Below are 144,179 nucleotides of genomic sequence, written 5' to 3' on the forward strand. Positions count from 1 at the left end.
ATGTCTGTTCTTGTGCCAGTACCAGGCAGTTTTTGAGAACAGTGGCTTTGTAGTATAGCTTGATATCTGGTATTGTGATTCCTCCAACATTACTCTTTTTTCTTAAGATTGCTGCAGCTATTTGGGGTCTTTTTTTTTTCCAGATGAATTTTTGGAGAATTTGTTCTAGGTATTTAAAGTATGCCATTGGCATTTTAATGGGGATTGCGTTAAATTTATAGATTGCTTTGGGTAGAATGGACATTTTAATAATGTTGATTCTACCAATCCATGAACATGGTATATTCTTCCATTTTTTTCATGGCTTCCTCTATTTCCTTTTTTTTTTTTAAGCATCCTGAAGTTTTCTAAGTCAGGTCCTTTGTCTCCTTGGTTAAGTTTATTCATAGGTATCTTAATTTTATTGTTGCAATGGTAAATGGGATTGCTTTTTAAATTTCTCTTTCTGTGAGTTCATTATTGGTGTATAAAAAAGCCATAGACTTCTGGGTGTTAATTTTATATCCTTCTACATTGCTGAATTCATTTATTAAGTCTAGTAGTTTTTTGATGGAGTCTTTGGTGTTTTCTATGTACAATATCATGTCATCTGTGAATAAGGACAGTTTTACTTCTTCTTTTCCAATTTGGATGCCTTTTATGTCTTCTTCTTGTCTGATAGCAATGGCTAGTACTTCCAGTACTATGTTGAACAGGAGTGGTGAGAGTGGGCATCCCTGTCTTGTTCCTGTTCTTAGGGAAAATGGTTTTAGTTTTTTCCCATTGAGTATGATGTTGGCTGTGGGTTTGTCATATATGGCTTTTATTATGTTGAGGTATGAGCCTTCTATTCCCACCTTGCTGAGAGTTTTTTTTTTTTTTATCAAGAAAGGGTGTTGGATTTTGTCAAATGCTTTTTCTGCATCAATGGATATGATTATATGGTTTTTATCTCTAAGTTTGTTTATGTGGTGTATCACATTTATTGATTTGTGGATATTGTACCATCCTTGCATCCCCGGAATAAATTCCACTTGGTCATGGTGTATGATCTTTCTAATGTAATGCTGAATTCGATTTGCTAGAATTTTGTTGAGGATTTTGGCATCTATGTTCATGAGGGATATTGGCCTGTAATTCTCTTTTTTTGTATTATCTTTATCTGGTTTTGGGATTAGGGTAATGCTGGCTTCGTAGAAAGAGCTTGGAAGTGCTCCTTCCTCTTGAATTTTTTGGAATAGTCTGAGGAAGATAGGTTTTATTTCTTCTTTGAATGCTTGATAAAACTCCCCTGTGAAGCTGTCTGGTCCAGGGCTTTTGTTTGTTGGAAGTTTTTTGATGACTGGTTCAATTTCCTCCATAGTTATTGGCCTATTCAGATTTTTTGATTCCTCCTGGTTGAGTTTTGGAAGGTCGTATTTTTCTAGGAATATGTCCATTTCTTCCAGGTTGACCAGTTTGTTGAAATAGAGTTGCTCATAGTATTTTTTTTTTTAAATGATTCTTTGTATTTCTGTGGGGTCTGTTGTTATTTCACCTCTTTGGTTTCTGATTTTGTTTATTTGGGTCCTCTCTCTTTGCTTCTTGGTGAGCCTGGCTAGAGGTTCATCAATCTTGTTTATCCTTTCAAAGAACAAGCTCTTGGTTTCATTGATCTTTGTATTGTTTTTTTGGTCTCTATGTCATTTATTTCCACTCTGATCTTTATTATTTCCTTCCTTCTGCTCACACTGGGCTTTTCTTGTTGCTCTCTTTCTAATTTTTCAAGTTTCAGAGTTAGATGGTTTATTGTAAGTTTTTCTTGTTTTATTTATTTTTTAAATAAATCTTTATTGTTCAGATTATTACAGTTGTTCCTCCTTCCCCCCCCCCCATAGCTCCCCTCCACCCGGTTTCCACCCCACCCTCTTCCCTTACCGCCCCCCCCCCACTGTCCTCATCCATAGGTGTACGATTTTTGTCCAGTCTCTTCCCGCACCCCCGCACCCCCTTAACCCTGAGAAATGTCAGTCCACTCCCTTTCTATGCCCCTGATTCTATTATTATTATTTAAAAAAATATATTTTATTGATTTTTTTACAGAGAGGAAGGGAGAGGGATAGAGAGTCAGAAACATCGATGGGAAAGAAACATCGATCAGCTTCCTCCTGCACACCTCCTACTGGGGATGTGCCCGCCAACCAAGGTACATGCCCTTGACTGGAATCAAACCTGGGACCTTTCAGTCCGCAGGCCGACACTCTATCCACTGAGCCAAACCAGTTAGGGCAACCCCTGATTCTATTATATTCACCAGTTTATTCTGTTCATCAGATTTTTTTATTCAATTGATTTTTAGATTCACTTGTTGATAGATATGTATTTGTTGTTCATAATTTTTATCTTTATCTTTTTCTTCTTCTTCCTCTTCTTAAAGAATACCTTTCAGCATTTCATATAATACTGGTTTGGCGGTGATGAATTCCTTTAGCTTTTTCTTATCTGTGAAGTTCTTTATCTGACCTTCAATTCTGAATGATAGCTTTGCTGGGTAGAGTAATCTTGGTTGTAGGTTCTTGCTATTCATCACTTTGAATATTTCTTGCCACTCACATCTGGCCTGCATAGTTTCTGTTGAGAAATCAGCTGACAGTCATATGGGTGCTCCCTTGTAGGTAACTAACTGTTTTTCTCTTGCTGCTTTTAATATTCTCTCTTTGTCTTTTGCCCTTGGCATTTTAATTATGATGTGTTTTGGTGTGGTCCTCTTTGGATTCCTTTTGTTTGGGGTTCTGTGCGCTTCCTGGACTTGTAAGTCTATTTCTTTCACCAGGTGGGGGAAGTTTTCAGTCATTATTTCTTCAAATAGGTTTTCAGTATCTTGCTCTCTCTCTTCTTCTGGCACCCCCATAATTCTGATGTTGGCACACTTGAAGTTGTCCCAGATGCTCCTTACACATTCTTCATATTTTTGGATTCTTTTTTCTGTTTTCTTTTCCAGTTGGGTGTTTTTTGCTTCTTTGTATTTCAAATCTTTGGCTTGATTCTTGCGATCCTCTAGTCTGCTATTGGATCTCTGTATAATATTTTTTATTTCAGTCAGTGTATGCTTAATTTCTAGTTGGTCCTTTTTCATATCCTTGAGGATCTCACTAAATTTATTGGCCTTTTCTAGAAAATTCTTGAAAAACCTTATAACTGTGGTTTTGAACTCTATATCCAGTCGTTTGCTTTCCTCCATTTCTTTCATTTGTGACCTGTTTCTTTGTCTCCACATTTTGGCTGCTTCCCTGAGTTGCTAGAGTGGCTCTGTGTGCTAGTTGTCCTATAGGGCCCAGTGGCTCAGCCTCCCCAGTTACCTGAGGTGGACACTCTTGGTGCACCCCTTTGTGGGCTGTGTGCACAGTCTTGTTGTAGTTAAGCCTTGATTGTTGTTGGCATCACTGGGAGGAATTGATCTCCAGGCCAGTTGGCTGTGAGGATCAGCTGTGTCTACAATGGGAGAACTTCTGTGCTGGATATACCCTTATGAGGCAAGACTTGCTTCAGTGGGGCTTTGGTGCTTACTGAGTCTGCCCCTTGAGTGTGTCCCTTATGGATCTGAGGAGTTGTAATCTGGATGGTCCTATTCTGACCCCTGGGTACACTGGCTCTTGGATCTTCAAGGAGGTGCTAATTTAGCCTCTGCCTGAGGTCACCCAGCAGGAGCTACGGGGAGATCTGCAGAGTCCTCTTCTTTGTTTGGCTTTTGGAGGTGCCCAGATGAGGCCCAGCTGTGAAGCAATGCAAGCTTTGGGCCTTTTTTTGGATGTTCTGGGTCTCACTGACTCAGCTGCAATTTGTTAGGTAAGTTTAGAATTCAAGGGACCAGGTCATTCATATGCAAAAGCCTCTGCGCACAGCTTGGATGGGGCGGAGTCTCAGGGTGGAGGAAACAGCAATGGCTTCCCATCAGCCCTGACCTAAGAGGCCTGGGGTCTCAGTGTCCCATGGTAATCACTGCAAGCACCTCTGAGAGAAAGCCGCCCTTGAGTTCCGTCTGCTGCCAGACAGTCCAGTTTCTCCCCGTATGAATCTGGGTCCCCAGAGTCTCGGCCAGAACTGGAGTTCAGAGCAGTCGGGAGCTTTTGTCTCCCTCCCACTTGAAAAAGACAGTTGCCAGCCCTCTCCATGTGCGCGCCTCCATACCTCTGCCTTCCGTAGCTCCTCTGAGTCTCAGTGTGCTTTTCTCTTTTCTTCTAGTTGTAGAATTTCCTCTTAGCCAGCCTCCTGTGGGTCTGGATGATGTCCGTTTTGTCTTTTAGTTGTAGTTTTGAAATTGTTGTGCAAGGCAGCAATTTCAGGTGTTTACCTATGCCGCCATCTTGGTTTCTCCTTTTCTTCTTTTTTTGAGGTAGGCTTGTAATGCTATGAGCTTCCCTCTCAGGATTGCTTTCACTGTGTCCCAAAGATTTTGGATTGTTGTGTTTTTATTGTCATTTGTTTCCAGGATGTTTTTTATTTCTTCTTTGATCTCTTTGGTAACCCACTCATTGTTTAATAGTATGCTATTTAGCCTCCAAGTGTTTGAATTTTGTGATTGTTTTTACTGTAGTTGATTTCTAATTTTATGCCATTGTGATCCGAGAAGATGCTTGATATGATTTCAATCCTTTTGAATTTGGAGAGACTTTGCCTGTGTTCCAATATGTGGTCCATCTTTGAAAATGTCCCATGTGTGCTTGAGAAGAATGTATATTCTGTAGTTTTGGGGTGGAATGTTCTAAAGATGTTGATTAAGTCCATCTGATCTAGTGAGTCATTTAGGATTGATGTTTCTATGCTAATTTTTTTCTAGAGGATTTATCCAGTGATATTAATGGGTTATTAAAGTCTCCCACTATGATTGTGTTGCTGTCAATCTCTCCCCTGATATCTTTCAGAAGTTTTTTTTATGTGTTTGGGTGCTCCTGCATTGGGTGCATATATGTTTACCAGAGTTATATCCTCTTGTTGTATCAATCCCTTTAGAATTATCAAGTGGCCTTTCTTGTCTCTTGTTATGGTCTTCACTTTGAGGTCTATTTTGTCAGATATAAGTATTGCTACCCCAACTTTTTTTTCATTTCCATTTGCCTGATAGATATTTTTCCATCCCTTCACTTTCAGTCTGTGTGAGTCCCTTGTTCTAAGGTGGGTCTCCTGTAGATAGCATATATATGGGTCATGTTTTCTTATCCATTCATTCACTCGATTTCTTTTGATTGGAGCATTTAATCCATTTATGTTTAATGTTATTATTGGTAGGTACTTGTTTGTAGCCATTTCTGTGCTTTAAGCCTGTGTTCCTTCCTCCCCATCTGTTTCTTCTTTTTACAGCATTTCCTGCATTGCTGGCTTGGTAGTGATAAATCCCCTGAGCCTTGTTTTTTGTCTGCAAAGCTCCTGATTTCCCCTACAATTTTGATTGATAGTCTTGCTGGATAGAGTATTCTTGGATTCAGTCCTTTGCTTTGCATCACTTTGTATACTTCCTTCCATTCCCTTCTAGCTTGATGTGTTTCTGTTGAGAAATTATTTGATAATCTGATGGGGGATCCTTTGTAGGTAACTCTGTCTCTCTCTTGCAGCCTTTAAGATTCTCTCTTTGTCGTTAACATTTGCCATTGTAATTATGACGTGTCTTGGTGTGGGTCTTTTGGGATTCATCTTGGTTGGGACTCTGTACTTGTATAACTTTTTTCTTTCCCATGTCAGGGAAGTTTTCTGTCATTATTTCTTCAAATAGATATTCTAATCCTTGCTGCTCTTATTGTCCTTCTGGCAGCCCTATTATACATATGTTACTTCATTTTGTGTTGTCCCAAAGCTCCCTTAAGCTCTCCTCCTGCTTTTTAATTTTTTTCTCTAGTTGCTGTTCAGATTGGGCTTCTTCACTACCTTATCTTCTAACTCATTAATTCAGTCCTCTGCTTCTTCTAATCTACTGTTGAAACCTTCCATGGTGTTTTTGATAGTAGCTATATCACTTTTGATTTCTTCCTGATTTTTGCATAGGTTTTTGATTTTCTCATTCATCTGGTGTATGAATTGTACCATCATTACTCTGAATTCTTTTTCTGTCATGTTGCATGCCTCGGTTTCACTTATTTCCTTTCTTGGCAATTCCTCCTTTTCTTTCCTCTGGGGATTGTTTTGTTGTCTCCCCATTCTTACTATCACCAGAAGGTTCAAACGCTGAATAGCTGGGGCCTGGGCCATGTGCAGTGGGAGCTTCGCACCACCCGGGTGTCACTGAAGAGCTCCAACACCAAGACATGTGGCTGTCGTGGGTTGGTGGGAGCCAAGCTCGCCCAGGATCAGAGTCACTGGTGCTCAGTGTGGCCTCGTGCACACACCTAGAATCAGGGATCCCACCTGCACTGTGCTGAAAAAGAGACCCCGCTGGCGTGTGATGAAAATCAGGGTCCCCTAGCGCCGTGGTCGGCAAACTGCGGCTCGCGAGCCACATGCGGCTCTTTGGCCCCTTGAGTGTGGCTCTTCCACAAAATACCACGGCCTGGGCGAGTCTATTTTGAAGAAGTGGCGTTAGAAGTTTAAGTTTAGCTCTGGCTGGTTTGGCTCGGTGGATAGAGCGTCAGCCTTTGGACTGAGGGGTCCCGGTTTCAGTTCCAGTCAAGGGCACATGCCCAGGTTGTGGGCCCGATCCCCGGTGGGGGGGGGGGGGGCGTGCAGGAGGCAGCCAATTGGTGATGTTTCTGTCTCTCTTTCTCCCTCTCCTTCCTCTCTGAAATCAATAAAAAAATATAAAAAAACAACAACCTAGATTTTTTTTTTAAAAAAAGAAGTTTAAAAAATTTGGCTCTCAAAAGAAATTTCAATTGTACTGTTGATATTTGGCTATGTTGACTAATGAGTTTGCCGACCACTGCCCTAGTGCATGCCAGGAGTCAGAGTCCCCCTGTGTCTGCATTGAGAATTGAGTATCAGAGTCTCTGTTGCTTGGTGTGGCCTCGCGCCGAGAATCAGGGTCCCTGTGTGCGTATGCGCCAAGAATTGGAGTCACTGGCTCTTAGTGTGAATGCACTGGGAATCCGGGATCCCAGGTGCAGCGATGAGAAAGAGTCAAGTCCCTGGTGCTCAGTGCTGCCTCTTGGGCGGAGAATCAGGGTCCCAGGTCTGCTTGGGGGACTGGGTTGCACAGCCACCCTGTGTTGGCAGGGGTCCACTCCTGCACTGTGTAGAACTCCCCTGTGCGCTCTGCTGCCCTGTGTGGGCATGTGGCCTGGTTGCGTGATTGCACACTGCGGGGAACAGATCCCTAGTGCTTGTGCATGCCCAGGCTGACATGCCGGCAGTGGAGCTGCCCTCTGTGGGTGTGGGGGCTTGTCGCGCAATTGCGCACTGCGGGGAACAGATTCCCAGTCCCCACGCGCGTGCCCAGGCTCAAATTCTGGTAGTGAAGCTGCAGCCCCCTGTGTGAGGAGCGGAGCAGGTCTAGCAGTTCCTATGGCGCTGCAGCAAGCCTGTGGGGACGGGGATGGGCTCTGTGACTCACAGAAATCTGCTGCCGGGATGTCTGGATTCTTGGTGTCTGAGTCTGCAGCTGTGGTCACAGGTCTTTGTCCCTAGTGGCTGTAGGGTCCTGGTTTGCGTTTCAGTCATTGTTTTAATCAATGTTGTTTTTATATCATGTTTTTATTATTTTATATCATGTCTTTGTTGTTATATCATGTTGTTATTGTTTAATAATCAATTTATATATTATTCTCATATATATTTTACTAATTTTCTTTCATCTGACACTTCTATTATAGAGAAAGGGTGAATAGCGATATTAAAATATTTCTTCTAATTAATTTCCTTTCAATGTGCATGAATCTGTGCACCGGGCCACTAGTATAGTCAATAATATTGTGGTGACTATGTATGGTGCCAGGTGGGTAATGGAAATGTCAGGGGGAACACTTTGTAAAGTGTATGATTGTCTAACCACTATGCTGTGCATCTAAAATTAATACAAAATAATATTGAATATCAACTGTAATTGAAAAAAACACCCCACTATGAGGCAGATATTATTGTTCGTATCTTACAGACATAAAAACTATCCTTAGAGTGTACAACGTGGACATGTGATATTTGGACATCTGTGGACATAGCAAGTGGTGATGGGGACAATTCCAAAGGAAGTTCCATAGAAATGGCATTTGAGAAAGTGGCATTCCTGAGTTTAGGCTGCCTCATGCTTCTCTGGCAGAGTTAATCTCCTCAACTAAGCTGGGATGTTTGCCACCCTGCAGTGGTGACTTGTGTGTGTCTTTGCATGCTACTGGGCTGAGGAGACTGACAGGGAGCTGTGCTCAGGTGGGATGGAGAGCTCAGGCTTGCAGGCTCTGAGGTAGTAGGCGGTGTATTGAGCACAGTGTTAAAATCCCCGAAAGCTGGAGGGAGGGCAGCAATTAGGTTTCGAATGCTCCCTTTGTAATTTGCTCAGGTAGTCTTTAGAATGTCAACACAAACACAGGTAAATTGTTAATAGTTTGAGTGAATCCATAGAAATCCCCAAATACAGTCTGTTAGGATCTTTAGGTAAGATTTTTACAGTTTGTTAATTTTCTTAGATTTTTTTTCTTTTTGTGTAAAAACGTTTATTAGAATAAATGGAAAGATGTTTCTATGCACAAAAATTCTAATGGAAACCCCCCCCCCCAAACTGTAAAGTAAGAAAATACAGGAAATGAAAAAGTGGACATTGAGAAATGACAAATTATGCTGAATACCTCACATTGCTTGTATCACAACACACTGGATGCAGATAACAACAAACCTTATTTTGAGTTCAGAAATATTTCATTTTTGGGGGTACTTTCTTGTGTGGAGACTATTTCCCAGATTCCTGCTTGGTTTCAATGGACTGATGAGTAACAACCGACTTAATGACACTTTATCCTTTGGAATATTGTATGGATTTGAGTAATTCTAACCTCTGCTAACTTCTTATTTGGCCCAGTTGTCTGATGTTCAATTGCTTTTAAAATGCCATCTCTATTTCTCAGATTCCACCACTAGTTAGCTCTACAGCAATTACATCTTCTTGGCCTTTATTAACATCAGAAACAGCGACTTGACCTCTAGGTACCTGTTCTACTGGTTGGAAACTGTTACAACCTGCTCCAACATGAGAAAATCCGATGATCTCGGCTTCTTCTCACCTTTGCATTTACTGCACAGGGGAGGTGATAGTCACCTATTAGATTCTTTTCTTCCAAACACGTGCCATAAATGGCAGGAATGTGAGATATGCAGTTCTGAAACCAAAGACCTCCATTGCTTACCCTTAAGTAAATATCATCCTGAATTCCATTGAATGTTCTATAGTGTTCTTCATATTTCACCAAGGGGAAAGTAGGGGGGCAAGGAAAGATTTGTATGTAAATATTATAATAATCTTTAATGAATTTATCTCTATCTCCAAATCCTTCCTATAAAATTCTTTTCAAGGATTGATAACACTGTATTCTTTTATTAAATGATTTTTTACTTTTCAACTACAGTTAACATACTAATTATATTAGTTTCAGGTGTAGAATGTAGTGATTAGACATTTATATAATGAAGTGATCAATCTAGTACCCATCTGACACAATACATAGTTATTACAACATTACTGACTATATTCCCTATACTGTCTTACATCCCTGTGACTGTTTTTATAACTGACTATTTGTACAACTTAATCCTTCCACTTTCTCACCACCCCCACTCCCATCTGGAAACCATCAATTTCTTCTTTGTATCTATGAGTTTATCTTTTGTTTGTTCACTTATTTTATATTTTAGAATCCACATATAAGTGAAATCATATAGTATTTGTCTTTCTCTGTCTCACTTATTTCACTTAGCATAATGCCCTCTGGGTTCATCCACTTACTGTTGTAAGTGGCAAGATTTCATTACTTTTTTATGGCCGAGCAATATTCCATTGTACATATGTACCACCTCTTCTTTATTCATTTATCTATCAATGAACACTAAGGTTACTTCCATATCTTGGCTATTGTAAATAATGCTGCAGTGAACATAGGTGTGCATATCTTTTTTCAAATTAATGTTTTTGTTTTCTTCAGATATATACCCAGAAGTGGAATTGCTGGGTCATACTGTAGTTACATTTTTAATTTTTTGAAGAACCTCCATACTATTTTCCATGGTGATTGCACCAATTTACAATCCCACCAACAATGTACGAGGGTTCCCTTTTCTCCACACCCTCACCAACACTTGTTCTTTGTTGATTTATTGATGATAGCCATTCTGATAGGGGTAAGGTGATATATCATTGGGCTTTTAATTTGCATTTCCCTGGTGATTAGTGATGTTGAGTATCTTTTCATATGTCTATTGGCCACCTGTATGTCCTCTTTGGAGAAATGTCTGTTCGGGTCCTTTGCCCATTTTTTAATCAGATTGATTGGTATTTTTTTTAATTGTATGAATTCTTTGTATATTAAATCCTCATCGGATGTATCATTAACAAATATGTTTTCCCATTGAGTGGGTTTGTCTTTTCATTTTTTTTTTGATGGTTTCCTTTGCTGTGCAAAAACTCATTAGTTTGATATAGACCCATTTGTTAATTTTCTTTTGTCTCCCTTGCTTGAGGAGACATAAAAAAATATTACTAAGAGTAATATCAAAGAGTTTGTTACTTATCTTTTATTCTAGGGAGTTTTATGGTTTCGGGTCTTACATTTAAGTTTTTAATCCATTTTGAGTTTATTCTTATAAATGGTTTAAGAAAGTGACCCACATATTTTTTGCATGTATCTGTCCAGTTTTCCCAACACCACTATGGAAGAGACTGTCTTTACTCCATTGTATACGCTTGCCTCCTTTGTCAAATTAAACAACCATACAGGCCTGGGTTTATTTCTGAGTTCTCTATTCTGTTCCATTGAAATATATGTCTGTTCTTATGCCAGTACCATGTTGTTTTGATTAGTATAGCTTTGTAGTATAGTTTGATATCAGGTAGCGTGCTACCTCTCACTTTGTTCTTTCTCAATACCACTTTGACTATTTGAGGTCTTTTGTGGTTCCATAAAAAGTTTAGGATTATTTGTTCTAGTTCTGTAAAAAATGCCATTGGTATTTTGATAGGGATTGCATTAAGTCTCAGATCACTTTGGGTAGTGTGGAGATTTTAATGATGTTAATTCTTCAACGATGAGCATGGTATATCCTTTCATTTATTTTTATCTTTTTCAATTTCTTTCTACAGTGTCTTGTAGTTTTTCCAGTACAGGTCTTTTACCCCCATGTTTAAGTTTATCCTTAGGTATTTTGTTCTTTTTGATGCAATTGTAAATGGGGTTATTTTTTAAATTTCTCTTTTTGATAGTTTGTTGGTATATAAAAATGCAACTAATTTCTGAATGTTAATATTGTATCCTGCTACTTTACTGAATTCATGTGTTAGTTGTATTGGCTTTTTTGGTGGATTTGTTAGGGATACACACACACACACACACACACACACACACACACTATCAAGTCCTCTGCAAATAATGACAGTTTTACTTCTTCCTTTCCAATTTGGATGTGCGTTTACTTCTTTTCCTTGTCTGATTGCTGTGGCTAGGACTTCCAATACTATGTTGAATAAAAGTGGTGAAAGTGTACATCCTTGTCTTGTTCCTGATCTTAAAAGATTTTTGCTTTTCACCGTTGAGTATAATGTTAGTTTTGGATTTGTCATATATGGCCTTTATTATGTGGAGATATGTTCCCTCTATCTCCATTTTGCTGAGAGTTTTTAATCATAAGTGGATGCTGTATTTTTGTCAAACGGGTTTTCTGCATCTATTAATATGGTCATATGATTTTTGTCCTTCATTTTGTTTATGTGGTGTATCAAGTTAATTGATTTTCAGATATTGAACCAACCTTGCATCTTGGGAATAAATCCCCTTGATCATGGTGTATAATCTTTTTAATGTATTGTTGGATCTGGTTTGCTAATATTTTGTTGAGGATTTTTGCATCTATATTTACCAGGGATATTGGCCTATAATTTTCTTTCATTTCTTTGTCTGGTTTTGGTATCATAGTAATGCTGGCCTTGTAAAATGAGTTTAGGTCCCTCCCCTACTCTACAATTTTCTGTAACAATTTGAGAAGGATAAGTATTAATTCTTTGAATGTTTGGTAAAAAATTCACGTGTGAAGTCATCTGGTCCAGGGCTTTTGTTTGTTGGGAAGTTTTTGATTACTGACTAAATTTCATGAGCAGTTATTGATCTTTTCAGATTTTTTGTTTCTTCCTGAATGAGCCTTGGAAAATTGTATATTTCTAGGAATTTATCTTTTTCTTACAGATTGTCCAGTTTGTTGGCATATATTGTTTGTAGTATTTCTTTATAATCCTTTGTATTTCTGTCAATGTCAGTTGTCCTCTTTCATTTTTTATTTTATTTATTTGGGCCATATCTATTTTTTTCTTGATGAGTCTAGCTAAGGATTTATCAATTTTATTTTTCAAAAAACCAGTTCTTTGTTTCATTGATCTTTCCTATTTTTTTTAAAATATATTTTATTGATTTTTTACAGAGAGGAAGAGAGAGGGATAGTTAGGAACATCGATGAGAGAGAAACATCAATCAGCTGCCTCCTGCACACCCCCCACTGGGGATGTGCCCGCAACCAAGGCACATGCCCCTGACCGGAATCGAACCCAGGACCCTTGAGTCCGCAGGCCGACGCTCTATCCACTGAGCCAAACCGGTTTCGGCACTTTCCTATTTTTTTTAAAGACTTTTATTTATTTCCACTTTGATCTTTATTTTTCTTCCCTTCTATTCACTTGGGCTTTGTTCTTTTTCTAGGTCCTAGTGTAAGGTTAGATTGTTTATTCTCAAATCCCCCACTATTACTGTATTACTGTTGATCTTTCTCTTTATGTCCATAAATATTTGCTTGTTTCTTGAGGTAGGCCTGTATTGCTATAAATTTCCCTATTAGAACTTCCTTGGCTGTGTCCCATAGATTTTGAGTCAATTGTGTTTTCATTTTCATTTGTCTCAAGATATCTTTTGACTTGTTCTTTGATCTGGTTGTTAACCCATTCATTGTTCAGTAGCATGTTATTTAGCCTCCATGAGTTTGTGTGTTTTTTAGTTTTCTTCTTATAATTGACTAGAGGCCCAGTGCATGAAATTCGTGCAGGGGGGTGGGGGCGGTCCCCTCAGCTCAGCCTGCACCCTCTCCAATCTGGGACCCCTTGGGGGATGTCTGACTGCCAGTTTAGGCCCAATCTCGGGGATCGGGCCTAAACTGGCAGTCGGACATCCCTCTCACAATCCTGGACCGGGGGCTCCTAATCGCTCACTTGCCTGCCTGCCTGGTTGCCCCTCACTGCCATCCTGCTGGCCTGGTTGCCCCCAACTGCCCTCCCCCACACTGGCCTAGTCACCCCTCACTGCCCCCCCCCCCCGCCAGCCTAATCACCCTTAACTGCCCCCACTGCTGGCCTGTTCCCCTCCAACTGCACCCCACCCCGCCGGCCTGGTTGCCCCTAACTGCCCCCCCCCACCAGCCTGGTCGCCTCTTACTGCCCCCTCTGCTGGCCTGGTCACCCCCAACTGTCCCCCCTGCTGGCCTGTCATCCCTCACGGCCCCCCCACTGGCCTGGTCACCCCATGTAGCCTGCTTGTTCAGTCGTTTGGTCGTCTCTCACCCCCCTGCTGGCCTGGTTGCCCCACACAGCCTGCTGTTCAGTTGTTTGGTCACCCCTCACTAATCCCCCAGCCGGCCTGGTGGGAGGCAGCCATCTTGTGAGGGCATGAGGGTTAATTTGCATATTATATCTTTATTATAAAGGATTTTTAGTTTCATACCATTGTGATCAGAGAAGATACTTAATATGATTAAAATCTTCTTAAATTAATTAAAACTTGTTTTGTGGCCTATCCTTGGTCTATCCTGGAAAATGTTCCATGTGCACTTGAGAAAAATGTATATTCTGCTGCTTTGGTGTGAAATGCCCTAAAAATATCAACTAAATCCATCTGATCTAACGTGTCATTTAAGGCCACTGTTTCCTTGTTGATTTTCCATCTGGCTGGCTGATCTATCCATTGATGTCAATGGAGTATTAAAATCCCCCACTATTGCTGCTATTACTGTATTACAGTTGATCTCTCCCTTTATGTCCATAAATATTTGTTTTATATACAGGGTATCCCTCCCAAAAAAATGAATACCCACTTTAACAGCTGATTCAATTACATTTTCAAAATGAAATGTATTTTAATAATCACTGCCTTTATAATTATTCAAAGTGTGATCAAGGTATCTCCCCTGCCAGGTAAGTATTATTCAAAGTGTGTATACATTTTTGGGGACACCCTGTTTTTAGGTGCTCCTACATTGGGTGTGTAAATGCTTATAAGACTTATATCTTCTTGTTGGATTGACTCCTTTATCATTATGAAATGCCCTTCTTTGCTTCTTGTTACATTCTTTGTTTTAAAGTCTATTTTTTTCTGATATAATACTGCTACCCCTGTGTGAGGTGAGGAAGGCCACTTGTGTGGAAAAGCATCTAGAATAGGTTCCAAACAGGCATTTGAGTTACGTGGGGTGGGGTCTCAGGGAATCACCACAGCAGGGCCAATGATGTTAGCCAAGTTAATGGAGAGCTCAGATTTGGCATCCATCTGCCACTACAGGCTGGGGATGGGGTGGTGGGATGATGGTGGTAACTCAGCGAAGGAACACTGGCATCTGTCGGCACTTCTGTCCTGGAGAGTTGCCCTGATCCCTACCCTCCAGCCCTCACCCTGAAGCCAGTAAACTCAGTTCCTTCTCATATGACCCTGGTGCTTTTGCAGCTGCTGCCCCAGCACTGGAGCCCAGAGTGAGTGAGGGTGTGAGCGAGTGAGTCTGTGCTCAGGTTTTAAGACCTGAGGTGTCTAGATCTGCAGCAACCTCAGTCTCAGCCACAATCTCCTGTGGTTTTCACAACCAGGTATTATGGAGGATCCTCCTCCTGGCACTGGAGCCCCGGGCAGAGTAGCCCAGTCTGGGGCTGAGACACCTCACTCCACAGGGGGTACCTCTGCAGCAACATTTTCAGTACTTTTGGAGTAAGAATGAAATGTGGGACCTCGTTCACAAGCCTCGGATAAGCAAACACAGGTGCGTGAACTGTTCCCCGGGAGGGGCAGACTCCATATGGAGTTGGGAAGTCGAGGCTACACAACTTCCCAGAGTATGAGAGAAGGGCGGCAGGTCCCACAGTGTGAGCCTGGGAGCCTACTCACCATGACTCTTAAAACAGTGATTGCAGTAATTGGGCGTGCAGAATATTTTTTCCAGATTCTTCCCAGCCACACAGTCTTCTCCTGAGCTTGGGCTTTAACCATCATGACGTGTGGTTTGGACATGAATCTGGAATCAATAATGTTTCTAAGCACCCTGTGCTTTTCCCGCTTGCTCCAGAACAGTCTGTCCTGTGTTGCGTTCCTTTAGGATTTGCTAGGAGATTCATCGTTTAAGTCGATAAATCGGTTAGTAGCCAGAGGTGATCACTTTGTGCATAATTTATATGGAGGGCTCAATAGACTAGCCCTCGGCAGGAGTGACAAACCTGGGAACTTAAAAGCACCCTGGCAGCTCCTGGGCAGCTGTTCTGGAGGTCCTTGAATTATACCTCCGAGGCAGCCTGCCTAGCCCAGCTCGGAGGATGGCTTCAAAGGGCGCCCAGGGGCTGGGAGGTCTAACAACAGCAGGTTCACTGAACTGCTCATTGGCCTAAGCTTCCAGAAGTGTGTTCAAGCAGTAGGGGCCATAGCAACGTATTAATTTATTTGGGCCACAATGGTCCAAAATACTTGAATTAATTGAAAAGTACCCATGCAGGAGGGAATTGACTCCAACTTTGAGTCTTCCTTAAAAACTTGAAACTCTTGCCCAGCTGGTGTGGCTCAGGGGTTGAGCAGCGGCCTATGAACCAGGAGGTCATGGTTTGATTCCCAGTCAGGACACATGTTCGGTCCCCAGTAGGAGGCATGCAGGAGGCATCCGATTGATGATTCTCTCTCATCGTTGATGTTTTTATCTATCTCCTTCTCCCTTCCTTTCTGACATCAATAAAAATATAATAAAAAACCAAAAGTAAAAAACTCGAAACCCTGGGTAGGGCACTAATCCAGTTAATGAAGGCAAGAACCAGAGCAGTGAATCTTATTTTGCAAAATTACATGGAAGGCCCACGATGAAAGAAATGTAGAAAGAAATAACCGTATAGTACAGCTACCTTCTGCGACGTGGCTTCTCTGAGCCCCAGTCCCCTCCCCGCATCATTTCTATTAATTTCTCAGCAGCTCTTTCTTTCAACACCACCACCAAAATTCCACATAACTCCAGACAGTAATTTATGCACAAAGGAGACACACCTACAACTTTTTAAATAACCAACTTTTTTTTTTATTAGAGCAAATACAGTTGTGAAAACTGTACGTTATACATTTTGGTTTCAAGGATTATAAATAAAGGAACTCACAGGTAGGGAGTTCTTTTTTCACAGCAAGAAACTTTAAATAAACAAAGTCATGTTTTATTAAGTACACTGGCAGACTTCATGTGCTGTCCAAAATGTAGAGTACAGTATAACAACCCATTAGAAAGAGCCTTTCATGTAAAATACAGCTGTGCACATTTTAGAAAAATACCGACAATTTGGGCTTTGTTTTAAAAAAGCTTATAAATCATACATATATTTATAAATGGAACCAACATGCTTACTGTATAAACATATCCTTTCGTTATCTTGTTAACCCATTGTTTCAAAGCATTACACATTTTAAATAAACACTTAATAAGATTAAATATTTTATCTTTTTTAAAAAAATCAGCTTTCCCAGCGTAAAGAGCTATGGGGTTAGGAAGGAGAAGTGAGAGTATTGAGAATGACACAGGAACTTAAACGTTTCTTGGGTAAAAACGTACTTCCTAGATTTCAAAGTCAAAGCAAAATGTAAAAAATAATTCAATATACAAGTTGTAATTTTCATTTGCTCTCTTTCCGCTTCCTGCTCTCTTCCATGTTGCTCACACCCAGGATTCTCAACATATTGCACTTCTGCAAGAAACGCCACTGGGTTACTGCCCTGCAGGTGACCAAGCACCCAGTTTACCCCCCTGTGCTAACACGTGAATGGTCTCTTCCGCATTGAAAGGGTAGCAAATAAGGCCAAGAGAATCGGATTAAACCATGCAGATGGTGAAAATATTCAGGAATAGCTCCCTCTCCACAATGTCATGTTTCATAGAGATCTAACAGAAACCTTTCCTCCCCTGATTTCTTTTTAAATAATTGCTTTGAGAAAGACCCTGTAGTTTCTCGTAGGCATGCTTCTGAGTAATAAAGGATACATTATAAAACAGCAAAAAAAAAAAATCAGATTATGTCAGAATAACAAAGGACGGCGAAAGACAACTATTGAAACAAAAACGTCTAAGCCTTTAAGATGTGAAATAAAATTAAAAAAGGACTTGGAAAAAAACACGAAAGGCATCAAATTGAGAAGCAGTGATTTTACAAAGCTTTATGCTCTACCTGAATGTCTTCAACAAAAAATTTTCAGTTGGGGAAAAAGAAAAATAAAGGGAAAGAGAAGAGCAGTTATTAATAGCATCTTGCTTAACTTTCATGGGAATTAACATAGCCACTGACAAGATTCTATTTGGTTGTAAAGTACGTCAGCAATGAAACTGAATCCTTTAAACACCGATTAATGCAACCCATGCAACATTCTGACTTCTTAGAATTCTGTTGTCTTTCAGTTTTTAGAATTTAGCACCTCCCGAGTGCATAAATAACTCATCGCAGTAACGTTAAAAATGTTTAAAATTAAGTTATTTCTTAGGAAGGTAGGATGCTTTCAAATTGCTAACTTTTAAAGATACACAGCCTTTCACCAAAGGTTTAGGAAGACTAAGTGGCATTACAAAAATGCTGTCTTGTTGTCAAAATCAACACATTTCCTCTAGACTTTTCGTTGCTTCTTTTCCTTTGAGATGCAACGTGTGTGTTCATCCAGCCAGGACTGCACGTGGTCGGTGACCGTACATCATATTGAAATAAACAGCAAAAAGAGGCGTGCACAAGCAAACGCAACGTTCTCTCCCAGAACGTGTGGGGGCGTGAAAGCAGCAGGTCATGGCATAAGACTGCTGAGTGAGGCTGCCGCCCCGTTCTCGGACCCAGGCCGGAGCGAGCGCTGGGAAGGCGGCGGCAGCAACACAATCCTCCGGCCGCATTCCTCGGGTCGGGCCGCTTGTTTCCCCAGCTCCCTACTGCAAACGTCAGATGGTAAAATAGTAAGGCAGCTGTTGACTTCCATCAACAACCAAACACGCAGCTCCATACGTTTCCAGTTTAGTCACACTCTGCTAGGACAGATGGAGCAGCCAGGGCCAGGAACTCCGCCGGATGGGGCTGCTTCAGCAGGTTTTAAAAAAGAAGGATTGTTAAGTTTGGCGCTCCAACCCGCTGCCTGCTTCAGCTCCCAGAGGACCCCAAAGCCACACAGCACTCCCCCCGGGAACCGGACAGGGCCTCTGGCCGCAGTTTCCAAGGTTCCCGTCTCTCGAGAGCCCATCCTAATTCCAAGCCTCCTTCCCTGGGTCTGAGTCTGACCGGGGTGTGCCATTTAAAGGGCTGATGACACCACTGGGCACAACTGTGGGCGAAGGCTACTAGTTGTCATGACTCCACCGAAGGGTCAAAACAGTTATATCACCGAGGAGCTATGTGGAATCACATTCAGGCACAGCCGAAGTTAAAGCGAAGGACAATAGGTCGTTGTTAAAAAGAATGTGAATCTGAACATGGGACAAGAATGCTATGTTTTGTCGGTTTGTAATAGAAATCAAGGCTAGTCTTACCTTTCCTAACTCCAATCAAGTCAGAAAGTGAACAAAAAGAATGGCCAACCCGATATTCAACAGCATGACAAGGACAATCATGACTGAATTAGGGCCCTGGAAATAAAACAGAACAAAACAAGCATAACTTTTCCATTTTAATATCAGTACATAAATCAGCTCACAAAAGCAATTACTAAAAATATAAAAATACCCAACACAGTTGTGGTAAAGGAGGCATGAATAATGACAGCATTTACAAAAGGTGTAAACTAAAAATAGCAATGCCGTATTTAGATGGAGCCATCTCTGAACTTTCACTTAAAAATGAATCCTGCCTTGATTGAATCTAAACTAGGACTTAAAAAAACAACCTGCTACATTCACCCGGAACCACTGGGCAGCAGTCTGGGTGAGACACGGGTCCCTAACAAGGTCAGGGACTGCTGTGGGTTGGACAGGCACTTGTGAAGGTGCGATCCGGACGAGGAAGAGTGATTTCCTCAGAAAGGCAGTTGGAATGCGGGAGGGAAACCTGTAGGACAGCGAGGCCTCCCGGGAAAAACGTTGGGAAAACTCAAAATAAGGTTCTCCCTTGCCTTCTCTGGGCGTCTTTTTTGGACACCACCCCTTCCTTAAAATTAAAAACTACACGTGGGAAGCTGAACACTCTCAGAAATTATTTTACAGGTCTAATTTTGTTGTTTCTCTGCTCATAACCCTAACCTTTCAGAGGTCAAGTTATCCTGAAGAAATTGCAGAATCCTAGTTTGATAAATACTGCTGTAATAAATACCTCACAGCCCAAGGAACCCAAATTGGGTTGGCTTGTTTAAAAACAAACCAGTTCTGGCTGGTGTGGCTCAGTTGGTTGGGTGTCATCCTGTGCACTGAATGGCTGCTGGTTCAATTCCTGGTCAGGGCACATACCCGGGTTGCAGGCTCGATCCCCGGTAGGGGGCATAGAGGAGGGAGCCAATCTCGACGTTATTTATGCCCTCACATCGATGTTTCTCTCTCTCTCTCTCTAAAAATCAATAAGAAAACCAAAAACCCCAAAACAAAAACAAGCCAGCCTTATATGACCCCCCTTTTCAGATCTGCCCAAGCTTGGCCTTGTTGATTACAAAGACATGATCTTGGTATTTACTATTAAAATAGTGTCTTATTCTCTTTTACATATATTTTTTATTGATTTCAGAGAGAAAAGGAGAGGGAGAGACAGAAACATCAATGATGAGAATCATTGATCGGCTGCCTCCTGCATGCCCCCGCTGGGGACGGAGCCCGAAACACGGGCATGTGCCCTGCCTGGGAATTGAACCGTGACCTCCTGGTTCATAGGTCAATGCTCAACCACTGAGCCACACCAGCCAGGCTCGTATCATATTCTGAAATAGCATTAGGAGTGTTCTAAAACTGGTCTCAGGACTTAGGTGGGGAGGCAGTTTTGTTCTTAAAGATGAGAAAACAGTTGTCCTATGTTTGACTACCCAGCGAGACCACAATGAAACTGTTAGTCTTCAAATGTCTTGTCGTAATTTTGAGGGGCATGGGGTGAGTAAGTTTGCAACTGTCATTGGTCCAGTGCTTGTTTCGCAGAGTCTAGGGCTCAGGTCACATATCCTTCAAGGAGGTCTCCTTCCTGGAGGAGGTCAGGGTGATGCGCCATTTTTCTCTAATACCTCACGCTTTATTGTCATCTTTGTTAATTGCTGTTGTCCCTCCCAGATTGAGCTCCACAGCAGCAGGGCCCTGCCTTGTTCACCGCCGTGCACCCACACAGGTTGCCCGATTCATTCAGGCAACCAGTGTTTAATGAAAGCCTCCCATCTTCTGGCACTTTGCCAGGTGACATGGATGTGGTGAGCAGACTAACTCATGGCATTAAAAGAACAGGATGCCCTAACCTGTTTGGCTCAGTGGATAGAGCGTCAGCCTTCGGACTCAAGGGTCCCAGGTTCGATTCTGGTCAAGGGCATGTACCTCGGTTGTGGGCACATCCCCAGTAGAGGGTGTGCAAGAGGCAGCTGATAGATGTTTCTCTCTCATTGATATTTCTAATTCTCTATCCCTCACCCTTCCTCTATGTAAAAAATCAATAAAATATATTAAAAAAAAACACACAGGGTGACTAGTAAAATCAGGGTGGTGGAAAGGAGGAAGTAAAAATGGGTGCCTTGCCATAGGTAGTGTTAGTTCCTAAACCCCAAGGAAACGACAGAAAAAAGAAAACACCGACTGCAGGTCTTCCTAGGCCAGGACTGGGCCACGACGCCTGTGTCGATTATTTTTAAAAATTCTTCACAAGGGATTATTAGTTCCATTTCACGGAGCTGAGAGAGTGTGTTTCCCAAGGTGAACTCAGCCTGTTTGGACAAGTTAGAACTAGAATTAAACTTTGGTCTGCTTACGCCAGTGCTCATGTCCTTTTCTCTGCATCCCTATGAAAGCCACAGGCCTCCGGTTAAAAAGAGTGACTTCCCATCAACTTCTTTAAAATGGCATTTTCATCTATACCCTATGCTTCTAATATCAGAAGGACATCAGACTTTGGGAAGGACTCGTGTTTCTGTTGGAATACTTGTGTTGTAATTTATTAAGAGAGGACTAACCCAGGCAACTTCTCAATCAGGTGGGAAACTCTTATGACCCAGGAGATAATTTTGATGATGTTTTAACATCACAACAGCATGGAGATTAAGGAAATGCTGTGAATACCACGAACTTTGATTAGATTTTGCTCACGAATGTGCTACCAATTTTGGAATCGTTTCCACTCTCTGGGGTCAGCGGATTTCATTCCCAACCCCAAAGATAGGGATATGAAAGAAGACGAGGACATTTCTCTATCGAACATATATTCATCCTGTAATATGTTCTAATACACACCCCCACTTATCCTACCATTTAGAGTGCCCTCTTTAAAGATGATTCAGTAAAACCAGCAACAAAAGGTTCAACCTGCAACCAGGTGAAAAGTGAGTTCTGGGTCGCTGTGTCTGAGGGGCAGACGTCGGGACTCAAGCTCTGTGTTCATCAGGGTGCAAAGCTTTAAGGCGAAGTCCCATAAATATGACTGGTGGCCAGTTGTAGCTTAAAATAGCAAAATGGAAGAAAAAAAATCAGTCTTGCTTTCCAAGACTGACTGGGACAGGTGTCTTGAAGGAAGCTGTTTCAGGGCCAAGTGCAAGTCTTGATTGGAAGAAAACCGGGCAGTTACAAAGTAAAGTGCGGGGAGTCAGAATGTGGGGAGGCCAGCTAATGCAAGAAATCAATCCCCCGCCCTTTTCTTTCTTTAAGAGACTATCAGTTCATTTAAAATGGTGAGGAATTTCCTGCTAGAGAGTACAGTTTATTAACGTTAAATGGAGAACTTCTCCAAAAACAGAAAGACCAAAGCTTAGTTTAGTGTTAACAGCAAATTTTAATGATATGGATTGTCTTCTTTATGTGTGTGTATGTGTGTGGTTCAAACATGGCCTGGCAAGTTTTTCAAAACACGTTTTTCAATAGTTCAAAAGAAATAACGGGTAAATCTCAGAATGAACTTGGAAGCCGATCAGAGGAACGGCCGGGAAAAGGGCAGGCAGTTGCCAGAAGGGGTCGAGATTCTTAATTAGAAGACCCCTCACCATTCTAGCTGACAAGGCTCTACAGATGCTTCTACTGACCCCCACCCAAGTTGCCAGGTTGCAAAATCCTCAAAATATTGTGGTATCACGTGAGTCTACATGCAACCCCTGCCCACAGGGGCCACAAACTTCGTCAGGGGGTTACAGAGCAATCCCTGCCATGGCTCCCCCTCTCAGATTCAAGTAATTCGTTTGCTCTCAGTGATTAGCCTGTGTCCCAGAAGATTTTATAGATTTCTAGGGGTTCAATCACCAGGGTGATCCTGAGGGTGATCAGAGAATACTGGAGGACAGCAGGTTCTCAAATGGGTCGTTTTGCTCAACATGGTTTCATTATAAGATGGAGGAGAAAAAAACACACGCAATAAACAAAAAAACAATTCCCGGCCAGAGCCACTGTCTGCGTGGGTTTTCTCCTACAGCCCGATGGTGTGCTCGTGAATGCATTGTTGTGTCTCCATTGTCCCTGTGACGGAAGGTCATCCTGTCCAGGGTGGGTCCCGCCTTGTGCCCTGAGCTGCTGGGACAGGCTCCCGCCACCCACAACCCTGAACTGGAATGAGTAGGTTGGAAAAGAATGATAGTACTTGTTTTTATTTATCTTTCTTACATATGTATGTAGCTCACATTTATCTCAGTGTTGAATATTAGAAGTGTTTTGGGTCTTTATTTAGAAGTTTGGTGATGGTTTTGTGACCAGAAATATGCTGGAACTTAGCTCTTGCTTTTCTCAATTAGCCTGTGGCGAATTGGTTTCATTACCTGTCATTTCACTTAAAGTGGCCATTTCCAAGAACCTATCTGGGTACTGATGACATTAAGTGGGGACTTACTATATTTATCAACTATTCATGCTTCAGCTAGTTCCGTGTTGGAGCAAATTTAATAATAGTTTTTGAGCACTCACAATGTGTCAGGTACCAGGCTAAGAACTTTATAAGTATTAGCTCATTTAATCTTCACAACAACTCTATGATAGAGGATGAAGAAACCAAGTCACCGAACAGTTAGGAAACTTGCCTCAGGTCACACAGCAGGGACTTGAACCTAGGGCGTTTGGTAGCACAGTTCACACCCTCAGCCACTAGCCTATCCTGTCTCCATAAGCTGGTTGGAATTCTAGATCTGGTTTGGTGAGCCACCCTACACGGGGCGATTCTGACTCACACCAGATCTGCCAGCTGCCCACAGAGAGCACTGGCTGATTCCGTGTTGTTTTCCCTCAAATGTCTGCTTCAGTGTGAATGTTCCTTTAGTGTGAATGTTCCTATGAATTTCCAAGTTGTTATTTTATCAATCTCTTACTTACACAGTGTCTTCTAATCTCAAAATTGTATTAAATTGTAGTGCTCCCCAGTTTTATTACTTATTTATTAATACTCACCTGAGGATATTTTTCTACTGATCTTTTAGAGAGAGTGGGAGAGACAGAGAGAAACATCAATATGAGAGAAACACCATTGATTGGTTGCCTCTTGCACATGGCCCGGGCTGGGGAGGAGCCCGCAACTGAGGTATGTGCCCTTGACCGGAATCGAACCCGGGACCCTTTGGTCTGCAGGCCGACACTCTATCCACTGAGCAAAACTGGCTAGGGCCTCCCTGGTTTTAAAAGTTGTTTATTGACTAACTTGAGGGTAATTCTGTCACTTCCTACATCTCTGTGAAGAAAACAGTGATCAGGGTGTGAAAGGCAGCTTTTCATTATTATTGGAAAGAGAAGGTTAATTGTTAAAATCTTCCCACGAAGGTGCCACGTAAATCCTGACTTCTGGTGCCCATGGCAGACAGAGGTGAGAGCTGCTCTGCCTCCTTGGGGTGTGGAAGGGAACCTGGGAGACCAACCTACTGAGCTGGGAGATGCTTGGCTAACTCCAAGAATCACACAATTCTGCACAGAAGTCAAACATGCTTTTTCTAAACAAGGAGACTATGAAGTTTATAGAGGAACTATTACAGATAGGAGCTAGGCCACTCACCCAATTGTAAGACACCAGGGCATATGCTTCCCCTGGGGCAGTTCTGGAAGTCAACTGAACCCCACTACTGGGAACCCAAAGCTACAGATTACAGGGCTTGGCAGTGTTTGAATTTCCCTCTTCTAAATCAGGCAAACTAATATTAATGTAAATGTGAGGCTTTATTAATCTGTGGATAAAAATTCTGAAAGCCAAATGAGAAGTGAATTATTACATTTAACAACTTCAGTAGTGATATCATGTATATTATAGATATAATATCAGGATACTGATATATCAATGTTAAAAACTAAAAAAAGAATGCTTATTGAATAGTCAGAGTCTCAAAGTTATTCTGTTTTGAAACCATCTATCCTCATGGGGACTGACTCTCAGAAAGATAATTCAGTTAATCTGATTAATATATATACTTAGATAATTAAAAAGATGAGAATTTGAAAAAAAAGGTGGGAACCAGTGTTTACAGATATTAGCAAAGTCAACAAACCTAAGAAGTTTCAAACATAAGTTAATTAAAAAAATGAATTTCAATTGTTTAAACCTGTGAATACATTAAACAGACAAAAGAAACTGGTGATTGTATTATATTCTTGTTTGCTAAAATATTAACCCACACCTTTATGCAATTATGTCTCTGAAATTTCTAGTAAACATTGGGTTGGCTGTGGCTTCTACCATAAGCTAAACATGCAACACCTCTGTTCCAAAGGCATATGAATAGGTTGATCAACTGTCTATCAGAAAATACTTGCTTCAGATTTTATAAATTCTATAGAATTTGATAAAATCCAAATTCCATTTATCATTAACAAATCAAACTCATTTGATTGAGGATATATTTATCAATAACTGAAAGCTAACTGGTTGAATAACAAAAACCTTAGCTTCTCAAGGCTGATGATAAAACCAGCATCTACCAGAAATATGAAATTTCAGGAGCACTAACACTCTGAGGGGTTAGAACAGTGGTCGGCAAACTCATTAGTCAACAGAGCCAAATATCAACAGTACAACGACTGAAATTTCTTTTGAGAGTCAAATTTTTTAAACTTTAACTTCTTCTAATGCCACTTCTTCAAAATAGACTCGCCCAGGCCATGGTATTTTGTGGAAGAGCCACACTCAAGGGGCCAAAGAGCCGCATGTGGCTCTCGAGCTGCAGTTTGCTGACCACGGGGTTAGAAGACCAAGGTCGTCATCTTAAACAGTTGAAACCTGGCTTTAATTAAGTAAAATCCTAACGAAATATTTATGAGAATAATTCACAATTGCTAGAAAAGATGTTCTTTTGTCTAAAGGTACTGACTGTTTTGGGGAGTCAAACGGTGGGCTAAGAACTTAGCAAATGGTGGTGGATCACTCTTCTTAGCTAGAGCTCTGAGCTTTGTAGCCATCGGGGAGTCAGCTTTTGTTCCGGACTGCATGCTTGTGTCCCTCCAGAATTCAGATGTTGAAACCCTAACCACCGATGTAATGTGACGGTATTTGGAGATGGGGGTCTTTGGGAGGTAGTTAGGTTATGAGGGCAGAGCCCTCCTGATGGGTTAGTGCCCTTATAAAAACGAGGCAGAGAGAGCTTGCTTTCTCTCTCTCCCTCAGCTGGGTGAGGACACAGTGAGAAGATGGCCTATGAACCAGGATGTGGGTTCTCACCAGACACCAAATCTCCGGGGACTTGACCTTGGAACTCCCTACCCAATCTACGGTATTTCTGGGAGAGCAGTCCCAACTAAGACACCTACCAGGAGTGATGCGGTCCCAGCCAGTCGTGTTTTAACCTACCTGAAGGATGTTTAAGGTGGGTGGGTGGCTGGCTGAACATGGAGGAATTTCTGTCCAGAAAGCTTTTTCCTGTCTCCAGCTACACACGGGCTCAGCTCTACTCTAAACAGCCCTGTGTGTGTTAGGACTTTTGCGAGCCTAGCTGCCATCAAGGTGCAAGTCACCCCATGCTGCTCCCCGAAAGAACCAGAGTGAGGAAAGGAGGGGAAAACACAGCTCAGACAACTTACTGAATTGGCTTCTTTTTCCGAAGTAGGGCACGAATCGTTGCTTGCTGGATTCTTTGGTATAGCAAGTTCAGACTTCTTAGCTTTTGGCTCAGCTTTGCTTTCTTTGGCAACTGGTTTTGTCACAGACTTAGGGGGACTCCACTTGTTGGGTGTCGGCTTGTGCACCAGCGCCGAGGAAGAGTGGCCGGATCCTTCATCTTCCCGCACGTCTTCCGAGGGGTGCTTGGGGGCGTTCAGTTTCACGTAGTAGCCGTGGTACTGAGAATGCAGCTCCCCGTTACTGGGGTTGGGGACATGGTGGCGGCCAGAGTACTTGGACTGGGGCACGGCGGCTCCCAGCTCCTTGGAGGGAGCCTTTGACATCAGGGGCTTGTTGACGATGGCCGTCACCTGCTCATCAGCCACACTCCGTTTGTCACGGTTGAGTCTGGCCCCTGAGCTGGGGTTCTGCTTCCTCATGGGCTGGGGGGAAGGCTGGGGAGAGTGGCTTTGTCTGGGATGTGTCTCAGGAGTGCTCGGGGGTGTAGTGCCTTTGCGATAAAAATGAGGAGATTCCTTTGGTGAAGGTGGCTTTTCCGGTACCTTTTCTTCTGGATTTTCTTTAGCATCAACATTTTCCTGAAATCTCTGTTTGATATAATCTGGGCCTGGCAGGGGAAAAGTGACAATAGAAAGGAAGGTGATAAAAATAAGGCATAAAGGTTTCATCCTCATAGTATGCATCTACAGCAGGTCCCCAAATAACGTGGTTTCATTCAATGCCGATGAGATGCCCTAGGAACTTATATCGATTAGCCAGTGGGAAAACTGGTTTCATTATAAGTCATTTCACTTAAAGTAATAGAACCTATGGATGAAGTTAAGTGAGGACTCAGCAAACATGCAGTAAGTCAGCTTAACCTTTCTTCTTTTTCTCTTAAATATACTTTTGAGGCTTTGACTAAGCACAAGCACATTTCATTCCCCAAAAGGTTACTTACTGCTGAAAATGTGTTTTTTACATTAACATATGTGGTATTTATACTATTCTGATAGCCATAAAGGTGAAACCATTGTGACTTCCCTAATAATTGCACTGGCTGTGCCTACTCGCAGAACACGGAGGCAGAATCACGGTGATGGAGCCCTGCTGACCACACCGTGGGGATCTGCACATTCAAATTAGGTGGCATAACTAAAACACAGATCCTCCTCTCATAACAGTGACATGGACTCGTGTGCTCAATATTTAATAAATTACACTGTATGAGGCGAACCTACAGGCTATATATCTATTGTGTTAATCCTCACTTGATATTTTTTCCATTGATTTTTTTAGAGAGTGGGAGGGAAGGGGGGAGAGAGAAGCATCAATGTGAGAGACACATGGATTGGTTGCCTCCTGGACCGGGGCCAGGGAACGAACCCGAGATCCTTTGGTGCGCAGGCCAACGCTCTACCACTGGCCACACGGACCAGGGCAACCTATTTTTAAGGATCCTCCTTCAAAGGGTCATTCCAAGTTCCCTGCTCGGAGCCATGTCTGTGGTTTAGGTTGCACTCCACAAAAGAACTCACACATAGTCCTTCCCAGCATGGGCTTGCACTGCAGGCATCAAAGTCAAGACAGGACAGTCGTCTTTGGCCCTCAGGTCTCAGGATGGTTTATAACAATCCCATGTTATTTTTATCAATGGGAATCCTTTCATTCAAAAAAGGGACTCTGGTGCATTGTTATTTTCTATGGGAGATCTGGGGAGGGAGGGGGAGGGAGTGAGGAGTAGAGACACAGAAAGTGCAGCACAAGATGGTACCAGTCACGAGCGTTTAAGGATGCCAGTGGTCCAGGCAGGGACACTGCTGGGGCTCTCAGGGACAGCGCTCCCAGGAAGTTTCCTCCTGCTAGGGACTTCGCCTCTCAGCCCCTCTCCTAGAACCAGGCCATGCACATCCTCTGGCCACCACTCCACCATCAGCCACTTTGCACGTCACAAGGTGAAGCCAAGGTCACCCAGTGCAGTTGGTCCTCTGCTCTGCACGTGGGCAGGAGCGGACAATGTCATCTCTCCCGTGTACGAGGGAGAAACCACCCCACCAATTGCCGACAGGACTTGACCACCTCTTGCCAACTGCACAGCATCCTCATGTTCATTTTCCTTTTGCCCCCCACAACCCTGAGGGGCCGAAAACCAATTATCCTCATTGTTAAAAAGACATGCTGCCTATTTACACTTTCAATTGCTCTGCCCTTGGTGGTCTGAGAAATAATTTGTTAGGAGACTGCTATTTATTATACGAGGTATTTTCCCAAATTCCAAGCCTCACCAGACTCTTAGGAAGCAGGCATTATCTCGACTTTACTGATGTGGAAACAGCTGTAGCAGCGGAAAAACCAAATGTCACAGAGCCTGTGTATCCTTAAGATGAGGTAGAATACACTGCATAAGGTAATGTTTTAAGCCCATAAATGAGAATTCCTAGGGACCCACAATTATAATTGTATTCAGGGCAAAAACATAATAGCATTATCCCACCTTCCATCCTCCAAAGACAAATCCACCCCGGAGGGTTCGAATTTCCTGGTCCGTGTGGCCCAGTCAGTGGTAGAGCGTTGGCCTACGCACCAAAGGGCCTCGGGTTCGTTCCAGTCCAGGAGGCAACCAATCCATGTGTCTCTCACATCGATGTCTCTCTCTCCCCCCTTCCCTCCTTTCATGATCACATGCCAACAGTGGTGGTGTCTTTTCTAAATCCAGTATAAGCACCCTCTTTTTTAAAAGTTGGCAGTTTTCTTTTAAAAATAAATTGTCGACACAGAGAAAGGCCTCTCAGGTGAGTTAAGAAAAAGGAGAAACTGCAGTTTCTTTTCCGAATTTGTTCTTGGTGCTGTGACAGGGACATAGCACCCTGAGGGCTGGGCTTCACCCGCAGGCTGGCCGCGGGGTTTAGAACCCATTCGGGTCACTTCCACTGGCCGTCCACGGAGGGGCCCCTCCTCCTCCGATTGTGGAATTGTTTTTACAGAGCCTCTCCCCGGTCAAAGCAGCTGCCACCAAGTGAGAGCTGACAGCAAGGAGGAGACAGAGGAAACACTAACAGTGACAAGAGACCGATTTTTTTTTTTTGGGGGGGGTTCCTCAAAATAATTCAGTCATCGTGGGTCCAAGGAAAATGTAACTTTTTTAAAGTCAGCACTCAGGGAATATGCTTTAGTTATCTGGAAAAAGAGCATGAAGCTATCTTAAATACAAAGCACATTTTCAAATGCTTTTTGTAAATACGACTCTGTACTTTTTTTAAAATAAATTTTTATTGATTTCAGAGAGGAAGGGAGAGGGGGAGAGATAGAAACCTCAATTATGAGAATCATTAATCAGCTGCCTCCTGGACACCCCACACAGGGGAATCGAGCTCGCAACCTGAGCATATGCCCTGACTGGGAATCGAACCATGACCTCCCGGTTCACAGATCGATGTTCAACCACTGAGCCACACTGGCTGGGCTCTCCCTACTTCTTCACTTATGCTCCCATTAATAGGCCAAGTTGGCAATACTCTGGCCACTGGAGGAATATGTGTTAATGGATTTATGAAGCTATCGTTTGGACTCCATTGCACATACTCATTATGTTTGTTAACCAGACTACTCCCTTAGATCTGTAGAAATCTGATGTGTTGCTTCTTTCGACACGCTTTTTCTGTTCTAAATGTGTTAGGAAAGGCATTTCTTTCGCAATTGCTTGTGACACTCTCCTAAGACGCAGTTTTCAGGCATATTCATGTGGATTTCTCTATAGGGCTTCCAGTGAAATTCAAAATCTGTTGCGTTCCAAGAATTTACTAGAAGGATGGAAGTACACTCTAGCACAGACTGTCCGATTTGAAAGGGTCCTAGCATTACTATGCATTGAATTTAGCTGGGTCAGGGACTCCATGTCCTCCACAGCTGTGGCTCCAGAGCTGCCGCCTCAGAGACACCTGGGGTACGACTCCCGGAGACTTAGATTTCATGAGGATGAAGAGAAGCCTAGAAATCTTGAGGTTTAACAAGTATTTCAGGAGGTTCTAACGGATCCAGCACAGGCGCTTGAAAGCAGCAAGAAAACATGCTGACCAGTGGTGGTCCTCGCTCCAGCCCTGCCGGCAATGATCCCAGTGATGCCGTCATATGGGGCCTGGGCTCTGATCGAGGATATACAGTTAACATTTCCAGAATAAGATCAAATGCATTTGAAACAAGACATTTAATATAAGGCAGAGGACAGATGTTGTTCCTGGACTACCTTCTTGGAAGGCACACGTTGTGTCTGCTACTCGTCTGCTGTAGGAATGCATGTCAGCCTCGCCAGGCCAGCGTGAAGCTGATGAGATACAGCAGTTCATGAGAAAGACTTGTCAGAACAGTGCCAGGGAGGAAAAGGATGGCGAGTGCGAGTGCACAAGGCCTTTTCATCTGTTTTCACTGACAGGATCTATGAGTCTTAAGGGGTTTATCCCTGGAGGATTCCTGTTGGGAATCAGGTAACATGCTCACGGACATACCACACAATGTGAACCAAGATCATTCAGAACATACCATTCAGCACCACGGAAAGGTTCCTGGCTGCAGTGGGCAGGAAGGCACTGAACAGCTAGGGCAGATGGTAACAGCAGGGTACCCAGCTGGTTCTCACAGGTGAGCTTTGGGGGGCTGGCCATGGGCAGACGCAGCTCCATGAAGACTCCCCCAAAACAAATGTCTGCAAGGGCAGTGCTTGGGAGCAGAGGCTCTGTAGCGTCAGCAGAAGTCATGACATGGACATGAGGTCTCTTCTATGGAGACCACCTTTCAGCAAAGCAGAGCCATGTGGAACAATTCTAAAAAGATGACAGGGCTGGCGGGAGAACCACTTTTACCTGCAATCTGGGGAGAAAACCACTTTCCTATAGGACTTCAACCCCGTCTCTGACAAGACAGCCGTGTCTGAACACAGCCACAGCAGTCTTGTCTGCGGGACGTCCATTTCTGTCCCTTGCACATGGCTGGCACTCAATACACAGCTGTGAAACTGAATGAATAAGCGGTAAGAACAACCACAAAAACCATGAATTATTCATTACATATCAACTAGTAGATTATTCCATTCCCCATTTTCTATGAAACAGTTGGTTCAGATTTTGGCAAGTGAGTTGGGAGAAGTCGTCTATTCCAGAATGCTTCTCTTGTCTTAACCATAAAATTTACATATTAATGACAGGCATAGGAAATTACATAATGAATATGTGCTTTATCTCTAAAGATTTCTTTTAAATTTTTATTGAACTTATTGGGGTGCCATTGGTTAATAAAATTATATAGGTTTCAGGTGTGCAGTTCTAGAATGCAGCATTTGTATACTGTATTGTGCGTTCACCAAGTCAGGTCTCCATCCATCACTATTTATCCCCCCTTAACTCTCTTCTAATATCCCCCATCCCCTTTCCCTCTAGTAATCACCATACTATTGTCTGAGTTGTTTTCCCCCCCTTAATCTCTTCACCCTTTTCACCCAGTCCCTTCTTATCATTATGTCCTATCTATTTCATTGCTAATTTATTTTGTTCATTAGATTTCACATATAAGTGAAATCCTATGGTGCTTGTCTTTCTCTGACTGGCTTATTTCTCTTAGCATAATACTCTCCAGGTCCATCTATGCTGTTGAGACCCCACGCTTCTCCGAGGGAATCCCTTCCGAATCTCAGGGGCAGCCTGTGGGAGTGGGGTCAGCCCTTTTTGTGCCTCCATCCTTTTTACCAGTCTGTGTGGTTTCTTCTGTAAATCTTTGGTTGTAAGAATTCTCTTCAGCAAAAGGTAAGATTTCCTTCTTTTTTATGGCCAAGTAATATTCCATTGTGTAAATAAATGTACCACAGCTTTATTAATCCACTCATCTAAGGATGTTACTTGGGCTGCTTCCAAATCTTGGCTATTGTAAATAATGCTGTAATGAATACAGAAGTGCATATACTAGTGTTCTTTTGAATTAGTGTTTCGGGTTTCTGCGGATATATTTACAGAAGTGGAGTCACTGGGTCATAAGGCAGTTCTGTTTTGAATTTTTCGAGTTAGCTCCATACTGCTTTACACAATGGCTACATTCATTTCCTTTCCCACCAACAATGCATAAGGGTTCCCTTTTTTCCACATCCTCACCAATACTTGTTTTTTGTTGTTTTATTGATGATATAGCCATTCTGACAGGTGTGAGGTGATATCTCATTGTGGTTTTAACTGGTGATTAGTGATGTTAAATATCTTTTCATGTCTATTGGCCATTTGTATGTCCTTTTTGGAGGCTGGCTGGACTCTGGCAGTATTCAAATTGCATGAGGTAGGTTCTCAGTGAGTCGCCAGGTAGAGGTGAGTGGTGTTCACTAGGTTGATACAGTTTCAAACTCTGTGTCCTTGCTGGGTCTGAGGCCACTCAGCAAAGTCCCAGGGTATACCAAGTCTAGCTCCATCTGCCGGGTGCCTGCAGGCCTTTGTGGTGAGATGGGGGTCTTGGAGCCATCAGGGTGAGGCAACAGAGTTTATTACTCCAAAAGGGATCAAGACTTGGCCTTGTAAATGGAGGGCTCTGCACCAGTCGCGAGTGTGAGAGAAAAATGTCCCTAGTCCTATACCACACAACTCAGTCTGTCTCAGATTCTGCCAGGAGCCCGATCTCAGCAGGGCAAGGCTGCCAGGAGGATGGGGCTAGTGGATCTCCCCTGAGGAGGAGGTGCTGATCAAGCTTAGGGGAGCTGGGGGGAGTGGCCCTTGCCCCAGAGTCATGCAACTCAGTCTGTCCCTCATTCTGCCTGTACCTCAGTAGGGTGGAGCCCAGAGACTAGGGCCAGTAGATCTCCAGTTAGGAGGATGGCGCCAGTCAGGTTCATGGGAGAAATGGCCTCCACCGCAAAGTCACACCTCAGTTACTGACAGCACGTGAGTCTTCCTGGACTTCTATATCCTGGTGCAGGCAGCTGATGCTGTATGGAGGGGAGTGCTCCACCCAAGAAAGATGGCTTCTGCTGTGTGGGAGGGTGACTCAGCACAGGGATCCTGGAGGCTGTCCCTTCAGCTCTCTCCCCAGAGCCACACACCCCAGACTCTCCTCATTTGACTCTAGTCTGCTCTACCTTCCCTTTGCCAGAGCCCAGAGGGAGTGGCTGCAAATGAGATTTCGTGCATTGGCACTGTAGGAGGGCACCTGTGTCTCTAGCACATTCCCTGGTAGACAGACTCCCTGCTGATTTTCTCAGCCGGATGTTATGAGGGCGCCTCTTCCTCCTAACAGTTTGGGTTTGAGACCCCACGCTTCTCAGAGGGAATCCCTTCCAAATCTCAGGGGCTGCCTGTGGGAGTGGGGTCAGCCCTTTTCGTGCCTCCACCCTTTTTACCAGTCTCAGTGTGGCTTCTTCTGTAAATCTTTGGTTGTAAGACTTCTCTTCAGCCAGTCTTCAGATGGTTATTTAGGTTGCTTGCTCTATATTTTGGTTGTAACTACAGTTTGGTCCAGCGAGGAGGTGAGTGTAACATTCACCTCCTCTGCTGCCATCTCAGATCCCTCCTCTCTAAAGAGTTCTAATTCGTAACAGAAATGTGAACTTCAGCCCACAATAACCTATGCCAAAAACCTCAGTTTTTACTTAAAATGATAAATTTACTGGTGTGTGCAAATATATGCTACTATGCATGGTATGTGTGCTCCCCAAATCCATAGTTTGGAGGTGTAGTCACAGGGAGGTAAGTAGGATTAGATTATATCATGTGTGTGAAAACCTTATGATGGAATCAGTGAACTTGCAAAAAGAGGAAGACACAGCAGAGTTTTGTCACTCCCCTTGCATGCGCCCAGGAGAGGTGACCTCACGTTCTGGGAACAGCCCTCTTCTCTCAGACAACGCAGGGAGAAGGTAGGAGAAGGCTCCTCTGCACCTACCTCCCTTTCCTTTCCCCATCTCCACTGTCCTTGGGAAGAAATGGGGAGAATTCTCCCATCATCCCACTGCCTCCCATTCCTTTCTCTACCTGCCTCTTGTCCTTGAGAAGAATTCTCCCCAGCACCCACCTTTCTTTTCCTACCAAGCTCTCATCCTAGGGAAGAAGTGTCCCCCTCACTACCTACTTATCTTTCCCCACTTCTCGTCCTTGGGAAGAAGTGGGGAGGAGGCCACCTCCTTCCTCTCCCTACTACCTGCACTGGGCTTCCTCCTTCCTCTCCCTACTACCTGCACTGGGCTTGCTATCTCCAAAGAAGGGCTCCTTGTAAGACATCTGCCACATTCCAGGGCCGTGTTTCTTGGACTTTTTAAATTCATGCCCTGTCACTTTGATAAACATAAAAATTGTACACTCTACTTAGTATCACATAATATTATAAATGAAGTATTTTGACTAAAAGGAAATTGTAACAGCGGGACAAACAACCATATGTATATAGTTCCTTGATCTCACCATGTCCCACTCCCCCTTCGAGTGACCACCTGAGGCCTCTCATCTTACCTTTCCTGGCTTAGCTACCTGATTTCACTTGAAGCAGAGCGGCTCCTTGGGGCAGACTCACATTGCCACCAAAGCTCACAGACTGATGCAGGACAGCAGAAGTCCAGCTCATTATTTTAGAACCACCAATGCCAATGTCACATAGGCCAGGGGACTTGCCCTGATACCACCGGTGCATGCTCTCCTTGTGGTCGACCTCCACCAGAAGCTCAATCAACATGAGAAGGTTGCTAGTGAACACGAATCGGGACACGGAGCATGAGATGAGTCAAATTTCTGAAGGCCTGAGGCAGCCAATTCCTCAGTGGGGTCATCTTGCCAATAAAGCCACTCAGTGTTGGTGACAGCTCCTGCATCCTTCCCCATTATAGCAATGTCCTTCCAATGCAACCGCTAGACTCGAGCTTACGTTTTGGCCAAGGCTCCGCTCTCCTTTGGACAGTATTTACGTGGGTGCTGCCAACATTTCTCTCTGTGACTCTTTTTTCCCTGGACTCTTTGGGTGACCAATTCTGTCTTTAGATATTTTAATACACTCAATCAGGTGACAAGGACATCTCGCAACTCTGAAACCCAGGTGACCACTTCTGAGCCCTTTATATATATCTCTGTGTAGTATCCTGGGCTCATTTTATAATTCAATGCTCAGAAGGCAACCTTTTTCTAAATTCTTGGGGGATGATTCACTCTACCGTGCATGTATGCGGTCACCTACAAACATTCACAGCCGTTTGTATGCTTTATTTACTAGAATTTAACCCTTTACTCAAAGCCATCCCACAGGGCTTTTTTCCCCCCCTTAGTTTTAACTGAACTGCAGAATCATCCAGTTTTGAAGTAAAAGCATAAGGTTTAACAAAGAGGGTAAATACGGGAAAATATCGCCAGGTCCTGAGGTAGGCAACTTATTACGAAAGTGATCAGAACATCAGCCCTGACGGACATCCTTCCCCAGGGTTAACAACTTCTCCGCAGGACACATGTACTTCCAACAACGGAAACATTTATAGGTGAGATACCTAAATTGAACGAGGAGCCTGACTTAGAAAAAATACAGCCCGCGGGCCACATGCGGGTGTTCTTGCCGTTTTGTTTTTTTTTACTTCAAAATAAGATATGCGCAGTATGCATAGGAATTTGTTCATAGGTTTTTTTTAAAACTATAGTCTGGCCCTCCAACGGTCTGAGGGACAGTGAACTGGCCCCCTGTCTAAAAAGTTTGAGGACCCCTGCTTTAAGAGGTGCCTGACTTGCTCACCCTGTAACGCGGCGGGGGAAAGCATGAGTTACTGAGTTCAGCTCCCTGCAGAAGCTCCATCACACTCAGTACAGAAAAGACTTTCTAGACAGTTGCCGAAGGAAGTGCTGGCTGTGGGTAAAGGGGACGCAGCCTCCCCCACCCCTGGGCCTTGTCTCACACAGAGCTCTTGTTGTCATCCCCTGCTATGGGGATATATTCATTACTGACCAACAACTAGCTTCCCTGAAGCCGGTTTCACTCAGAAAGGGTGCAATTACATTTTCCCACAATATTCCCTGCCCCCTCCCCACCCCCAATGCTTTTACAACCATAAAAGGCTTTTAAAACCATTTAGTCTGGGAAACTGAGATGACCTTCGGTATCATTTACCTCTTGGTAACACACCTAATAGAAATCTATAGGGAACCCTCTCCCCAACAGAACGCAGAAACGGCCATCTGCAGACAATAGGGAGTTTGTTTGCTTTGAAAGCCGCTCAGTCAGTGCTGACTCCTGGGGCTGTGTGGTCTCCTCACAGTGTGAGCACCGCGGGGAGGAGCCAGCCGTTCCCAGCTCTCACCTTACAGCAGGCCAGTCGCTAATGTACTTAGGTACCGGGGAAGGGAGTTGATTTCACACCAGCCCACAGTTTCTTCCCACCTGAGGGCACCATAAAAATTGGAAAGTTTCCCTCTCTGGACAAAACATATATACATACATGTTAAATGATTTCAATCTCAGCCACATGTTAGAAATAACGCACGCGAAGGAGAACACACGATCCCCAAGGCCTCCCCTGAGCTGCTACAGAAGCCACTCTGTGACAAGTCCATCACTCAACCGACAGGACCGGGCCTCGCCCCGGCCTCTCTCATAAAACCAGTCTTCCGAACCTGGCCTTTACTGTCTTCATTCTTTGCAGCAAAAAACAACATCCTGTTACTTTCTCTTTCCTCCGTCCTTTATTACAGCCAAATTTTCTAGCTTTTGTATGGATTTTGCTCTTCTGTTCACTCTGACTTACCTTGTTCATTCAGTCACAGCGATGTCCCGGGGGTTCCAATATTCTCTCACCTTCATTGGAACCCAAAGTGTATGGAACACACATGCTGTGCAGGGTGCTCGTTATCCAGCTTGATTTATAGAAACCAATGTGGAAAAATTCTTTACCAAGAAAATACATTATTTTGATATTTAGGACATTTTGGTTCTTCTTCACTTAGAAATCTATTGAACCCTCAACCAATCCCGAGAAGGATGTTGTTGATAAGACAATGGAAAAACACATAAAAATGGCTATTGCCATTTTATTAACACCAGTATATTATAGAAAGGGATGGAGGCAGTCTAGTTGGAAACCACTAGGAAGTGACTTCAATATTTAAACCCACGGCAAACATTTGCTTATTGCTATTTTATAACACTCGAGAGACAGATAGTTAGGACTGACTGTTATTTTCTGAGGTTGTCACTTTCTCTGCGTCCGTCATGACATACATCGTCATCTCAACCTGTGCAGCGTCACCAGTCTTTAAGCGGGATGTTTCTATACCTCCTAACCACGGTCCTGGGAGCCTCAGTTCAGGTATGTTTCAAAAGGACTTGCACGCATGCATATTAGCATAACCAATGGACACAGACACTGGGGCGGTGGGGGCTTGCCGGAGTGGGAATGGCTGGGGAGGGGGGGTCAATTGGGGAAAAAGGGGACATATGTAAAACTTTAGACAATAAAACACACACACAACAGTTTGTATGTATGGGCTCCCCTCTTACTGCCAGTTTGGGGTTATTTGTTACATCTGCAATGGCCACTAAGTACGCACTTTGTTAGAATCAGATGCTTCTTTTGGATTCCTGTCTCCCGTACAGCTATCAGCTCAAAGGTTGTTGCTGGGAGTGGGGAGGCAGGCGGGGAGTCACACTGGCAAACACCCGAACCTCTAGCGCTAACCCTCAGGCCTCAGATGTTTCTAACTGTGCTCCCATTTCTTTTCTAGTATTTCTGGGGTTCATGAAGCACAGACCTTTCAGTTGAATGGGAAAGAGTGAAAAAAAGGAAATCAGAGGCGATGCTCTTACCTTTCCCACCGCAGGACCACGCGGTCTTACCTGGTTGGTAGAAGTCAGGCGACAGCTCCCTGGCCACTGCTCTGGCGATGTCGCACTCCTGGCGGGCGGCCAGCGCGGCCTGGTCCGCGGCGTCGGCTTTGGCTCTGGCGTGTGCAGTCCTGCAGGGAGCACAAGCGGCCAGCCATCAGGGTGGGACCTTGTGAGCTACACGTGGCCAAGCAAACTGGCTGCGGCCGAAAAGAAATGCTAATTGTGATCCGGCCTTGCACCAGCAAGGCTTAGAGTCGTTTCAACAGAGACAACATGCACTAAACTACCAGTAACATGCCTCAGTCCTTCTTCCAAGGGACACGAAGGATGAGCACGTTCTGCACAGCTCGATGCAAAACTCACTGAATGGAATATCCGGTTCACTTTGGTTGCCATTCCTCTCCCCAACCATGGAGAGTAGAATTAGAACATGCATCAACATGGTGTTTTCTGGATTTAATTCCTATGGTAGGACTTGATTAAGGGTCTGCCCAGTGCTGTGGGTAAAGTAGCTCCCTGGGGGAGAAATAAAGTAAAACTCTGATTTGTAGCACTGACTAATTTCACTGGTGTAAACACTCCCACCACAGCCAATTTCAGGCTACCAGCGTGGTGCCGCTGACTGAGGTTGGGAAGCGATGCACACAGTTGGCTCTCACCAGCCTGCTCTAAGAATGTGCTCAGGGGAGGTCCCAAGGAGTAGCTGCTCTGTAAGCATGCTCCTTGGGTAAAACAAAAAAGACGGCAGAGCGGAGAGGAGGAAATGGACTTCTTTCAGTCTTCTGCCCTCTCCCAGGCTCATCCTCCCTCACTGAGACTTCTTATGCTTCTAGACTCTAGAGCAAGCATGTCAAACTCCCGGCTGGCGGGCCGTAAACCTTGTTTATTTAACATGCTTGCTCTAGGGCTAGGGAGAAGGCAGTAGGGAGAACAATGGAACTTCTTATGGCAACAACAGGTATTTGTTATTGATTGATTTGCTTCCTGCCTGCCTGAGAAGAGGGGATCTGGAGGGTGTGACTGAGAACTTTGGGTCATCCACTTCCAAAGGAGAAGACCTTGTCCAGTTAGTCCTTGGATGATGATCACAAGCACCTATTCCTTATAACTTTGTAAACCTTCTATCTATTCTATTTCATGAGCACCAGCAGGACTATAGATAACTACTACTGAGAACTTAAGTCTAAAAGGTGCTTGGACTTATTTCAGAGAGAGGCGTTGGGAAATGGCACTGTGTCCCGGCTGGTCTTAGGAGAGAGAACACAGATGGCCGCCGGCGGAGGCTGGCAGACAGAGTTCCAGGGAGAGGCAGGAGGCTGAGGTCGGACCTGCGACCATGGGGCTAACTGGTAGGAGGTCCCATTCTCCAGTTACTTTTTTCAACTATGTCCTCTCCCCCTGTGCTCTCACAGGGTGTTTCCCTCCTACGTACGCCCTAGCCTGGAGGCCTGATGTACTAGCCGTAGGCTTCCTTCCTGCAGGCTGGGGTTTTAAATCTGGTCCTTGGCTATATGCCCAATGCACAGAACACTGCCCGGCACACAGTATTTATTGAGGGCTCACTTTATAAATAAAGGAATGAATGAGGCTTCCTTAGAAATAGCTGAGTAGTTACTTACACATGAGTGGATGGACAAAACTACAGACAGTCAAAAGATCAGTGGTTGCCAAGGGTCCAGGGTGAAAGTGGGTGAGGGATGAACAGGTGGATCATGGGATTTTTAGGGCAGTGAGACTAGTCTGGGGGACACATGACATTATGCATTTGTCAAAGCTCACCGAACTGTACAAAGAGTGAACCCTCCTGCCAACCATGGACTCTAGTTCATGCTAATGTATCAATATTGGTTCATCAATTGTACCAAATGTACCCGCTAACACAAGATGTTAAATAATAACGGGGGAAACGGTGTGGGTGTGGGGAGAGGAGGCACATGGGAACTCTCTGTACTGTCTACTTACTTTTTCTGTAAACTTAATACTGCTCTAAAAATAAAACCTTTTAATTAAAATGAAGTGGATCAATGTCCAGTCATCAGAATTGTTATTTCTGAATCCCGGAGGATATTTTAGATGGTCTCTAACGGGTATCATGAAATGGAGACAAAACCACGAGGGTGAGAACACATTCCTAAACACTGGCCTCGTCACCCCACAGGCAGCCATCACTGAGGACAGGTGACACGTCAGTCCCACGTACAGTGCCTGAGCATCTACGGGGCCTCCGTTATATTCTTTCAACTTTCCAGAATTTCCTTTTTCCCAGGACTAGTTTTCATGTTCTCTCATGTTCTTAGCTAGAGCCTACGTGTCATCATACATGAAACCAAAAGAGTTCAGTTATGCTGCGTTGTAATAAAACCTACTACCCTTTCAATGACAAATTCACAAAACTCAAGTAACCAACAGCTCACTGTGATACCATCACAACCCACCACCACAGCGTCAAATAAAATGGAGGTATTAGTTCTGCCGCTTTTCACAATATGCGAAACCGGAGCACAGACAAATACAGCTTAACCTTTCTGCAAATATATTTTGAAGCAGAACATCAGTGAAGCCTTAACCCTGTCCTGTCTCACTTGCTCCTTCCTGTACCACCACACAGGGAGGGGGACCTTTCCATCCAGAGCCTGTGCCTGTGTCAATTCTCCCGCCCGGCTGCTGAGATGAGTCCAAACCACGTTCGACCCTGAAACCCGAGGTCTGCTGGGGAGCTTTCGGTAGCCCTGGATCCGATCACAAAAAGCAGACGAGGACAAGAACCCACTCTGACTTTGCTGTCGCCACCAGCTTTGTGTGGCCAGAGCTGATATATCTAGATTTTGCCTGGGGGGAAATCCGGGCCTGTCCCTGCCTCATGTTAGTGAGTTCCTGTGTTCACGCCCCAGGTTCAGTTCCAGAGCAACACACGGTCCCTTTACTCAGCCAGCTGGTAAGACCTGCCATTGTTCATGGGTTGGGGGATGGGGGTTCAGCCTGGTCCATCTGGGGAGATGAGCTCAAACAACTCACAGGGAATGCCCTGCTGCTGTCGCTGGTCACGTAGGAAACACGCATGCATAAAAGCAGCACGCATGCCCAAGAACCTCTCATTCAATCAAACGACTGCTGACCCCCATCAAGCTTCAGACCCTCACCAGTCTCCAAACACTGACATCACATACACTTTCTCCCATAAAACACAGTCAACAGTAAGGGAAAAGCAACTTCTCTCAGGCATTTGTCATTGGCTTTCTTTTAGGGTCGTGCTTTTAGAAATAAACCATAGTTTTAACTGGTAGAGAGTTACTATGTAGGAATGTAGAGATACAGACACGTGGGCAGCTGGTTAGACTCACACGGGAGCTAAGTGACTTCCCTCCTAGACAGGAGTCCTGCAAAGGTCACGTGTGAAGGGCCAAAAACAGTCCATGTGGAATTTCTGAACTTTAGGCACCACCTGAACTTAAGAACTTAATTACAGCTTATTTTTCCAATCAGTAAGTTTATGAGAATCTGAGCTTTCCCCCCCTTTAATGACTGAAACAGTGTTTCATGTCACCTTATTCAGAACAACATAGCCCGGCTTTCCCAATATTTCTTAAACATAATAATACTTTTACTAAAAAAAGCATATAAACAATACACTGAACATAACCAATTAAAGTAACACATGGGTCCCTTACATGGCTGTCCCAACTTCTAACTTTCCCTCTTTTATACATCTGTTCACTGACATAGCTGATAATGATTTTAATCTAGAAAGGACTATGATTCTACTAAAACTCCATTCTCAGTAAATCTGGGGTGGGAAGACAGCTTCATAAGGGTCAATCTTTACATGTTCTTGAATGTTACTTTTCTCCCTGAGTTGCTTTTTATTTTTATTTTTAAAAGGATGTAGAATAGTAACTTTAAGACAAAAATCTTAGATCCTGGCTATAAACTTGTTCCATCAAAAAAACAAAACCAAAAAACCCCCCAAAAAACAAAACAACAACAACAACAAAAAACTTGTTCCATCATCAGAAAACATTTGTCTTTCTTGCCAGATCAGGAGTTCATGTCTTACTTCCCTAAAAAGTAAGCAACATCAAGTTATTTAGATATAAAATGTAAACTAAGGGGCTAGCTATCCCCATGGGAGTTTGATGTTTGATCTTTTAAAGGCCCAGATTCACAGAGGTATGATGACACAGGCTTTGGAAGCACTAATATGCAGAGACGAGGTTAAGGCCAGTCTAGACCACAGATAATCCTTGTCCATAAGATCAAAAGTTAAACCATGTTACTTTTATCACAGAAATGTCTTTGTAGAATCATAATTTATACCACACCCTTCGTTTTTTATCAAGCGGAGACAGGAGGAACCAAGATGTGTATGAAGAATGTTTACATACCTGTTGTAAAATGCAGTTCACTGTATGTATCCTTGCCATGTTTATAAAGATCTGGGTGAGATATTCCTCATAAAGTTCAGTGCCAGGAAGAATGTGGTCTCTGCTGATAAACCGGTGTGCTTCCTCGTATCATACATAAGAACTACATAACCTTTATTTCTCTTTTTGTTAAGGCAGCCGGGAAATTTGGAGCAAATCTACCCTCAATCTGTGTATATGGTTATCTTCCCTAACTACATGGCTGCAACATTCCCCAGTGTCAGGAATGTATGTGTGACTCATCATAATGCCCTTGCTAATCCTTTTTGGAAACTGGCAGGATATTGGGAAAAAAATTACTGGCTCAATAAAGCTCTCTGTTTTCTGAACTCTAGCCCCTCACACTGTGTTAATGCTCAGGAACACATGTACTAACTTGGGAAAAGCTGAACATATTAGTCAACTTCCTGTGTAGGATTTTTTTTCTATATTCAGAACATTTTCAAGCTTGGAAAATAAGTCCTCATTCTTAAATACTTTATAGACTTTATTCCCTAAAATTTGATCAAGCTTAATAAGCTTAAAGGCTATATTCTCTGGATAGGCCAGGTCAAAAGCACATTCCTAATCCTCAGTTGAAATATGCCAAATAATTGGCTCTCTTTTACTTTATTCTGAGTTTTGTAGAATTTATCTAAAATGTACTTTCGCATGTAATTTGTGCACTGAGAAAAATCGGATGTAAAAAAAATTAAGAAATGTTATGTTCTTGAAATAATTTTTAGAGAAAAGCCCTTTAATGCGGTCATTTTGAAGTTCAAAGACATTATGACTAAATAATATTAAAACTTCACTTTGAAATAGAGTTACCTGCAACCTACTGAGTGGGAGAAAATATGTGCTGGCCATATATCTGACAATGAATTAGCATCCAGAATATATAAAAAACTACTACAACTCAATACCAACAAAGGACCCAATTAAAAATTGGCAAAGGACTTGAATAGGTATTTCTACAAAGATGACATACAAACGGCCTATAAACATGTGAAAAAACCTCAAGATCATGTATATGAAGGGAAATGCAAATCAAAATCACAATGAGATACTACCTCACATCCATTAGGATGGTTACTAGAAAAAACCCTCCAGAAAATAACAATTGTTGGTGGGGATGTGGAGAAATTAAAAACCTGGTGCACTATTGGTGGGAATGTAACATGTTGCAGCTGTTGTAGAAAACAGTATGGTGGAGGGTAGGGCTGGGAACATAGGGTTTTAGAGGAGGAGGCAATCTGGAGACCCCTGCCCACTGGTTCTCTGTTTTCATTGTCAAAGACTTATTTTAATAAGTATCTCCCCAGTGGACTTCTGTTTTTAAGAGATGCTTGCCAATTAAATTGTACAAATTAAGAATTAAAAAAAAAAAAGGAAACAGTATGGTGGTTTCCCAAAAATTAAAAATAGAATTACCATATGATCTGCCAATTCTATTCCTAGGCATCTACCACAAAGAAGGAAAAGCAGAGTCTCAAAGAGATATCTGCACATCCATGTTCAGGAAGCATTCTTCACAGTCGTCAAAAGGGGGAAACAACCCGTATCCATCAATCAATGAATGAATAAACAAAATGTGGTGTATATGGTCATATACTGCACAATGATGTTTTGGTTAATGGTGGACTGCATATAAGATGATCCCACAAGATTATAATGGAGCTAAAAATTTCCTATGGCCCAGTGACCTCAGCTGTTGTAACACTGTAGTGAAATGCACTACTCACATGTTTGTGGTGATGCTAGTGTAAACAAACTTACTGTGCGGCCTGTGGTATAAAAGCATAGCACATACAATTACAGTAGTGCGCTAGACCATATAGATTTGAGTAAGTGCACTCTACGATGTGCGAATGACCACGGAATCACCTTATGAAACATTTCTCAGAAAGCATGCCAATGTTAAAAATGGCCCAGGACTGTACATCCATGTAATATTATTCAACCTCAAAAAGGAAGGAAATTCTGACAACTGTTTCAACATGGACGAACCTGGAGGACATTATGCTTAGTGAAATAAACCAGTCACAAAACAATGATTCCATTCATATGACGCACTTAGAATAGTCAAATTCATAGAGTCAGAAAGCAGAAGGGTGGTTGCAGAGAATAGGGAGAAAGAATGAGGTGTTATTATTTAATGAGTGTAGCGTTTTAGTTGTGCAAAATGGAAAAGTTCTGGAGATTGGTTGCACAACACTGTGAATACACTTAACACTATGAACTATAACACTGAAGGATGGTTAAGATTTTAGGCTATGTATACTTTTTAAAACAAAGAAAACATGGTTACTGATGTTCAAGTAATTTCCAGAGCATCCTGTGTGTCCAGAGGGTGTGAGGAGAAAGAGCAAAGGTTGGGTTCTCAGATGAGAAGTTGCACGAATCTCAGCCAGGGCATGCAGTGTGTCCTGCGGGGGAAGAGCCATAGAAAAGGAATAACCAAAGGGTTATGAGGGAAGAACTATCACCCCTTTGAAACACCAGGGCAGCCTCCACGCCTGCACTGTCAGCTCTTAAAGCCCGGCACAGAGGCTGTAACAAGTACTCACTGAATGGAGAAATGGGGAAGAAGGATAGAAACATCAAGGAAAACCCCAAGATTTCTAACTTGGTATCCAGATGAATGGCTTTGCTACAGATAGAAATCGTGCAGGTGCGCATGGGAGACAGTCTGAAGGTGATGACAAGATCAGTTTTAGACGAGTAGGATCTTACATGACACAGGCATCCAGAGGGCTGCCATACAGAGTAAAGGTCAAGGTTAGAAACAGGGAGGTGGGCATTATGATCACAGAGGATGAGTGCACGACAGGTGGATGAACCTATCAAGTCAATGAGTCAAAAACCCAAAGGACATCCTGGCCGGTGTGGGTCAGTGGTTAGAGCATTGGCCCACACACCAAAGAATTTCGGGTTCGATTCCTGATCAAGGGCATGTACCGGGGTTGCAGGTTCCATCCATAGCCCCGGCCACGTGTGCGGGAGGCAACTAATTTATGTATCTCTCTCACATCGATGTTTTTCTCTCTCTCTCCTTCCCTCCCTTCCACTCTCTCTAAAAAAAAAAAAAAATCAAAGGAAAAAGTATCCTTGGGTGACAGTTAACAGCAACAAAAAACAAAGGACTAAAGACAGAGACAAAAGTGCCCATGGGACTTGGTGAAGGACATAGTGAACTGAGAGGCAGCAGGGAACAGGTGGGAGGTGGACTTCCAATAGAACCATTCAAAGTTCTTGTTCTTGGATAAATCTCTGCTCCTGTTAGGACGTAAGTGGGCCAGATCGGAATTTGTCCCTTTCCTGGGGCAATACCACTGTGACATGTGCCCGTAGAGTCTGAGGAAGGGGTGGCTTGTCAATCCTGCCGTGTGCTGGAAAGAGCTGAGGGCTCAGAGCATTTGCTAAGAAGCTTTGAGAGGGCAGTGCTGACCCAAAGGCCACTGCAGGAGCCAGACGGAAGGGGGTCGGTGAGGAAAGGGGCGGAGGAAGGAGAGGAAGCAGGTGTCGGCCACATACTGGACACTTTTGACCCAGAAAGGAAGGAGGAAATTTGGACAGTAACCAGAAGGATGAAGTGGGCCAAGGGAAAGGGTGTTTTATTCGCAGCTGAAGACAACAAGAGCTGGTCAGGTTGGAAGCTGGGCAGAAAGATGCCCAGAGAAGAGAATCAAATGAAGAAGCTTTGAGAAGGTGACAATGGTCGGAGTGGGGTCCAAGATGAAGCAAAAGAAAGGAAATGGGAAAAAGGTAAGAACAGCTAGGTTGATCCAACGTTTTAAGGTTATTCGAAGGATCCTAAGCTTGAAAGAGACACAGAGAACTGTGGGCTTTAGAAGCAGACAGACGTGGGTCAATCCCCAGGTTATCACATACAGGCCATGTAACTTTAGCCTCAAGGTCCTTCCCTGTCAAATGGGGATGCTACTATCTAAGGAACTGCTCTGCATCAGAACTGATTTATACGAAGTACTTAGCACTAACTGAGGGTATTTCGTTAATAAATGGCCATGGTTAGTCTTCCGCCGAAATGTAGGGCTTGGAGGAAGAACCCAGGGGCTTAAAGAGGTGCTATGGGATGGCAGGAAGGAGCATTAGAATTGCTGGATGGGACCAGGAGGACCTGACTTGAGGTCTATATGATTCTGCCTCATTCTCCATCAGGCTCTCACTCTGGGAGAAACAGGAGAGGGAGAAGGTGGCTTTGACCCAGGGTAGAGACTCGAGCGAGGAGGATGTCCCCGCTGCAGGGCTTTGGGTAGGAAGTAAGGGCATATGGCAACTGTGGACCCTGGGCTGGAGGAAGTAGAAAGGATTAGGTTAGGATCAAGTGAAAAATGGGGAGGCAATCTGATCATTGTGAAGTCTATACATGTAGGCTATTACTATAGTTTTAGGTGCTTTTCATTTTTTTAACTATTATTTTTAATATATTTTATTGATTTTACAGAGAGGAAGGGAGAGGGATAGAGAGTTAGATACACTGATGAGAGAGAAACATCGATCAGCTGCCTTCCTGCACGCTCCTACTGGGGATGTGCCCACAACCAAAGTACTTGCCCTTGACCGGAATCGAACTTGGGACCCTTCAGTCCGCAGGCCGACGCTCTATCCACGAAGCCAAACCGGTTAGGGCAGGTGCTTTATAACGAACTGAAATGAGGCTTTGTCTTTCCCTTGGCAAATTCTATAGAAACTGCCTGATTCTGACTAAATTCAAATTCTATAGGAACTGCCTTATTCTTACTACTAAAAGGAATTACTTCAGTTCAAATGATCAGCTAGCAGGCTTTTGAGAACCAAAGGGGGGCCAAATCATTTCAAAATGGATGCATATTGTATAAAATGAAGCCAGAGAGAACCAGGACTACATTTCCTACTGGAACAGACACATCTGGTTGTGCCCGATAAGGACGCTGCAACCCTGGGAACCTAAGACCTGGGTAACGAGAACGGTCATGTCAAGGCGGCTTTTATTTGCCCACCACTGTTGTTGTGCATCTTGTGCTTTACCAATGGTCCGTTATGGGCACAAATTAAAGTATGACTAAGGATCAGAGCAATTCCAGACGAACGACCCAACCCATCGTGGCAGCTAGCAGTGCTCAGGGAAGGCGGGCCTATTCTCCACTCACTGCTGCAAGTGCCCAGTAAATGCATGCCCTGTGGGGCTCCAATTCCCCACTGTATACATCCTTCTACAGGAAAAAAAATGAAGCAACCATCACTCACTCCTCAAAAATGACAGATTCTTTAGAACTCCTCCTTCAACTCACAGTTGAGACACATTCTCTTAGGTAATAAAATACCCATTTTTCTTTTTTTTTTGTTAATCATCACCCGAGGATATTTTTTCCATTGATTTTTTTTTTTAAGAGAAAGTGGAAGGGAGAAGGAGAGACAGAGAGAAATATCAACGTGAAAGAGACATACCGATTGGTTGCCTCCTGCATGCAGGGCTGAGAAACCTGCAACCAAGGTATGTGCCCTTGACCTGAATCAAACCCGGGACCCTTCAGTCTGCAGGCTGATGCTCTATCCACCGAGCCAAACCGGCTAAGGCCAAAATACCCATTTTCTATCCTACAGTATCTACAATGATTTTCTAAATTCTGTAACTATGTATGGCGACAGAGGTTAATTAGACTTGTGGTGATGTTTCACAAAAGACACAAAGATAGAATCATTACGTTGTGTACCCGGAACGAATATAATGTATGTCAATTATACCTCAGTACAATAAATTATAAAGCATTAAGAATAAAATTAACATCACAAATTAGTATCATAAAAAATGGCTCTCTAAAAAATACGAATCTACCAGTTTCCCCCTTCCCTGTGTCCTGTCTTGAATGCCTAAATGGTAACAATAAAAGAATCTATTCTTCTATCGGGCATTGGATGCTATCTGAACAAGAACTCGCTTGGGACTAGCTATGCAAAGCCATCCTGCATCTTTAGTTCCATCTCATTCAATGTACAGGTTTTGAAGTTGTTGAGCTTATGAGAAGACTGCTTTGTGAGGAATGTCAGGACAGTAGGTTATAGTTATTCTCGGCAAACTAGTTTTATTTATTCCGTGTTTCCTTGTAGAAATAGTAATTCAGTTATAACCTACATGAATTTCATGCCTGGTCTGTAACAAGAAATCACTCGGTAGTTCATCAAGAAGTCCTCGACTAACTTCACTTTAAATCATCAGTCTTTTGCAGCAACAGATATTGGGGACAACAATCTAATGAGCCCAAAGGATTGGCTCTGATTCATGGTAACCTTCTGATTTTGAGGAAGTGGCTCTTGAATGTTCTGCTTTACCAGACAGGCTGGAAACCACAATTAGGACTGGAAGGGCCTCTGAGAGCCCCATGGTCAATTATTTTTCTTTCTGTAGGGTTTTGAGACTCAGAGAGGCTAAGGAACAGATGCAAAGTCACACAGCAATTCAGTGGGATGAATGGGCAGAACCCGAGTCTCCTAACCTTTTGAGCAAAGCTGGGTGACCTCTTTGAAAAGAGATTTCTGTACTACTTCTTGATTTTGCTGCCATTTAATGGTTTCATCTATATTTTTGTTCTGTTATAAAAACATATTCATAGCCCTAGTCCTATCTTCTTATATTCATATTTTCTCTGAATCTGCAGCCCTCTTTCTCTAATTCTTTAGTTTTAATAAATTTATGATTCCCATTGAAAATTAAAATTTTGAGCTTTCTTCTCATATATGTATATTTTAAAACCAGTTTTGGCTGACTTTCAAATGAAATAACACAGCTTAGAAAACATCTCACTGGAAACTGTAAGAAAGATTTGGTTTTCGTCAAGGCTATTCTGCTGGAACATTTTTAGGTGGTGTTAAAAATACTGCAGATTTATCCAACTCATAGTTGCCTTCCCCAAATCACAAATTAGTAATTAACACCTCCAAACTTAAGAGGAAATATCAGATCATTCAGTTTTTCCTGAATTCTTAAAAAGTTTTCTTCTTTTTCCTCATGAGAATCTCAAAAAAATCTCCGTTGTGATTGTACCTGTTTTTAGCATTTGCTGTGTTAAACCGAGAAGATTTTCACCCCAATACTCAACAGATAAAATAATAGCTTGCCCAAGGGCACTGAGAAAAATGCAGGCAGAAACAAATATATAAATTAGGGTGACTGGTTTTCTGTTTAGTGCCTTTAAATAAAAATAACACAATTACTTAGGGGAAGACAGAGGTGGTTTTGAAGATGATTATGTGTACCGGGAGGTAAGAATGTATACATACTTCCCCTTCATTAAAGACCATGGTAGAAATGCAAGGCAGGATTCAAATAAAATAAAAGAATCATGTTAAATTCTGGCTCAAATTATAGGAATATTTTCTTCTAGTCCTGGAAGGTCGCCAGTGGTCTGCTTCAATACTGCATCCTTATGGTGCCTATAATACTTGGATTTCTTGACCAGGAGCCTGCTGTCTGCCTGGGTATCTACTCTAGACACATTTTGGTGAACTTTTAACCTTTGTTTTTTTCTTCAGGGTGGAATTTATTGACTCTGGGGCCTGGGATGCGTGCCTGTCAGTAGGATGGACAGACGCCGGCTGCAGTCACTGGGGAATGCAGGGTCTGCCATTTCTTAGTGACAGATGCATTAACGGGAATGGAACTAGTCCTCAGCAATCTGAGGTCCACACCGAATCCTAAGAATCTCCAGAAGAATGCCAGGCAGAGAGGGAATGCTGCACCTCCCACCCCCAAACAAGGGGGATGTGATTGACACTAAGGTCAGAATTTTCCTTGAGGCCCAAGGATTCAAAATCTACTTCCTGCTACCTTGTCACTGGGGGAATGTCAGGCTGATCTCAGGAGGGGCAGGAGAGTTACCTGCCAAACCAAAGCCTGCCTCCCCCCAGCTGGGAGTTGTCTAGGGTGGGTCTCCGGTCTGGCAGCTTCGCCGTTTCTCACAGCTGCCCCAGAGGCCTCTAGGTCTACCTCGGAGCATTGAGCTACTTTCCAGGTTATGTTTCCTGACTGACTGTGCCATGTTTTAGCCAGCGATACAAGGGCTGGAAACAACTCCTTCCTTTTCTTTTTTCAAATACATTTTTATTGATTTCTGAGAGGAAGGGAGACGGAGAGAGAGAGATAGAAACATCAATGATGAGAGAGAACCACTGATCAGCTGCCTCCTGCACAACCCACATGGGGGACTAAGCCCGCAACCCGGACATGTGTCTTGACTGGGAATCGAACTGTGACCTCCTAGTTCAGAGGTCGACGCTCAACCACTGAGCCATGCCAGCTGGGCTCTTCCTTCCTTTTCAATATAATCACAGCACCTACCAAAATGACAACAGATTTGGGGTGCCCTCACCCATGGCTGTCCTGTGCTATCTGAAGTGGGAACATGAAAATGCCTTGCACTTAAGGCAGAGAACCCTGGAGCCTTGAGAGGCTCTGTGGGGCGCTAGTCGAAACTGTCAAGTATATTTGTATACAATTTTTGACCCAAGTAATGCTTCAATGGACATGACAAAGTATGGTACTTCACATTCTTCCCTTTGTTCTGGCATGAATGAAATGGGGGACAGAAAACCCTTTTATAGCTTCACGTGGGATTGCTTTGGGTTGACTAGTTAGCCTGAAACGTGAGGGACATTAAGGAAAGGAGAGGCCTATGAGAGTCAATCATAATGTTCAGAACAAGTCCATCCTTCCATATCTATATATAAACTGAAGCAGAAGGGAAACTTCCAAACTTATTCTGCAAAGCTAGCATTACCCTCATACCAAAACCAGACAAAGATATGACCGCCCCCTCCCCGCAAAAAAAAGAAAATGACACGCCTATATCCTTGATGAAATAGGTGTAAACATTCTCAATAACATATTAGCAAACCAGATTCAACAATGCATTAAAAAGATTGCCCAGCCAGTGTAGCTCAGTGGTTGAGCATCGACCAATGAACAAAGAGGTCCCCAGTTCAATTATCAGTCAGTGCACATGCCCGAGTTGCAGACTCGATCCCCAGTAGGGGGCAGGCAGGAGGCAGCTGGTCCATGTTTCTATCTCTCTCTATCTTTCTTCCCCTTTCTAGAATCAATAAAAACATATTAAAAAAATAAAGATCATACACTGTGACCAAGTGGGATTTATCTCAGGATGCAAGGATGGTTCATCAACTGTAAGTCAATATGATACACTGCATCAATAAGATGAAAGCTAAAAATCATATGTTCATCTCAATAAATGCAGAAAAAGCATTTCACAAAATTCAACATCCTTTTACAATAAATACTCTAAAAAGTGGTAGGGAAGGAACACACTTCAACATAATAAAGGCTATGTATGACAAACCCATAGCTAATATCATACTCAGGGGTGAAAAGCTCAGAACTTTTCCCCTAAGATAAGGAACAAGAGAAGGATGCCCATTATCACCACTTCCCAACATAGCATTGGCAATCCTAGCCACAGCAATCAGACAAGAAAAATAAATAAAGCATCCAAATTGGAAAGGAAGAAGTAAAACTCTATTTGCAGATAACATGATACTATCCAGAGAAAAAAACCCTAAAAACGCCACCAAAAAACTATTAGAACTTATAAATGAACTTAGTAAAGTTGCAGGATACAAAATCAACATACAGAAATCTGTTGCATTTCTATACACCAGTAATGAACAGAGGAGAAATTAAGAAAACAATCCTATTTATAATTGCATCAAAAAGCATAAAATATCTAAGAATAAATTTATCCAAAGAGGTGAAAGACCTATACTCTGACAACTATAGAAAACATTAAAAAAAAGCTAAAGAGGATACAAATAAATGGAAGGACATACCTGGCTCATGGATGGAAGGATTAATATTGTAAAAATATTCTTACTGCCTAAAGTAACATAAGATTCCATGTAATTCCTAATAAAATACTAGCAGCATTCTTCACAAAACTGGAATAATCCTAAAATTTATATGGAACCATAAAAGACCCCAAATAGCCAAAGAAATCTTGAGAGAGAAAAAAGTGTAAGGTATCATGCTCCCTGATTTCAAACTATCCTACAAAGTGACAGTATGTACTGGCATAAAAACAGATATATAGATCAATGGAATAGAATAGAGAGCCCAGAAATCAAAATAGTATGTACTGGCATAAAAACAGATATATAGATCAATGGAATAGAATAGAGATCCCAGAAATAAATCCCCACTTACATGGTCAATTTATCTATGATGCAGGAGGCACGGATGTACGGTGGGGTAAAGATAGTGTCACTGAAGATAAGTGGTACTGAGAAAACTGGATGGATACATGCAAAAAAATAAAACTGGACTAGTTTCTTAACCATATATAAAAACAAACTCCAAATGGATTAAAGACTTAAAAGTAAGACCTGAAACCATAAAACTTCTGGAAGAAAAAATAGGCAGTAAACTCTTTGACATGGATCTTACCAATATTTTTTGTATATGTCTCTTCGGGCAGCAACAAAAGAAAAACATAAACAAATGGGACTACATCACAGTAAAAAGGTTTTTTCATAGCAAAGGGAACCATTTACAAATGAAAAGACAAGCTACTGAATGAGAGATGATATTTGGCAATGATACATCCAATAAGTGGTTAATATCCAAAATATGTAAGGAACTCATACAACCTAACACCGAAAAAAACAACCAGTCCAATTAAAAAATGGGCAGAGGATCTGAATAGACATTTCTCCCCATACACATGGCCCATCCTATATAATAAAAGGCTAATATGCAAATTGACTTAATGGCAGAATGACTGGTCACTATGACATGCACTGACCACCAGGGGGCAGACACTCAATGCAGGAGCTGCCCCCTGGTGGTCAGTGCACTCCCATAGAGGGAACGCTACTCAGTTAGAAGCCGGGCTCACGGCTGGCAAGCATAGCCACGGTGGAGGGAGCCTCTCCCACCTCCGTGGCAGTGCTAAGGATGTCTGATTGCCGGCTTGAGAGTGCCTAAGCCAGCAGTCAGACATCCCCCCCAAGGGCTCCTGGACTGCAAGAGGGCACAGGCCGGGCTGAGGGAACCGCCCCCCGCCCAGTGCACAAATTTTGTGCACCGGGCCTCTAGTAGACATATAAAAAGATGCTCAACATCACTAATCATCAGGAAAATGAAAATTAAAACCACAATGAAATATCACTTTATACCTATCAAATTGGCTATTATCAATAAATCAATAAATAATGTGTTGGCAAAGAGTTAGAGAAAAGGGAACCCTCATGCATTGTTGGTGAGATTGTAAATTTGTACAGCCACTATGAAAAAAGTGTAGAGATTTCTCAAAAAATTAAAACTAGAGCTGCCATATGACCCAGCAATTACATACTGGGTATTTATTTGAAGAAAACAAAAACACTAATTAAAAAGAATATATGCACCCCTATGTTCATTGCAGCATTATTCACACTAGCCAAGATATGGAAGCAACCTAGGTGTCTACTCACAGATGAATGGATAAAGAAGATGTGGTATATATTAAAAACAGAGTATTACTGAGCCATAAAAATGAATAAAATCTTGCCATTTGCAACAACATGGATGGACCTACAGGACATTATGCTAAGTGAAATATGCTGGACAGAGAAAGACAAATACTGCATGAATTCACCTGTATGTGGAATCTAAACAAAACAAAAATAAATAAACAAAATAGAAAGAGAACCATAGATAATAGAGAACAAACTAATGGTTACCAAAGAGTTGGGGGGATGGGTGCAATAAAAACATATAAATAAAGCTCACTCTCGCATAAGAAAAAAAAAGATGTCTGGGTCGCATTTTTAAAATAGATCCAGAGACACAGAAGCATGGAACAGACTGTCAAACCTCAGGGGGAAGGCAGGGGAGGGTGGATGGGTGGGAAGAGATCAACCAATGAACTTGTATGCATAGATGCATAACCCATGGACACAGACTGTAGGGTGGTGAAGGCCTGGGATGGGGCTTGGGGGCAGGCTAGAAGAGATCACTGGGGAATAAAGGGGACTTATGTAATACTTTCAACAATGAAGATTTTTTACCCCCCTCACCCCCCCCCCCCCCGCCCCAATTCCTAAGGGGTAGGGTTACAAGAGTAAGCCTGTCTCACAGAGCCCTCCACTGCCCTGTAGACAGGGCTTCTTCCAGGGAGGGCTGGAATGCCCTAGAAAATGGCATTTGTTCCACAGAGCAAGGGGTTAGGAAGCCTCTTTCCATGCAAACTGGAGCTCAAGGCCGGTGAGCAGCTGTCGGCTGGCATTGATGCTGTTAGCTCTTACTGATGTTGCGAAGGTCCTGCTGTTCCCCGTCTTCCTGTGGCTACCTCCTCAGGTTTCAGATCACTTTCGAAGTTGGTCCCCGAAAATAATCACCGCTGGCCTGTCTCTCCTGACACCTTTCCAATGCTGTTTCAACCCTCATCTCATGATCAACCCCTAATGCAAGCGTGTCAAACTCGAAGGCTAACACGGGCCAAATAAACGAGGCATGCGGGCCACGGGCCCCCAGTTTGACATGCTTGCCTTAATGTTTTCTCTCTCAAATAAAAACCTCAACATACTTAATGATTCACAGATGTATCAAAATCCTTTTAAATTCTTTGCTACTCTGGACACACATAATTCATTCTACTGAATTCTGAAGATCATGCTCCTTTTTCTTTCCCTACGTATTATACATCTAGTGCACACACAGCCCTCTGCAATGCTAGTCGTGGAACGAAAGCTCCTTTGGATTGTAAGCATGACATTTCTCTGCAGTGTGTTTCTGAAACGTCACGGTGACAGCTTACAGAGAGCTCGCAGGGCGAAGGGAAAAAAATATAAAGATTTCCCCCCTTTTTCAGATTCTGGTCTGAGAGGGGGGTCCTGTCACACCTGGGCTCTGAGACAGCACAACAGGTCACCACGAGCGACATGTTTTAATATGATAAAGAACTTCTTGTCATTTACTTGTTAAAATTTCTTTTCTCCGGCGCCAGCTTAATTCCCAGCAAACAGCTTATCTACCTTGGTTCTAAAAGTCTGAAGTTGATTTTTGAAGCAAACCTTTTTCGTTCTAAATGTAACGAAAAGGCCTAGGGTTATTATTACTTTTTAAATGTGCTTTGTCATCTTACAAGTAACCATCAACTTAAATACTACGAGAAGACGAGTCTCTTGTATCATTAAAATTCCTACAGCAGTACGGAATGTTGGCTTGGTAGGCTTAATCTGATAGTGAATTTTGGGGAAGGAATACATAAATATATGTAAATATGTAATACACAAATTTAAAGTGTGAATGTAATATTTGATTGAAATACAGGGATAGGTAAAAGTAGGTTTATGGCTGTGAGTACACGAAATACAGTTTATTCTTGTATTATTATTTATTAATTACTAGGGGCCCGGTGCACGAAATTCGTGCACTGGGGAGGGTGTCCCTCAGCCCAACCTGCCCCCTCTCACAAACTGGGGGCCCTCAGGGGATGTCCTACTGACGGCTTAGGCCCGCTCTCCAGTCTGGCCTCCCTTTGTGGGAGGCAACTGGGCTGATCAGGGGAAGGCACCAGCCCCATCACCCCCCTGCTGCAGCCACTGCCAGTCACCACAGCCACCAAGGTGTTTTCATCAACACAGACTCCAGTCCCTTCACCAAGAAAAAATGACAACTTTCTTTAGGCATTTTCAAGATGTGTCTTTCATAGGATATGCATTTCTTTCTTTCTTTCTTTTTTTTATCCTCACCTGAGGATATGTTTCCATTGACTTTTAGAGAATGTGGAAGAGAAAGGGAAAGACAGAGAGCAACATCAAAGTGAGAGGAACACTTCGATTGGTTGCCTCCTGCATGAGCCTGACCTGGGCCCTGGCCAGGGAGGAGCCTGCAACCTAGGTACATGCCCTTGATCAGAATCAAACCCAGACCCTGCTGTCTGCAGGCTGAGGCTCTATCCACTGAGCCAAACCGGCTAGGGCAGGATATGACATTTCTTAGCCCCTCCAGCAGTGGACCTTCATTTTTTTCTCCAGAAGTGTGGTGGAAAAACCCTAGATCACCTTTTTGGATTCTTATTACCCAAGTTACTAAGAATATTACCAGTGGCATACAGGAAGCTTAGCCAATGTGCAGTCAGAAAAGGTGTTTCCTCTATAGTTCACACCAATTGTGGGCTGGGCCCTGCCCAGGCCTAAATCCTCTGGCCGAAGCTTTAGGCCTGGGAAGGGGCCCTCCAGCTCCCTCTGATCCCTGGCTCCGCCCCTGCCCAGGCCTGCCCAGGCCAAAAGCCTCTAGGGCAGGAGCAGAGCCCCAGCTCCCTGCAATCGATTGCAGGGGGTCTGCTCCTGCCCAGGCGATGGATCGCAGGGGGTCCACTCCTGTACCAGGTCTTACCTCACAGTGACCTGGGTGCCAGGATGTTCCTGGGACACAGGTGCTGGGCGCCTATGTATGCAAATTAACTGCCATCTTTTTTTTTGGGTTAATTTGCATAGTCACTCTGATTGGCTATGGGCGTAGCGAAGGTACGGTCAATTTACATGTTTGTCTATTATTAGGTAAGATAGTATTATTTATTATTACTAATCAACTTTAGCCCACTCCTGTATATATCTGAATCAACCAACATGAACCAGTATTATGTGTGCCTGAAGTTTTTTTGTTTGTTTGTTCTCATTTGGGACAAATATTAACTGTACTTATTATCCTCTAATAATTTTGAGGGGGGAGTTTTGTTGATTCTCAGGGAATATGACAGAGTTGAAATCAAGAAAAACTAAAAAAACAACCAACCAAACAAAAATTTCAGGAATGAATACTTTTAAGAGAAATATCAGCTAAAACTCTAGTACTGATTACTACCAGTGCCCTGGCAACTAGTTAAGTCAGGGCTGCCCCTGTTTTTAAATTATAATTTCATTATGTGCAGTACCAGGCTCCTTTGTCAAGTAAGGCTTTGTTTCAGGGTTGTTACGTAATTCAACTGATGGGTGACAAAGGTCTTCTAGGCCTGGCAAACCTAATGGCAACGGCGTTGCCCTGGCCTGCGGATGGGAAATCATTAAACGGGGATCCAGTAACCAGACCGTAATAGAAAAATTATACTATCGCACAGTTTCATCAGCTTTTTAAATAGAAAAGCTTCTGAGTGTCTTCACCATTCTTCTCCTTTACGCTCTGGGTCTTTACACGACCGGACAGGTAAGCAATGAAGTTGGACGCGGGCGGCCTGTCTGCTGTTCTCCGAGCCTGTACAGTCCATCTCAATCGCCCGATTCCCCTTTCCCTTAGCCCATCGCTTGGCCGAGAGCCCTCCTCCCTGCCATTTGCCACTTGTTCTGGGCTATTTTAATTCTGGACACGTTGTGGTAGCTGCTATATTTAAATTGGCCTGTGCGGTGCAGAAACACGGCAAATGCTAGTGGCAACCTTTTCCCTTTTTGACATAACCCAGTTGTGCTCTGGCTTTGAGTCAAGATTTGGTCCCATCCACACTGGCTCAGCTCCCGCTCTGCATCCAGGTGCTCACCGCCCTTTGGGCAGGTGGGGGCGGGGTGGTTTTCTGGGAGGGATGACCCACAGCAGGGCCCCAAACTAGAGCGTAAACGGAGAAACAGGAACCATCACGGAAGGAAAAGCTAAACGCTTCTGGAATATTGGCAGAGTGGTTTTCCAAAGACCAATGTCCAGATAAGAATTCTGTAGAACGTAACCCATCGATCGAGGGAGCCTTAAGGGAAACTGCTCGCACGTGAAGAGCCAGCTTTCTGGTTCCTGGGCGCTGAGAAGTGGGCTTGCTAAGACTCGCTTGGTCCTACCCTGCCCCGTGCTGGCCCAGCGGGCTCCTCGGCCAGCGGTGGTTTCTGCACATCTGTGCTGGAAGATGTCTCCCCAGGGACTTAAGCTGTCCCTTCAGAGAAGACAAATACATCGAAAATGCCCCCTCATCATTAAAAGCTAAATACGATATAAAGAAGAGGTTTTGTAGATGTCCACAGCTCAAAGCTAGCCTATAGCTAGACTCTGTCATGAAGAATCAGAGAAAATCAACCTAAAAAAAATTTTTTTTTTACAGTCTAGGGCTTTTGCTTCAAGACCTTAACGTACAAATGCTAATACCGACATGCTCATTTCACTGGCAGGGGAATGAAAATTCAGACGGGCTACAGGATCCTACCCATCTATCTGAAGTTCAGGATTTCTGCCTAAATAGGCCTTTTGAGGTATTTTCTTAGACTGCTTGGGCTATTACACTTTACCTTCTGTCAGCCAAGATGGTACTTGATTGTTGTTGTTTTTTTCTGAATAAACTTTATACCCACGCAGGTAGTAAGTAAGACTGGGCTTTTATTTTCAGGGCTGAGTAAGAAAACCATCGTGGAAATGTTTCGCTAAAAAAGAGCATTCACTAGTTAATTCATATGAAACCACTTTTAAACGTCCCCAACAAAGGAGGGCCCATTAGTAGGTTATTTGGTTACATGTCGTCAGGGTTACCAGCTTTCCAATTTCTCGACATAGTAGCCAAACAAAGATGGAGAGAATGGATGGAAACAGAGATGCCTGCTTTTACTAGAAGGCACGCAAGTGGTACTGAATATATCACGCTGAGTATCATGAAAACACAACTCGAAATAAATCCCGTATTATCCTAGCGCTCTAAGCTTTCAGAGAGCTAATTCCAATTTTAAGAAATCACATGCCGACTTCTTTCCCAAATACTTTCCCCGACGCCCTGATATTCTTGTAGGTCAGAAAATTACCTGAGCCCTAGCTGGCTGCTCAGTGGTTAGAGCATCAGCCCGGGCACCGAAGGGTCCTGGGTTTGATTCTGGCCAAGGGCATGTACCTGGGTTTTAGGCTTGATCCCAGCCCTGGTTGGGGCATGTGTGGGAGGCAACCAATCAATGTGTCTCTCTCACATCGATGTTTCTCTCTTTGTCTCTCCCCCTCCCTTCCAGTCTCTCTAAAAATCAATGGAAAAGTATCCTCAGGTGAGAATTAACACACACACACACACACACACACACACACACACACACACGTACACGCACAATTAAAATTACTTGAGGACCTGAGGCCTTCCTAGTTTGTCTTCTACTATGTTTAAGCTCATTCCATTTAAAAATATTTTTATTGATTTCAGAGAGAGGGAAGGAGAGGGAGAGAGATATAGAAGCATCAATGATGAGAGAGAATCATTGATCCGCTGTCTCCTGCACACCCCACACTGGGGATTGAACCCACAACCGGGGCATGTGTCCTGACCAGGAATCGGACCGTGACCTCTTGGTTCATGGGTTGACGCTTACCCACTGAATCATACCAGCTGGGCTTAAGCTCATTTTTAAATGACAAGGCCACATGTGAGGGCCTCTCCCACCACAACTCTGCATAGCTATTTAGAATAAATTGTGCATTTACAAGTCTGGAACAAGAACCCGCCACAGCAATGCTGGTGACAGGAGAACAAGTGTGTCCACAGCACAACAGGATCATGGAAGCGTGCGGTCCCTCAACGAACGTCCAGTCCTCTCATTTACTATCCCGACAGTCATCTGGATCTTCCCACACAACAAGGACCTGAGGCGGGCTCTTCCGAACTCCCCGCTCTGAGACTGAGGGGCAGAAAGGTCATATGAGGTAGGAAAGAATCAAGCAGAAAAGAGACCAATTCTGGCCTTTAAAAAAAAGGGGGGGGGATTTTAATGATTACTAGTGCTTTTAAAGACACATTTCTAACAACTTCAAAATTATTAGTTCAATTTTGTTATATTGTGTGTTTCTCTGTGGTGATTACCAGCTAACACACAAATATATACAGATATCACTCCAAGATCACAATAAACCAAGGGCTGCTGTCTCAAGATTTCTAGGAGCGACAGGGTAAAGGAGAAGTTAAGAAAAATTCTAGCACATTTCTTAAGGAATCCTGGAGAAGAACATGAAACAGACAAATAAAGCCATAGGTGGTAGGAGCTGAAAACTAAGGGGCATAGGCCACATTTCTGAATCTGGGGGTGGGGAAGAGGGGTGACTGGATGGGACAGGTCCCAGGAGTTTACACCACCCACAACAGGACAGGCTCACCCCAGGCTGTGAAGGTGTGAGCAGGGAGGTGACCTGTGGCCTGGAGGACAGCCCTGCCTCTGGCCATCACATGGCATTGGCGGGACAGGGTACAAAGGAGAGGTGCAGTCTCCTCCTAGGCAACGCAATGACTTGTAATCCACCAAGTACAGCAGGTCCTCACTTGGCAGCGCAGTGGGTTCTGTGACTTTAAGAAAAATGTATAAGGAAACGAACGTCGTCACAGGCTAATGGGTATAAACAAGAGTTAAGTTCGTAGGGCATCTCACCAATGTTATCACGAAACAACTTTATTCGAGGACCTGCTGTATCACCATTGGAAAAAATATAAATACCTGGTATTAAGTTAATCAAGCAAGAAAGTATTGATGATGATAATTACTGTTAAGATTGACCAAGTGCTTTTTATACGCGAGGCCTAAACCTGCATTTTCTGTTCCAAGAACTTGACGTGTAATGTCTCCTATGATCCACGCTGGGTTATGGGCTAGTGTGTGGTGGGAGCTCATTTGAATCGAACGTCAGAATTGTGCATACACACCCACCCAGCCAAATCCTGCTCAAGCTCTCTAGACTCCCCCTGGGGTGGTCTCCCTTCTCATTCCAGCCATAAATACTTGGTTTCCCTCATCATCTGAATTAATAAAGATGCACATTTTTTTTCCAGGTACATTTAACATTTTTCTTAAACTAACATAAACATTTCTCCTTTTCCCATGAGTTAATTCTTATATATAATAACCGTTTAGGGACAAAAATTTTGAGTTTAAATAAAAGTAGGGTCGATGCTATCAAGTAACAAGTGATTAAAAGCTGCACTACCTTTTCAAATGATCTACTCCAAGAAAAGGGATTAAAAAAACACCCATTGAAATCAGGTGTAAATTTAACATCTCTCTCAGACATTGACATGCTGCTGTTTCACTGGGGTTTCAGCGGCGATACACACCAAATCCTACACACACCAAGCCCTCTAACGCGGGCACTTCGCGCCTGTGGTGGTGGCATATGACGCCTTCTGCCTGCTGGGCCACTCTGAGGCCACCTCTACATCCACCCTGGTCCCTGCTGTGTCCTCCATCTGGAGGCTCTGACGGCTCCCTCTCACCTACTCCCCTCGGCATGTCCTGAGGTGTCTCGGCATTTGTGCTATTTGGCACAGAAAACCTGCTACCTCAATCTGTGGCATATTGTTCCAGCCACAGCATAAATGTAACCCTCGGATTAGATTAGCATAGTGGAGATTTCATGGTCTCCCTGGACCGGCACTACAGATGGAGACAAGTTACTGCGGATTCACAGACTTCAGACCTGAAGATCTCTCTTCCACTGCAATGGAACACACTCGAAGAGTTTCTCGCTGTGTGTTGCGTCCCCTCCTAATGTGCTTAGGAGCATGAGTTCTAGAATCAGACTGCCTGGATGCGAATTAGCTCTCGCCCTCACTGGCCTGCAACCCCGGGGCGTTCCCTCACCTAGCCGTGCCTTCGTTTCAGGAATGGTGGTAAACCCACCTTTTGGGGTTATCATGAGGATCACAGATGACACATGGAAAGTCCCAAAGAATAGACAATGCACATAGGGTACTCAATATCATTACCAATTAATATTTATCAATTAATTCAATAACTTAAAAATATATTACATTTTGTCCTGGCCAGCATGGCTCAGTTGGTTGAGCAATGCCCAGTTTAATACCCGGCCAGGGCACATGCCCAGGTTATGGGTTTGATCCCCAGTCGGGTTGCATACAGGAGGCAACTGATCAATGGTTCTCTCTCACATTGACGTTTCTCTCTCTCTCCTCCCTTCCATTCTCTTTAAAATCAATAAAAACATATTAAAATATATATTAAGTTTCTGAATAAGATATTCAAATGGTTCAAAAAATATAAAAAAAGAATAATAGGGAAACTCTCCCTTTTACCTGGTCCTGATCCAGCCATAGCCAACCAGTGTCGATGTTTTTTAAAAAACCTTTTCCAGCCCTAACCGGTTTGGCTCAGTGGATAGAGCATCGGCCTGCGGACTCAAGGGTCCCGGGTTCGATTCCGGTCAAGGGCATGTACCTTGGTTGTGGGCACATCCCCAGTGGGGGATGTGCAGGAGGCAGCTGATTGATGTTTCTCTCTCATCAATGTTTCTAACTCTCCCTCTGCCTTCCTCTCTGTAAAAAAATCAATAAAATATATTTAAAAAAACAAAAACAAAAACAAAAACAAAACACCTTTTCCATAGTTTCTTTAAGTGAATACAAGAAAATAAAGTTCCCGTTTTCTCCTTTTCTACACAAAAGAAAGCAATACGTACATCGTGTCTGTTCCTTTGTGAAACAAGAAAACAGCGACGAGAGCATAAACCTTATACTGTGGCAAACTTCGGCAGCCCTTGAATATCATGAGGTGACAGTGAGTGGAACCACCCGGGTGAAGCCGGGACAGCAGTGGGGTGGGGCTCTAGTCAGAAGGCCTCTGTTTGGGTCCTGGGCCCGTCATTTGCAAGCTGTGCAGTCCTGGACAGATTACCTAAAAGGAGGTGTGGAGTTGGTCATCACTATGTTTGTTGTGGGGATGTAAGATTTGTGTGCAAGAGTTTTGTAGCCCTGGCTTGTATGGTTCAGTCAGAGCAGTGGTCGGCAAACCGCGGCTCGCGAGCCACATGCGGCTCTTTGGCCCCTTGAATGTGGCTCTTCCACAAAATACCACGGCCTGGGCGAGTCTATTTTGAAGAAGTGGCATTAGAAGAAGTTTAAGTTTAAAAAATTTGGCTCTCAAAAGAAATTTCAATCATTGTACTGTTGATATTTGGCTCTGTTGACTAATGAGTTTGCTGACCACTGAGTTAGAGCATCGGCCCACAGACTGAAGGGTCAAGGGTTTGATTCCAGGTCAAGGGCATGTACCTGGGTTTCAGGTTCAATCCCCCAGTCCCTGTCGAGTTGCGTGCAGGAGGCAACCAGTCAATGTCTGTCTGTCTGCCTGCCTGCTCCTCGCTCTCTCCCTCCTTCCTTTAACATTCTCTGTAAAAATCAACGAAAAAAGTAACCTTGGGTGAAGATTAAAAAAAACACCAGCCGGTGTGGCTCAGTGGTTGAGCACCGACTCATGAACAAGGAGGTCACAGTTTGATCCCTGGTCAAGGGCACATGCCCAGGTTGCGGGCTCCACCTCCAATGTGGGGCATGCGGGAGGCAGCCTATCAATGATTCTTACCACTGACTAGAGGCCCGGTGCACGAATTTGTGCATGGGTGGGGTTCCTCAGCGTGGCCTGCGGGGATTGGACCGAAACTGGCAGTCCAAGGCTGCCTGCTGCTCCTGCCTGCCGCTCCTGCTCATCCCGGCCCCACTGTGCCTGCCGTGGGCTCGTGCCCAGTCAGTCCTGATTGGGAGAGGTGAGCACCAGCCCCGCATATGGCGCCCATCCCGAGGGAGGTACGGGGGTGGGGAGGGAGGCCCAGGATGCAGTCAGCCCTCCAGGCAGGTGGTAGGACACCCTTGCCGGCCCAGGATCTGGATCTGTCCCACTGACATTCACGCCGGTTGTCAGTAGCCACCTGGAGGCCACTTTTATTTCTTTTCTTTCTATATCGTTTCTTCCTTGCGGAGTGTCTAGGGAGGGGAAGCGGCCATGGTGCCTGAGGCCAACTTCCAGGAGGCCAGCGGGGCTCTTTGGATCGTGCTGGTGGCACCAGTCCGTCGGTGCCTGGCCTGTTCTCCAGATATTGGACCTGCAGGACTACTGAGGGAGTGAGCGGCTGCTGCTGGGCTGGTGGGCCGCCGGGCTGGTGGGCCGCTGGAACAGGTCAGTCAGCTGAGCAACACTCCCGCTGTGGGAGCGCACTGACCACCAGGGGGCAGCTCCTGCATCGAACGCCTGCCCCCTGGTGGTCAGTGTGCATCACAGTGACCGGTTGACCCGTTGCTTAGGCTTTTATATATATAGATGTTTCTATTTCTCTCTCCCTCTCCCTTCTTCTTTTTGAAATCAATAAAAACTTGTTTAAAAAAATAAGAATTTTGTAAATTGAAGATACACACACCAAGGGTATTACCAGTTAGAAGCTACCACAACCCTTGAAGCCACTCCCCCTCCTCTGGAAACTCCAGTGGAGTGATGAGAGCACAAGTCTCCATCTGTGACCTGGAATCTGGCCGGACAGATACCATTACTCATCTAGGGTCACCTAGCTGGTGTGGGGTGCGCTCTGTGCCGTAGCTCTATCTTGCTCAACTTTTCCAACATGGGTCCAGTTTGAGAGCTGACCCCAAAATGTGTCAACATAATGGGAGGCTGAAGGTGTGAAAACCAATGAGAGAGAGGCTGGAAGGAGAGGGGGTGACACACAGGACCTAGTGGTTTCCCTTCTTCACCAGCAGCCCGACCTGTTTGGTCCCCCGAGAGTGTGGCTGTCACGGTGTTCCTGACACTGGCCACGTGGGCCGGCACTGTGTGCGCACTGGTCAAGGGGAAGCTGTCCGTGGGTTTAGAGATTTGGGTTCTTTTGCTGATTCCTTACTAGTGTGACCAGAGGCCTCTCACCTCCCTGTGATCCATTAGCTTCCTCAGCTATAAAATGAAGGGGTTCAAGTGAGAATTCTAATCTGCTCTTGTAACAAAATTTAACATACACTTTCAACAATAAAGATTTAAAAACAACAACAACAAAAATTTAACTTACTTCCCTCCACCCCCCACACAGTGAGATACCAGGGTGCATGCTCTGGCTGGCAGGGACCCGGGTTTTCCCTGCCTCCTGCAACAGGCCTTCCACCAAACCCTAGAATGCCACAGATCCCGAGAACGCCACGGATCCCGAAAACTCCCACAGATCCCGAGAACGCCCATGGATCCCGAGAACTCCCACAGATCCCGAGAACGCCCATGGATCCCGAGAACTCCCACAGATCCCGAGAACGCCCATGGATCCCGAGAACTCCCACAGATCCCGAGAACGCCCATGGATCCCAAGAACGCCCATGGATCCCGAGAACACCCATGGATCCTGAGAATGCCCACAGATCCCGAGAATGCCCACAGATCCAGAGAACGCCCACAGATCCCGAGAACGCCCATGGATCCCGAGAATGCCCACAGAACCTGAAACTACAGCTTGAAGGTGCCAAGTAGAGTCCTAAAGTTCCCTCCAACCCAAATGTTCAATAACTGTGGCAGCTATCATTTTGTTTCTAAAGAAGTCTGCTTATTATGTATAAACAAAACTAGATCTCTCTTTACTATCTTTAAAAAGTGAGCCTAGCCCTGACCTGGAATCAAACCCGCCACCTTTTGGTGCACAGGACAATGCCCCAACCAGCCAAGTCACCCGGCCAGGGCTGACTAAAATAAATTACTTTGCTTTAGTAGATCAAGTTAGAGGTAAGGTGATTATACCTTCTAGCTAACGTTTTCCTGCAACTTGAATGGTAAAGAACCCTAAATATTAGGGGTTAAGGACATAGCAATCAAATCACCTGTGGAAGGTGAAATATGAAGTTGTATTTCATACAACATAGATCAACATGTCTAGCAATAGATGTGTACACATGTGAGCATAGAGCAGAAACATCCTCAAGGATTCGTGGCTTCTTCTTATTATTATTATTTAAATCCTCACCTAAGGATATGCCCTCTATTGATTTTTAGAGAGAGGAGGAAAGGGAGGAGAGGGAAGGAGGGTGAGAAAAAGAGAGATACATGTGAGAGATAAACTTGGATTGGTTGCCTCCTACATGCACTCCGACTAGGAATTGAACCCAAAACCTAGGTAAATGCCCTGACCCAGAATCAAACCCACCATCTTCTGGTGCCCAGATCGACACCCCAACCAACTGAGCCACCTGGCCAGGGCCTTGGTTGATTATTTTTATAAGTGGATCGCTAACGCTAACCATAGTCCTTAAACATCCTGTAATCTTCTAATTAAACCTGGAATGAATTCACGTTATATCAACCTATTTCACAAAATCTGGAAACCGAGAAAGGCCTCAGAGATCACCGAGTTCGATTCACTCATATAGATCAGCGCCGGCTGGAGCAGGTAAGGTTAATCATACTCCCTCACATTCATGTGCACCCTGCAAATGTGTGCCTGAGGGGACCCAGCCTCGCTGGCGCCAGCGCCCACGGGGACAGCATGGTGGGAGGCACCATAACCGAGCCATATGGGATGCAAAGTCCTAATAGTCCCAGGCGCTGGGCTAAAGGCACTCCTGCAGCGACCATGAGGTGATGAAACGTGGGGGACCTGCCACCCTCAGGGGACCGTCAGAGGTGCCATGGACAGGGATGGCTTTAATTTGACGGCCGAGGATTGTCTACTCTTCAGGAAAGCACACAGGTGTTTTCCAAATATTTGTTTTTAATTAATTACACTTCTAATGCATTCCCATCTCTTATAAGAGAGGGAGAAGGTATGGAAGGTAGGGGAGGGGGGCGGAAGACCCAGAGAAAGGTGGGTGATGGGAGGAGAGGAAAGACAGCAACACAGGGACTAGTGTGGGTCCACACAGCCCAGGAGACATGCCCAGCAGGCTAACCGAGAAAAACTCTCTTAAGTCCTTGAGAGAAATGTGAAAATCACGATTTTAATATTTATATACCACTGTAATGTGTATGTAGATACACACAAACACACTCTAAAGATACAGAATTTTATGCTACTTGATAAGCATCTATATTCCAGGAATCTTGCTAAACACTTGGGGAGCAAAATTATTACGCTGAGCTCTCCCAACCACCCTTCGGGACTGTCAGTCCCTGTTATAAGGAGGCATAAGGAAGTGTGCTCGGACAGCGGTCTGTCCAGAGGACACAGCAGCATCGGACGGAGCCCGGGGACTTCTAACGATGAAGCCCACACCCTTTCTTCCACATGATGCCACCTATCAGCTGGAAGTAATTGAAATGTTACGGGGGAAATCTGCCATTGGTGACACTGTTTGCTTATTACACTGGGTTTTATATTTAAGTCAAACATGATCCCAGTAAAATGACCTTTCACTGAAGTTGATCATTCAGATAAAGGTTCTTATAAGCTCTGTGCGATGCAGATGAAACTAAGAAGGAACTGGAAATTAAGCAGCACCGCTAAACCTACGCTGCTTATCAGGGTGCCCCCTGGAGCAGAATGCTAGCAGCGGTCCCTGGGGCGTTTAAGCCTCGCCTTAACATCTAAGGAGCAGACCCCTGCTGACCCACTGAGCCAATTTGGTGAAGAGAGCTGAAAATACCACGTGGACAGATGTGTGGACCCAATTATTTCAGGCGTGCAGACCCAGCCCTGGTGCCCAACACACTGAAATAACCCCCTTCTTCTTCGGAAGCAAGTGTCTATGGACAAGTTGCAAACTGAAGTTTGATGAGGACATTTCAGGCTCGAGGGAGTTGGTGAGAGATGCTCAATGTTCCCCTGAGGGCCAGAGTCCACGTGCCACGCCCTGGCCTACGCAACAGGTCCAGATCTGTTCTCACCTGACCTCTGACCCACAATTACTCCCTCACGTTTATTCATGCTCTGATGATCTTGGGTCCTGGGATAAATCTTAACATACACCCTCCAACACCCTGCCCTCTTCTATAACCACTGATGCCGCCCTCTCCCTTCCTAGGAGGGCTGAGCAGCAGCTCTGACATAAGCGACTGGAAGATGGTGAGAGGCAACTCTCCGACAGGACCAAGCCGGCTCCTAGAAGCCCTGAGAAACGCGTCTGCCAAATTCCCTAATCCAACCTGGGGCGAGGCGGCGTTCCTAAGGCCCATCGTTCCCCTTACGGCCCGCTCACCGTGTCAGGCATCATACACGATCCACCGCGCACATGAACTTTCGTGTCCCTCTGAGGCGGGTTCTATAATGATCCCACTTTCACTGGGGAAGAGACCAAGGCTGAGAGCGGCTCAATGACCTGCCCAAGGTGGAGTTGAGACTTTGCCAGTCTCCAAAGCACATGCTCGTCCTGCACTCCATGACCTCAAGTTACAGTATGCACATCAGATTAGACCCCCTTCATAGTCTAGAATCTTCCTCCCAGTTTGGCTCCTCAAAGACCTGAACTATTAATAGGGCAGATGTGCGAATATTTTCTTCTAAAACAGATGACCCAGAGGCTGTCTGCCCAACGCCAGGAGGCATCCCACTCCCTATCAGAAAGTTTCGATTTCTTTTCTGTGCTGTTAGGACAGAGATGCCGATGGTATTCACGCAGGGGTGGGCACTACCAAGTATCCTAAGGTGTAGAACAACATTTTAAACGAAGAACTTGAGAATGTTTGCATTAATTTGAGTACCAGGTTTTACTAGAGGTACTTGAAGGACCTGCATCTTGGTTTTTAAAAGTGAGCTGGACACAATGTTTGTTACAGCACAGCCTGAGATAGTGGGGAGCCGGAGGCCCCCGAAATGTCCCCCAGTCAGGCGTGTCAGTCACACGGGGGGGCATGCAGAGTCTGGGATGGTGTGCAGCCATCAGACCAACAGCCCTGGGGGACACAGGCAGCATGCCTGGATCCGAAAACGCAGCCTGGAGACGCAAAAAAACAACAACCCCCTAAAAATGATACACAACATGTAAATGTTATTAATGTATTAAATAAAACATAAATAAGAGAAAATGAGCTTTGTGGTGCAGTGCCATTCATATAAACTAAAAATACACAGGAGAGCCCAGCTGGCGTGGCTCAGTGGTTGAGCATCAACCTATGAACCAGGAGGTCACGGTTCAATTCCCGGTCAGGGCACATGCCTGGGTTGTGGGCTCGATCCCCAGTGTGGGGTGTTCAGGAGGCAGCCGATCAATGATTCTCTCTCATCATTGATGTTTCCATCTCTCTCCCTCTGGAAATGAAGCAGCATCGCTAAACCTACTCTGGAAATGAATATATATATATATTCAAATGAACAAACAAAAAATACACAGGAGACACAGCATGTTTCCGTGTACACAGAATCAATGAGCTATAATAAATATCGACTGCTGAGCGCTTACAGAGGGGAGGGAGTGGACGGGGAAAATGGAGAAAGAGGGAAGAGAACAGGAGAGAGGCCTGGTGGTGATAGTGCATACAGAAGGCAGAACCGGAGGGATGTGTTCCTTCAACCTTCTACACTGAAGGGTTAAGAAAAGGCAGGAGGGAAGGAGAGAGGGGGGAGGGGAAGTGGGGGAGGAGGGAAGATAGAGGACTTGAGAGAGGGTGGACACTAGTCGTGAATCCAGCTCAGAGCTAACACCCACTGTTAGCTTTCAGTCTACCTTGTGCTGTTATCACATGCAACCCTCGGCGTGGGGCAGGTCTGTACCACGTGTGTGGGCACACGCTCACCCCGCACCCCCACGCCCTGTATGGCCATGCCTGGATTAGAGCCAGTTTGTAGGTTTGAAGACGAACAGAAACGGAGGATAGTACCTGTGGGCATTGGAATGGAACACTTGGATTGATTCCGAGAAAAAATGCTCCCTTTTCTTTTTCTACGTCTACAGACTGGCAGAGTTTAAACACGCAGAACACAGAGACCAAGGCAATGAAAGATGAGAGGCGAGTTAATGACCATACGTGACGAAAAGCTCCACCTCGCCTCCTTCCTCCCCTCCACCCGGAGGTTCGGGGGTGGCCCCGATCGCTTTCTCCTTGCTTGGACCCCAGCCCCACGCTCAGGCCGCTGTGGAGGCGCTGGGCTGGGCCGGTGGGGAGAGAGCCGGGGAGCCAGGGGCGGTGAATGAATGCCTAAACAAACTCTCCCCTGACACAGCACTAAAAATAAGTCTGCTTACACGCACAGCACGCTGAGGACTGGTAAACTGAACCCTCTCCTTCATCCTCTCTGGAGACCAGACGCCTCAGCTTTTAGAGAAAATGAAATGCAGGTGCAACCACGTGGAGCCCGGGGGTGGGGACGTTTGATGTGTGTGACAACGGCGCACCTGCCAGGAGGTTAAGGCCTCGCAGGGCGCACAGCCCGTGGGGGGACGAGCCCCGCGTCCTTGGTCAGACGCTGATAAGGCTCACTGGGGCATTGCCTTATTTAGTCAGGCTGCTCTGCCCAGAGCCGGGCACGGTGACGACTGCGTAAGCTGGGACCGACCGGCTCTCGCCTCCCAGTCGCTGGTGCTGACACACCAATTACAAAGGCTCTCTGGGATTTAAACAGCCTCTCGCCTTTCCGAGTAGCAACTTCCCTACAAAGAACGACTCTATCACAAATAAACCCTGAATGTGTATATGTGCTTGGCAATGAATTCTCTGAGGAACACCGGAAACTAGGTTCCAGTTCGTTCTTAAGGCTTTCTTGCTGCCCACCCTGAACACATGATGAGGTTATATAAGGTGATTCTATTGGGTTGGCTAACTTGCGTATTTTCTTCAAAAACCACTATTATTACTGTTTCTTTCATCTTCTTCTGTGTGCGTGTGTGTGTGAGCATTGCTTGCTTGTGTTTCACAGGTACTTTTTTTTCTTTTTTACAAATTCAAGGTTTGCAGCACCCCTGCATGGAGCAAGCCCACGGGCACCATTTTCCCAACAGCACTTGCTCCCTTTCTGTCTCTGTGTCACACTTTGATAATTCGCACAATATTTTAAGCTACTTGAATATTATTATATTTGTTATATTGATCTGTGATCAGTGATCACTTTTTATTTTATTTTTTCCATAACCATTTATCCCTCTATGCCCTCTTCCACCCCCACGCCCCCTGCCCCCAAATCACCACACTGTTGTCCAGTTCTTTTTTTCTCCTCAATCCTTCAGGCTCCACCCCCCACCCCCCCTCCACACACACACTATTTCTAACTGTATTATTAAAAAAACAACAGGCATTATAGTATTAGAGACAGCCTGATCTATCAATAACTTGCTCTAGACCTGACTCTGCTCTCAATGAATCTTATACATCTTTACCTACATACACATGTATGTATATGTACATAAACCACTATACATGTAAATTATTTTCTGCAAGAAGGCTAGCATGTGAGCCAGGTGTAGTTGCTGATAAATGAGGAAGCTTTCTAGGTACTGAAATGGAACACATTCTAATATATATTGCTAAATAAAAAAAACACACACACCCAACAGGGCACACAACAGTGTATTCTGGGCTACAATCCTTTATCTGCAATTCCAGCATCTGAAAAACTTTAAAAACCTACATTTTTAAAAAAATAAGCTTAGGGCCAAAACTTCTTTGACTATGGCACCGGAAGGTAACTGGAAGGAGGCTATTTATGGTTCAGATTTATTCCCCTCTGTGTGAATACTGTCTCCCTAGAGAATGAATGTGGTTGATTACTGGGTGCTGCTCAGACCCTGTGGGGGTGTTGTGCAATTGATGCTAAACGCACCAAATTACTTTTCTAAAATCTAATATGGTGCATTCTAAAACATACCTGGACCCAAAAGGTTTGGAAAGCAATTATGGACTTGTGGGATGTAACCATATGTGTCAAAGGGGACAAAATGTATATTGGTGTGTATACACATCAGAAAAATTTTATAAAGATACCAATAACATTGCTTATCTTCAGGGAAAGGAAATAATCAGCTGGAGTCAGGAGTGGGAGGGAGATTTATCACTCAGTCTAGACCAGTGGTCGGCAAACTGCGGCTCGAGAGCCACATGCAGCTCTTTGGCCCCTTGAGTGTGGCTCTTCCACAAAATACCACGGCCTGGGCGAGTCTATTTTGAAGAAGTGGCGTTAGAAGAAGTTTAAGTTTAAAAAATTTGGCTCTCAAAAGAAATTTCAATCGTTGTACTGTTGATATTTGGCTCTGTTGACTAATGAGTTTGCCGACCACTGGTCTAGACCATTTTGCAACTTTAAAATTTTGAACCATAAACATGTGCCATCTATTAAAGCATAAACAACATTAAAAATTTAAAAAATCACCAATTCTTCCCTGGCCAGGAGGCTCGGTTGGTTGGAGTGTCATCCTGTGCACCAAATGGTTTCGGTCAGGGCACATCCCTAGATTGCTGGTTTGATCCCCAGTTGGGGTGAGTACAGGAAGCAACTGATTGATGTTTCTCACATCCATGTTTCTTTCTCTCTCTTGCTCTCTCTGTCTAAAACTCAATATAAACGTGTCCTTGGGTGAGGATTAAAAAAATCACGAATTCTAAGCACAGGAGGAGAGCCTAATCTATTTAAAATGCATCCTGTTAACAAGTCTTCAGTAAGCAGCTTTTCACACCCACTGCCAATGGATCCCTTTGACCAGCCTTCCTTAGTACCTGTTAATTTCAGCTTCTCTTGACTCTCATTTTAAGCATGTCCAGGTCTTTCCAATGCTGCTGTCTTTTCCTTTGAACTACAAAGAGTCCTCACTTAACGTTGTCTATGAGTTCTGCAACTTTAAGCCAAACGACAAATATAACGAAACCGACAGAGTTCAGTGCCTACGGCATCTCATCAATGCCATAATGAAATGACATTATACGAGGTTCTGCTGTACTGCTGACTGTTCATTTCTTAAAGTTTTTGTCTCCCTAACCCACATGTGGTTTCTTCAATTAGATCTGAAACTCGATAAAACTCATGTAACAGGCCAGATACACGCTTAGTTATTTGTCCTAGCCTTTCCATTTCCATGGAATTTCATAAAAGTACAGATAAAATAATCTAACTTTAAAATTTTTACTTGGCACAGTTTTCCTTACATTGGTGGTTAATTATACGGTGTGTATATCTGGTCTTCCTAATGAGCCCCCAGGGTCCACCCAAGTAGCAAGTGATAAATGTAAGCTAAATTGGATGAAGCCTATAAAACAAAAACATTTCCCAGGAAGACTTCACCTTGAAAAGGAAATGGGAAAAGAATCAAGGCAGGTTTCTGAAGACTCAAGTGGCACCTGTAATGGCCGTGAGAAGCAGGGCCGTGGGGTGATGGACATTATTCTGAGATTACAATTTCCAAGTGCTGCTTCGTGCACTGATGGTGGAGAAAGCCCAGTTACTTTTGGTGCCCTCGCCTCCGCAAGACGTGGCCTAATAAGAATTACTGTGAGTTAAAAATCGCATTTGTTCCCTGTGATATTAAAATAACAAGTTACTTACTGATTATAACGAGTCCCAAAGGCATAAACTAGGAATCAAAATCTTTAAAAATCATGGGCTACTAAATTTAGAAATAACACCATCCTTATCTTTCTTAGAATCCTTGGAATCACTTCCAAACGATTTTTGAAAACGATATTTGATTTAAAATTAGTCCAGTTTCTCCTTTTTAAGACAGAAAGCAGAGACTTTTGAAGAGTGAAATTCCATGTGGTGCAGCACAATTTCCCTCTGACTATGCATTTCATTCAATTCCACTGCCCTGGCATTGGTAACAAACCTTTGCATCCAAAGCCAAAAATAAAAACGAAATTTTCTCCCCTTTTTACCCTTAAAAATTAATCCTAGTAAAGAAATTTACTTACAAACCATGTTGATATAATTACAAGATAAAGGCAAAACATCTACATAGTTTTCAAAACAAATATATAGCTGTTTTAACTGGTAATCACAGACCTTTTTTTTGGTTTTTTTTTTTAAGCCAGAAAAATCTTGGCCAGAATTCTCAGTCACCCTTTTACTTTACAGATGAAAAACACCAAGCCCAGGGAACTCACAACGTATTGTCTGTGTTCTACCCGCTATGCACTGCGAGGTGTACAATTACTAATAACTGGCTAGACTTACTTAAACAAGCAACTGTGTATGTATATATAATCTAATAAGTATGGAAACCTATCTGCACCCTATTCCTCGGGAGCACAGGAAGATGGGGGGAGTTGGAGGAGGTGCCCCGGGAGGGTTTGGCCGAGACAGGTTCATCTTGCTGCCTCCCACACCTTCTCCAGGATTTCAGCTGCACCAGTACTTCCGCCCTGTAGTTGGCCGTTTACTTGTTTGTCTCGCCCAAAGGGTGAGCACTGCCTTGGAAAACCCATTTCTCAAACATGCACAATGTCATGTCAACATCCATGAAGTGAACTGGATCTACAAATGACTTGAGGGTACAAACGGGCCAAGTAGAGCTGGACATCCAGGACAGTGGATGGTGGGTCTAGGGAAAGTAGAAAAGGGGGTGGAGGGATGGGAGCAGAAAGGCAAGAAAAGAGCACGAGGCAGAAGTCAAGAGACAGGGAGCAGGTGAGCTGTTTGAGAACATGCTTAACCAGGAAGGTGAAGCAGAGAGTGGAGCCCGTGGACAATTTCTCCAGGAGAGATGAGTGTGTGCGTCCTTCCTAGTCAACACTAAACAAACAGAGGTCATGCGACGACAGACTTCCATCACTGTCACAACAGTCTCAGGTTATTTCAATAATCTCCGCTTCACATATTTTCATTAAGAACTAGGACATACCTTCATGGTGCAGGGCTGACTTGGCCTTGGGCGCATCTCTCAAACTGCTTTTGTGCAGGGACTGAGGTATGTCCTGGAAGTTTGCTGCTTGGCCAACGTGGACGCAGTCACACGTGGCGGGAGTGGAGGAGCCATCAGAAAAGAGGCTGCCACGTGACCTCTGAAAGACCCAGCAAACCCGTCCAAAGAAATACACCCCTCCTACCCCACAGGATCCACGACACCACGCTGCCTTCAGTAGGGGAAAACACGTCTTCTATAGAAACCTTATTTGAGAAGATGGGGCACCAGTGGAGTTAGATCCCATGTTCATTGCTTTACAGGATTAAAAGGAAATAACCGACTCCCTCGGCTTCACAGCTTAAGTGCCGCCATGGCAGCAAGCGTCTGTATCCACCACAAAGATGCCGCCAGCCACGGGGCGGTCCTCTTTAGAGAAAGATGGTAACATACGTCTTCTAAGCAAGAACAACAAGACGGCCTAACAGGCTTGTAGTGATAATTCAAGCTTTGATAGTTTTTAAAAAGGATCGAACCCCGAAGGCATTTAGTTGAAGAAATGTACACACATCACAAATATCCAGAAGCTCTGTGGGCCTTGGGTGTGTCACGAGATGTTCTCTGTTGTAACTGCTGCTGTGCCCACACCCGCTTTACTTTTTGCTCCGCTTAGAACGCCTCTCCCTCCTCCATTTCTGCCTGGCAAATTCTCCTCATGCTTTGAGAGCCAACTGGAACCCCCTCCCCATGAGACCTTCCCCAGTGCTCCCACATGGATAAAACTCTTTGCTTTAAAAACTTTATCCAGACCCGGGAAGATTGTGAAAAACTACTTGCCCATAGCACTCATGCCTCACCGCGCATCACAGTGACTGGCTGTATTTCGCTCCTGGGGAACCAGGTGCTGGACAGCGGGATTATGTCCTGTTCCCTTCTGCACTGAGCATGTTCTCACGAAGCATCAAGTTCACTGTGGTCCAGGACAGTGGCATAGGGCTTCCATGAATTGTCACGCACTCATGGCATGTGGGTCCGTGGGTACTGACTCTCCCTACTTTTCCTCTATTCCTCTGATGCCATTTTGCAAATGACAATTGACCTAACTGTATAGGGCAGTGGTCGGAAAACTCATTAGTCAGCAGAGCCAAATATCAACGGTACAGCGATTGAAATTTCTTTTGAGAGCCAAATTTTTTAAACTTAAACTTCTTCTAACGCCACTTCTTCAAAATAGACTCGCCCAGGCCGTGGTATTTTGTGGAAGAGCCACACTCAAGGGGCCAAAGAGCCGCATGTGGCTCGCGAGCCGCAGTTTGCCGACCACGGGTATAGGGGAAAATTCTGGTTTCAGGTATTCCCTAAAGCCTAAACAGACATACTGAGAAAAGGATATAATACGACCTCAATAATCTTATGGTAGACTTGCACACTTTTTTTACATTAATTAAACAGAAAGGTATTATAAGGGGCATTTTCTACCTCATGTGAATGTTATTTTCTCACACTTTCCAGTCCGGCTATTTCTTCTGAATAACTTGACTGAAATAATGAGGTGGGAATGCAGACATGCAAGCATATAGGTGGCCAACTGTGCAAATCCTGTCACACAAGGCAAGACCCAGGACAGAGGCACAGGTGTTCCGCTCAGGCTGTTGAAACGTCCCGCGCAGACGGCACACGGTGTGAGCCAGGCTGGTCGGAGCCCCGACAGGAAACCTGCATCGCAAACCCTGTGCTCTGGCCACAGTTTGCACACACCGGAGTGGCCCCCAGCACTTCACACGGAGGTGCGGCCCTGTTCACCACTGGCTGGGCTTCTCCTCCGTCTGTGTGAGGCATCAGGAGGAAACCGGCCCTCCTATTCCAGGCCTCAGGTCAGAGTCTCTGCCGCTCTCCTTCTCAGAGACCTCCGAGTGCCAACGAGCGTCAGCCCAATCACTGAACACAGATGTTACCGAACTTCACAAAAGCCTTGGCTAATGGCTCACAGGCACGACCATGTCCTCAGGTATGGCCAGTGAGGCAGCGGGGAATGACGGCACCCCAAATCTCTCTCTGTGCCCACAGTAAGAGTCAGAGCTCAGACCCGCAGTGCTTACTGGTGCCAGGCACCACTCCAAGCCCAACACTCGCCAACACATGGAAGTACCCGTTCCAACCCTGTGAGGAGGCTCTATGAACGACCATGCCCACTGCACAGATGAGGAGGCTAAAGCTTGGGGAGGTCAAGTTGTTTGCTCGAGGCCACTCAGCTAAAAAGTGATAGAGCCAAGACTTAACTACTATACCGTAATACAGAAAGATTTCCGGAGAATTCCCTGCACCTCCCTGGGCAAAAAACAGGCTGTCGTATTAAAGATTTATTTAAATTTTCTCCCATGCAGCCAGCTCATGCTCACTCCTTCCCTGATTTTCTCGTAACGATACTGAATTTGAGCCGCCTTCGGACCAGACTGGTCAAAGAGGAGAGACAGCATTTATCGCACTTGAAACTATGGTTCAGAGCCAGGCACACACCACACCTGTGACATATTTTTGCCAGAAATAGGATAGTTTGGACCTAACTGTTGGAAGACACTGGGGCCAATGGGTAGGTATTTCGATCTTGGCCTGGCAGCCGGGGGTGGGGGACACATGGACACAGTAGGGCACAGGGTGGGCGCTGCGGGGCGGGGCTGCACTAACCTCTTTGCTCTCTCAGATTTGGCTTCCACAACACAACACAGACCTCCCTCTGGTCTTCCTTCCTCTGGTCTGGGCTGAGGGAGTGATGGGGGTGCCACCTGCACGTCTGAGGGAGCTCCCTCCGCGGTGGGAGTCCTGGGAGCCGCCAGAATGGAGAGCAACAGGATGGGAGCAACGAAGCGGCTGGGAGCGGAATCACGTGAATGGGCCCCGAAGCGCCATCCTCGGGACCTGTCTGTGACCTGACTTCTCTCCGATGCACCTCTCTCAAGCTGATAGCAGGAACCTCCCGGTCTACCTCTCCAGCTGCAGCGCTAAGGGAAGCATGTGAACTCCGGCCAGGTAGACGGACGGGAGCCAGGGCGAAGTCAGCCACAGGGAGTGAAACGGGGCCAACCGCGGCCTGGCCAGACCTGCCCTGACTCACACATGACGGAGCCAAAGGACTCCGTGGGCACCAGCCCCTCTCCCCCCAGGATCCCGCCTCGTCCCCGCAACAAACGTCTTTTCTGGTGATGCCCCTGCCTCCCCCTCCGCGTGGCTCATGGCTAATTTCCAGCGGCGCTGCTACTTGTTTACGGATCCATCTCTGTCACTCGGTTATAAATTTCCTGGAGGACAGGGGCCATATTTTTCTCATTTTGGTCTCTCCCAAGCCACCAACTCCGCTTGCTTTACACAGAGCAGGCATTCATTCACGGTTGAAATGACTACAGCATTTACTCTAACATGAAACAGTCAGCATCCATACTCCACTTCAAATGTCTCACCCCACGATCATCCTATGAGGAGCTATTCCTGCTCTCCCCCCCACGGTGCAGGTGAAGGAGCGCGAGACGTGGGAGGGTTAAGCCATTTGCCTGAATCCCTGCACTGGGACTCAGGATCTGAACCCAGACTTGGGCTGTGGTGTAGAGGAGACCCCCTTATCTCTGGATACAAACCAAGATCCCCAGTGGATACCTGAAACCGCAGATAGCACCGAACCCTATAGATACTGTGCATTTTTCCCTATATGTACAGGCCTTTTCACTGAACGGAAGCATTTTACGTCCTCTCTATTTGGCATACCTGAATCGCCAGCATCTTGTAATTTGGGGCCATTATTATAATTATTTAAAAAATATTTTTATTGATTTCAGAGAGGAAGGGAGAGGGGGAGAGAGAAACATCAATGATGAGAGAGAATCATTGATTGGCTGCCTCTCGCACGCCCCTCACTGGAGATTGAGCCTGCAACCTGTGCCTGTGCCCTGACCAGAAATCCAACCATGACCTCCTGGTTCATAGGTCGATGCTCAAATACAGCCACTCCAGGTGGGCATGATGTGGGGCCATTATTAAGGAACATAAGGTTACTTGAACACAAGCTCTGTGTTAACCCAGATGGCTACTAAGTGACTGACAGGCAGGGAGCATCTCCAGTGCGGAGACACTGGACAAAGGGATGAGTCATGACCCGGGCAGGGCAGAGCTGGACAGCATGAGATTTCATCACGCTTCTCCAAGTGGCACGTAATTGAACACGTATGAATTGTTTATTTCTGGAATTTTCCATTTAATATTTTTGGACCACCGTTGACCACAAATAACTGAAACTGTGGAAAGCAGATGTGGGGATGGGGTGGATGCTACATGGTCCTAACCACTAACTGCTAGCACTGCCTCTCTGTGCCCTGGGTCTACATGAATATAAATAACAATAGCGTTTCGGCAGGGAAGAAACCAGCAAGAGCTCTTAATCCCCCAGCTTTGCCCTGGCAGCTACCTCTGCTTGGAGAGCCCTTTCTCTCCTTTCTATTCCTGGAAACACCTACTTGTGTCCTCAAGGCTGCTCAAGAGTCACCCCTTGAAGTCTCCCATGGTCCCTCCAGGTGTTTTGGGACCCTCTGGGTTCTTATATATATACTAGAGGCCCGATGCACAAAATCTGTGCAAGGGGCTTGGCCCTCGCAGCTGTGGCGGCTTGCCGTGGCCTGTGCAGCCCCGGCTTTGTCCAGAAGGACATCTGGAAGGTTGTTTGGCTGTCCGATCTAATTAGCATATTACGCTTTTATTATTATAGATACTGTCATTTGCTAGGTCACATCATATAATACCTGCTGGTTTTCTTCTCAATCTCCTGCCCCAGCATAGGAGGGCAAGGACGGTTTCTTTGTAATATTCAGCATGGAGGCATTCAACAATTGTTGTCCATATCAGTTTATTTACTAACTATTAAGTGCTATTTGTTGGGTTAGGGACATTCACAAACACTAATCTCATTTAATTCTTCCAACTTCCTGTGAATTGCCAGGTATCAAGTCACCCCATTTGGGGGATGAGATAGCTGAGGCTTAAACAATATTTAATTAGCCAATATTTGAATGAAATCTCCCACTTTAGTGCCATCTAGTAAGTTCCCAGAGTCATTTTAGCATCCTCATCACCAAACACAGGGAGGGGACAGTACCATGAGAGATATCCGGGTGTCCTCCTTCAGGGCACCTGCGGATGGGTCTCTTGGTGTCTTGCTCCTGGGTCCTGATCTGAGCCTGTTCAGGAAGAGGGTTCAGTCTCCAGGTCACCAGTCACTGGGCCTCTCCAACTGCAACTCATTCGTCCACTCACGTCCTTTCACTCAGGCTTCTGTGTATGTTTTAGCCGAGGCTAGGGATTCACTGACCACAGAGGACTTTCCATAATGAGCGATCATTTCCATTAAACTGAATAACTCTTACTCCGTGACTTCCATATAGAGATTTTACATATATATGGTGTAGTGTGCTGATATATGAACTGAGAAATCCACTTAGATCTTAGCCTTGCACTGCAGATTCAAAAATCTCTAAGAAAGAATACCAACTCAAATATGACAAATCAATGAAAACCAAGTATTTAGAGTGGCAAGAAATATACAAAGTGATGAATAGCAAGAACCTACAACCAAGATTACTCTACCCAGCAAAGCTATCATTCAGAATTGAAGGGCAGACAAAGAGCTTCACAGACACCAAACCAGCATTATATGAAATGCTGAATGGTACTCTCTAAGAAGAGGAAGAAAAAGGTAAAGATTAAAAATTATGAACAACAAAGTGACAACAAATACATACCTATCAACAAGTGAATCTAAAAATCAAGTGAATAAAAAATCTGAAGAACAGAATAAATTGGTAAATATAATAGAATCAGGGGCATAGAAAGGGAGTGGACTGACAATTCTTGGGGGGAAAGGGGTGTGGGGAGGTGCGGAAGGAGATTGGACAAAAATCTTACACCTATGGACAAGGACAATGGGGCGGGGTAAGGGCATGGGGTGGGGTGGGAACCGGGTGGAGGGGAGCTATGGGGGAAAAAAAGAGGAACAACTGTAATAATCTGAACAATAAAGATTTATTAAAAAATAAAATAAAATAAAATGCCCATACTACCTAAAGCAATCTATAGATTCAATGCAATACCTATTAAGATACCGATGGCATATTTCAAAGATTTAGAACAAACTCTCCAAAAATTCATCTGGAATAAAAAAAGACCCCGAATAGCCACAGCTATCCTGAGAAAGAAGAACAAAGTTGGAGGGGTCACAATACCAGACATCAAACTATATTACCACGCCATGGTTCTCAAAACTGCCTGGTACTGGCACAAGAACAGACATATAGACCAATGGAACAGAATAGAGGACCCAGAAATTGACCCAAGCCATTATACTCTATTAATATTTGACAAAGGAGGCAAGAGCATACAATGGAATCAAAACAGCCTCTTTAATAAATGGTGCTGGGAAATTTGGTCAGATACATGCAAAAAAAATGAAACTAAATCACCAACTTATACCATACACAAAAACAAACTCAAAATAGCTAAAGGACTTGAATGTAAGATGGAAAACCATAAAAATCCTACAAGACTCCATAGGCAGCAAAATTGCAGACATATGTCATAGCAATATCTTTACAGACACAGATCCTAGGGCAAGAGAGACTAAGGAGAAAAGAAATAAATGGGACTACATCAAAATAAAAAGCTTCTGCACAGCAAGAGAAACCATCAACAAAACAACAAGAAAGCCCACTGCATGGAGAACATATTTGCCAATGTTATCTCCGATAAGGGTTTAATCTCCAACAATTACAGAGAACTCATACAACTTAACAAAAGGAAGATAAACAATCCAATAAAAAAATGGGCAAAGGACCTAAATAGACACTTTTCGAAAGAGGACATTCAGAAAGCCAAGAGACACATGAAAACATGCTCAAAGTCACTAATCATCCGAGAGATGCAAATCAAAACAACAATGAGGTACCACCTCACACCTGTCAGAATGGCTATCATCAACAAATCAACAAACGACAAGTGCTGGAGAGGATGCAGAGAAAAAGGAACCCTTCTTCAGTACTGGTGGGAATGCAGACTGGTGCAGCCACTGTGGAAAACAGTATGGTGTTTCCTCAAAAATTTAAAAATGGAACTCCCATTTGACCCAGTAATACCACTTCTAGGAATATATCCCAAGGAAACAGAAACACTAATCAGAAAGGATATATGCACCCCTATGTTCATAGCAGCACAATTTACAATAGTACTACGGTACATCTATAATTGGCCTGTGCATGTACCATTTACTATGGTACATCTACACAATGGAATACTACCCTGCTATAAAAAAGAAGGAATTCTTACCATTTGCAGCAGCTTGGATGGAACTGGAGAGCATTATGCTAAGTGAAATAAGCCAGGCAGTGAAAGAAAAATACCACATGATCTCACTCATTTATGGATAATAAAGAACATTATAACCTGATGAATAAAAAGATAGATACAGAGGCAGAGAAGTATCAGACTGTCAAATTACAGCGGGAAGGCTGGAAAGGGTTGTGGGGGAGGTAAGAGATCAACCAAAGGACTTGTATGCATGCATATAAGCATAACCAATGGACATAAGACACTGGGGGGGGGGCGGAGAGGTGAGGTGAGGGCATGTGATGGGGGGTAGGGGAGGCCGGGGGAAGGTCAATGGGGAAAAAAAGAAGACATACTATTTGTAATACTTTAAACAATAAAAAAATAAAAAAAATAAATATATAAATAAAATTATATAGAACCACAAAAGACCCCAAATAACCTCAATAAAAAAAAGAAAATCAAGTATTTAGAGTACCTAGAATGTCTTGACATCTGTGCTAGGTTCCATGCAAGGTATAACAAATAGAACTGGTTCTATTAGCTATACCCCAGTGGTTCCCACAGGGGCGTAATTTGATTTTTAAGGGAGGCAATTCGAGAATGAGTTATTAACAGTAAATTTTTTGCATTTCTTATGGTTCTAGGGGCCTCGTATATAGTCTATATATATTGTGACATTTTTATGCATTTCAGTTCTCTATTATATGTTGTGAAACTTTATTTGCTATTTTTTCATATCACTTCATATTATTATTATTTTTTAAACAATTTCTTAGTGATTTCTTCCTCAGTATTTCAACTGTCCTTTCATTTTTTTATTTTTTCTCTTTCATGGATGCTGTGTTCTTTGGAAGCTTGTTTAGATCAAGTTAATGGTCTTTTAGGCTTCCTCCATGTGAACAGGAGTGCACTTTGAATAATAAGAATTATATGTCACGGGGGGCGGGGGGGGGGGGGCGCATCAGGATTTTAGAGATGCTTAGGTGGGCCTGGCCAAAAAAAGGTTGGGAATCACTGCTATACAGTATCTATAATAATAAAAGTGTAATATGCTAATTAGACCGGACAGCCGAATGACCTTCCGGATGTCCTTCCGAGGCTGGGGCTGCAAGGGCTGAGGCAAGCCGCCGTGGCTGCGAGGGCCGAGCCCCTTGCACAAATTTTGTGCATCAGGCCTCTAGTATACTAATAAACATAATAGGCCACTGAAGTCTAAAAACGATCTATTCATATCATTTTCTTCTCAGGCGTCACATAAGTAAACATTTCATTCTTACTAAAAATGATTCAAGCTAGCTTTAGATTTATGCTTAATTATCAGGGAAAACTTAGTAAGTCTGTATAGCTTCGCTGTTCATTAGTTCAGTACTTATTAATTCAGAGTTCTAAAAAGTATTTAGAATTTAAGCAAGTAGGATTTCATACTTATTCTAGAGGTTGAATGGAAGGGGGAAAAAAGGATTGAAAAAAGAGGGGGGAAAAAAATCCTGCAAATGTCATGAGAAAATCCAGTTATGCACAGCCTGTTTTAAGTTTTAAAGGTTTTTATACTTATTTGGTACAAGGACTATAATTATATCAATTTGCCTAAAAACTTTCTTTTTTTCTACAAAGAAATCCCTTTTTAATTTCCATGGCTTGAAAACTTAAGCTTTATACATCTCTGGCTGATTCAGAGTCCTCCTACAGACAAACATATAAAGCATGACTCAGTGCTACCCATGATTTTTTTTTTTTTTTTTTTTTGGTTAATCCTCACCCGAGGATATTTTCCCCATTGACTTTTAGAGAGAGTGGAAGAGAGGGGTAGATACACAGAGAGAAACATCAATGTGAGCGAGACACATCAATTGGTTGACCTCCCACATGTCAGGGATTGAGTCTGCAACCCAGGTACATGCCCTTGTCTGGAGTCAGACTCGGGACCCTTCAATCTGCAGGCTAATGCTCTATCCACTGAGCCAAACTGGCTAGGGCTGTACCCCATGATTTTGAAAGAGCAGTTTATACCCGAAGAGCATGTAAGATAAACAATTTTATATTTTGATTCATTTAAGAGGTGTTTGCCACTTAGTAAAAGTATTTTTTCTTTTCATATTTTCCTGTTTTGTGAGTAATAAGAACACTGTTGATGGACTAGAACAGAATATACATGTAACCAGATTCCTCTTAACAGGAAAGTCAGACTGCTCAAGAGAGACCCCTGTATCTCATCAACACCCCACCCCTGCCTGCTTTCTAGCAGGAGAGGGGACTTCTCACACCTGGCTGAGCAAGGGGGTCCTTTTAAGCAGGGATTTTGCAGAGAAGCCAGACTGTCAGCGGGAGGTTAGGCAGATTCTCTGCTACAAACCAGAGAGGAGGGCCCACAAAAGTGACAGGTCAGAGCAGGGACTAGGGAAGGCCATAGATGGTATCATGGAACATAATACAAAAAAAAGACAACCAAAAAAACACAGACCCTCGGGACCCCCTTGGTTTTGATCATAAGCTGAACCCAAGTGCTCTTTGCGGACCCCCTAACTCACTCACTGTCCTCCATGCTACCTCCCTACTCCACGCAGGCAATGCACCTACACACGTCCTCCTGTAGTGCAGCCCTGGATGGTAAGGTCCAGGGCCTGAAATTAGCCACTGCAAAGCTCCCACATTCTTTATTTAACTACAAAGACAGGTATCTCCATGCAAGCCATGTCTGTGTTCATTCTCTTGATCCATTTTTGCACAAACGGTAACTAATAAAAATGAAAGATGCCTTTTCGAAGGCAAAGAGAGTCAGAGATGTTCATTTCATTTGTCTATACGGACTTAGTCCAAAACAAAAGTGAGCACGAGGATCCCATGAAAGCTCTGAGTACCCTTTGACTGACCAGTTAGCTCAAGCATGTCAAACTCGCGGCCCATGGAACGCACGCCTCGTTTATTTGGCCTGTGTTAGCCTTTGAGTTTGACATGCTTGAGCTAGATACTGCAATGGCTACTCTATTAACAAAGTAATTTTTTTTTTTTTAAAAAAGGGGGGGTTGTTAATTTGGTTTGATTTTTAAATCATGGAATTATGCAAATAGATATGTTAGTTACAACCACACTCAAACCTGGTTCAGTACCTTGTCTTAGGTTAAGTGTTTTAGGATAAAATAATTCCCTGCTTCTTTCCACACATGGGTCACCATCCTGGAAAATTCCTTATAAATCTCTCTACCCCAGCCCTCTCTACTCGCTTTCCGAACAACTCTTTTATTACGGAGGACAGCGTGAATCTTTGATTTTGATGTTTTCCTTTCCTTTGGAAGCTCTTACATGCGCAAGCCTTGAGAGTGACCGTTCTTACAGGACTCTCATCTCTCGTTTTGTTCCTCCTTTAAATGTCCATGAGTCAAAAGATTCCTTATCCTCCTCCTCAAATGTCTCCACCATGATTCATGAGCCCTTGTGCTCTGAGCTAACGATGCTCAGATCCTAGCGTTTTAACTCCCTTGGACAAAACCAGCTGTATATTTGCAAATTTCAAGGGTCCAGTTCTTCACGGCTGGACACATTTATTCCTGTCCTTCATGGTTCTGTCCCAACTGCTGCTGCCTGGGATCCACCCCCTGTGCACGGCAGCGCAAACCATTCTCCTCAGATGTTGTTTTGCTCATGTTACTCACTTGCTGGGAACTCAGGCGGCTTCCACTTGCGCGTTGCATAACACCTGATAGTGCTTTTCAGATCCTTGAGCAGTCAGCACCCTTATCTAATTGTCCTCTTCTCTCCCCATGACTCAGCTGTGCTCACGCCACGGCAAAGCACCCCACTGTGCATCTTAGATGACACGCACCAGCAGGGGGGTGCACAGCCCACAAGGGGGCTGAATACACTTTTGTACACATGTTTGTAAGACTTCTCAAACGAGGAGGAAGCTCTACAGTCTGAATCATACAAAAACGTTATAGCCAGCATCTCTAGCCTCCTACTTTCCTGTTGTGTGTATTCTTTTCTACAAACCAAAAGCATTAATTTTCAGGAATTTTAGACTAGCACCACCGCTCTCCACCGATGTGCTGCCTTTCTGGATCATCTCTCCTGGAGGCAGGACGAGGGTGTCTGCAAAGGAAAGACCCCTATTTCCAGGTTCTATAGGTAACGGGAGCTGCTAGGACAGAGAACACGAGGAGAAGAGTAATAAGGCTATGAAGCTAAAAGCAAGATCTCCAGCAAGGTACAAGACAGTCCTGCCCACGGATAATGAGCACTGCTGGGCTTTATTGCCTCTGAGCGATTTTCATTCTCTTCAGGTTGTGAGTCACCGGACACGCTGTCCTTCCCCCACCTGGCAAAAACCCCGCTTGCCCCTGTGACAAAACCATGCCTTCGCTTCCCTTCAAAATATTGCTCAAGGCTCCAATTCTCTATGAAATCATTCCAGACCAATTCCATCTGGCACCAGACACACCAATTATGCAAGGAACCCCTCCATATTCATGCCGTCTCCAATTTTTCTCCTTTTTCTCATTACTCGGCATTTCTTCAGGGCCAGCGTTCATATGCACGCATGCTCATGTAGACTCGTCTACACACATGTTTACACAGGCCCTGTGTGTGGGGGATGGTCATTTGAGACTTTATTTTTCTTTCCTTTGTTGGCTTACCCCTTCTATTCCCTTGAAATACCTTTAAGATCTTATTGGGCACCAAATACAGCGGAGGCTCTGGAACGGTTATAACTGTTACCAACATAGCAACTGGATTTAAAGAAAACTTCTCAACAACAAAGTTTCCTAACAACTCTAACACCACAAAATTAACACATCACTGAAGGTTCTGAAGGAAAAAAAAAAAAAAAAAAAAAAAGAAAAGAAAATCCCTAAATATGCTTCCCTGTCCCTCATTTTCGTTGATGGAATTAAACATTAGTGACGGCTCACTCCTTAATCAGATTTTCATCATTCCAACAATAGGCTGAAAGCTATTCCAATTTAGTGAAGTGCAAGAAGAATAAGATAATTTTGAAAAATGCTTTTACTATCAACTTTGTGCAGTAACATGAAAAAAGAAAAGCCCACCCAAGAAGCTACGTCAAAAGTCTTTGGAAGCGCTTTCTGAACAAGTCAACCGATTCCTGTTTAATTTCTGTAAGACGGACCCTTTAGAGAACTTTGGAAACCTGCATGGCGCGAGGCAGAGCACTGAGAAGTGAAGGGCTGACAGTGACCTCTCCGTGTGATTTAACTACTTCCTGTGAGTGTGAGATATGTGCAACCAGCTCTAAGCTTATGGAGGCGTGGGGCCCAGCCTACCCCCGCCCCCTCCGGGCCCAGCGCAGTCCTGAGTGTGCACGTGGTGCTCAGTAGTTCTGAAAGCTCAGGGCCATTGCTTGGTGACCTGCGCTCCTTAACGTGGTTGGTGCGTGTTAATTTGGGTTATGTTCCCAACAACTGACACAGTGGGTCACTGTCCCTTTCAGTCCACCTTCCTCTGATTGCGGACACACCTGGAGTTGGAAAAGTAAATGGTCAGCGATGTTTCACTATGTTCACTTATTGAATAGTTTTTATCAGAAACCTCGCTGGAACCGGCATGTGACTTCAGCTTCAAAAACCATGCAGATGGAGGGGAAGTCGCCCAGACTTGGGCTTTCTGTGACAAATGGGTCCAGGTGCCCACTTCCTCAGCCCCACTCCTTGTTGAGGATTTATGGACTGGAGTCAGAGACCCAGAAGATTACCTGTTTAATATGCTTGACAAAACTCCCCCATGTTCTGGAATGAATGAACCTTTTCACGAACATGACTGAGAGCCATTGCAATATCAGACACTCGTATCTAAGATTCGCCTCCATCCCTTACCCACCACTTCTGGTCCATCAATTCCTGTAAGTTTTATCCTTTGCCTCTCTACCACCCTGACCTTGACTGGGTCTTTATCCTCTCCTCCACAGGCCAGGCCTTGGGTCTTGGCCCACTTAACTCCATCGCAAAAGCTGATGGCTTCCTTCAAATCCCTTTAAAGACTCCCCAAGGCCATCGGTAGAAAATTAGCCGCCAAACCTTCATGATCTCATTCCTATCAAAACTCAACCTACACTTACTGACCAGGGTTAGTATGCCTAAGACGCAGTGATGGGCAACCTTTTGAGCTTGGTGTGTCAAACTTCGCCAAAAAACTGAGCATAACTCGGGTAGTGTGTCACTTTGAGGAAAAAACTAACTCCAAGACTCTAGTCGCAAATGTTTCATCCTCAGGAGCAGCAAATGTTTCATCCTCGGCATGCGGCCGCGTGTCATCAGAAATGGCTACGCGTGTCAGTGCTGACACGCGTGTCATAGGTTCGCCATCACTGCCTAAGAGTAACCTGGGAAGCTCTGGGCCTTGCCCTGAGAAAGGTTAATTTAGCACTGGGTGGGGGGCCAGGGATTTTTAGGAACCCCCTGAGATGTGCTGCAGGGGGTGGTGGGCTGCACCTGGAGAAGCACTGTCTACCGTCCAATGGCCAGGAGGAACTTAACGCGGGGTTAGGCAACGGAAAGAGGCTGGGGGTGAGGGCATTCAGGCACACGCAGGCTGGCTTAGTGGCTTAGGTACTTCGCAGGGCGGGGTGTGTGTGTGTCCCTCTGACCTGCAGCCCCACTGTGCTCACAGCACCTGCCCAGCTGCAGAGAAGCACTACCGACCCATCAGCAGGGTATTTGTGCTTCACCACACGTTTTGTTTCTGATTCATCTCTGTATGCCTAGGGCCTACTGCCATGTTTGGACAGAGCTGACACTAAATAAATGTTTGCCAAATGATGTTCTTTAGCATAATAATTTGCAAGGGTGATATTCTGTTCTACTCTGTTGCCAAGAAAGAAACAGGCCAGCGGATCTTGCTCACTGGGTGGGTCCCTTCAGCACAAATCTTCGAAAGCATATATTTCACAAATGCAAGTGCAGACATTCTGATACTTGAGTCGCATTATTCAAAGGCAACAGATTTCTGGTCACTTAATGTGAGAACTGCTGTATGTGTGCTTCTTAAAAAGAGCTGTTTCTAACATCATCTGCATACACTTCCTTTCCTGGCCTCCTAAGTGTCTTCGTTCTGCCGAGTTCTGGTCTGAGCTCCATATGAAGAGTGGGAATCTTTTTTGCATTCTAGGCCTGTGTTCCCTGTTGTCTTTGGGGCCAGCACCTCAAAAATTCACGAAGTCAAAAATCCATTGCAAACTCATCTTCCTCTTTAAACCCGTACCTTACTCTCAGGTCCGTATGTGAATCAACAGGACCACCGCCCATCCGGTGGGCCATCCAGAACCACACTGACTTCCTTTTCTAGGTCCACCGCACGCATTCAACCAACCATCAAGTCCCATTGAGTCTGCTTGGGAGGCTCTCGCCCAACATTTGCTTTTTTCCATCGTCACTGCCATCGCTTAGCTCAGCCCATGGACTCTCCTTCCCTAGACTGCTAGTTAGCAGATCACTACTTCATTTTTCTCCAGTTCTCTCTCTCCTTACTCTTCCCTACCCCTATACTACCTGTAACCAAAGTGATCTTTCTAAGTCGGACCAGGTAATTCCTGCTTAAGACTACCAAAAGCCCGCCCCTGTGTTGAGGATAATGTCCAAACCTCCCCTTACAGGTCATTGAGGTTGCTTCTCCACCTCATCTCTCAACACCCCGACCTAGCACTCTCTTTTCCAGCCATGCCCAGTATTTTACAGTGGCCCAAATACACTGGCTGTTGTCCTTGGCACTCTTCTCCATCTTCTGGAGAACATGTGCACATCCTTCGGTTCTCATGTTGGATACCACCTGCAAAAGCATGCCTCCATCCCCGGGCTATGATTAAGTTCCTCCTCTGGGCTACCTAACCTCACAGCTAGGTACCAGTCATCCGACAGGTAATTAAATGTTTTCTCTGTCCCACCTAGACTCTATCATGGGAAGGACTGGGTCCCAATCATAATTTTACATTTACATAGTACGTAATCAATTAATGTCACAAAGAGACAATTAAAATGAGTAGTGATAGGAAGAAGTCTTCTATAGCAAGCACTTCATACACTTGGCGGAAGGAGGCTAGAGAGAGCAAATGTGAAGTGGGCATTGACAGCGGAAATGGCTTTATCAGGACTCTAAATACTGTAGAAATGTACTAATGTGGGAGGCTGGCTTCCTTCTGTCTTTAAGTAAATAATTATATATGCATATGTGAAATCACTTATCAAAAAAATAAAATCAATGTTTCACTGAGTTTAAGAACCAAATCTTCTCAAATGGGCTAAGCATCCAAACCAGAGTGCTAACTAACGTGTAACTGATGACAGACAAGGGCTAAGGTACCACCCGTCCAGGGCATTTGCATCTTTCCAAGGTAATCTATCAGTCCAAAGCGGAGCTGATTCTCCATTCACTGGGACGAGCAAGAGGGGGTGGGAACCAGTGACAGGTAAACCGGCCATCTGGTGCTCCTCCCTTCGACTCTTGAACCCTAAACTCTAGCTCTTACGGGATAGCTTAACATGTTTTGACTAACAGGCTCCCCCCATAGGATGTTCAACCCTGGGCCCTAATGGATGGATGCGAATGTATGAAATCTTGATATACTAACTCAAAAAAACTCTGACACCGACGTAAAACGTTAAACATTAGGGGGGCTTCTAGACCAAGCAACTGAGATCAAAATTTGATTGACTTGCTCTAGTAAAATTCAGCGAAATTTTTACCTTACTTACAAAGTTTTTAAAAACTCACACAACTATTTGTTAATCTCTGGCATAAGTGAATGTTTTAACGACGCTAGAAAGTGAGTGTGTTTTCCTTGGCTTGAGGAAGTTTCTTTTGGCACACGGGGAAATGCTAAGAAGATTGGACTTCAAAGAGTTGCACTACTTTGGAGGCAGCCTTGATTCCTTACATGTTAATTAAATTTCTGATAAAGCAGCTTATTTTGAACTGAGTATATTATCCAAATAAATGGGAAACACCAACTAAGACAGAAGGGCAACATTATTAAAAGCTTATTTGGTTAATTCTCAAGAGGCTGTTGTACTGAAGCTGAATGACTTACATAAATACCTTTGGCATTTGTTGGATCCTGTTCCTAAACACAATGTTCATATTTCATCTATAATAAGAAAAGCATCTCAAAGATTTGCAAGGCACTGGTCTTGCAAGCGTCCAGCGTGGTGTCTTGAGTGAAGGGAGATTGGCAGTCAGCTTAATCCATAATGGAAAGTTGTGAGTGGGCGGGTTGGGCTGCCCGGCAGCTGCCCGGAGGAGGCGGCTCCCAGCTCTGTGACATGCACACGGAACTCGACGCTTGCCCCAAAGCAGAGTTTCTCCAGGTCAAAGCTCAAATTCCTGCCGAGCACCTGGGACGGACCACAAACGCCACCATGCCTCTGGCTTTCCGGAAGACATTACAGGAGGGGGGATTTCATTACAAATGCAGCTCTCCTACAGCGTAACTGATGCTTGAATGCTTCCCATTCACAGAATCACAAAAATGTCATATTTCAGAGCTAAATGAGATGGTCTGCTGCAGTTTGTATTGTTGAAGTAAATGCAGATTTCTCCAGTTAAAACAAGGCCAACACGTGTTCCAAAACCTAGCTTATCATCAGCACCCTGGATTATAGTTTTTCCCCCCTTTCTTTCCAGTTCTCATCAAGTACTGAATCGAACATGCTCTCCTATCCCATCCACACCACACACGGCATCTTCTCCTTGCCCTCTCTGTTTAATCAAAGTGGAGAGCCATGCCTACCTGAGTCAGGGTTCAAAAAGTATGTCTATCGTGGGCCCAACGTCTGGAAAACTGTGTGAGCCTCCCATTATTATGGCCCAAGACCAATTTTCGTTCAATCTCTACCGCTTGAACGTTAATCATTAAAACACAGGGCCACCTCAACGCCACACCATTTCTGAATGGGCCTGGACTTGGAAGGGCTGGATGAAGAGGTTTTTTTTTTTTTTAAAGAAAGATATTTAGCAACAAGATAGCCTCGGGATGTTTTACAAAGTTCTCATAACACAGTATGTTCCCATGTGCTGTGCAATGACCTGCTAAACGGCGAGGTGATAGAGATCAGAGTTGAAGGACAGGGGCTGGGCCAGGAGTTTCTCTCTGTTCCCCAGCCAGGACTCTGGGGACGATGATATCCTAGCTTGACTCCCCCCTGCTGGGGGTGGGACAGAGCTGCTGCTGGCCCAGGTGATCTTTCTGGTTCCAGCTGCTCCCTCCGCACACCCACACGGAGGCGTCTCAGGGACTGCCCGGCCCAGGAAGAGGTCTGGGCCTTTGGTACAGAGGAGCGCGACTTTCTTGAAACAGCCGGGAGAAGAACGGGAGGAAACCGCAGCAGGCTCTCACTCTCGGCATGGGAAAAGGGTGCTTGTGGGCGAAGAGGAGAAATGCGTATCTAAGATTGTTATGTGCCATACAAAACGGACAATGCACACAAAGGATACTGGTGACCCACACTAATAAACCCAAACGCTCAAAAGAGAAATATCTTTATTTTCCTATACTGTCTTCAGAATAGTGCCCCAGTGTAGCCTGAAATAAATACATATGCCATTTCCCTGGGCATTTTCTTTCGTCTTAAAAATTAGAATTGCCTGTTGACAGTATACTGATTTCACCTAGACCTGAGGCTGGGAAGGGGGCGAGTTCTGAACCGTGCTCACGTCTGCACACAGTGCTCAAGCTTGGGTGGCAGGGGGTGGGGGAGGGTAGGGGTGGGGGAAGGGGGTTGGTTAACTCCTTTCCTCTTGTTTATCCCTCTTTCTGTTTCCCAAGCCTGCCTTCCCTTCCTTCCCCCCCACTCTAACTCCATCCCAGTCTGACTTCTTGGTCTTCTATCCGCTTTCACTTTGGGCAATGGTACTTGCAGGGTCGACGTGCTTTTGGAAACATTAACTCTATACAGTGATTTACAGTTTACAAAGCCCTGTGACACCCACTCCCTCATTCAACTCTAACAGCAACCCTCCTGTGAAGAAAGAGACAAGTTACCAGTCCTCGTTCATGATGACTTGTCTGCAGCTCAGGGTCCGAATGTTTTAACCGAGCCTTTGGAATTAGTGTGGAGAAGGGCTGGGATAACAGGTGGGAACAGGTGACAGGCAGAAAGGCAGATATGGAAGAACACAGGCGCACAGCTACAGAAAATAATTAATACTCTCGTGAGCTGTAAACTCCCACATTTTAGGTAATTTCCTTCTGAAATTTCTTTACCCGCTTAACAGGCTTTTCATTAAAATGCCTTGTTAGGCATGACAAGGACGTGCCTTCCTGCAAAAATGACTTACGCTAATAATTGGGAATGAACCAGAGCCCCAGGAGAAGAAGCAAAAAGTTCGCGGAAGAGGTGACCTAAAATTGTTTTCAAAGACATGATATGACCCCAAGACAGGAAGGAAAGACAGACAGAATGTGAACTTAATTCTGATTTGCAAAAGAGAAAGAGAATCCTTCTGTCCAACAGAATTGAAGAATTTCGAATTCCCTGCCCTTCCCACCACTTGGCGGAGGTCAAGCTTGCTCCTGGTGGCAGGAAGTTCCACTGGGATCCATGATGTGCACCGACTCCCGCCTGCCCTTGGGTTTTAATGACTAATAAGTGAAGTACGAATCCAGTCAAGCAATCTTGCGAGGGACTGTTCTATTGAGGATCATTAAAAATATGACCCTAAATAGGCAAAGACAAGAAAAATCTCTCAAGAGGAAAACTAAGCCAGCTGAGCACTCAGCAAACTTTGATTTTGAAAAGGCAGTAAGCTCTCATGTCCTGACGTCTCATATATGCTGGTGATGTCCAATATGCAGGAGGGACTAATGCTGTTCTAGTTAAGTAAGGTGACTTTTTGGAGTCTCCATATCTGCTTACAGGAAGTACCCGCATGTAGCGCTGGACCAGCTCACACCTATGAGGAATGGTGATAACAGTTTGGCTTAACCTGAAGCTCTCACTTCCTGGCCCTGCCTTAGTTATGACACTTCAATGATGTTGACTTCATTGAAGTAAAGGGCACCTGCAACTCACCCTTCCGCATCTTCTGCACTTCCTGACTATTGTTAGAGTAGAGCCTGATGAATTATGAGCGCAATGCTTCTTTTCTTAAAACGGTGACTTATAAATGTCCAGCAGAACGGAATGGGAAGCACTGGCCGTGTTCAGACCCTAAGCAGTGAGAATTTAATTCCCTCATTCATCCAATATTTACTCGGGGCCTTAGGGAAGGGCCCGGATCCAAGCTAGCTGCTGGGCATCCAGAGGTGAGCAAAGCTGCCTGCAGCCCGGCTGTCTGACCTCGTTGGAGAAAGAGCTATTAAACCAACAGGCTGGAATAAAGTGACAGCGTAGCCCAGTGGGGGCTGTAGACCGGGGACATGGCAGTGGGGTGGGAGGGTGCGGAGTTGGAGAGAGACTCAGTGAAGAAGAGACTTTGTGCCGAAACCTGAGGACAGAGCAGCCTGCGGGAGGCCCGGGAGCAGGGTAAGGGCCAGGCAGAGGGAAGGGCTCAGCGAAGGGGAGCTGTCATGGCCGAGTCATTCTGGGTATGGAGGGCAGGGGGGGAGTGGTATGAAATAGTAATATGGCTTTTGAAAGAAAGGTGTGGGACATATACTTTTCCTGAAGGATTGTTTCCAACTCCGTCATTTTTTATATTGAAGTCGAAAACTGGCAAACACGGAACCCAGACTCGAGCTCCGGGAGCAGATGCAGCCAGCTCACCTGCGCGCCAGACCTTGAGCTTCAGGCCCTCCACCCTCTACCTGGCTGCTCGGTCCCTCCCCCCGCCCCCTCCCCCCCCCCATGCAGCTATGGCTGGGGCCCCAGCTGAACAGGGGACCGCACAGGGCTCCCTCCTGACACTACCTGCCTAGGTGTGGCTGTTACCAGCTGTGGGCACTGAGAGTCCATATCGTGCTAACGGGGTAATGGGAGGAGCACGGCCCCACACGGCAGGCTGGCCTGCCCCTGCCTTGTCACTCCCCCTAGCTCTGGGAGCTCGCAGCCATGCATCCCGCTAGCTCCAGTGAGGCTGGCCACTCCCGTCTCCTACTTCTTCTTGCTTCTAATCTGACAAAGTGAAGGTAGTGCAAGCAAAGGCCTATGGTTGTCACTGTTTTAGCTGGCTCTCCCGTCCTGTCACCATCTGTTTCCATCCTAGAGTCTAGAGCCAGGGTTATGACAGTCAGACGGCTAGAAGGCCTCCCCAGGCAGTGAGCTCCAAAAACTTAACAGAAGCTGCCCCTCCCCACTTTAAAAAAAAGTTTTATAAGAAGGTAGAACTCTAAACTCAGAGCTAGTACCGGGAGAATGCCAGTCCTCCAGTTACTTCCTACCAAGACGAGTTGCAAAGCTCAGTACCTGAAGTAGTCATTAAAGCAAGGGATGGGGACTACAACAGTGAACGTAAGTAAAATAGAAAGGCTTCACTGAGTGGGCATTTTTGGTTTAGTGTATCATCCAAAGAGTATTTTTTTTAAAATTCTGATAAGAAGGCTTAACGTGAGATCTACCCTATTAACACACGTTAAGTGCACACTAGCATATTGTTAACTGCAGACACAATGCTGTGCACAGCTCTCTAGAACTCTTCTTCTTGCTAAACTGAAACTTTACACCTGTTGAACCCCACCTTCCCACGTCCCCCTCCCCCAAGCTCCTGGCAACCACTTTCACTCTCTGTTTCCATGGGTTTGGCCACTTTCCATACTTTCATAAGTGGAGTCAAGCAGCATTTGCCCTGTGACTGTGAGCATAATGGACCAAGCCTTTTTGAGTAGTTAACTAAAGTCTTTTACAAAGTTAACCAGTGCAAAGTATAATATCTTAAGCTAAAGAACTCTCGATTATAAACTGTATAACACAGTATTCCCAAACTACAGAATAGCACTCCCAAAAGACTTCCAGCAGAGAGGACATGGCTAGGACTTGGGTAAGAGCTCTATCATACTAATATAATCACAGATCAGCTTTGTATTGCAAGCGGTTACCTTTCGTTATGTAGATTCCTCCAATATAAACTAATCATAAACTCAGTAATCACAGAAAGCATAAGAAAGTCTTTTGATGCCAGAGTGTCCTGCATGGCTTACTTTCCATCAGGCAAGACTGAACTGCCTCCACTATAGCACTAGGTTGTAAGGTGGAAATAAAATGGGAGAATCCAGGAGTGTGCTAGAAATTACATGCTAGGTATATGACTGGTTTTAGTTAGCTGAGGACCAGGGAAGCCAGCAGATTAGATGTGCCAAGCATCCTATCTACAAAGCAAATGGAAAAGCAGATAGATACATTGCTTGGTGATCAGAGAAAACCAAGATCTAACATAAAAGATGCTTGGCAGTGGAGACAGGAGAGACCTTTCATAAAAGTTTGTGCTGATTAACAAGAAATACTAACTTTAAATGAGGATTGATTTGAGATGCAATGGAAACCTTCAAAAACTTTTAGTATTAGAATAGGTATCTATATATCAGAGGTGGGGAACCTTTTTTTCTGCCAAGGGCCATTTGGATATTTATAACATCATTCGAGGGCCATACAAAATTATCAACTTAAAAATTAGCCTGCTATATTTTGTCAAACATTTAATTAACTCACCCCTAATGCCTTGGCAGGGCCAGACTAAATGATTTCGTGGGTCTTATCCGGCCCGAGGGCCGGACATTCCCCACCCCTGCTATAAATAATGCAAAATCTCCCATTTGCCAAGCAGTGTTTCAGACACTCAGAAGTAAATAGTAGCCATAGAATAGGAACACTAAAAACAAACAAACAAAAAACACACCACACGCACAAACTTCATAGGTCTGGAAGTATATGAAATTGCCACATGAAAAAGTTCAAATATCAGAAATTTCATGTTTCAACCAAAAAAAAAAAAAAAAAAAAGGTGGGTGTCTTTCATTCAATGCTAAGAATAAAAACCTGAGGACATGATGATCTTTTGTGGTTTCAAAGGAGGTTTACTTCTATGGACAGTAAACGCACTGTTAATATTCTATGCTAAATGTCTGCTTCAAGTCACACACAACTGCGGTCCCGCAGCACCCACCGAAATACGGCTAAAAAATATTTCCAACGACAACCGCCCCTTTTTCTCTTGTGTTTAACATGACATCCATCCTTCATAAAATTCTATTCCCAACCGATTTCTCCATCCCTCTTGTTGGATCCCTGAACCCAGCTATTAGTGGTAAAACTTTAAGTTACACAGACCTTCTGTGCCCACATACACCCTACTTCTCAATCTCTTATTCACCCACCTTCTCCTCCTCACTCCAGCCTGTCTCTACTGCTCTACTTTCTTCCAACCTTGGCGCACTCACAGTCCCATCTGTCCACGGCAGGCTCCCCGCCCCCCTTCCTTTTAATACACAGTGATCTAATCTTCCCTGCACAGAATGAGGCGAGTTCTGTGAGCCTTCGTGCCTCTGCCTCTCGCATGTCGTTTTCAAGAATGCATGCTAGGTTTTGTCATGTAACTTCCAAACTTCTGCCGATCTAGACCCTGGAGGCTTCCTCAAAACCAATGTCACCTACCAGGCTTCAGAAAACAGAACCCGAATTTTATAAATTAGGATAATTCTACGGGAGGGAGTTGGAAACACTTAGAACTGACGTATTGGGATAAAGGGACTCATCTATACCAGGTATGTTTCCATGGCAGTATCTCAGGAGTACTTTCTAAAATGTGTATAACTTTCTGGGCTCGGAAAATAAACACAGGCCTTGCGTGAACTCCATCACAGTAAGGATTAGGGAAGTTATTTGTAACAGGAAGGGGACCTCCATGTGCCTTCAACGTTTTTTTTGATGATGGAAAGTTTCAGAACAGTGCGGGGACATTTCTGACTCTGATTCTATTGGGTTTCATCACTTGCCACCTTTGCTTCCGGCAGGGGTAGGACCTATTGGCGATGTCACTGACAGACAAATTGACATGGCACGGCCCGGCAGAACCGGGCACGTTGCGCTTACGTACCTTGAATTGGCTATTTCCACTTTGGTTCTCGCCATGGCAGCTGCCCTTTGCGCGCCTTCGATGGCTCTGTCCACCTTCTCCCTAGTTTTTGTGTTTCTTATCGGTATGAGCTGCTTCCTTATTCCACGGACCAGAACATTATTTTTGTATTTCCCCTCTTCCTTGGAGCCGTCGGGAAACAGGGTGCAGCCGTAGCCATGCCTCTTGTTGTTGACCCACTCGCCCTCGTACTTCATGCCGTTGGAGCGCTCGCTGATGCCGAAGCCGTTGCGCTTGTCGTTCCTCCACTCGCCCATGTAGGTTTCCGTGGTGGTGGCGTCCACGTGGTCTTCCACGGGGCAGAAATCGCAATCGACGTCGCCGAAGCTGATGGTGGAGTTGGCGTCGCTGGAGCTGATTCTGCTCATGGCCGCGTCGCTGCGGACCGAGCTGCGCTTGCTGGAGATGGAAGACTTGGATTCGGATTTGCGGATCTTCATGCTGCCGAGGAGCGAGCCCCGGCGGAAGAGGCCACCCTTCTTCTTGCCCGCGAGCTCGGCGTCAGCTTGGAAGTTGAGCACAAAGCCGCCCCGGGTGCCCGTCGGGGTGTCCGCGGCGGCCACGGCGTCGTGGAGCACGCTGCCGTTGCTCTGCTCGCTGCGCAGCGAGGCCAGCGAGGTGCGCAGGGGCGAGCGGATCACCGTGGCCATGCCGTAGGGCACGCTCTGGCGCACTCCGTAGCCATGCCGCATGCCGCCGGCCCACTGGCCCTGGTAGGTACCTTGGAGAGACCAAAGCACAGTATGAATCCGGGGTGGAGGGCGCGGGATCCTTGCCAGGGCCGCTGTCCACTTGGACAGCCAGGCGCACAGGGCCCAGGGTCAAATCCCACAGCCTCCCCAGAGGAAGGGAACCTTTTCATTTGGGAATCCCTGTCCTCTATAGCCTGTTTGGAATTGTATAGGATTTTCCAATAGTCTGGTTTTGCTTTTCATCTAGAAATGTATGCCAGTGTCAGATAGAACCAGTACTTTCAAATACCAAGAGTGGTCACTGGAAACCAACTTTTCACCCCTGAAATGAACACAGCAGAAATCCCTCTGATCTTGGTAAGTTATATAAATGTCTAACCCACTGTGCCGTACGCCTACAACCAATATTGAATGTTAACTGTATTGGATTTTTTTTATTTTTAAAAAGAAAAAAAAGAAATCCCTCTTAGAAAGGCAGTGCCATAGTAGAAGATGAAATGAGTTCTACTTGTGCATTTCATTCTAATTTTACTATTAATGACTCTAATTTAGCTGAAAAACTCTAAAAATGACTCTTGGGTCTGTTGGTATAACATTCCAACACGATCAAGGACTTGAAATTATTAAGGTATTGGTCAACAAACAAACTATCTTAAATTTTCTTTCTACCATGTTCACCCTTTTGAGGGGGTGGGGAAAAGTTTAATATTTAGGATTCTTACTTAAATTTGGGTAGAAGTTTTTGAGCTAACAGTGACTTGACAAAAACAATATATATACTGAATATAGTGAACCATCATGAAAAATTAGGCAATTTGTTTTAACACTGTCTACTTCCAGGTGGGAAGGTTATGACATAGATGTGGACGAGACTTACTACGGTGATCATTTCACAAGATACACACATATGGAGTCATTATGTTGCACACCTGAAACTAACATATGTCAATTATAGTTAAAAAATATATGTATATTAAAAAAAAAGGTTTATCCCATATTACTTGCCAAATTTCTGCTTTCTCCGGGCCATCCGATTTCCCTAGACCCGTGGTCGGCAAACTGTGGCTCGCGAGCCACATGCGGCTCTTTGGCCCCTTGAGTGTGGCTCTTCCACAAAATACCATGGCCTGGGCGAGTCTATTTTGAAGAAGTGGCGTTAGAAGAAGTTTAAGTTTAAAAAATTTGGCTCTCAAAAGAAATTTCAATCGTTGTACTGTTGATATTTGGCTCTGTTGACTAATGAGTTTGCCGACCACTGCCCTAGCCCATGCCACTGTATCGACTAGAAGCACGCTGAGGGCAGGAATTATCCTAAGAGAACACAACATTTCTAGACTCATGGCTTGTGTGGTTTGTAGTCTTTAGGAGTTTGGTAACTTTATAGTAAACAGCTATTATGGTGAAAAAGAATACACTATTTATTCCCAGAAAAACTGAGATCAGGCCAAAGGAAACCTCCCATTCTTAACATTATGGAATTCATCTCAGAGCAAAGATGTCTTAAAACTTTGATACCAGATCACTTTTCAATGAATATTATGCCTTTTCAGGAAAAGGATAACCTCTAATCTAAAGAATTTACATTCAGTAAGGTTTTCTATTAAATAAATTAGCAAAGGCACATTTAAAAAATAGCCTGGTGCAGAGTTTTAAATATTCTTGGGAAGAAATGAATGTTAAAATTAGCAAACTTAAATTTTTCATTTCACAATCAAGGCCATTTCCTTTCAGTAAAAGCAAAATTTAAATTATAGTACCTCCCCTGGAAATGTTGGGGTGGGGGGAGAGGGAGAGAACACTTTGTAAAATATGATTGTCTAACCACTAACTGTATACCTGAAATTAATACAAAATAATATTGAATGTAAGCCATAATTGAAAAAAAATAAACCACTTGAATACCACATTATAGCTAATTTATACAAAGTAATAAAAAATAAATTATAGTACCTCCCCAAACAAAGCTATGTGGAAATTTTAAGATGCAATTACTTCTGTATTCATAACAATTCACAGGATCACAGAAAATGAATCATTATTACGGTCTGTCTTGACCTCCTTGTTTCTGATTTCATAGAGCTACCTTGAAGTCATTTTTCATTTTAAATTGCCACATCAGATGTCCATTGTGTGGCATGCATTTCATTTCAAAATTCTGAGCAAAAATGCTAGTTGTTTTATGTCATTGTGTTAGCAAGGGCTGCACTTAAAAGTTAAGGCCACAGTGGCTCCTAAATAAAAAAATCTGGACTAATTTCAAGATTACCTTCTCTTTCTGTTCATTCTGTTATACTAGTAAACAGATAATAGCAGGGCAACAGTGAAATACAAAATAGGTCTGGTACTGAGAATGTCATATGCTGGCAGATGTGAAAGTCTTAACCAGATATCTAGGAACTTCTGAGGAGGTAGGTGGGCAATCGCTTTCTCTAAGGGTAAACCAAAAGGGCAGGACCAGTCATATAGAACATTTTAAGGTAAGAAATTCCCTGCTGAATACTAGCCATCTTCAAACATCACCACCTTAACAGTGAGGAAAACGGAATTATCAGGAAATGTCAATTTTGACTTTACCTTTGCCCATATAGATACAATTTAAATTCTAGGATAAAATGTATACAATCTGACTTACACATACTAAAACAAACCACCTTATTTTAAATATTTTGTTTCTTTTAAATAAATGTGGAATACTGAGATTATATCCTTCTAACTTTCCTACGTAATGACAAGTTAATTTTGCCAGAAAAGTTTCCAGGGGTGCTGTTTGAATCAGTAAGTAGAGTATTTATACTTTTAAACTGCAATCATATTATCCTAGTAAATGTTTAGCAGCGAGAGAACATTAACAGCTAGTTTCTTTGAATTGATATCTCAAAAGTAAGACTAATATTTGGAATTTCCAAAGAAGTATTGCTTGAAAACCCAAGCAGTCTACAGCAACAACAATAATCAGAAAGTTTAGGACTCTGATTAACTGTCAAGTAGGGAAGGCCAGGCGAACAGCTGGCCACATTCCCATCCTATTCTGTTAAATCACAGTATATGGAAGAATTCCTTAGTGGATTTGCTAGAAACCAATTTACAGCCAAATCTGAAGTTTAAAATATATTTAGTTTAGTTAGTGAAACTAGAAACTAGAAAAAAGGGCCACTGTTTCTTTATGAAGCAGGTGGGTCTCAACTTCTTTATTTGCTGCGCAACTAAAGCTCTAATGAGGTCCTCTCGGCTCCTTAAAGATAGATGCAGATTTCACAAGCGTTAAGACTCATTTTTATGGGCTTGGTTTTAAATTCTGTTCTATGATTTTTTCACCTGGGAGCTGATTTTCTAGATAGAGCCATTTTGTACTGGAAGGCCTCTAGTTCAGAACGAGTTCCAATCAAATGAAGACTGTTGCATGCAAACTTACGTTTATATGCTACAGATGGGTGTGTGCAAGTACGAATACCGTTAACGACAATGTGTCTTCCTAGACATTTCCAGTGGTTTTATGACAGTTGGGAAAAAATGAAGTACAGCAGATCAGAATTTGCACCAAAAATGCTGGGCACCTCAACTTGGATTTCATGAGTACAGTACCAATTTATTCTGATGTAATATTCAGGGGTTTCTATTCAGCAACACTTCACACACAAATCACTAATAAGTCACATGATACTTCTCACATGGAATTACTACTTCCTTCCTCCTCTAACTTAATGTCACCCCAAAATACACGGGATCAGATTTTCCCTAAGTCCCACAGAGGGTGTACAGGGACAAACATCTAGTTGTGCAGAGGGCAAAAAAAAGTAAAAAATCCCAAGCTAATTCAAGTAACAACAGGGAAAGTGATTAATTCCTATTTCGGCCAAAACCTTCGTATGAAGTAAGTTATACACTTCCACTTAGACCCCACCTTTTACGAGTTAGGACTTTCTAATCAAAGAGTGACAAATGAAAGAAAGCAGGGAGCCACCTACCACAAATAAACTCACAATCATGATTTTTAAGGTTTTTTTTTCCCCCCTTTTTAATTGGTGGCATATTAGATTTTTTTTTTTTGTAGAAAAAGAAAACCACTGTTTTATGGTGATGCCAAATTTTAAGGTTTTTATTTATTTTTTTAAAATTTTAAACAGAAGGCAGATTATCCACAAAGTCAGCCTGAACACTTCCTGGAGCTTCCACAAAACATACAGAGACCTTCACTGTGCTATATATATTTTTTGATTACTAGGTAAAATGAATACTCTAAACCAAGAGAGTTTGTTTAATGAGTAGTAACTTTAAAAGAAGACTAATTTATTTTTAACCTTCCCGAACTGAAGAGAACTATCCACAGCCTTCCTAAAAGGTTATAACATGATGCACACATTTAAAAAATAAGTACTGTGTCCCACTTTTGAGCATGGAATTTAATTATATTGAAGAGCTGGGGCCTCCAATGAAATCCAATCACAAGCTAACATATTGATAGGGCTGCCGACCAAGGTACCCTGGGCCCATTCAGAACATTTAAGGCCCTAATTAACTACTGTGGAATGTGGGACTCAAACAGCCCATATAACAGTATTCGAGAATGATTTTTTTCCCTTCCTTTTAATCCATGAGAAACATGTCCTTTATTTAGGACCCAAAAATGTCCTTTTTAGCATATCCCACCATTCTGCTGTTTTGCATTTGAAACACGGCGGCCCGTGTTCTGAGTAAGTGAAGTGTATAAATTGTATAAGTTTTTTTTTTTTTTTTAAATAGGCAACTGGGGTTGCACTGGGCTGGAGGAACTTTTAATTGGGTCCCTTTAATATCTTCCCACTCTGGGCTGCCTAACTCCAAAAGATGGCATCACCTCCTACAACCCCTTTCAATGAACTATGATTATGTTTATTATTAGAAAATGTATTTTGCCAAAGCATGACCTATCCATCTTTCTCAGCTTATTACACAAGGAAATTCATCAGGTTCTGACACCTGTTTCAATAATGTATACCTTTCCTAACGGAGAAGAAAAAAGTCTGCTCTACATGCACATAAATTCTTTTGCAAGCATTGTAAGGCGAGTTTTGGTCACCATCCTGTTTAGGTCATGCACCTGTGCGCAAATCAGTTTTGGGCACTGCCATTCTCAGGAGTAAAGCAGCTGCTAACTTAACGACTATCAAGACGATCTCTCCCAATTGAATATTTTAAAACCCAGAGTTCCTGGCTCATTTCTAAAATGTTTTCCTAGTGATCTGTCCATACAGCTCCAGATCAACAAAACACTACCATTCACTTGACCGAACACCAATACTTCAGGAACCGAAGGAAAACTAGTTAACAAAACACCACACCCTCCGAGCTCCACCTGCGTCAGGTGCCCTCTCCACTCCCCTCGCTGGGGTGTTTCCAAACGCACCCCCAAATAAGGCACCATTCCCCCCACATCCTACTTATGGGGCTCTGACTGCTATCTTTAGGCTACTAGAGGACCAGCAGCGAAATACGACTCCTCGTGAAACCAATCCGGGAGCGGTCAGCACCCGCCGCCAGCCTCGCAAGCCCAGGGCGCTCGCTCTAACTCCCAGGGAGTGGCGATCTCAAACCCGGCCGGGAGAGGGAGGGATCCGGAACGTAATGTGACGGGCTCAAGTGACAGCGTCCCCGCTCCAGCCCAGCCTCCCGGGCGGGCGGCGTCTCCTCCCGGTGGCAGCGCTGCGCTGGCGCCCGCCAGGTATCCTCGCGCCTGGCTGCCCCGAGGGTGGCCACGGCGCCCGCGCCCAGACCCCGGTCAGATCCCCCCGCCCCCAACCCCCCTCGCACCAGCTGCGTCCCAACACACCCTCCACACGGGCGCGGGAGGTGGGTGGGAGGCAGCCCAGGTGTTTTGGCGGGTTCCCGGACACGTGCGTCTCCGGTCCCCCCGCCCGCCGCCCCGCAGCCACCGCTAAGCCCACCGCGCCCGCCGGCCCAGCCGCCCGCGACGCCGCTCACCTCCGTCCCCGTAGGTCTCCACGCCGTACCCGTCCTGCAGCCCGTTACTCCAGGTACCCTCGTAGCGAGCCGGGGTGCACAGGCTCTGCCGGACCCCATAGCGCCCCTTGAAACCATGGGACCACTCCCCCCGGTACATCCACTTGCCCTTCGTCTCCACCCCCAGCCCGTGCCGCTTGCCCTGCGCCCAGTAGCCCTGGTAGGTGTTGCCGCTGGGCCAGGTGTAGCCTCCGACCACCTCGAAGCCGTGCGACCAGGAGCCCGAGTACTCGCCCTGGCCCTTGGGCCCCGTGCAGATGCCATGCCCGTGCGCCTTGCCCTCCTCCCAGCCGCCGCAGTAGGTGCCGCCATCGTCGAAGTCGAACCTTCCGCCCGTCATTCGGGGGGCAGCCCCGGCGCGCTCCCCGCGGGGGCACGGACGCGGGCAGAGCTGGGCACGGCAGGGTGTAGCTCGGGGGTGGGGGCCCGGCGGGCGAGCGCACGACAGCGCCCCGGGCAGCTTGCGCCGCCGCTCGGCTCCAGTCCGACGCCGCCCCCGTCCTCCCCTCTGCTTTCGCCGGCGCCGCCACCGCCGCCTTCCTCCTCCTCCTCCTCCTCCTCCTCCCTCTCCTCCTCCTCCTCCTCCTTCACCGCCGCCGCCCTGGCCAGCGCCGCGCGCGAGAGGACAGCCCCGGCTCCGCCGCGGACCTTCAGCTGCTCCCGCCCGCCCACGTGAGCCGGGCACCGCCCCACGCCCGCCCCTGTCCCCTCCCCGGGCGCCCGGGCCCGCCCCGCGGCGCGCCCGCCCCACCGAGCCCTGCCCCCAGCCCCGGGGCGGCCGCTTCTCCGGTGGGGGGCGCGGGGCGCGCGTGTGCTCGCGCAGGGGGATGCGGGGGGGGGGGGGAGGGCGAGTGTCCCCCGGGACGCGCGACAGTCCCCACCTGGACCTGAAGGCGCGGCTGCATGCCTGGAGACCGCTCGCGGGCGGCGGAGCCTCCGGGGGTTGTGCTCGGGGTTAATCAAGGTGGTTAAGCGCCTCTAAGCGCGGCCACGTGTGTGTGGAGGGAAAACTCCTGCGCGCAGGATTGTCTGCACGGGCTTTGCAGTTGCATTTCTTCGGCATTCCAACTTGTGTTCTGCTGCATTTGTCATGCTCAGCTGTCGTCATGACTCAATATCCCCCAGATATATGCAAGCCTGTGAGAGAAATCGGTGGCAGCCTAGATAGAATTGCGCAGGATGTTCTTACACACCCACCCGTTTCAAAGCACATGTGTTTGCATTTATTTAATGAAGATGCAGGGGAGAGCGATGCAGTTGGAAAAAGCACAGAATCAACTAGTTACTTTTTTATTTGTAATAACAGAGAGGTTGTTGTTAACCTGTTTTTGCAGGGGTCTGGGCCGTTTTCCTTGTACATCAGAGCCCCCCTCCCCTTAATGCCTCATTTGTTCTTGTAACAACCTTAGAAATTCTCCAGCCTGAAGCTGTGTACCCTACAGGCAGACGGCTCAATGTGTGTGTATTGGGTAAGTGTCTGGAATGTACACCCAACACTTTCCCGCTGGTATCCACAGTTTAAGAAAGTAAACAGAAGCTCTCAAGGAGGTATATGGTAAGTAAAACACTGCCCTAAACTTACAAAGAGTCTGTGACCTACAAACCCGGGGACAGGTGTCAGCTGATCTTTCCAGCTACAACACTGCTTTGTTGAATTCACTTTCGACAACTCTTTAAACCTTTAAACGTCAGTTTCACCATCTTCCACGTGGAAGGGACACGAGTTGCTTTCCCCTTTCCATGGTAGATGGCAACTGAGTACTAGTATAGGGTCGGCGCAGGGCAAAGCCGGGCATTAGAGAGTTGGTAACTGGCAAGTTGAATCAGTCAGCTGTCTCTGCTGAGAGTAGGCATTGGTCGGAACCGCATCCTCAAAATGCCCCGGGAGACACTTCTCTGTGGTGCGTAGCCAGGGGTCTTGGGCTGGCCTCCCAAGGACATGCTTTGCCGAGTATTCACGCGATTCCTTAGGCCGAGAGGCTTTGGATGACTGAGTGAGCACCAGAGGCTGCCGAAGGTTCTCTCCTAGGTATTTGATAATCAGATAAAAATACAAGGACAGGTGTCGGGAAGGCAGCAGGGGAAAGTAGACTAAACTGCACAGAAAAGGAACTGAAATTGACCTTGATTGCCTCCATCTCAGGCCTGGAGCGGGCCTTTCCTGCTTATCTGGCTGAAATGCTGAAAGAAAAATCTCAGTTTACACAGAACCAAATCACCAAAGAGAATTGGAAACCCTCATCTGTGGCGCTGCCTGCAGGGCTGCCAGGAATAGTGCTTACCCCAGTGGCCTGAAATAATTCCGCATCTTGCTCAGCATCTCGCCCTGGCCTGGGGATTGATTTAGGCCACTGGGAAAACGAGGGCCCCGGACTTTGCCGCTGAGCCATAACTGCATTTCTCTGTTATGGGATACAGTAGGATCAGCAGCTAGCATAGATAGACACATTTCCATTTATTTGGGGGTTCTGTTTCATAGGAGAAACAGTGTGGTTGCTAAGACAGCATTTTTTTCCTCTCTTAAAACTTTTTTTTCAGAGTATCCTTGTTCCCTGATCATATTTTTTTTTTGGAACTAGCCGTATGTGTTGGATCCATATAGGAACATTTAAGGTCTACGATTTTGTTTGCAAGCATGGTGGAAACATTGAATGATTTGTACTTTTCCTACTTTGCTCTCACACAAATGATGAATTTTCTGGAAGATACAGCACAGAGAAAGTTTCTAGCTTCTGTAAAAAAAAAAAATGTTTGGTCCATCTATGGTGGAAGGACACAGGATCGTGGTACATACACATCTGGGTAGAATACGGAAATTTGGGGAGGATAGAAGACATGGCTATTTATCTCTTAATCTTTTTCTCTTCCTCTCCCTAATAATGTTTTCCTTGGAGGGAACCCTCATTAAAAGAGAGAATCCACCACCAGCTATCTGCTATTAAATTTCAAATAATCTTAATTGTAACCCGACTCTGCCATTGACTCTCTTTATGGAAGAAATTTATTTGTTGGATGCTTGGTACCTCACTGAACAATATTTGGCAAAGTAACAATACAAGCCATGCTCCCATGTACCTGCTGCCACCACGAGGGAATGTTTCCCCCAATGCACTGATGTGTTTACTGATGTCAGGGTTCAGGTTCAACGGTAACGGTTGGAGAAGATGGGAAGGTGAACTAGGAAGAGGTGCCAAGAATGACGGATGGCAGAGAGGAGTCAGGGTTAGTAATGTCCTTATTTTCCCTCTCACTCTGAACCTTTGCCCTGGATAAGGGGGAGTTGAATTTAGCTTTAAGGAGGGATTAGTAAGAAGAGAATGTGAATGTTGGTTTGACAGGTGGGGTGGGGGAGGCCATTAAAGCCCAGGGGCCAACAACCGCCCTGGCAGTCTCTTTTCCTCCCTCCAAGCCCAGCGAGTAGAGACTGCCCTTCCAGAAAACCCTGCAACCAAAGGTAAGCCGTTTTGAGTGTGACTCTAGTAACAACATGTTGGTGAGGGTGTTTAACTTAGATTTTAATCTTTTAAAAAATGAAGGTGTGTTTAAAAGTTATTAATAACTATTTGACAGGTTAGAATTAATTATGGAGAAAATTTAATAAAACATTTACAAATCTGCCAGTGTTTATTGTTTTAAAGGATGTGATTCCAAGTGTGTCTACAGCCTGGACCCTACCTTGACCCCGATGTAAACCAACTCTGAAAGATGGACCGTGATTTACTCTATGTCAAAATGAGTATTACTTGCACCTTTGCAATAAAGCATTCAAGAAATTTAAGAAATTTGTCTGGAATGAATATAGATATTAAGAAATGTGGTCAATAAGCTTTGCAGACAACATGAGGTCAGCAGAAGAGAGTTCCAAAATGAATGGTTTTCACCCGCCTGGCGTGGCTCAGTGGTTGAGCATCGACCTATGAACCAGGAGGCCATGGTTCCATTCCTGGTCAGGGCATATGCCTGGGTTTCGGGCTTGATCCCATTTGTGGGGCGTGCAGGAGGCAGCCGATCAAAGATTCTCTCTCATTATTGATGTTTCTATCTCTCTCTCCCTCTCCCTTCCTCTCTGAAATCAATAAAATGAAATAAAAAGAATGGTTTTCAAAACTTTGAAGGCATCACCGTGTGCCTGATTCTGCGCTAAGTTCTTTACATGCATCAATTCATTGAAATCTCATCATAACCCATGTGGTTAGTATTATAACCATTTTACAGGAGAAGAAAAAGAAGGTGTCGGGCATTCATGTGCCCAAGATAGGCATGGTTGAGCAAGGATTCAAACCCAGGTTGGTCTGGCTCTTGAGGCGGTTCTCCTTATCACCCTCCTGCTTTGGAGCAAGAGTGAGGGCTTTCAAATGGGGGGAGGAAGCCCTCTGGGTGGAGAGCAAGAAGGATTGTGAAGGTGACTTTTCTCATTGTTTAGAAAGGCTGCCTGGATTGGATGAGTGGTAATGCTACTGTCTAGCATGAAAGAAATGGAAGAAAAAGAGTCAATTACAGAGGTTGGGAAGATAGGTTCATTTAGGAGATGGTCAGTAGGCAGCTGGGTAACACAGGTCAGAAACTAAAAATTAATGAGTTGGTAAGTACAGGCATATCGGTGATATTGCGGGCTTGGTTTCAGACCACTGCAATAAAGCGAGTACAGCAATAAAGCAAGCTGTAATCTTTTTGCTGGTGGAGGGTCTTGCTTCAATTTGTGAAAAATGCAACATCCGTGAAGCACAATAAAACGAGGTCTGCCTGTAAGTAATTGGCACTGTTCTCCTCTGACCGTTGTTGCTCAGTAGCACCTCCTTTTGAGACTCACACTAGTCATTCAAGCCATAAGTGCCAATCTTGTCGCCATCTTCTCTAGGTCACTCCCCTGCCTTCATCCAGGACTAATGGTTTATCTGCTCTTCCCCCACACGCTGTCCCCTGCCACTGTTCCAAGCAGCTTCATCCTGGCCTCAAGCCTTTCTCAGAGGCATGACCTTTATCTTAAAATCCTCAGACACAACCTGGACCTTACCTTGAACCCAACGTAAGCCAACTCTGGAAATGCACCTTGACAACCCCACTCTCTCTTTTAAAAAAAAAAAATATTTTATTGATTTTTTACAGAGAGGAAGGGAGAGGGATAGAGAGTTAGAAACATCGATGAGAGAGATACATCGATCAGCTGCCTCTTGCACACCCCCTACTGGGGATGTGCCCGCAACTAAGGTACATGCCCTTGACCGGAATCGAACCTGGGACCCTTCAGTCTGCAGGCTGACGCTCTATCCACTGAGCCAAACCGGTTTTGGCGACAACCCCACTCTCTGACAACACTGTCTCATCTTCCCTACTCGCTGAACAAACAAACTGACTCATATCAAAGTCTCTATTCCTTTGATGCCCCCTTGTCCTCCTGGCCCCACCCTGCCCTACCCCAGGCCCTCTGAGTCATTTCTACCACAATGTCCTTTCCATAGTGACCTCCTGGTGCGTTTGCCCACCTGGTCCCCACCCCCAAGCCACCATTTCTCATCCCCCACTCCTAGGAAGCCCCTGTAGAGAAATCACATCATTTACTAGCTGCCATTGCAAATCATGGGTGCAGAGCTCAGACCCATCCCTCCACTCGGCACCACTGTCTCTTCCCAGGTGACTTCCAGTTGCCCGTGACTGTCCCCAGGCTCCTCTCAGCCCCAGTTCCTTCCTAACGGGTCTTGTCTTCTCCCTCAGAGAGGAAAAGAGCCAACGCATGGGCCACCTGCTCTCTCTTTCCTCTCTTCAGAACTTAGCATCAGTTCTCATTTTCTCTCTCCTCACCCACTCCAACCCCAAGGAAAAGACACCCCTTTCCTCTCCAAGTTCTGGGTCTGTTCCTTCCCTCCGTTGAATGTGCTGTAATTTCTTCCATCTATCAGATGTGACCATGTGTCCTCCATGTGAAAACAGTCCTCATTTCCAGGCACTGCTTTCACTTCAAGTCTCTGGTTCTGCCCTTGAAGCTGCAGACTCCTAGGGAGAGTATGACACTTTCAAGTGTTGACCTCCCACCACTCCTTGTGCCCCCCCCCCCCAATTTGGGTTCTGTCCTCCCCAGTGTAGTGGAGCTGGCCTAGCCATTGGGGACCTCCTAGTTAACATCTATAATGGCGTCTCTTCAGTTCTTGTCCTGCTGGAGGCAGCTGGGAATTTGATACCCATGAGCATGTATCTCCCTTGGCTTCTGTAAAACCGGTATGTCTCTCCTCTGCCTCTTCTTCACTCACCACTTCAGCTGCCTCATGTCCTGTATAGCTTTCTCCCTATCCCTTTCCAGTCTCCTTAATTTTAGGCTATCATTTGTGTTCTAGACATTAGCTTCATGGTACCAGAATTTTGTATAATTGCTGGATACCTGCTAGCTTACCTTGTACAATTAGGCACTCCTGTCCTCGGCGTTCGTGCCTAATTTAGAACTAGTCTAATTCCAGTGTAAAAGCACCAGCTGGGCCTTATTTAAGTCTCAAGGGCAGTGCTTTGGTTTCTTCCCCTGACTCGTCCCTTGTGGCTCTCTGCCTGCTCTTCCTAATGGGCAGGGCTCCACGGAGACTTAGCCTGTGTCCAACGATGGGGCTCACAGAGGGTTTCAGGAAAAGTTCTAACAACGAGAAGGTATGACAGACTAAAGGGAGGCTTAAAGGAGGTGGTCAGCTTGAAGACACAGAGTGGGTTGCAGGTATGTACTGAAGACCTGGCACCTGAAACAAACCACAGCATGTGTGTGTATATATGTGCATATGTGTACATGTGTATATGATTACTTACTGGGTTAGATTTGGAGACACAGAGAAGCAAGGCTCAGACCTTGCTCTTAAGACTATAAAACATCTCTAAAGAGGTAAGAGATAAAAAAAGACAATAAAAGTACCTGGGTGACCACTACAAGCAGCAAGTAAGTGTCAAGAGTCCTAAGAGTTCAGAGGACAGAGTGGTTTTGTGGGCTGCTGGTTGAAGCTGTTTTGGGGGATCAAGGGCATATTGTTTAGCTTTGGGATAAAGTGGAAGGGGCATCCTTGCAGGCATCTGTAGAGGAGTGGTCTTCAGTTAAGAGGCAGAAGGAATGAAGGAGTCCGCGTCTGTGACTGAGACAGAGGAGACCTCTGGGGAAAGAGGTCCCTGGGATCTGGGGAAACAAGATGACAAGCTCCTCTCTCGTGGTGCACTGAAAACCAGAATGCTTTATTCTGAGGCGAGGAAGATACTGGGGCAACTCAGTATTTGAAATAGCACAACTTGGGGGTGGCCAGGGAACATGAAAGTATATTTGGGAGTGTTGGTATTGAGATGGTAAGAGTTGTGAACACTGACGGGATGACCTTTCTCTGAAGAGCTGACTACAGAAGGGAGGCACACACTACTGCGGAAAGCACTGCTAAGGAGTACACAGCCCCCAAACGATGATCGCGGAAGGACAGAAAAAGGAAACCAATTTGTAGGCAGTAAAAGAAATGCCAGTTCTAACTGGGGGAGGAATGGTTCCCGGGGCTCTGGAAAGGGACATGAAACAATAGCCAGTAATAGAAGAGGCTTTCTTCTAACCGAGTGACATGGGGGATGCTCTGTCCTTGCCAAGGGTTGCAGTCCCAGCCCATGTGTCACCTCAACAGCACACCTCAAAGCCCTCGTTGGGTTCTTTTGCACTGATTTCATTCCAGATAAAGCTTAAATTATTCTTGCTTTCCTTACACATGCTCTCACCCTTTGTCATCTCTTGCATTTCACTATTACTTTCACATGGTAAGCACTTAAAAATTAAAAAAATTTTTAATTGATTTCAGAGAGGAAGGGAGAGGGAGAGAGAGCGAGCTAGAAACATCAATGATGAGAGAGAATCATTGATCCGCTGCCTCCTGCATGCTCCACACTGTGGATCAAGCCCATAACCCCGGGCATGTGCCTGGACCTGGAATCGAACTATGACCTCCTGGTTCACAGGTCAACACTCAACCACTGAGCCACACTGGGCGGGCATGAAAATCACTTTTTAAAGCTCCCTGAGAAGTAGGCACAGCCTATGGGACAGTCTGCTCAGGTGCAGGAAGGAGGGCACTCGGCAGATAGCCTCCAGCTGCTGCAACTTCAGCTCAGCTGTGTTCACGTCAAGGCCAAGCTCTCCCAGGACATCCTCTACGGATAAGAGGCAAATTGTGCATCTTGCAGCCTCCAACACAAAAAAGGAACCAGGGCACTTGGTAGGTCTCTTGGGTTCTGGAAGCGACACATACCACACTTACTAGTAGAAGCTGCTCCAGCCTGTACACTGAGTGACATGGAAGATGGGCTGCCGCTCTGAGAGGGTTCAGAGCAGGAAGGCCTTTGCAGGAGGCCCGGGCTGTGCTGTAAGCAGCCCTGCCTCTTGGGTCCTGTGACCAGGCAGATTCTTTGGTGTTGGTGTCTGGTGTCAGGGGGAGAAAAGATACAATATGGAGATTATGGCAAGCCCTAGTGGAGAATCACACTGAAGGTCTTCTGAAGCAAGACCATGTCATTTGCAAAAGAGAATGTTGTAGCTTTTGAGAAGCAGTTCCCGGTAAGTTACTTGACCTTGATAGAAAGGGAATGCTTGACCAAAGGACACCAAGTGACATTCATCTAGAATTTTCCATTATGAGCCGGGTCTCCTTGAACCTGCCCAGGCAGAGACAGATCTAGAAGCAGTCTATTGTGAGACGGACACAGTAGGTCCAGGATCAAGCTGGTTAGGACCAGAGGGCACGAGTAAGCTGCAAGAACTGGTCTCACCAGTACCCTGTCCCCAGCTCTCACTATGGGAAGATGAGGTCCCATAAACCCAGCTGAAGGAGGGATAAAAGCCTGCATTAGGTTTATAGATGGACAGGCTCAGGAGCCAGATGGAGCTGCAAATGAATGGAGGCTGCATTACAGCCACCTGGAGGGAAGTCCTTCCAGGGGCCAGAGCTGTGAGTGGTGAACCTGGTCATCTATTTTGTGTGAAAGGGGCCTGACGTGGGAATATATGTACATTTCGGGACAATGGTCAACAGCCTGGCCATCTGGTCAGGGGCCTGGAAGGGACAGGACTGGAAGACTAGAGATGTGGAGCTCTAGGCTAGGGACATGCGGGTGAATATTCAGTGATGGGCAGTATGGGTGGAGTTTTGCACTGCATGTCAATGGCTTCCATGGAAGAGGCAAACCCAAGCAGATGACAGGACTCTGCCAGGCGATGGCAGCCATCCTTCCTCATCAGCCAGCCCAGCCCTAAAACAAGGGCCACATGAACTGGTGGCCTTGGTGGCAGATTTGGAGGTTCTACGGGGCCCATCAGGAAAGGCTCCCAGTTATCAGGGCCGATTAAGCTACTGCTGCCTCTGTCCCACCTGCCAGCAATAGAAACTGCTCCTTGAGGACACCAATCATCCACTTGGCGGCAGGTTGACCACGTGCAGCCCTTTCCAACCTGGAATAGCCAGTGTTCACCTGGTCTGGGTTTAGGTTCACCTTTTCTGCCCACAGAGCCTCAGTCTTTGTCACCGCTGTCCAGGAGCTATGGCATGCCTGATCCACAGGTGTAGAATTCCACACAACAAAGCGTCCGAATAGGGGACCCACTTCACAGTGAAGGAGGTGCCAAAGTGAGCCCCGACCATGGGTCTTATTACAGTGTGCATCCCCACATCCCTCTACTATCTATGGGGAGCTGGCCTTGTCGAATGAGGAAATGAATGGTCTCCCGAAGGCACAGGTTGCAGGTTATAATCTGCAAACAGAGCGAGTGTGGCCTTCAGGATGCAGTACATTCACTAAATCAGACTTCTTGGTAGCATGATATTCCAAGTAGGAAGAACATATGGGCCTGGGAACTGACTGGTGGAAGTGAGATGACCCCACTTATCATCACATCCAAAATGACTTCCTCAGCATCTTTATCCTTTCTATCCCCGCAGCTCTGCACTCTGCCGGGTTCCCAGGGGACCGCACTCTTGCAAGAGGACAAAGTGAGAGTCCTGTTGAACTGCAAATTCTGGCTGCTGCCTGGCAGTTCCACTGACTCCTTGAGCCCAGGGATCAGCAGATGAGAGGAGGAATCACCATACTGGCAGGAGGAGTTGACCCTGCAGGAAGAGGACAATGGGGACAGAAAGGAAGATGTGCAGAACCCAGCTGATCCATTGCATGCTTCCTGTTTCTCCTCAGATCCCTTGCAGCGTAGGGTGAGGGGAATGCAGAATGCATGGAAGGAGAGGGAGAAGATAAGCATTTGCAGCCCCATGACCAACTGCAGAGACGGGGCTCCTAGTTGTCTTATTAACTTTCCTTTTCTAAGCTTTCCCTCAAGAAGACAGGTTGATGGCCTGACCGGTGTGGCTCAGTGGTTGAGCATCAACCTATGAAACAAGAGGTGAGGGTTCGATTCCTGGTCAGGGCACATTCCTTGGGTTGCAGACTCGATCCCCAGTAGGGGGCATACAGGAGGCAGCCAATCAGTGATTCTCTCTCATCATTGATGTTTCTATCTCTCTCTCCCTTCCACTTTGAAGTCAATAAAAATATATTTTTAAAAATAAGAAAAAGTGTGGACAAGGCAATGCTTGCAGTGGAAGGGGGGACTCTGTGGGCCATGGCTACACACTGCTCAGAGCTTCCTTCAAGGGAACCTGCTGCGAGGAGGGCGAGAGATGAACAGGCTTGAGCTGCTGCTCCTCTGGTCCTGGCAGGGTTTGTGCTGAGGCCACGCGCCTCCTAGACTATCTCCAGCCAACTGCTGGGCACAGTGGAGCTGGGCCATGCCTCCTCCGACAGGCTGCTGTGTTCTGTGCTCCCACTGACTTGTCTGAAGCTTATTCAGGGTGCACTGCGGTCTGAGGTTCCCCCACACCCCACCCCACCCCCTTCCTTCCTGCTTCCTTTCGCAGGTTTCAGACCTGCCTCCTGACCAAGAGACTCCCCACCACTCCTGCTTCTTCTGACGTTTATCTTTGAATGTGTCCTCCCCGTAACTCTTTGGCATATCGAATGTTGTCCTGGCACCTGCTTTTTGGAGACCCCGAGCTGAGATGCCCAGTGATCTTTTCAAAAACACGCACATACGTACACACACTCACACACACTTTTGCAGGCGGGACCTGATCAGAGAGATGAAAGTCTTTTCAGAACTTCATAAAACCAAATTGAAGTTCAGATTTCTTGATTCTCAAAAACAAAAGAGGAAACTATATACTGATACGAAAAAATCCCCAAGATCTTTTCTGGATTAGCTGGAAAAAAAGCAAGATCCAGACCAGTATATGTAGCATGCTGTATGTGAATGTATGTAAAAATCTGTAAAGATACAAATAATAAACAAACAAACAAACAAACAAACAAATAAATAAATAAATGGGGCAGAGGGGCAATGCTCACTAAAGAGCATTTTGATTTGTTTTTATTTTAAGCCTTAAACTTGTACTGCTTATTAATAATTAGTAATTAAGTTGAAATGTCAATCTTTATCATCTTAGCATGTACTTTTATTTTTCTATTTATACAGCACCTAGTTCATCATTATCGTTTGGTACAAACAGCCCCACACAGCTAGTACCATTTACATACTAAATTCACAGCACAAATGAAAACACTGTGGGAGAATTATGCAGTTGGACACGCATTGGAAACTCACTGGTTCAGACCCTGAATTGCATTGAATGGAGAGGGAGATGGATGTTTCTGGGTTTAATGATTAGTACATATCAGTAATATTTGTGCATATGAAGAGGCACTTTGGAATTTTTAGGGTACCTAAAGTATTTCTCTTTGTGCTTCCTAATATTTGAGTTAGTGGATAAGTATTTTTTAATTTTAATTTTTTTCAATTACAGTTGATAATTCAATATTATATTAGTGTCAGGTGTATAGCATAGTGGTTAGATGTTATTATTTTAAAAACCAATACTTTACATGTGATTGAATAGAGCTGCCAGTTGGCATAGGATTCAGTAATATGGGGACAGCAGTGAGTGGACCTCATGAATTTTAGACACTCGAATGCTGTGTGCCCCGATTGGACGAGGACTGTCTGGGTAATCCAGATGGCATGAGTGATTTCGGACTCACCAAATGATGGTTTCAGCGACTGCCTGCCTGGGCAAGAATCCCTCAGTAAGTGTTTTCAAAAGATTCCTGTCCAGCCTTGCTGATGTGGCTCAGTGGATTGAGTGTAGCCCCATGGACCAAGAGGTCCCCTGGTCAGGACACACACCTGGGTTGCCGGTTCAATCCCCAGTAGGGGGCATACAGGAGGCAGCCGATCAGTGTGTCTCTTTCATCTATGTTTCTATCTCTCGCTCCCTCTCTGAAATAAATAAAAAATATATTAAAAATTAAAGATGCTTGTCTAGCTACACCCTCCCTTAAAAACATCTCTGAGTGAGGCTCCATCACATTGATTCTAGTAGCCTCCCCAGCAATCCCAAGGTGTTTCTCTGGCGAAGAATCATTTCTGTAGGGCAAGTTCTAAGACTCCCCTGTGACAGTCACTGGGGACACTTGCTAACTATCCACATGTCCAGGTTACTCCCTTGGTGAATTCTTACTCACTGAGTTTGAGTTGAGGCTCAGGAATCTTGTGGGTTTTTAACAAATCCTTGCCCAAGGATATGTTTTTATTGATTTTAGAGAAAGAGGGAGGGGCAGAGAGAGAAACATCAATGGGTTGCCTCCCATGCACCTTGACCATGGGTGAAACCTGAAACCTAGGTGTGTGCCCTGACCAGGAATAAAACCTGCAACCTTTTATTGTATGGACAACATTCCAACCAACTGAGCCACCTGGCCAGGGCTCAGGAGTTTTGTTTTTAATAACGACTTTGAGTGTTCTTATGTGGACTACTTTAGAGTCCACAAATTGACAAAATAAATTCAAAGTTGCCTCATACTAGTGATCCTAATATAAATTCGTTTCTCTTGCATGAATTCTCTCTCAAAGTTCTTTGATAATTATAAATAACTAGAGGCCTGGTGCACGACATTCGTGAACTGGGGGGAGGAGGGGTGTCCCTCAGCCTGGCCTGCGCCCTTTTGCAGTCTGGGACCCCTTGGCAGACATCCCCCGAGGGGTCCTTAGCGCTGCTGGGGAGGCAGGAAAGGCTCTCATCATCACTGTTGTGCTCGCCAGCCATGAGCCCGGCTTCTGGCTGAGCAGCGCTCGCGCACTGACCACCAGGGGGCAGCTCCTATGTTGAGCATTTGCCCCCTGGTGGTCAGTGCACATCATAATGACCAGTCGTTCCACTATTTGGATGATTTGCATGTTAGGGTTTTATTATATAGGATGTTCTCATCATTTAAAAAGCATAATTCAAAACTACTACATAAGAGCATGCCTACTAAGAATGTGTGTACAACAGATAGTGATACTTACAAAATAAAACAAGCCATTAAGGGGTGGCCTTGAAATCTACACCTTAACAAAAACCTGATAACTCTAGACAAGCTGGTGGAAATGTAAGGTCTCCATTCCTTGCCTAAGGTCTCTGGAGCGTGGGCTCAGGGAAGTGTGCTGTCTTTAGGATCTCTGGCCTTGAGAGTTCTGTCCCCTTTCTCCAGGGCACAGGGCCTGGGCTAAGCTGGGAAGAGCTTAGGGTTACCACACAGCAAGGTGCCCCAAGCCCCAGCTCCTACAACTACCAGATAGTTGAGAATTGTAACCTGATCCTGCTGGCAAACTTCGCATGGCCCTGGACTGGCGGGCACTGTGGCAGCGGGCACACGGGCCTACCCCCTGCTCCTGATTATGGGCACCTGCATCGACTGGCATCTCTGCCCATCATTCCTGGGGACCTAGAGCAGCTTTAAGTCAGGAGGGGCTTAGGTTTGAACACACAGGGAGGGAATGTGTCCAAATGATCCTGGGACCACCCCTTCCATATAAAAAAATAATAATTATGTCAGATAGATGAAAAAAAATATTTCTTTTCTATTATTTTGAGCAAATGGTTTGTTGACTACTAAATCACATATATCTTATGAGCTCCTCTGTCCAAGTAAAAGCTGAATTTTGCTAAAACGTCTGTAGCCTTTATGGGCACTTTCATACTGATTATAGTGTATATTTTGTCTTTGATTTGTGTCTTTGAGACTGTGTACAAGGACTGTTTCAGTTGGTGGCTCTCTTTCATCTCAAAGGCCACATGTTACTTTTCCCCAAAATATGTCATTCTTTTGGGTTGTTTCATGTTAATGAAATCCACTAATTAAAAGACCTTAAAATGTTAGAAAAAGTCTTACCCCTCCTTACAGCTATTTTAGTGATGTGAATGTAACCCTCAGGTTTTCCTTGTGTTCATTTACTCAGTGTAGATATAGTGGATGTCTCCTGAATAGAATGCCTCTGACGGGTATGGAGTCATTAATCACCTGCCCCCACTGGGTTGGGAGGATATATGCTAAATCAACATATCATTGACATTTTCTGTGCTATATAAGCAAAAGTACTGCTATAAAATAATATCAAGGAACATTTTCATTTATATTTCAGGGTCAAGAAAGTCATCTCCATCCACTCATACATCCACCCATCCATCCTTCCAACAGATATTGCTCAGATGCCTCTGTAATAGAATGACATTTAAGCGGATCTCTGAAGGCTGAGTAGGAGATATTTGGGAAAGTAAATAGGAGATCAGCTGGAGATGAGGAAACGGAGAGATGCTAGTGGGAGGGAGGCAGGGCCCAGGCCTGTGCACTCTAAGAGCTCAGTAAGGAATGATGACTCTTCATTCACTCTCCGCATGGCTGGGGTAGGGCAGAGACGGGAAAAGAGGAAGAAGCGTAGCTTTGGGAAGAAAATATGAAAGGCTGCTAAGTGCCAGCCTCTCCTACTGATTCTGACCCCCCGCCCCCCGAAGCAAGATATGAGCCCCCTGCTACAGAACGGTGGTTTTCAAACTGGAGACATGTTTTTTTAAGGAAAACAAAAATTTATCCAGACCTCTCTCCCATGGTTATTTAATTAATTTTGATTTAATTTGAATATACAATCATTGTTTATATGTAGTTAAATATGCAAACTATAAAATAAGGTATACTTCCCTATGCTTATTTACAACACAAAGCCAACATAAATTGAAAACAAGTAACACTGAAATTAACCTGAGGCATAGCTTCCCTGATTCAGCACAGCCGATGCCTCGAGGACGCCTCTGTGGATGGATTAGGAAGCCTTTCCTTGGACAGCGAGCTGGCACTATTTGGCTATTGCTTGATGGAGACGCATCATCTAAATAATAGGTCTGCCTCTCTCCTCATGAGTCAGAAACAAAGTAGAAAGAACCAGTGCCAAGTCAGCTTACACATCAACACAGGAGAGCCCTGAAACCAAGTCACTGTCCACGAAGATAGAAAACCCTAGAAAGGATTACCAGACTCCTTAGAACATGTGGGAAAACCCCATGGGTGCGGGGACTTCTGTTCGGACAACAGCTCTACATGTGAGAGTGGATTATTCCTAGAGGAGAAAAGGAAAGCTGTAGAGCCATGGGGACAGGATACATCGCCCTTCTCTCGTTCTACAAAGGCGTTCTTGGAATGGAAGGTTTGGGAGGGTCAAGAGGGATCACTAAGATTTGAGTGTAAGCAGAGACCAACTAGGGTGTGGTCACAAGTCCCTGTGGTTCCTGCTTCTGGGACTCAGGACAGACGAGATGACAAAGAGGCCACTGAGAGGTGTCTGCCTCCCTGGCCGTGTGGCTGAGAAAGGCTTGCAGCACCCCAGGCCTCCCGAGCCAGGGCTCAAACCAGCCCCCTGGAGTGTGGGCAAAAAACACTGGGGCCCTGGAGAGCTGAGCCCTGCCCGCGGCTCGGAGCGAACAGCTCCCAGAGAAGTGTGAGCCGGGCTCTGTGAAACCCAGAGTGCCCCGCAGTTTGTATGATTTAACAAGTGCACAGAGCGGCCGGAGAGAGAAACGCGCATTTCCTGACAAGACAGAAAATGATGCCGTCTATAATTGTGAGGTGATCCTAACTTAGGCAAAATGTTAACTGAAGTTACGTGTTAATGTTCCAAAGTGTCACACGTCTTCCTGTCCACCCACGAGGTCCACTACTTCAGGGAGAGGGGCGGAGAAGGAACAGAGGAGTAAACTTGAAATTTCCAACTTGAAAGCAAATTTTTACTTGGGGAGAAACGATACACAAGAGATCCAGGCGAACATGTATAAGACTCGGGCTCTGCTGGGAGGAATGAAAGGATTTGTGAGGTTCCCGAAAGCCACGAGTTGTAGAATCGAACAGAGGGTTTGCTCTGTGAACCACAGATTAGAAAGAACGTGGTTTAGGATATCAAAGCGGCTGTATTCCCAGGTATATTGAGGATCTGAGGGGAGAGGAGTCACATATTCCATTTCCGTCCCAGACATCTGAGGACAGAGATGGAGCAGCCTCATCAGATAACTAGAAGGAACACAGGACAGCCATGTCAGGACAGAGGGACGTGTGGGGTACGGAGGCAGACAGAGCCTGAGACGGCCACGCAGTGGGCCCTGACACGCTGCCCTGTCCCCTCTGGATCCGGCCCTCGTGCCGCAGCAGCTGTGAGTATTGGCAGCGGATGCCGTGCTGTCGATGCCCTTCTCCGGGCCGTGCCCTTAGCCGAAGAAGGCCTCCTCGCCCAAGGCCAGGTGAGCTCCGGGGCGGCCCACATCCAAGGGCTGGTGCGCTGCAGGGATACAAAGTCCACGCCCCTCGCTCGCCTGGAACAACTGGGAAAGCCTCCCAGCTCCAGAGCAACCTGTGCCATCAGCTGCTCCGCGAATGCCCGGCAGGTCTAACCTCACCCGCTCCCCTCACTCCCTTCCAGGTTGTTCCCAAGAACGTTTGCCAGTAAATGTTTTACAGGCAAATCTTAACATCTGTTTCCTGGGGAGCTACGACAGGCCTCCTGGGTATCCCTCGCTGTGGGGTTGGGGGTTGGGGTGTGGAGGAAACCCTGAGATGGGTTCTGCTGACCTCACGTAGATGAGAATCACGAGCTGGCGGGCAGCCCGTGGGTTGTGTGGTGTGGCAAGAGTTAAGGCTTCTAGTGGATGTCACAAAGGCCAGGATGGACGACGTGGCTGAATTTCAGAGGATCGGTGAGAGCCACGACTGAGTCAGCATTGGTGGGAGGGGTGAATGGATAGCCGCACGCTGACCATGCCTGACCATGCCGGAAGGGCCAGCCACAGGCGACCTCAGGTATGAACCCTTTGGCACATGCAGAAGGGCCAGAGGTCAAGCCCCCCAAATCTAGCTGGGCAAGACACCCGGGGAGGCCAGTGAGGACCAGAGGCTGTTATCACCCAGATGGCCCCCTCCTGAGGGCAGGTGAGCACTGAGCCCACTAGATCCACATCCCACCATGCCACCCACCACCAGAGGGAGGGAGGGGCAGACTGGATGTTGACGCCAAAGAGATCTCTACTAGACGGAAGGTGGCTCAGTTACCATGGAAGGAACAAAATGAAGAGTTTCTCCACCATCCGTGGAAATGGATGCAGAAACATGACTAAAAAGAGGGAGGAAAGACAAAAATCACAAACCAGTTGGGGCAAAAAAAAAAGCCATGTATGTGATACATATTTATAGACATCACTTTCTTAATTCTAAGAACCGGGCCTCGTCCTAAGGGCTTTTATGTAGGTAGTTTTGTAGTTTATGGACTTTTAGGTGAAAATTCGCCAAGCTGCCAGGTAGCTGCCAGCTCACATCAAGTACCACCCTGGTTACTGAAAAGTATTTCCCCAGCAGGCAGCCAGACACATCCCCATCGGAAGCACAGTCCTGTGCCTTGTCACTTGAAGAGGAACAGACAGGCCGGCGAGGAGCCACAACGGAGTGGGGCGAGGTTCCGTCTGCTTCTGTTCTAACTGCGCTTGCACACAGTTTTCCCATGTCATTCTCACAGGCACCCTGTGAGGGCTCACTGTGATCACCCTAAGTTTACAGAGGACATGGGGACCACAGAGGCCCCAGGCTGGGCCATGGCTGCGCAGGAATTCAGAGCCGGGCGGCTGGCTCCAGAGCCTCGCCTGCTGCCTCTGCGACCCACTGCAACCCACTGCAACCCACTGCAACCCACTGCAACCCACTGCGACCCACTGCGGCTCACTGCGACCCACCGCCTCCCTACGTCTGCTCCGTGCACATTGCAAATGGCATTTGTGTCATGGGGCTTGAGATCTGAAGAGCCATTTTAGCCAAGCGCCAGACATAAGTGTTGCCGAGGGCGGACGATCACCCAGGTGGGCGCAGACAGGGAGGGAATAGGAGCCATGATGACTGATGGGTAATGAGCAGGGGTCGATGGTAAAGCCAGAATCACTCCCGTGTGGTGTATCCTGGAATGCACGTGTCAGCAGTTATGTGTCTAAAGCAGTGATGGGCAACCTTTTGAGCTTGGTGTGTCAAACTTCGCCAAAAAACTGAGCATAACTCGGGTAGTGTGTCACTTTGAGGAAAAAACTAACTCTAAGACTCTAGTCACAAATGTTTCATCCTTAGGAGCAGCAAATGTTTCATCCTCGGCATGCGGCCGTGTGTCATCAGAAATGGCTACGCGTGTCAGTGCTGACACGCGTGTCATAGGTTCGCCATCACTGGTCTAAAGTCTTCATTTGGAAGGTCTGTGTACAGTGACTGTCCAGGAGCTGTCACCAGTGTCCCGTAGGACTCCCTGCGGCTGGTCACTCAGTCCCTTTCATGTCACAAAAGAGGAGTGTCTTAGTAAGGGACAGAGGCAAGTCAGACATCTCCCAACACCAGGCAGTGGGAAACTCAACGTTTGCCACATTTCCAAGCTGTGATGATCAGTTGGGCTGATTTTCCCTCCTTTATCCACGTTTTCTCTCCTTCGCAAAGTCACCACCCATTGCCATGTATGTTAACAGTGGGATGCTCGTTTCAAACCCAGGACTGCAGAATGTAAAGCGTTTCATGCCAACAGCAGATCGATTTGAGAATACTTAAGAACTGCTCATTTTAACTCTCCTCCTGGTAGACTCTATTTGCATCCCCGGTTTTAGCCTCGCAGACTTGGAGGGGGTGGTGAAAGATGAACGGGCAGTGCTCAGCCACCAGGGGAGAAAAACGTCATCCTGCCCCCAGAATAGCAACAGCAGTAAATATGGTCACGGAGCTCTTCTGCTGAGGCCGAAGCGACAGACAGGATCACATTTGTGGCACCCAATGGGCCTCCTGGCCGCGGGGGCTGGCTCAGAGGCATGGAGGAAACACGCATAAAGCTGATGCGGACAGAGCTGTGACTTAGTGAGCAAAGGAAGAGGGGTGGGGGTCCAGGACCTCCTCGCAGAGCTGGGGGTGCTCGGCACCCTTCTGGCCACAGGGGAGCGTGCCCTAAATCAGCGTTGGGGACAGCTGGCTCCTGAGAGCTGAGCCGAGAACTTCGCTGCACGTCTGCCTGAGAACTCGCTGTGAGTTGCAGCTGCCACAGCCATCAAGGCACATGTGTAGTGAGGAAGGTGAACGAGAGGCTCCCGCGGTCACCGGTTGTTTAAAGAGGGCCCTGCGGATTTCGGTCCCTCCACGAGCCGAAGCAGCGCCTTTGCTCTGGGAGGCCTGGACGAAGGGGCATCTCTCTCCCTTCAAAACTCCTCACGTCTCCTTTGCAGACCAAGCCATCAGGCCCTTAGCCGTTTCTGGGGCTCCTGGGGCTCCTTCGTTGGTCGTTTTTCCTGTATATTTCGGTTTCATCTACGATATGGCCACGTCTCTGGATGGTGGCGGTTTTAGCATCTTTACGTTCTTTTGCCACTTGCAATAGGCAGGCCTGGGCTACCACGTCTGCATAACTCACACAGAGCATTCGTCACTCAGGATGGAACGTTTTTAAGCTAATACATCATTTTCCCCTTGTGTTTTGGAAATCAAAGCATCACCTGAATGTGACCAGTTCCCCTTTTCCTGTTAAACACCTCTACTGTAAAAGAAGAGAATCCTATATAATAAAGAGCTAATATGCTAATTAGACAGATGGTAGAATGATCTTCCAGAATGACCCGTGGGCCGCACCTTCTGCAGAGGTGGCAGGAGAGGGGGTGGTGTGGTCCCGGTGCCTCCACAGAGGTGGGATGGGGTGTGACCATGGTGCCTCAACCTTCTACAGCCCCTCCCCCAGCCGGCCCCGCCCCGATCACCCCGCTCCCCCAGTGGGCAGGGGGCAGGGACAGCGTTAAGGAGCAGTGAGCCTGGCTTCTGGTTGAGCAGTCCCCCCGCCCCCCGCCCCTCCCGCTGCCGGCTTAAGCTGTCAGTTGGACATCCCCCAAGGGCTCCCGGACTGCAAGAGGGTGCAGGATGAACTGAGGGACACCCCCCCCCCCCCGCTGAGTGCACAATTTTCATGCACCAGGCCTCTAGTTTCTTATAAAGCCACACTCCTTCTCTCTACGATCTTGGTGGATCACGGGTCTCTCCAACCAGTCCTCAATGCTATGCAGGAAGTCACTGGAAACAGGTTCATGGTGGCCACATGTCGCCCATTTAACATGCACAGATTCAGTTCCATGCTTTCATTGGTCTCAGTTCCATGCTTAGGACTGAAAGGAATCTTTTCTCTATGAACCATATCTTTGCTTTCATTTGAAAAGGGGAGTCCGTAAAGAATTAAAGCACATGTTGCTGTAGACTTTGGTATCTCAGTGTAAAAGTTAGCACTCTCTTCTATTGTCACTCTTATCTTCCCTTCTTTAGGATCTTATTAAGACCAACAAGATAAAGGAAGTAGGTTTTATAGCACCAGCTCTCACGTTCCTTCCCCAGTTGTCCCTGATGACTTTGGGTGGTTAAGAAAAAACACACAAAACCATTCCAGTGTGTTGCAATTAGTGCCAAAGGAACACAGATGACTCTTCAGTGCCCAGGACCTACGGCTGCCCAGAACCTTATCTTGTCCTATTTATACATCCACAAAGCAAAAGCCTCCTTAGAGCAACCCTTGCAACATTAGCATTTTCTTTCTGTAAAACTTATGTCTCTGAGTTTTTATGCCATTTTTCTCATGTGGCCAGAGACAATGCAGGCATAAATTAACCTTTTGCACTCAGATGTCGAGTGTGACTCGACATGGTTAGCATCGGTAGCAGCTCTTTTTATACTCTTTGAATGTATCAATAATTTGAAATATAAAAAAATCCAAATAAATAAGTTTGTATGAAAAGAAACTCCAGTTTTTTATTCTACTGCCGTGCTTTGTAAAATCTGGGGTATTTAAAAAATTAAATCCCGAGTAGAATAAAGGAATCGAGAAAAAAGCAAGCGAGTGCAAAGGGTTAACCTCTCCACTTATTATTTAGTGGCTAAAAGATAAGTACCCAATGCTTTTAAATCCATGGAAAGATTCCTTTAAAGATAAAAAGAAAAGACTTCCTCAATCGTTTATTGGGAAATAGGAAGAAAAAGTCGTCTTTCACTGTGAGGATGGCGTTCTGTGCTTATGATAAAGGATGAATCATAGACAAGCACATTTAAATTAGTAAGCAAGCACTCAACTTTAGGAAATATAACTGATGAAAAACTGTGATTTCATACCTTAGCATTAGGTATCTTATATGGAATGTACTTTTTCCAAGATTGCATCTAAATATCCTGGAGGCTTTTATAGTTGCAATCATTCATATGCATTTTTGATTGTCCCTAGCCCCCATGTTGTTCAAGGTTCAAATGTATATACCAACGAAGGAGGTATGATTATTGTGCCTGGTTTATAGGTGAGCAAGCTGTGCCCATGATAACATAGCTGGCAATCAGTGGCGCCAGTGATTGCAGTTCTGACTTTTTTTTCTTTGAATACTTAACAGACATTTTTAAGAGCAGTGTTTGGGTCCACAGCATAATTTAGTGGATGGTACAGAGGGATCCCATACCCCCTACCCCCACATTCATGGCTTCCTCTACTATCATCATCCCACACAAAGTGGTACATTTGTTTCAACTGATGAACCTATAGCACACATCATAATCACCCAAAGTCCATAGTTTAAAATAGGGTTCACTCTTGTACATTTATGTGTTTTGACAAATGTATAATTCCATGTATCTACCATTGTAGTCTCACATAGAGTAGTTTAACTGCCCTGAAAATCCTCTGTGCTTGCCCAGCCGGTGTGGCTCAGTGGTTGAGCACGGACCTATGAACCAGGAGGTCACAGTTCCATTCCCTGCTCAGGGCACATGTCTGGGTTGCGGGCTCGATCCCCAGAAGGGGGCATGCAGGAGGCAGCCGATCAATGATTCTCTCTCATCATGGATGTTTCTATCTCTCCCTCTCCCTGCGTCTCTGAAATCAATAAAACTATATTTTAAGAAAATCCCCTGTGCTCTGACTGTTCATCATTCCTCCCCACAATCCCTGGCAACTGCTGATCTTTTTATTGTCCTCAGTTCTGTCTTCTCCAGAATGTCATATAGTTGGAATCATACACCATGTAGCCTATTCAGATGGACTTCTTTCACCAACTAACATGAATGCAGCTCTGACTTTGGAGCCTGAGCCATGTTAATGCTAAGTGAATGGTAATGCTAAGTTAACATGGAGAAATTGACCAGTGAAGTATCAACGCCAGGCACTGCTCTCATACAGTGTCACGATCCACAGGACTGCGTCACTGTGTCTAAATCCGTAATTGTAAAGTCAATAAACCCAACCGACGTCAGACTGTGATGTAATACATAAATAGTAGAAGGCTCTAGAGTTGGCCTAGATCTGTGCTCAGGCGAGTAGCAGGCCACACGGAAGCTGTGGGATGCAGTGGCTGGATAGAATTTGGAGCTAGAAGTCTGGTGCGTTGGTTCCTATCTACCAATACTTAGAAGGGTAGTTGGCTTCATATCTCAGTGCTGATTCCTTATCTTGCAATGGGGATAGGTGGAAAAATCAAATGACTATTGTTTTTAAAGCATTTGCAGACTTTTAGTAGGAAATTAGGTATTATTAGGGGAATGTTGACACAAATTTGTAATAAGTGTTTGTTTAGTATTTTTTTTAATATATTTTATTGATTTTTTATAGAGAGGAAGGGAGAGGGATAGAGAGAAACATCGATGAGAGAGAAACATCGATCAGCTGCCTCCTGCACACCCCCCACTGGGGATGTGCCCGCAACCAAGGTACATGCCCTTGACCGGAATCGAACCTGGGACCTTTCAGTCTGCAGGCCGACGCTCTATCCACTGAGCCAAACCGGTCTCGGCTTGGTTTAGTTTTAGGAGGATATTTTCCCCACTCTGTTCCTCTCACTTTTTCTTTCTTTCTACAAATCCTAAACAATTTGGGCAAAAAATTCCTGAAGTAAAAACCATTAGAGACTTGAGGAGTAGGTAACATTTGCATGCGACTAGTGAAATCTGAGCTGATGGCTCTGCGATTGTCCCTCACAGACTGAGGCATCTTGCAGTGGTAAGAGCATGACCTCTAAACCAGTCTTCTGGGGTGAAGTCCAGGTTTTGATACTTAATGACAACAGTGTGAGTTTGGGAAATTTCCTGTCCCTTCTGTGTCTCAATATCCTCATTTATAAAATGGGTATAATTCTCCCTGCCTTCAGATGGTTCCTGGCACACACTAAACACACACACACACACACACACACACACACACACACACACAAAGTAGCAATCATTTCATGCAAGTGCATCTGTGAATTGCTTACTGGTCCATAGTCCAGTGTTTCCTCTGAAAGGACCCCATTCCTCACAGTACAGATGATGAGAGAGGGTGGCCATCATGTGAAACCCTCTCTGACAGAAACACAACATGAATTCTCTACTAAAAAATAAAGAATTTAGTGCGTTATTTACATTAGCAGTCATTCTTTGAGAAACGAGAAAGTTAATCAAAGTATTGTAAATCTACAGAGCCTCCTGAATTAATGCGGTGCACTTGGCAGTATGCATGATTATTTGCTCTGGGATGCAAGAAAGACCAGAGGAAGCATTTTAGAGTGTCAGGAGCAAGTCTGGGCCATTCTAAGGTCATGGAAGCTTTCTCTAAGAAGCCCACAGTGGGTAATCTACGGTTTTTTGGGGAAAAGCGGAGGAGTCTTGGCATCTTGAGTCTATATACTGGTGGCTTGGCACCGTGCTTTTTTTTTTTTTTTTAAACCAGGCTGTTTTATGAAAATGGTTCCAGATTATCTAACCTTTTTTTTCCAGCTACCGTAAGTCAGCCTTTGAGTTTCATACACCATTCTGCTCCTGAGGTTTCATAGATGGGGCAAACTAGGGACTGAGAATTGGAATAATTAATCAATTCTATACTAAATTGGCAATTTTCAAGCTTAATATGTATCGGAAAAATTGATGGACATTTTTTTCCCATCAGTTTAAAAAACTGGAGAGCCTTTTAAAACACCAGTTGCTGGGCTCTGCCTCCAAATTTTCTGATTCAGTAAGATGTAACAAGTTCCTGGTTGCTGTTGTTTGTCCGGGGGCCACACTTTGAAAACCACTGCTGATAAATCAAACATAGGAGTCAAGTTGATTAGGGCTCCAGTCAACCAGCTAGAACCATCACAACTCTTTCACCAAATTAATGTATGCAGGTGAGCAATGATTAGATAATACTTTGAGTTTTGTAGATGCTCAAGAATATCAGATAGTAAGAAGTCTTCATATTTGAGATAAAAATTCTAAAAAATAATTTCTAAATATCCCCTTTATTTTCTTTTTCATGCATACGTATACCAATTACAAAGCATTTGCAATTCTTTGTAGGCATGGGTCAGGACGGAATAGGCAAAGCCTGGGTGCTTGGTTAGTATTAATGTTGCTACTCTCTGGAGAAAGTGGAAATTCTATTTTTTTAAACATATACTAGTATATAAAATATTTTTTCCAATTTTGAAAATTTTGATTTTGAACTAGATAGCTTAATTAGTTAAATATATTCCTTAGAGACTAGAGATGTTTCTGTATTCTAACTGTCAAGAAAGAAAATATCAGGGGATTGATTTTTCTTTAAAAAATAGAGACCTCTTGTGGTCATTCATAAAAGTACTTTAAAAAACAGAAACCTGGAGTGTTCCAATTTGTCAAAAGGTTTCAAGATATTTGACTTTGTTGAAATACATTACAAAATTATATCTATCTCATAATACCTATCAAAATATATAAGATCAGTAATAGGATTTTAGGACTTTACATAACAGTAACTTTTATAAATATATACATCAGTCAGCCATAACAGTTCTAGATTGTAATTTAAAATCTGATTGAAGCAAAAGACATAAAGGAAAGTGAACAAATCCTAATTGTCTAATTCAAATAAATTTCCTGAACTGGATCTCTCTGTGTAGCCAGTATGCCTGATAGATTTTCTATTGTAATTTTATAGGTAAGGTGACTCAGGCTCAGAGAGGTTATGTGATCTGCTATTTCATAATATCAATCAAATCCATTTTAACTTCATTTATGTAGGAATATTTAAATGAATGAAGAATTTCAATAAATATTAATATAAAAGACAGTCAATTTACAGAGGCATAATCTTCAGCCCAGATTTGTAAATACCAAATTCTGTCAAATGAAAATACCTGTACACATAGAATTTTGAGAGCAGTAGACTAAACAGGCTATAATTTATTATTATTGTTGTTAGTTGTTGATTGTCATTGTTTGCTGTGGCTGTTGTTGTTGGTGATCTACTCTTGCTCCGTTAATTAATAAGCAGTTTTATAGCACCTTTCATGTACCAGGCATTAATTTGGATTCCTGGGATAATACAATGAATATTGGGCCTTGACCTTATGAAGCTCTGAATCTAATACACAAGAAAGACATATAAACAGTAGTTTCTGATACTGTAGTTTGTGCTTCAATAGAAGTATATATACCTGTGTGGAGTTATTTTCAAGAAGGTGGCTATATTTTCCCCACCTTTGCTATGCCTTACAAAGCTTGAAAGTCCACAAATTTCTCTTTGGTTTTAGAGCTAGCAAAGTGTAGTAGAAAATAATACCTGACTAGCAGTCAGAAAAGTCGTGTTTGAGGTACGGCTTTTCCACTTATCAGGATTTTGGACCAGTCTTTTAGTCATGAAACCTTATTTTCCTCAGTTATAAATTAGGGATGGTAGCACTATCAGAGGGATCATATGAGACTGCAAGAAATTGGTCTGTGGTCTTTAGATGAAGTTCTACATTATACTTTGTCTATAGGGTATTTTAAATATGAAACACCACTGCAATAATCAATTCATTCAGTTTTCCCGGGCTTATGGTGTGTTTTTTGTGTTCTTTTTTGCTGCTGGGAAGATGTGCTAGAGAAAGTGCTGTGTTTGATTGTGAGCAGATAGTACTTCTTAAGTACAGTGAAGAGAATGAAAATGTTGTAAGGGTAGTGGGTGTCTGAGTCATGGGGAAGGAAGCAGAACTAAGCTTGTCAGGACAGGAAAAGGTACCAAAACCAGATTAATATACAAACTCATTCATTCTCACATTTACCATCATCATCATCATCATCATCAAAATAATTTACTAAACATTAAATAAAATTCATACTCCATAGTGTGCAGGTAAATGTTTAACAACCAATTCTCTGGAAAACAAACAAACATATGATAGGTAGCACTGGCCAGTTGCTATAGTGTAAATACTCCTATGATGGCCAATTTCAGGCTACTAACATGACATCAGTGAACAGGGAGTTAGGAAGAGATACATATCCACACACCCTTATATATGATATAAATAATTTCAAGAGTATAGACAATAATAAACATTGCAAAATGATGTAGGAAGTAATTAGTTTTGAGTATTTGCTAGCTCTATTTTAAAATTATTTAAATGTAATGAAATTTTATTTCATTTTTAATATTGGCTATGCTGAATATCCAGCTTGCAAAATTCCTTAAAATTCAGCAGTCAGCTCTCATCAGCCTGCATGAACCAGTGGTAGCCCAACACTAGATATGTTGGTAATTGCACCAGTATGGTACTAGTTATGATAAAAGTCATCACCTCTTCTGGGAAGACTCTATGTTAGGAGTCTTTCTCTATACTCCTATCACAAGATCCTAGATATCCAAGCAATGGCCACGCTGTGTTGTAATTTCATCTCTCTCCCTCCACACTTGACTTCCTTTGGCCAGTTACTGTGACTTTTAACTCCATCTCTTCTGCATCTAGCACTGTTCCTGAAAGAGGGAAAGCTCAACAAGTGCACACTGACCTGGATCTGGGTCCTGTTCTCCATGAGCCCACAACCTAACTTAATGTACAAAGACACACAGCAACAGAATACACGCACGATTTAGCAGAAGCTCCGAATAAACATGTGAATGGGTAATAAGGTTTTTCTATTACATACAAGTGGATTTTAGTGGGAAGTATTGGAAAAGGGAGAGGGACATTATGAGATCTGTCTCTTCCAAGGCCCCTCAGCCCTTTTTTTTTAAATTTGAGTTGGATACCTGACTTTGTTTTCTCATAGTACCTTGTGTTTACTCTAAGACATATAGGTCTTATCTCTGTTATGGTTATCTATTTATTTGTTGTCTCTGCCATCAATCTTATATCTTGGGTGCCAGATATCAGGTCTTACATATCTTTGCATTCCAAGTGCCAGCATAATGCTTGGAATATAGTAGGTACTCAGTAAATATTTGCTGAATGCATTACACAAGCATCCACAGTCATATTAGTACATTAATTTACTAGTAACACCTCATTTTAAGAGGTGTACAATAATAATGAAACTAGTACAAAATTATGATTCTGACCATGCCTATAAAGAGAATGTTTATAAGTCAACTGAACCTGTGAATAACATCGAGTACCTACAACATGCCGGGCTGTTTTAAGTTTTTAACATTGTATTTAGTTACTTAATTGTCATAAAAACCTTATTAGGGTAGTAAATTATCTCCACTACAAAAATGGGAAATATTGGAAAACCAGGACATGAATTCAGGTAGATCTGTTCTAAAAATTTCTGTATTTAACAACTAAACTATTTTCCCTCACCATTGTGTATTAGTTGTTGATGATGATGATGATGATGATGATGATGATGATGATAAATTAGTTTGGCCCAGCTGGCATGGCTCAGTGGTTGAGCATGGACCTATGAACCAGGAGGTCATGGTTCAATTCCCAGTCAGGACACATGCCCAGTTTTCAGGCTCAATCCCCAGCGGGGGGCATGCCAGGAGGCAGCCCATCAATGGTTCTGTCTCATCATTGATATTTCTATCTCTTTCTCCCTCTCCTTTCCTCTCTGAAATAAATAAAGTATTTTAAAAAAATGATAAATTAGTTTGCACGACTCCGTAGTAGCTTCTTCTAATGACAACACCTATGACCTTATCCTGTTGCTTTGTCTGGCAACTGGAACTTCCCCTCTGCCGAAGGTAGGGCTTTCCCAGAGGAACTCTAAAAATCCTGGAAAATTGCTGTTTTTATATCTGAGCAACCTCTACTTCACCTCCAAAACCAACGAGTAATTTGCTACCAACATTATTCATTACCCACTTTAATGACCAGGGATTCATTTTAGGTTGTTTCCTCTAAAAAACGACTACTTGCGCCTCGCGGTGACTCCCGTGCCCCAGAGGCTTTCTGGTTCACGTACACCCCAGTTTTGCAGACTCTGCCCCACAGTTTTCTGGCTGCAGAAACTACACTTCCCAGCGGCCCGTTCGTGCGCACGAACTCGCTTTCCAGGCTGGGAGAGGCATCGCGGGAAAACGACCCAAGCTTTGCAGGGCAGTGCGGGTGGGAGAAATACAGAGAGCACCTCGAAATGGCTCAGATGCAGGATGAGCAGGGAGGGGGCGCGCCCTTGACGGCGGAAGGCAAGTCGGAGGCGGAGGTTAAGCTCATTCTGTACCATTGGACACATTCCTTCAGCTCCCAAAAGGTAAAGGCCTCGGCCGGCCGGCGGAGGGCGGAGAGGATCGGGTTTCAGCACCAGGACAGCTCCCTCGGGGCCTGGCCCGCACTGGCCCCCCTGGAAACAGGCCTCCCCACCAAAGCTCCCTCCAGGGCCGGGGTGGGCCTTAGTGGGGGGCAAGGAGCATCAGCCTGAGATGGAAAGGCTATGCCCGAGGCGCTGCCACTCATGGAACAAGACCAAAAGCATCACTTTCGGTGTTCGGGCTGCAGGCCTTGTCCCCTGGGCCTCGCAGAGGGAGGCAGAGGGAAGCGCTTTCCAACAGCCCAAACACCCGATTTTACTCCATTTTGTTCCCATCCGTTCTCTTTCACAAGGTCCAGCGTATTTGTATTGCAGTTTCTTCTCTGGGGAGGATATAATTAGGTTTAGGGCACAAAGAAAGTATTGGTGATGGGGAGGGTGACTGAATTATTGTAGCCAGAGTCATTGTCATTACTGATCTTTTCTAATTCATAGGAACAAGACGCTAGATTATATCTGACTTGTTAATTCTAGAACAGGAATACAGTGACATGTTCTGACAAATGCATTGTTAGGCGAGTCTGTTGCTCTGAGAACATCACAGAGTGCACATCCACAAACCTAGATGGTACAGCCTCCTGCATACCAGACTGTATGGTATAGTTTATGGCTCCTAGGCTACAAGCCTGTACAGCATGTTCATGTACAAAACTACATGAGATTAAATTTACACACAAGAGAAAATGATGCAATCAAGAGACAGGTAAAAACAAAATATATGAGGCTGCTGCTGGTGTAACGTGACATATTGTTTTACAAGTAAACTCTAAATACCGGGATAAAAGTACAGTATAGTACATAAATAAACCAGTAACACAGTCATATAGTGTCATTATCAGGTATTATGTACTGTACATAATAGTACGCATGCACATAATTATGGACGACTGGCAGTGCAGTATGTTTGTTTATACCAGCGTCACCACAAACATGTGAGTAATGTGTTGTGCTATGATGCTAGGATGGCTAAGGGATAGGAATTTTTAGCTTCATTATAATCTTATGGGACCACTATCATATATGCAGTCTGTCGTTGACCCAACGGTAGTCATGCTGCACAGGACTTTAGCTAAAGAGGATGTTGAAAACATTAATAACTCAGGGAAGCACAGAAAAGCTGCCTAGTGGTATCCAGGGATGCCATTTAATTGAAAGCCCCCATGCTCTGTGGTAACCGGTGTGACCTCTTCCAGGTGCGCTTGGTAATTGCTGAAAAGGCATTGAAGTGCGAGGAACATGATGTAAGTCTGCCCCTGAGTGAGCACAATGAGCCTTGGTTTATGCGTTTGAACTCAACTGGAGAAGTGCCTGTCCTTATCCACGGGGAAAGCATTATTTGTGAGGCCACTCAGATCATTGATTATCTTGAACAGACTTTCCTGGATGGTAATGTTAAGGCTATTTGTGATTTCTTGGATTTACTTTTAACACAAGTCTGTGTGTTCCCTCCATCCGTTCTTCCCTCCCTTCCTTCTCCATTCCTTCCCTTTCTTCCTTTTTTTTTTTCTTTTTGGTTTCATGATGGTGGTTTAGTGATAAAAACTTTTCCATTTCCATAAGCACACAAAAATAAATTATGCCAATAACATAAATTTTGTATAAACCAGTACAACTCCATTTAAATTTCATGTAAACTATAAATTTTAATGTTTTAAATTTACATGTAAAAAAACCCTGCAGGTGTGTGGCTTGTGGTGGTTAATTTAGTTGCCTTAAGGTCAAATTCATAATAATGATTCTAAATGTACACTATGAAAATCAGTCTCATCTGTTCTACCAAATGGTTCCACCTTAAAAACAATAAGAGGGAAACAGAGGAATAAATTATAGGCAAGGGAGAATAGAATGCTGGTATACTTTTGAGTTCTTGTCCCCTGTTACTCCTGTATAGTTTGAATTTCATCTCTTGTAAGGAATTATAGTGCCTTTAAGTAACAATGACTTATTGATAGCCTGCTTTATATCAGGCATTTTATAATTTCTGTTCTATTCAGTCTTCAAAGAACCCATCGGAGACAGGTGCGGTAGACTAGTTATTCCCATTTTGTACATGAGGGATTGCCTAAGGTAATATAGCTTTTTCAGGGTAGGGCTGGAATGCAAGCCTTCAAATCCATATCTTCATATTGTACCAACTGTCTTCCATAGTCATTGCCACTTACACATGTGTCACTTGTTCCTCATGACAATTCTTTGAGGAGACTGGCTTCACTGATTTGCCCAAGATTCCACAGCTGATCAGGACTGGCAGGACCAAGATCAGAACACAGGGCACCTAGCTGTTAGCAGAGTATTCTTCTGCAAAAGAAGCTGCATGAGATCCAGTTACTCTCCATCTCCCATCAGTTGTGTTGATGTTGATTGGGCAAATTAAAACCAAAATATAACGTCAAACACTGGAAACTGTGTAAGGAAATTGGCCAAGAAAAATGTTTGAGGTACTACTTTGAAGGAAAACAGATATGGGACCTGAATGGGGCAGGGACCCCAGGGAATTCGATGAGCAGTGGGCTGATTCTGCTCTTAATCCAGCTATTCAGTTCTCTAGGATTCTGACTGGAGGTGTTATTTAGAGGTGGCCATTGATCTAAATGAAAGAATTTAATGAATGGCTTTTTCCATCATTACCTGCCATCCCTCTGAGTCTATATGCTGGGGATTGTATTGAAAATGATGGCTAATTGATTTGATACCATTTTTCTCAACTTTGAGCTTTTTGGAAATGGACAAGCCTATTAAATAGTAATTGGTATTTATTGGGAAAAGTGATTATAATAATGTGAATAAAAAATAATTGTACAAGAATTCTGTTTTAAATAATCACAAGCTTTAAAATGATACAGTAAATGGAAAATCATATTTAAATCTTTTGTTAGTATCTCTTAAACTACTACTACTACCATTCTCCTCCTCCTCCGCCTTCTCCTTATCTCTTCCTCCTTACATGGTTTCTCCTCTGAGATACTGAGTAATATGAAATATGTTACTTAACAACATAGTAATGTTAATGATTATTAGGCTTTCTTAAAATGTTCCTTAGGCTTTTCCTTTTCCTTTTCCTTTGACTGTATAACAACAAAACTGAAACACATTCTGAGTCCTTCTCTAACAAGGAAATACTTGGTTCTTATTGTAATTTATTGAATCAGAGGAGGAGTCATTGTGGGCTAAGTGTTAAGATAAAATTATGGAAACTAAGGACTTTAATTCTGGTGTACCAACTGAATAAGTAAGAAATCAAGAATCCTAGCTTGTAGCCCGAAGCTGACCCTAACGTATCCCAGGTCCTTGGTGACTTGACTTCTGTTCGTCCTCTCGGATTAGGTGACATCGTTTTATCAATTGCAGACATAAAGCAAGTCCAGCTGGTTCCTATTTTACTCATTCCTCTTTCCTAGGAGAGTAGTCTTAGGGTTGTAAAATATTATTATTAAAGGACCTAGAACCCATATTAAACCAGCACAAGAACAATTAGTTACATAAATGAAGACTAGTCTAATCTACAGATGCAGTTTATCCCCAAGTATTAAATAAAAAACAAACATGCAAGTGTTATCATAATTATCATTAAGATACTTTATATCTATCATTAGGAACGCAGGCTGATTAGGAAAAGAGCCAGACAAGAGATAGGCAAATGTTATCCCAATTGTCAAGGAGGCGGAGTGGGAAATTCTACCAATTCGTGCTACTTAAAGTGTCTTCCATTGACCAGTGGCACTGGTATCACTGGGAGCTTGTTAGAAATGTCATTAACTAACACTTAAAAAAAAGAGTCTATTATGTGCCAGGCATGATTCTAGATATTGTGTATCTTGATTTAAGTAGAGCATTTACAATTGCTTTATATGATACCCTTGTGGAATGAAGGAGCAAATATGGCTTGATGAAATGCACATTTTCAGTTGAATAAACCACTGTATTGAAAATATTCACTTTAGATTTCTTATACTAGGCTGCTCCTTTAGCCATAGACTGTCGTTTCACTTATCCTATAATAATTTTTATTTCACTTTATTTTAATTATTTCAATTGCTTGTAGACCACTCTAAACATCATAAGGTCAGAGACAGTGTCTGTCTTATTAACAACAATATTTCCAATGCCTCATATGGTGAATATTCTTTAATAGGAACTTAATAAATGCACTTGAATTATTAAAATAAGTGAATTATTGAAAATAAATGTCAACCTGGACAGGGATCTCTACTGGTGTTCATATAGGCTTCTATTCTCCGAGGAGCCTAACAATTCTATAAATGACTTGAATAAAGACATAGCAGAAATATTATTAGATATGAAAATGACAGAAAAGCTAGGATGGTTAATATGTTGACTAGCTTATGAAATGTTTCTAATGGAAAAATAAAATGGAAAGATAACTGAGATAAAGTTTAACAAGGTTAAATGTAGTGTGTGAATGTTGTTTTTAAAAGTCATCTCCATTAATGAAGGATGGGAGACCTGGCTGGCTAATAAGTTACCAATAAAAGCCAATAATAAAACAAAAGGCTAGTATGATCTGAAATTGTTTCCAAAGTATAGGTTCTATCTAGAAAATGGGGAATTGTAACCTGCTGCATTTTTAACTGGTTGGAATATGTAGCATTTTGTCCAGTTATGGATGGAACTATGAAGGAGTTGGCAAATTAGAATGATAAGTGAATGGATTTCATGAGGTGTATAGTTGCCCAGGGTTATAATATGGAGACTTTAATTAAGTGTATCCATTCTAAAGAATAGAGTGTAGTGAACTGGTATCTCCTTCACTGTTACTATTTGCTATCCCGTGTTAGTCTATCAGCTGGGGATTATACTAAAAATGACCTTTCTCAATCTCTCTCTGTAATCAGTATTTCCATATTTCCACCCTTATGAGATAAGTCCATTAAATAACTGCTAGTTTTGGGGAAAACTTTGATCACCAAGGCAGTCTTTCCAAGATTTAGCCAAAGAAAGTGAATATTAAATTGAATGATGGCTATACTTGATTTTTTTAAAGCAGTTACATGGAAGACTAGTGTAGACATCAGCCCGATTCATGAATCACTTAAGAAAGCCAATTAGATCTTCAAATGTACTCAGTTGAATTTTGTACTTTAACAGTGATATGTTCCTGAGGTCAGAGGTTGGGTCAAAGGAAGAATTTAGAACTACTCTGTTGCTCAACCAAAGGCTGGCAAAGAGCAATCTCTTGATTCATTCTTTCAGTAGACATTTAGTAGGTATTAATTGGTAGAAGGTCCCAATTTGAAAGACCCCAAATCATTAAAAACTTACTTATCTTCAAAGATAATTTCGTTCTATAAACTTGGACGATGCCAAACCTGCTTGCAAGACATCCACGTACTATTATTACTACTCAGTTTTCATATATGTGACAACTTTTCCTACCTGGGCATGTGATGAAGAGTAGTTACAGTAAAGCCAGCAATTTATTAATCTAGATGAGGTATGATAGTAAGCAAATTAGGAGAACTCAGGAGAAATGGATGTGACAAGTGAATATACACACTAATAATAGGAATTTAAAATCCAGATGTTTCTTATACTATTCATAATCTCATTGGGTGACCTTTAATTTGGCCACTAGATAATAAAAAAATGTGGGCATAAAATAACTGCAAAATACTAGAACATATGCTATTTTTTACTGCCAGTGGTAACCTGGAAACATGGTGAATATTGAATTTTGGTAATTTAACCTTTTGCATTCGGATGTCGAGTGTGACTCGACACGGTTAGCATCGGTAGCAGCTCGTATGTCGAATTGTATTGAATGTATCAATAATTTGAAATATAAAAAAATCCAAATAAATAAGTTTGTATGAAAAGAAACTCCAGTTTTTTATTCTACTGCCGCGCTTTGTAAAATCTGGGGTATTTAAAAAATTAAATCCCGAGTAGAATAAAGGAATCGAGAAAAAAGCAAGCAAGTGCAAAGGGTTAATATATAAGGGAAAATCCTGGGTGCATATGGTGAATTTGTATAATTTGACACCATGTAATTTTTCTTGTCTGTGTTTAGATTTGATCTTGCTAGCACCAAAGTTAAAATAATCTTGAATTATAGTTTTTAACCATTCCTTTTGCTTCAGGTCATAACTTAATTGTTTACTATTAGTATATTTTCTAATGGTCAGGTGTATGACTTGTTGAAGGGTATAATCTTGTTCAGCTAGTTGATGCATATTATCTTATATACTAACTAGAGGCTTGTTGCAGGAAGATTCCTGCAAGAATAGGGCTTCCTCGGGCCTATTCGTGCAAGAATAGGGCTTCCTGCGGACTGAGCGAAGCAGAGAAGGGAGCGAAGCCTGCCAAGGCCCCTGGCCCAGCTGACAGGATCGGACACTTCCAGAGGCTGGGGAGCAGTGAGGCTGGATCCCCCATCGGAGTGGGTGAATCCTGCCTCTCCGCTTGGTCCCCGCGACCCCTGGCCAGGCCAACAGGCCCAAATACTTCAGCAGCAGCAAGGCTGGTTCCGCTACCTCTGGACACTCCAGAGGCGGCAGAGCAGCGAGGCTGGATCTGCTACTGGAGTGGGTGGATCCTGCCTCACCGCTTGGTCCCTGCCATCTTTGTAACGGAGTGATGGTTAATTTGCATATTACTCTTTTATTAGATAGGATGTCATCACTAAGTGATCTAAGTAGAATAGAAAAAAAAAATCAACAAAATGACTGAGTTAGAAATTAAATCTACTCTGTTTTCATTGAGCTAGTAAAGAAGACCTGAAAGTTCTTCAAATAGACCTGGGGGAGTCTTTCTTGAAAACAGGCATAAAATGCCTCTTTTATCTGCATCACTGGGGAATGCAGGCAATCAAAATAGTGAATTTAGTAACATAATGGAAGCTTATGCCTCTAAGTCCTTAGATCCTTTTTATTTTTTTCTCTTGGAACTGAATGTAATTTTTAAAAATGGCTCAAGGCCATTGTTATTATCACCAGCAATATAGGGACTTGAGAATTAAAGGGCTGCAGAATGCTTTTATTGTTTCTTTCTGATTAAAAAAAACATAAAACTTGTTTTCTCTCATTGTTTATCACATCATTCTGCTTTTTTATGTCTATCTGCCTTTTTCTAAGTTGTTGCCTAAATGTAGGTGCAATACAAGACCTGTCTTGTTCCCTACTCAGTCTTCTAGGAAGTCAGATCTTATGCAAGTTATTTATTTATTCTTTTTTAAAAATTGATTTCAGAGAGGAAAGGAGAGAGTGAGAGAGATGGAAACATCAATGATGAGAGGGAATCATTGGTTGGCTGCCTCCTGCACGCCCTCTATTGGGGATGGAGCCTGCAATCCAGGCATGTGCCCTGACCAGAATTGAACCCATGACCTCCTGGTTCATAGGCCCATGCTCATCCACTAAGCCACACCAACTGGGCTATTTATTCTTATTTATTCTCCCAGTGACTGCTAATCGCGGCTTTCACTACTGCAACCCTATTCCCAATGCTGGGAACTCTTCCGATTGCCCGCTTCTTAAAAGTCCTTGATTACTACCCTGTCTGGTTCGGCTCAGTGGATAGAGTGTGTGCCTGCGGACTCAAGGGTCCTGGGTTCAAATCTGTCAAGGGCACATGCCTAGGACACACACACACACACACACACACACACACACACACACACACACACACACATATATACCCAGGACCCTCTATCCACATATATTTTAGTATATTGACCTTTAACAAATAGCCAGATATCTCTCCAGCACAATGTGTTTATTTGAGAACAAAGAATTGCAATTTGGGACATGTGGCCTAAGGGTGAACCATGTGCAAGCGCAGAGAAACAAGAGGAACACACTCTTGTATGGACAAAGGAGGGAGTGTTTTAAACGAAGAATCCATTGTAGGAAATTCAAAGTTCAAAGATTAGTTAGTGACTTCTCATTGGCTGAATTTGGAGGCCTCCCATTGGCGGAGCTGTTACTGGGCCGGGAGGAACCTTTCCCTCCCCCAGCTTAGGTGGGAGGAGTATGTTGGAGGTGCTGGTTCGTGTCTTCCTGTGGGGTCAGTAGTGAGCTTTGAGAGACATGTGTTAGAGTTCTCCCAGCCTTCCGACTCCATTGAAATGAGGGTTTTGTTTATTAATTTTCACAGGATGATAACAAAGCTGGAAGGACTGGCAAATAAAGGTTGATGAGAGTGAGAGGGAAGATGTGTATAGTTCAAAGGAAATTCCCAGCTGTGTTTTGACTGCTGTGCTCTGGTGACAGGAGGTGGCGACCACACTGGCAATTAAAGCGGAGAGAAGTCGAGGGCTAGGGCGAGGCTGAGACTGGAAGAGAAGCGGGACCCGCGGGTGTTTTCTGCTCTGACAGAGCGTTCCGGGAGAGAGTTACATAGCAATGGTGTACTGAGTCAAGAGCATTATTTGCATGCATTTCAACATTGGAAGAGTTCAGGCCTGGCTGCATGAAGCCTCCCTCCCCAGAAAGCAACCAGCCCTCTTTTTCCTTCTCTCTCTCACTTTCCAGGGGCACATGGCTGCTCTCCTGGACACAAGCCTCAGGCCTGGCACCGGAAGGCAGCCAGGGCCAGGAGCCATGAGTTTAACCACTGGGAAGCATTTAAAAATGCTGCACCATTTATGGTATTAAGCTGAGGTTCTTAGAGTCTTAAAGCAGTGGTTCTTAAACTTTTTGGTTTCTGGGTCGCTTTGTGTTAAAAATTATTGAGGATACCTGGGCCACATCTATCAATATCGACCACACTGGCAATTAAAGCGGAGAGAAGTCTGAAACACAAGAACGCGCACGCCTACGGGCCATGAACTGTGGGAGGGAGGAGTCAGGTAGCCCCTGCACAACAACGCTGTACACGGAGAGAGAAGAGTGAAAAAACAACCAACATCTTAGAATTACAATAAAAACAGCTTTGACATTGGGGAGCCCCTTAGAGTGTCTTGGGAAACCTCAGGGATTCTCAGACGACACTTTGCCCTTCGTGGTCTATGAATAGAATTCAGGAGATTTGAGATCTTACTTAGATGGGGGGAAATCATATCTTGTTTTCACTAATTTCCAGTAGACATTTATTATTTCCTCTCCTTTCTAATGTAGGCATAATCCACAGCAGTAGCAGGAACGCCTCTGACTTTGTTACCAATAGAAATCACAGATGTGCTCATAGTGTATAAAGTTATTGCAGATATTTAAAATTATCATTTATGCTCCAATTTTTTTGAAATGATAGACCTGCTGCTAAATCTTGTTAATATATTAACACATAGGCATCCATATTAGTATTTTATCATTTAAAATTACTTTCATAACTGTATTTTAATATAATCAATTTCTTATACAATCCTATGTTTGTATTTTATGCATTCTTTTTAAAACAACAAGAATTTATTTTCATGATTACATGTCTTGTAGATTAGCTGGAGTTTGCCTCATACAGGCTGGCCTCAGCCCCGGACCGCAGGGTCAGCTCAGGTCTTCTCTTTCTGGGACTCATGATCCAAGGCAAGAATCTATTCAGAATGAGTGATTCTCATAATGGATTACTTGAGCACACCGAGTGCTAACACAGCTTGTATTTCACACATTTAAGAACAATATTTTGAGCAGAGGGTGGTAGTACGTAAAAGGTTAAGAACTCTCAGTATTTCAAGGACCTTAGAAGGCATCCAGCGTGTTGTACTCATTGAAGTGGGATGTATGTACCGTGCATTGATTGGTTGGCATCCCAGTGACACAATGAGATCAAGAGATCTTGAAAGGTCAGCAAGGAAGTGTGCTCTGGTTGGGTAAATGTGCTCTGGTTGGGTAAATCCCCTGTTGGCAGGCGGTGTGTAGCTGACACTTCATTCTGGATGATCCTAATGCGGCCTTCAAAATTGGATAACCTAGCAGTTTGAGGAATAATCCATCTTGTGTTTTCTTAGAGAGTCAGAAATAGCCTGTTGGCTTCAAAAACTTGTGCTACTTGGTCTGGCATTATGAAATCTTCCCTGCAACCAACTCTGAATTGTCAACACTTATGAATGAGTGGGTGATGCTCAAAAGGATTCTAAGTTCAATAAATAACCCAA

At 44.4% G+C, this 144,179-nt stretch overlaps 2 protein-coding genes across 3 annotated transcripts in view; one reads left to right on the forward strand and one right to left on the reverse strand.

The window, feature by feature from the left end:
• Positions 1 to 16,580: 16,580 nt before the first annotated feature.
• JPH1 (junctophilin 1) lies at positions 16,581 to 105,722 on the reverse strand. The gene is made up of 6 exons (XM_079796692.1): positions 105,173 to 105,722; positions 98,484 to 99,243; positions 38,336 to 38,454; positions 26,497 to 27,143; positions 18,892 to 18,987; positions 16,581 to 18,442 (listed from the first exon to the last, which is right to left on the reverse strand). Exons 1-5 carry the CDS (start codon positions 105,549 to 105,551, stop codon positions 18,907 to 18,909), a joined length of 1,986 nt encoding a protein of 661 aa, XP_079652818.1. The 5' UTR covers positions 105,552 to 105,722; the 3' UTR covers positions 16,581 to 18,442; positions 18,892 to 18,906.
• A 28,235-nt stretch (positions 105,723 to 133,957) lies between these two features.
• The window catches only part of GDAP1 (ganglioside induced differentiation associated protein 1), a gene marked incomplete at both ends in the record, with an annotated part of 17,182 nt that continues 6,960 nt past the window's right edge, over positions 133,958 to 144,179 (forward strand). For both annotated transcript variants that reach the window (XM_079796701.1, XM_079796702.1), the window contains 2 exons: positions 133,958 to 134,074; positions 135,325 to 135,517. In XM_079796701.1, coding sequence (XP_079652827.1) covers positions 133,958 to 134,074; positions 135,325 to 135,517 — 310 coding nt within the window. The remainder of the gene's footprint in view (positions 134,075 to 135,324; positions 135,518 to 144,179) is intronic.

The sequence above is a fragment of the Cnephaeus nilssonii genome (genome assembly GCF_951640355.1).
Source record: "Cnephaeus nilssonii genome assembly, chromosome: 18".
NCBI classification, from domain to species: domain Eukaryota; kingdom Metazoa; phylum Chordata; class Mammalia; order Chiroptera; family Vespertilionidae; genus Cnephaeus; species Cnephaeus nilssonii.

Coding starts and splice junctions, on each gene's coding strand:
- JPH1 (XM_079796692.1), bottom strand. CDS start 105,551: ATGACGGGCGGAAGGTTCGACTTCGACGATGGCGGCACCTACTGCGGC. Junction 99,244..105,172: donor GGAGACCTACGGGGACGGAG/GTGAGCGGCGTC, acceptor GGTCTCTCCAAG/GTACCTACCAGGGCCAGTGG. Junction 38,455..98,483: donor GTGGAAATAGCCAATTCAAG/GTACGTAAGCGC, acceptor TGCTCCCTGCAG/GACTGCACACGCCAGAGCCA.